Source organism: Urocampus carinirostris, chromosome 14 (assembly GCF_059441175.1).
Source record: "Urocampus carinirostris isolate Australia breed hairy pipefish chromosome 14, RoL_Ucar_1.0, whole genome shotgun sequence".
NCBI classification, from domain to species: domain Eukaryota; kingdom Metazoa; phylum Chordata; class Actinopteri; order Syngnathiformes; family Syngnathidae; genus Urocampus; species Urocampus carinirostris.
In genome coordinates this window covers 2110660-2254838 of record NC_142362.1, presented here as the reverse complement: position 1 = coordinate 2254838, position 144179 = coordinate 2110660, and the positions used below count along the sequence as shown (strand labels likewise).

Genomic DNA, 144179 nt, shown 5'->3' with positions numbered 1-144179 from the left:
GTGGATGGATGGATGGATGATATTACATATGGATGGATGGATGTACATAGGTAATGATGGATGGATGGATAGATGGATGGATAGATGGATGGATGGATAGATGGATGGATTGATGGACAGATGGACGGATGGATGGATGGATATTACATATGGATGGATTGATGTATGTAGGTACTGATGGATGGATGGATGGATGGATGGATGGATGGATGGATGGATGGATGGATGGATGGATGGATGGATTGATGGATGGATGGATGGATATTACATATGGATGGATGGATGTACATAGGTAATGATGGATGGATGGATAGATGGATGGATAGATGGATGGATAGATGGATAGATAGATGGATGGACGGATGGATGGATGGATGGATGGATGGATGATATTACATATGGATGGATGGATGTACATAGGTGATGATGGATGGATGGATAGATGGATGGATAGATGGATGGATTGATGGACAGATGGACGGATGGATGGATGGATATTACATATGGATGGATTGATGTATGTAGGTACTGATGGATGGATGGATGGATGGATGGACGGATGGATGATGGATGGATGGATGGATCTTAACAATAGTTCAATGAAAAGAAGTTGAATAACATTTTGCATATTGGTTTAGTTAGATGGAAGGATGGATGAATGGATGGATGGATGAACAGACTTAAATCCTATTTTTCCCTTTGTTCATTCAAATGCAGTCGTACCTCTACTTGACAAATTCAATTTGTTCTGGAAGTAGCTGTCTGTTTTCCAACAAACCATGGCCCTCACAACCTCGACCAAGTAGAATGCCCATCACCGGTATGCCCGGTAAAAGACATTGATATATTTACCCAATGATCGAATGTTTCGCGACTCGGATAGACAAAAACATATGTTATTACACAAGCGTACTGTTGGGAATTAAATATTAAAATGTATCTTTTACCAAATTGTTCGAATTACTTATCTGACACCATTAACCAAACACAACATACATTCACCCAACAATGCGCGCTCATTTCTCGATGGAAAAGATGAACAACCAAAGCCGACATTTTCACAGGGGGGCGGATTTAATTTCATTAACAATTGAACTAAGTCAACGAATACGGCCGAATTAGTCGAATTTGTGTCGTCGGAGTCTCTGGGAAGTCTCTCGCTTCTCCTCTCGGCCCACGCCTCCCCGCAAGATGGTGTGCCGGCTCCTCCCATGGGCGTGCCAATGAAGCCCCACGTGAGCTCCACCCCCTCTCCTCGATGTCTGGAGAACTCAAAACAGCAGAGAGCATTCCTCAAACAATGCCTGCCGTCCTCCGTCATCAGGGCCTTTCTGCGTCGTCGAATGTGCTGACTATGTTCCCGCCATTCCTGTAAACAAAATTTTCTACCATGGTGCCCTGAACTTTCACAGCTCATTGAACTTAAGCCTACTCGGTGAAAATCTTCATTGCACTCAATACATGTAACTTGTATTCAATCGTATAAAATCCTTTATAGTCAAATGCTGAAAATCCTTCAGGACCTAATACGGTTACAACTTCTTGTCACGGCCAACGGACGACACGAGGTTTTTTGAGAATATACCTCACATGCATTAAGAACATTCACTGCTGACCTCCCGTCACGTGGCGAGTCAAGGACGAGCACTCATATTGATAAGTCGCGTCGACGCAGAAGCACGTGAGTTTCAGGAGGACACGTTGGCAAAATATGCTACTAGCGTACTTGATGAGCCCCCTCCCCCCTTCACACACACACATCAAACATGCATCTTTGGATGCCTCTGGAGCTGCCGGCTAAGAATAGAACAGGAGGAGCTAAAAATAAATCACGCTGCCACAAGAGGGGGGCGGCGAGCGAGAGGATGCTGAGCAGGCAAAGATGTGAGAAGGAGAAAGATGCAAAATGGAGAAGAAACTGTGAGATGATACCAAGTGGTCTTAGTCCTGGTTTCTGTTTTTAGACTAGCTGATATTTCCTTCCGAATATTTTCCCTTGAGAATGAATAATCGACAAAACCCCCCGAGGCATTGTGTTCTGCGTTCTGATTGGCTACACGGAGGGAAGATCCAATCAAATCAATCCGTGTACGATAAAACGATAAAATCCCCGACCAACAACCCGAAAACCTGATACATGGACACGCACAACGGGTACAATCCAATGAAAACAAAATAAATCGTAGTACAAGTAAAAATAATGATTGTGACAAGGCACAGACTAACCAGGTGAGGAAAGGGACCCGAGGGAGGCTTATTCACAGAGATAGGGATGGTAGCAGATGATTGAACCATACCCTACCAGTGTTCCCAGTCTTCCAAACGAGAAAACACTGAAATAAATAATTAAATAAAATTTACAAAAATACTGCCGAAGAAAAACAATAATTTAAAGTATAAAGTAAAGTATGTTACGGTAGAAGGTTAGAAGTTAAACGATTTAAATTTAATAAATTAAAAGCCATATTAAAAAATGCTTTCTATCGCCAACAAAGTTGGACCTCTCAACCCGCTAAACCTGCTCAGGATCCTCATGCAGTTCTTTGGCGCCCCCTAGTGACTACCTGCCGCTTGTTCAGAAATGTTTGATTTCTGTATATGTAGTTTCTTTGTTGTATTACTTTTGCTGTATTTTGTAGTATATCCAAAGTACATTTTTTGTAGTATATCTGTAGTATTTTGCAGTATTATTGTAGTTTTGTTTTCGTTGTATTTTTGCAGTTGCATTTTAGTGTTAATTCAATAGTGGAATATTTGTATTATATCAGTAGTATTTTGGCAGTATTACTTTAGTTGTATTTTTGTGGTATTCTTTTTAGTCTTTCTGCATTTTTTTGTAGTATTTCTGTAGTACTTTTAAATGACTTTTATTTTGAAGTAGTTTGCTTACAGTAGTATTTTTGTAATTAATCCATTGTCCAATTTTTGTCGTATAGCTGTAATATTTTGTAGTATTACTGTAATGTTTTTGATTTTAGATTTTTGTCATAATATTTTTGTAGTCAGAATTTTGTAGTATTCTGTAATTTTCAAAAAGTGGAATCTTTGTATTATATGTGTAGTATTTTTTCAGTATTAGTCTTTCTGCAGATTTTTGTAGTAATTCTGTAGTATTTTTATTGTATTAGTGTACTTTTATTTTGAAGTAGTTTGTAGTATTTCTACAGTAGTATATTTGTAGTTTTTTCATAGTCCAACTTTTGTAGTATATCTGTAGTATTTTGTCGTATTACTGTAGTTGTTTTTTGTTTTGTATTTTTGTCATAATATTTTTGTAGTCAAAATTTTGTAGTATTACTGTAGTTTTATTTTTGAAGTATGTTTGTATTTGCATTCTTGTGTTATTCCGATATCATAATATTTGTATTATATCTGTAGTATTTTTGTAGTATATAGTAAGTTTTTGTGGTCTTTTTTTTTAGTCTTTCTGCAGACTTTTGTAGTATTTCTGTAGTATGTTTATAGTATTACTGCACTTTTACTTTGAAGTATTCTGTAGTATTTCTACAGTATTATTTCTGTAGTATTTCCATAGTACAATTTTGTAGTATATCTGTATTATTTTGCAGTTGTATTTCTTTATATATTTTTTGTCCTAATATGTCTGTAGTCAGAATTTTGTAGTATTACTGTAGTTTTATTTTGATGGTATTTTCGCAGTTGCATTTTTGTGTTATTTCAATAGTGGAATATCTGTATTATAGCTGTAGTATTTTTGTAGTATTACTTTTGTTGTATTTTTGTGGTATTCATTTAGTCTTTCTGCAGTGTTTTTTAGTATTTCTGTAGTAGTTTTATAGTATCACTTTACTTTTATTTTGAAGTACTCTGTCGTATTTCTACAATATCATTTTTGCCGTATATCTGTAGTATTTCTGGAGTTGTAATTTTTAAAATATATTTAAATATATATTTTGTCGTAATATTTCTTTTGTGAGTTTTTTGTAGTATTTTTTTCGTATTTCTATAGTATGACTGGACTTTTATTTTGAAGTATTTTGTAGTATGTCTACAGTACTATTTTTGTGGTGTTTCCATAGTACAATGTTTGTAGTATATCTGTGTTATTTTGTAGCATTACTGTAGTTGTATTTTTTTTAAATATATTTTTGTCGTAATATTTCTGTATTCAGAATTTTGTAGTATTACTGTAGTTTTATTTTTATGGTATTTTTGCAATTGCATTTTTCCATTATTTCAATAGTGGAAGATCTGTATTATATCTGTAGTATTTTTGTAATATTACTTTAATTGCATTTTTGTGGTATTTATTTAGTATTTCTGCAGATTTTTGTAGTATTTCTGTATTAGTTTTATAGTATGACATTACTTTTACTTTGAAGTACTCTGTCATATTTCTACAGTATTCTTTTTCTAATATTTCCATAGTACAATTTTTGTAGTATATCTGTAGTATTATGTAGTATTACTGTTGTTGTATTTTCTTTAAATATACTTTCATCATAATGTTTTTGGAGTCAGTTTTTCGTAGTATTTCTGTAGAATTTTTATAGTATTACTGGGCTTTTATTTTGAAGTATTTAATAGTATTTCTACAGTAGTATTTTTGTAGTTTTTCCATAGTCCATTTTTTGTAGTATTGCTGTATTATGTTTTCATATTCTTTTCGTAGTATTTCTGTGTATTATGAGTACTACCCGAGTACATGTTCCACAGCAATTTTTCATTTTCTACTTTTTTTTCTTTTTTTTTTTCTTTAAACATAATCTTGAAAATACACATTATATACAAATATTAAATGTTATCCAAACAAATATTTTAGAGCCCCTTATTTTTATTTATACGAAATTATGGTAGTATTACCTGCGATTGGCCGGCAACCAGTTCAGGGTGTCCCTTGCCCACTGCCCGATGATTGCTGGGATGGGCTCCAGCACCCCCGCGACCCTACTGAGGATAAGCGGTGCCGCTGATGAGATGAGATGAGATGGTAGTATTACTGATACAAACGAATATTTGACATTTTATTTTGAAAATCACTCACGTGAGACGGGAAAACAAAGCAATCGGGATTTTCTAATTTGCGGAAGTAAAACCAATCAGTGAGAAAATACATAAAAACATAAGAAACACATATAATAATGTAGGTTAGGACAATTCGACGGTAAAATAATTAAAATATATAAAAGCACTTTTGTTTTCGAAAAGTAGAATTTTCTTTGCCATTGCTACTCGCGTGGATGTAACGCAGGGCTTGTGTGGCCCCCTCTGGTCAAAGACGGTACTGCGTTTACTGCACTGTAAAGGGAAGTACATGTAAATGTCTCATCTCATCTCATTAGCCGTACCGCTTATCCTCATTAGGGTCGCGGGGGGGCTGGAGCCCATCCCAGAAATCATCGGGCAGTGGGCAGGGGACACCCTGAACTGGTTGCCAGCCAATCGCAGGGCACACAGGGACAGACAACTCATTGTACTTTATTTATATAGCCCGTTATAAACAGTCCTTTCTGAGTACCAAAATACTTGAAAGTTGATAAAAAATATATATAAAGAGTCGCAATAAGTAAAAAATGTAAAATATAAAATAAAACAACAACAAATAATAATATACAACAAGATCGAATAAGATAAAATATAATACAAGTGTTGTCATACTACTGGGTATTAGAAGCCATCCTGAAAAAGTGACTGTCCAGGAAAAGTGAATGATCCGAAATCATTTTAAGTATCATTTCAGCATCCCCTGATCTAAAACCGACATGAGGGAAAGGAAAAACTCGAAAACCTCAAGTCAAGTCAAGTCATGTTTATTTGTTTGGTCCTTAATCACAAAGAGTCTCAAAAGGCTGCACAGACCACAGACTATTGCAAACTACAGATTATTATCACACCATTCCCTGATCTAAAACCTACATGAAGGCAAGAAAAAACTGAAAAAACCTTAAGTAAATTCAAGTCATGTTTATCTGTGACGCCCGTAATCACAAGGAGTCTCAAAGGGCTGCAGAGACCACACAGCAGGGGGATTACTTCATGTGCGGTCCCTTCTCAAGGTTTCTTTATTTTCCTCATGTTGGGGTTTTTGAGTTTTTCCTTTCCCTCATGTAGGTTTAAGATCAGGGAATGGTGTTATAATAGTCTGTGGTTTGCAATAGTCTGTGCAGACTTTTGAGACTCTTTGTGATTAAGGGCGTCACAAATAAACATGGCTTGACTTGACATGAGGTTTTACAGTTTTTCCTTTCCTTCAGGTAGGTTTTAGATCAGGGGATGCTGTCATAATAGTCAGTAGTTTGCAATAATCTGTGGTCTATGCAGCCCTTTGAGACTCCTTGTGATTAAGGGCCAAACAAATAAACATGACTTGACTTGATGTTTTTGAGTTTTCCCTTGCCCTCATGTAGGTTTTAGATCAGGGGATGGTGTTATAATAGTCTGTAGTTTGCAATAATATGTGGGCTGTGCAGCTCTTTGAGGTTTCTTGTGATTAAGGACGTCACAAATCAACATGACTAGACTTGACTTGACTGAGGTTTTGAGTTTTTCCTTTCCCTCATGTAGGTATTAGATCAGGGGATCCTGTCATAATAGTCTGTAGTTTGCATAGTCTGTGGTCGGTGCAGCCCTTTGAGACTCCTTGTGATAAGAACCAAACAAATAAACATGACTTGAGTTGACATGTTTTTGAGTTTTCCCTTTCCCTCATGTAGGTTTTAGATCAGGGGATGGTGTCATAATAGTCTGTAGTCTGCAATAGTCTGTGGTCTGTGCAGCCCTTTGAGACTCTTTGTCATTATGGGCGTCACAAATAAACATGACTTAACTTTTAGTAACTCGTTTTGCATACTAATGCTATTGGTGTGCGTGTGTGTGTGTGAATGGGTTAGTGTGAAGCACATCGTAAGCGCAGTCCATTTTCCATTGAATAAACTTTTTGGGGGTAGCGGTGGAACCAGGGGGTCATTACTTTTGCAAGGCACTGTATTCCTGGCCTAGAATGTTTCAGATTTTTGTGACAGTAGAAGAAGAAGCCCACCATTGCAAACCTGGAGGCTAAAACTAATTTTTTCTATGTCTTTTTTTGTCTTTTGTCAGTCCGACTGGGAAAGTAACGGGGGCCTGATCAAGAAGCTTCCTTCTATCCGGGAAGACGAGGAAGGGGGCGACGAAGAACACAACTCGGTGTCCCGGGCCCCTCGCTCGCCCCTGCGACTCAGCAGGGGCCTCAACTCGCCCCTGCGTTCCCCCTTGCTGGCCCCCAGGCCCTTACGGGGCCCCGCCGCGCAGTCTCGCCCCGTCACCCTGCAGATACCCGTGGTCAGCTTTGCAGGGGCCCCTGCGGAGCTCAGCCCCAGGTAGGTTCAGGGATTCGGATTCCGGAGACTCTGAGTTGAAACACACTGGAGTTGTGGTTCTTTCGCAATTTGTTTCTTTTTCTTTCTTTTTTCCCTTTGTCTCTCTCCCTTTTTCTTCTCCTTCTTTGTCTCTTTTCTCTCTTTTTTCTCTCTTTGTCTCTTTCTTATTTTCTTTTTCTCTCTCTCTGTTTCGTTTCTTCTCTATTTTTCTCTCGTTTTTTTGTCTCTCTCTCCCTCTCTCCCTCACTCACTTTCTATTCTCCCACTTTGTCTCTTTGCTCCCTCTTTTCTCTCTTCCTCTCTCTTCCTCTCTTTCTTTCTTGTCCCCTCTCTCTTTGTTTCTTTATTATTTTCTTTTACTTCCTCCCTCTTTCTTTTCTTTTCTCTTTTTCTCTCGTTTTCTGTCTCTCTCTCTATCTCCCTCACTCACTTTTTATTCTCCCTCTTTGTCTCCTTGTTCTCTTTTTTTCCTCTCTTCCTCTCTTTCTTCCTTGTCCTCTCTTTGTCTCTTTCTTATTTTCTTTTACTCTCTCCCTCTTTCTTTTCCTCTCTCTTTTTCTCATGTTCTCTGTCTCTCTCCCTTTCACTCACTTTTTCTTCTCCCTCTTTGGCTCTTTGCTCTCTTTTTTCTCTCTTCCTCTCTCTTTCTCTGTTTCTCTCTTTCTTTCTTGTCCCCTCTCTCTTTGTTTCTTTATTATTTTCTTTTACTTCCTCCCTCTTTCTTTTCTTTTCTCTTTTTCTCTCGTTTTCTGTCTCTCTCTCTCTATCTCCCTCACTCACTTTTTATTCTCCCTCTTTGTCTCCTTGTTCTCTTTTTTTCCTCTCTTCCTCTCTTTCTTCCTTGTCCTCTCTTTGTCTCTTTCTTATTTTCTTTTACTCTCTCCCTCTTTCTTTTCCTCTCTCTTTTTCTCAAGTTCTCTGTCTCTCTCCCTTTCACTCACTTTTTCTTCTCCCTCTTTGTCTCTTTGCTCTCTTTTTTCCTCTCTTCCTCTCTTTCTTCCTTGTCCTCTCTTTGTCTCTTTCTTATTTTCTTTCACTCTCTCCCTCTTTCTTTTATTCTCTCTCTCTCTCTCGCTCTCTCACCCCCCCGGTACTGGCAAGTTCATTTCAGATGGGCCCATAACCGTTAGCACCAGGGATATGCCTTGTGGAGGTCTAAAAATCACTTTCATGGTAAAATCATAGTAATAACACTGTTATTACACTTTAAAAACTTTTAAACTATACATGTTCAAATAGAATGGGCCGTTCGATTTGAATTGGCCCATCCGGAATCCATTGAGCCCATTGATTTTGCTGATTCGTTAGCATGTGGCAATTAGCATAATTTTTTGCATTAGCAGTTAGCCATTAGCATCACTCTTTAGCATGTATCTGTTAGCATAACTCATTAACATGAGGCCATTAGAATAATTTGTAAATATGAAGTCGTTAAAATATTTCCATTACCAAAATTTTCTAGCATGAAGAAGCTAGCATTTAGCCGTTAGCATCAATTCATAGCATTTATCCGTTAGCATAACTCATCAACATGAGTCCATTAGCATAATTTGGAAATATGAAGTCGTTAAAATATTGTCATTACCCCAAAAAAATGTAGCATAAAGAAGTTAGCATTTAGCTGTTAGCATCACTCTTTAGCATGTATCTGTTAGCATAACTCATTAACATGAATCCATTAGCATAATTTGTAAATATGAAGTCGTTAAAATATTGCCATTACCGACATTTTTTTGCATAAAGAAGTTAGCATTTAGCCGTTAGCATCACTTTTTAGCATGTATCCATTAGCATAACTCATTAACATGATCCATTAGCATAATTTGTAAATATGAAGTCGGTAAAATATTGTCATTACCAAAAAAAATTAGCATAAAGAAGTTAGCATTTAGCTGTTAGCATCACTCTTTAGCATGTATCTGTTAGCATAACTCATTAACATGAATCCATTAGCATAATTTGTAAATATGAAGTCGTTAAAATATTGCCATTACCAACATTTTTTTGCATAAAGAAGTTAGCATTTAGCCGTTAGCATCACTTTTTAGCATGTATCCATTAGCATAACTCATTAACATGATCCATTAGCATAATTTGTAAATATGAAGTCGGTAAAATATTGTCATTACCAAAAAAAATTAGCATAAAGAAGTTAGCATTTAGCTGTTAGCATAACTCATTAACATGAATCCATTAGCATAATTTGTAAATATGAAGTCGTTAAAATATTGCCATTACCAACATTTTTTTGCATAAAGAAGTTAGCATTTAGCCGTTAGCATCACTTTTTAGCATGTATCCATTAGCATAACTCATTAACATGATCCATTAGCATAATTTGTAAATATGAAGTCGGTAAAATATTGTCATTACCAAAAAAAATTAGCATAAAGAAGTTAGCATTTAGCTGTTAGCATAACTCATTAACATGAATCCATTAGCATAATTTGTAAATATGAAGTCGTTAAAATATTGCCATTACCAACATTTTTTTGCATAAAGAAGTTAGCATTTAGCCGTTAGCATCACTTTTTAGCATGTATCCATTAGCATAACTCGACAACATGTACTCATTAGCATCGTTTGTAAATATGAAGTCGTTAAAAACAATTTCTCAGCATGAAGACGTTAGCATTTATTGTATAAGCGCATTTTTACACAAAATATAGAACATTATGCGGCCGGGACTCAAACGGCACCAGATAACAGGAATGACCCCGACTATGGTCTCTCTACTTAGGTTTGTGGACGGCATCGAGACAGACAACAATTCCATCTCGTCACAAAAGTTTGAGTTCAGTCCCAGCATGTCTCCTGCGGCCCCGCCCTCTCCTTATACAGGTAATGGTTAAACGACACCCAAATCAGGTCTCGCCTGTTGAGATTTTGACACCATGTTTTTTTCTACGTGTGTTTTGCGCAAAACCAGGCGGTCGAGAGTCCTCCGAGATCAAGCAGAACGTGTACAAGTTGACAGAGGAGGTGAGTTGTTTCCGCTTCGATGCAATCGCTCTAGGTGTCACAAACCGGGAACGGAGACAGGACCCGGTAACCTTCGGAGGAAAACCGATTTTGTACATACGCGAGCCGCACCTGTACATTAGCCGCATGCGCCCACATTGAAAAAAACGCAATACACACACGAAATGAACCCTTACCCGAAAAAACACAGCCGGCAAAATGAACGGAAAATGATACCGGTACTTAAGATTTAATGCAGACCTGCAGAGTCCGGGTGCCCGTTGAAAGTAATCCAAGGAAAAAAGTGTATATTTCCAAAGGTAAGGGTGGGAGAAATATATATCCACTATTGTCGGCCGCGTCCACAAACACGTCTCACCTTTACTCCACTTCCCGTCAGCCCGCGTTTGCCCCGCTCCTTCTTTCTCATTTGCTCGTACAAAACATATCAGAATAAGTTTCTAAAATAACTACATTACAAAAATATACAGTTGCAAATACATAATATACATGGTTACACATATTTACAAAGAAAGACGGTACACCGAGAGAGTTTTCAAAGCTTTAATAATAATATTATAACTTTCATCCCAAACCGTGCCTGTGAAGGGTAGCAAAACGCTACTAGCAACACGCTCGCAACACAGTAAACAGCTCTGTTAAAAAACATACCGTACTTAGAGTAAGCACGGTAAACCGTCCTCATTTTCCTTCTTATAACTGACGTCATCAAAGTCGTCTTCCTTCACTATGGGGAAGAGACTTTGTATCACGGGGGAGTCCGGACCAGAACGGAGGCAGGAGGCAGGAAGGGAGAACTCAATTGCGTTGACGATCAAAACTTTTATTTACCAAAATAAAAGTCGCCCAAAACTCAGGGACAAGACAGAACAAACAGGCTTTAACTAAAAACGTGCAAACACAGGTTTCTTCCGACTCAAACGAAACAGGACAGAGCAAACAGAACGGGAGATGCAGACAGAAAATGCAAATCAGAAAATGCAAAACAGAAACTGCAGTGAGCCAGCCCCCGCAAAACCCACAACCCACCCTTAAGTAGCACACACGTAAGATAGCTGATCTGCTTCAGCTGGTGCCCAGGGGGCGGGGCCAGCCTGTCGCCATGGCGACCATGTTGGACATGACACTTTGTCACATAGACTTCGTCCCACGCTCCCTTATTCAAATAAACGCTAGCATCACGCTCGCAAATTAAGTTCTATATTGGACTGCTCGATCGCGTTTAGCTTGAAAGTTGCGTCACGTGCCTTTCTTTAAGCAATTTGCATGATGAGGATATGTCTACGCTAATTTAATTTGTGCACAAGCTAAGAAGTTGCAGTCTTCCTCAGCACATATATTCCAGCGGTCTAAATCTTACCTTTTGTACTCTAGCGCCGCTGGTGGCCGTTAGAAAAATGACATAAATTGGCCGCATCACTGAATAAGCCGCAGGGTTGAACGTTTGGGAAAAAAGTAGCGGCTTATAGTCCGGAATTTACGGTACTAGTCGTTAGCTGGGACGGGAGAGCAGGGGCGGTATCGAGTTCGGAAACAAGGTCGGCAACAGGTGTCAGGCAGGTAGCAGGGCCAAACAGGTCGGATATCGGTAATGTGGAGACAGCCCGACCCGATTGTCCCACATGTATTCAAATAAGATGCGGGAATCAGTCACGTCAGAGGGAGAGTTCATTTATTGAAGCAAAAATCTCGAAGTCTCTCCAGATATGAATGGCTTTTACACAATGAGTAAACAGTAGAGCCCGTCCCGGTATTGTAATCATCACTTCTCAGGAAATGTTTTCCTCTCACTTTTTCTGAGAAAAAGTCTTGGGTCACCCTGCTCCCTGCCAAAATCTCTTGGCAGGACAAACGCCAGTCCTTCGTCCAAGGCGATCATTAATAATATTGTTTGCCAAGAATTTCCCGCAATGTAAGCAGTCTCCAAACCACAACATCGGGAAGGCAGAACAGGGCAGAGTCAGGTCCGGAAACAGGTTGGCAACGGGTATCAGGCAGAGAAAAACAGGGCAAGTGTCTAAATGTGAGAGCTTGCCGAGCTGGGAGCATCGGTACGCAACGATCTGACAGGGATCTCTTGAAAGCCGGGGGTTTAAAAGAGTCTATTAGCCAATCAGCTCTCAGGGCTGTTGGCGCCAATTGGGCAGTCACAGGTGCCTTGAATCGGCAATCGTAACACTAGGATAAGGGGTCGAAAATAGGTACGGACGGGTAAGGCATCTGTATCGGTGCCGATACCAGACGCCTTTAAAGTATAGGTACTCTAGTGCACTGGTTCTCAACTGGTGTGACTTCAGGACCTGTCACAATCACCTGGATTGGGAACACCTGTGCTCAGGTTTTGCCGCCAACAGCCAGGACAGCCGATTGGCGCACCCTGTCCATTTAACTCCTCAGCTTCCGGAATCAAGTTGTCTGATTGTACTCACGCTACCTGTTGCCTTCAGCTCAGTAAGCCCGTACCTCTGACTCTTTGCCTGCTTCCTGTTTTCTTCTGATTGATCTCCGTTGCCGACCCGTTTCTGTAATTGCCTACGACCTGCCCCGCCCGTCTGACTCCTGAACTCTTTTCCGAATACTACGACGGCCTTCTTCTCCAGCCCCAACCAACAACACTACGATTACGCCTGTCCGCGACCATTCCCGCCAAGCCTTCATCTGCCTGTCAAAAACCAAGAATTGAGCGCAAGTGATCTCAGTCTTCCTTTCGTCCTGTCTGACAGGACCCACTGCCTAACCAATGTGTCAATCATCATTTGAATCGATCGCTATTGGCTAAAGTTATTCGGAGCCTCGGATAGGCTAGAGGGCCGAAACAAACCCTGCAATTGGCCGAAAAAGATGTGTCAATCATCCGTTAAATAGATCGCTATTGGCTAAAGTTATTCGGAGCCTCGGATAGGCTAGAGGACCAAAACAAACCCTGCAATTGGCTGAAAAAGACGTGTCAATCATCCGTTAAATCGATCGCTATTGGCTGAAGTTATTCGGAGCCTCGGATAGGCTAGAGGGCCGAAACAAACCCTGCAATTGGCCGAAAAAGATGTGTCAATCATCCGTTAAATAGATCGCTATTGGCTAAAGTTATTCGGAGCCTCGGATAGGCTAGAGGACCAAAACAAACCCTGCAATTGGCTGAAAAAGACGTGTCAATCATCCGTTAAATCGATCGCTATTGGCTGAAGTTATTCGGAGCCTCGGATAGGCTAGAGGGCCGAAACAAACCCTGCAATTGGCCGAAAAAGATGTGTCAATCATCAGTCAAATCGATCGCTATTGGCTGAAGTTATTCGGAGCCTCGTATTAGCTAGAGGGACAAAACAAACCCTGCAATTGGCCGAAAAAGACGTGTCAATCATCCGTTAAATAGATTGCTATTGGCTGAAGTTATTCGGAGCCTCGGATAGGCTAGAGGGCTGAAACAAACCGTGCAATTGGCCGAAAAAGACGTGTCAATCATCCGTTAAATCGATCGCTATTGGCTGAAGTTATTCGTAGCCTCGTATTGGCTAGAGGGCCGAAACAAACCCTGCAATTGGCCGAAAAAGATGTGTCAATAATCGGTTAAATCGATCGCTATTGGCTGAAGTTATTCGGAGCCTCGTATTGGCTAGAGGGCCAAAACAAACCCTGCAATTGGCCGAAAAAGACGTGTCAATCATCAGTCAAATCGATCGCTATTGGCTGAAGTTATTCGGAGCCTCGTATTGGCTAGAGGGCCAAAACAAACCCAGCAATTGGCCGAAAAAGATGTGTCAATCATCAGTCAAATCGATCGCTATTGGCTGAAGTTATTCGGAGCCTCGTATTAGCTAGAGGGCCAAAACAAACCCTGCAATTGGCCGAAAAAGACGTGTCAATCATCCGTTAAATCGATCGCTATTGGCTGAAGTTATTCGGAGCCTCGTATTGGCTAGAGGGCCGAAACAAACCCTGCAATTGGCCGAAAAAGATGTGTCAATAATCGGTTAAATCGATCGCTATTGGCTGAAGTTATTCGGAGCCTCGTATTGGCTAGAGGGCCAAAACAAACCCTGCAATTGGCCGAAAAAGACGTGTCAATCATCAGTCAAATCGATCGCTATTGGCTGAAGTTATTCGGAGCCTCGGATAGGCTAGAGGGCTGAAACAAACCCTGCAATTGGCCGAAAAAGATGTGTCAATCATTCGTTAAATCGATCGCTATTGGCTGAAGTTATTCGGAGCCTCGTATTGGCTAGAGGGCCAAAACAAACCCAGCAATTGGCCGAAAAAGATGTGTCAATCATTCGTTAAATCGATCGCTATTGGCTGAAGTTATTCGGAGCCTCGGATAGGCTAGAGGGCCGAAACAAACCCTGCAATTGGCCGAAAAAGAATAGCAAGCTTGCTAAACTACGCCATAAAGAAACATGTTTATGTCTGTATTTGTAAACATTTTACTCTCCTGGATTTACTACACTCACGGTTGTAAGAAGACCATGATTGCGTATCATTATTGAACGTGAGAACTTAGGTGAGCTATGCGGCTTTATATTTTCCCGGTATCTTGTTTTAGAACGCTCTTGATGTTGCTGTGATGAGTTGAGTGAATTCAACTCAATTCCAAGTGTTTATTGTCATATGCGCAGTAAAGTTGCGAGCGAAAAAGAAAATAGAAACTAAGGAATGGTTGGCATTTCTTGAATCCCCAGACTTTAACCTTCCGAATGATGGAACGATGCATTTGAGTGACATCCTACGGACACCGCATCCGCACGTGTCTACGACACGTATTTGCTTCTTTGCAAGCTTTGGGAATGTTAATAAGTTGGACTGAACCATCTGACTGTTTTGTCCACGTTCCCATTGTAGCGCCTTATAATCCGGTGCGCCTTATGTATGTCAAAAATATGACCAAAAACTATTTTTGGGGGGTGCGCCCTATAACCCGGTGCGCCCCATAGTGCGGAAAATACGGTACTAGGAAAATTATAGTAGAGTGTTGATTTACCTTCTGTGTGGTAATAGAAAGGTCGGGGAATACTGCATATTCTATTTTAGTGCAAGGCACATCACACAATTCAGTATTTGGCCCTGGGGGTGTAACGAGGGAGTATACATAATTTGAAATCCTTCCCAAAAAAATCTTCCGTCTGCATTTCATCATCTGACAACTTGGCAAAAGCATTTCGGATGGATGATGTAACTCCGCGGAGCCTTATGATTTAATCATCAATGAGTATTTCCATGAAAGCCTGCTCGCCATGGAATAAATAAGCAGAAATCATTCAGAAACTGGATCCGCTGTTTCCATTGAGAAAAAAAAGGAGAAAACAGGGACTGTAAAAAGCCTACTGGACCACAATGCACCTGGGGACGTCGCCTCGGTACACTGCAGTGCCTAGCGAAAGTATTATCCCCTCCAAAAGAACTGATTGTCATATTTCCACATTTCTAACTTCAAACTGAAAATGTTTTCCAAGAAGCATCAACATGTGAGACAGAATCGTGATTCATTTGATATTATCTCTACGATGTAGAAACTGGAAAGTAGCTGTTGCCAGAATACTGGCCCTCTGTTCTCTCGTCTCGGTCAACTGACTCCAGAAGTTCCATGGTAACTTCTGAATGATCCAAAGTCCACCCAAGTCACTAGTTTCACAACATTTACATAAATCCACTGCGAACCTAACATGACCTGGCCGTCCCTCTGAACTTTCGTCTCAAACAAGGAAAAAAACTAATCAGAGAAGCAACCAAGAGACCCAGGATCACATGAGATGACCTACAGGCATACACAGTCGATATGGGGAAACCTTTGAATATGACAACTATTATTTGTGCTCTGCATAAATTTGCCGTTTGTGGAAGAGTGGCAAGAAGAGATATTATCTCTACGACGTATAAACTGAAAAGTAGCTGTTACCAAAACATTGGCCCTCTGTTCTCTCACCTCGGTCAACTGACTCCAGAAGTTCCATGGTAACTTCTGAATGATCCGCAGTTCGCCTAATTTATTAGTTTCAGAACATTTAACATGTAACTAGCTTGATAGCTAGCTAATAGCTTTGTAGTGGTTGTTCATGTCAAGAACTGAATAAGGACTACACTCGAGAAGTTTGCTTATTAAGACCTAAGTGTGACTCTGCATTTTAAATTGTCTACATTCTTGAAGTTAATGTTATTCTTTGGATAAATATTGCAGCAAAATGAAGTTTAACTAGCTTGATAGCTAGCTAGCTAGCTAGCTAATGGCTTTATAGTTGTTGTTAATGTCAAGAACTGAATAAGGACTATACTGTTTGCCAAAATACTGGCCCTCTGTTCTCTCGCCTCAGCCAACTGACTCCAGAAGTTCCATTTTAACTTCTGAAGGATCCAATGTCCACCTAAGTCACTAGTTTCGAAACATTTACACATCTCCGGAGCATGACTCCACTGCGAACCTAACATGACCTGGCCGTTCCTCTTAACTTTCAGCCCAAATGAGGAAAAAAACTAATCAGAGAAGCAACCAAGAGACCCATGATCACATGAGATGACCTACAGGCATACACAGTCGAAATGGGAGAACCTGTGAATAAGACAACTATCATTTGTGCTCTGCATAAATTTACTCTTTGCGGAAGAGTGGCAGAAAGAGATATTATCTCTACAACGTATAAACTGGAAAGTAGCTGTTACCAAAACATTGGCCCTCTGTTCAATCAGCTCAGCCAACTGACTCCAGAAGTGCTATGGTAACTTCTGAATGATCCACAACATTTGCACATCTTCCAGAGCATAAATCCACTGAGAACCCAACATGACCTGGCCGTCCTCTAAACTTTCGACCGAAACGAGGAAAAAAACTAATCAGAGAAGCAACCAAGAGACCCATGATCACATGAGATGACCTGCAGGCATACACAGTCGATATGGGGAAACCTGTGAATAAGACAACTATCATTTTTGCTCTGCATAATTTGTTCTTTGTGGAAGAGTGGTGAGAAGACCATAAAATGGATTGTCTGGCATTTGCAAGAATCCATATGGGAATGTAAGGTTTTACCATTTACTAAACTGAAATCTGACTCCTTAGACACTTCACGTGTCTTGTCCAAACCCTTAAAGTCGGAGCATGTCCAGAAGCCGGAGAAGTTATTGAGCCGATATGGTCCACATATTAATTTATTTAGCCGGATCACATAGTTGAAGAAATCAGGTCTCTGTCTGTGCCAATTTCAATCGTGTGCAGGAGACGAGGGGGGCTTCCGGGTTGCTCCTTTTATGCCACATGGGATGAACTGTCCCCGCCCCATGATCAAGCCTCTGTCTGATTAGTCCGCGCCGTGTTGATGCAATTTTCCCAATAGTCCTTTGAAGCACTGGGAGAAGGATAATAGGTCATCACCCTTGCCCCCAGGCGAGGTGATTGAATCATTGTTATCTGACTGAAAACAAAGAAAACATTCCAAGGAAAATTGCGGTTCACGACGAACCTTCTCTCATAGTTTGCCCTCAAACACTGAAGTCAGATTTTAGAACAAGTATATTTGACTTTACGTAAGATAAAACAGTGTATAAAATAGTATATAACTTCAGGAGACACAAATAACATGTGGGATGAGGTACTCTGCTCAGATGAGAGCAAAAGGAAATTCTTGGGGATGAATGCAAAGTGTTTGGCTTAGTGTAAAACTCCACATCTCCCTGAAAAAAACATCCCAACTGTCAAACATGGTGGTGACAGTATCATGCATTGGGGTTGCTTTTCTCCAGCAAGGACTGGAAAGATTGTGATAGTTTATGGCGATTTTGGCAGAAAATCTGTTGGAGTCTACAAGAGACCTAAGAATGGGGTGCAGGTCCACCTCCCAACAGGACAACACTCCTAAACGTAAAGCAAAATCCACAATGGAATGGTTTCGAAATAACCATATAAAAGTGGTAGAAATGTCCAGACCTTAAACCTTAAAAAAAAAGAAGAAAAAAGAGGAGTATTTGAGGAATGGGCTGACTGGTAGATGTCCAGGAGAGGGCGTAAGGGAGACACCAATGACCTCTTCCGTTACCAGGACTTTCAACAGGACACGGTGGAGACACCATACCACACGGTGGAGACACCATACCACACGGTGATGCTCTTGGTGCCTTTGTAGTATGAGAGCATAATGGGTGTTGGGGGACTATACAGTATGTATGAACTTGAGTTGCATGGTCACGAAGCAAACTTGATAACAAACTAGCGTACTTGTTATTTTAACATGTCAATTTAGCATTTCGCTAACAATTTTCCCCCCAACAGATGAACAGCCTCTCCAGACAAGTGTCGAAGCTTAGCCAGGAGCTTCAGGAAATGACCCAACTTCTCAAACCCCTCCTCCAACGAGCACCACAGCCCCTCCTGTTGGCCACCGATTCAAATTTGACGCCGCCCCCCAGCAGCAGCGTCAGCCGTCTGTCGGCGGGCTTATCCGCACCAGGACCCATCACACCGTGCTCACCCCTGAGACAAGACGCAGAGTCTCTTTTAGACGGTGGAGACGCCGAGGGCGTGGACCTACCACAATGCCTTCTCCCCACCCCACACTCACCACAAAGGCCTAATTCCTCGTCACCTCCTTGTAACGAGCTCCCCTCAGCCAAGGAAGGACTTTTTGAGGGGTCCCCTATTTTAGCTTCCACCAGTATGTTCATGTGCTTGCCGCAGGACCGTCCTCCGTTGGCCTCAGGCACTCCTTCACCGTCGCTTTCCTTCTCCATGTCCCTCTCGTCCACGTCGTCCCTCTCTTCCTGCCGCCAGTCCCGACAGGGGAGTTGCGTCGGGCAACGGAGCCTGATACCCAGGGCCCCTTCCCAGGACACGCTTCCTCCACCCTGGCCCCCGCATTTCTCCGCCCCACCGTCTTTGGCTTCCTCACCAGGAGACCATTGTTTAAGACCGTCCCTCTCTGTTCCGCTGGTGTCCCCCAATGCCGGTGCGATCCCACCCCCTTCGTCCCTACCGTCATCTCTGAACTCCCCGAGCAGAAAGTCCGGGGAACCCTGCCCGTACTCCAATAACTGGCGACGGACCGAGACAAAGGACGGCGCTCCGCAGGAGATGGAGATGCAGGAACGACGGGTTGAAGCGAGGGAAGGGAAGCTCTCCTTCGAGCGAATTAGCTTCATTGATGAAGATGAAGGGTAGCAGGACAGAAGAAAACGAGGGAGTTCAGGGAAACGTGGTGTTGGCGTTCAGGTGATGAAGCTACAACAGCACACGTTGTCTTAAGGGGTGTCCAAACTATTTTCCGAGGGTCCTTTGGTCCCTGTTTTGCCCCCCACAGCTTTTTTGACAAATTGATGAAACCCATTCGCCTGCTCTGGGCTGTTTCCTTTATGAAACACCCCAATATCTCACTGAAGTCCTTAAAATGTTCAACGTGGAAGTATCCCAATGAATTTCGTTTCTATCTGTTGAATAGGCGATAGGTACCTGATTTTAAGGGATGGTGTGGAAGCGTAATGCAGAAGCATAGGTTGGAACAATTAAACCGACTTCCTCTATTGGGGCAGGGTTTGGTACACAAAAAAATCAGGCAGCGAGGCGACAGTAACCAGAACACCAGAGGCAAACAAACATTACCTAATAGACAGTCAAAGAGATTCAATGATCCAGTTAGTCCAAGCAGCTAAGTCAACAGTCCAATAGTGGTGTTTGTCGTCCAGGACATTCGGTACACTAAAAAAAATAACAGTGCTGTGCCAAAGGTGAATGAATGAATGAACGAATGAATGAAAACTTTATTCGAACATTAAAATAAAAACAGAACAAAAACTCAACAACAAAATAATGTTACTTATTATGTTCGAAAGGGGGTAGTCAGAAGCAAATGCTTATATTCCCTACCCCTTCATCTTCCCTATTAAATACACCAATGATATAACAACAATAGTAAGAATATTAATAATAACAGTTATGATATAACAATAGCAACAATAACACAAAGTTAACCATAGCTTTAAACGTACTATTCCCAAGGTGCTTGGAACATAAGGACAAAGGCAACAAACTAGCTAGGAACCAAGGGGACTCAACACTGAAAAGGGAAGAGAATGAGTCGTGATAAAAGGAAAAATTGCAGGGAAATCAAAATGAGTGACAACAGCAGTGGGTAGGAAAATAGAACCCAGAAGTGAGTGACCAAATAAGGTAAGAATGAGAGGGAGAGGGAGAGAAATAAAAAATAAAAGACTAAAAACAGTCAAGTAAAGATGAAAGCGCAAACCCTTTGTAGTCCAGGAGGTTCGGTACACACAAAAAAATAACAATGCTGTGACAAAGGTGCTTGGGACACGAAGACAAAGGCCACAAACTAGCGAGGAACCAAGGGGACTCAATACTGAAAAGGGAAGAGAATGAGTCATGGTAGGAGGAAAAATTGCAGGGAAACCAAAATAAATAAATAAATAAATCAAATTTTAAAAAATGACTTGACTTGACTGACAACCGCTGTGGGTAGGAAATTAGAACCCGGAAGTGAGTGACCAAATAAGGTAAGAGTGAGAGGGAGGAAAAAACCCAAGAAAAGACTAAAGACAGTCAAGTAAAGATGAAAGCGCAAACCCTTTGCAGTCCAGGAGGTTCGGTACACTAAAAAAAAATAACAGTGCTGTGCCAAAGGTGCATGGGACATGAAGATAAAGGCAACGAACTAGCTAGGAACCAAGGGGACTCAATACTGAAAAGGGAAGAGAATGAGTCATGGTAGGAGGATGATTCGCAGAGAAAGCAAAACAAGTGACAACAGCTGTGGGTAGGAAAAGAGAACCCGGAAGTGAGTGACCAAATAAGGTAAGAGTGAGAGGGAGGGAAAAAAAAACAAGAAAAGACTAAAGACAGTCAAGTAAAGATGAAAGCGCAAACCCTTTGTAGTCCAGGAGGTTCGGTACCCCCAAAAAAATAACAGTGCTGTGACAAAGGTGCTTGGGACATTAAGACAAAGGTAACGAACTAGCTAGGAACCAAGGGGACTCAAAACTGAAAAGGGAAGAGAATGATTCGTGGTAGGAGGAAAAATTGCAGGGAAATCAAGATGAGTGACAACAGCTGTGGGTAGGAAAATAGAACCCGGAAGTGAGTGACCAAATAAGGTAAGAGTGAGAGGGAGGAAAAAAAGAAAAGAAAAGACTAAAAACAGTCAAGTAAAGATGAAAGCGCAAACCCTTTGTAGTCCAGGAGGTTCGGTTCACAAAAAAAAATAACAATGCTGTGACAAAGGTGCTTGGAACCTAAAGATAAAGGCAACGAACTAGCTAGGAACCAAGGGGACTTAATACTGAAAAGGGAAGACTGGACTGAGTTCTGCTTTAAATTCTTCTCATAGTTTTTCCCAACACTAATGGATTGGCTTTAGCATGTTAATTAATTTACTAGAAATGTCATACTTTGATATTTTTGCTAGTGGTTTGGACACCCCTGTCTTGCAGTACCTAGCGGTTGAAAGTTCAGCTACTGTAGCAGAATTTATTTGCCGCAGTTCTCTCCAGTTGGTATTCTAAATTTTTAAGCTCCGTGAGAACCCGATTCATTATATAAGACTTTGCTTTTAACCACCATAGCATGGGCATTCGCAAATCACCATATTTAATTTGATTGGGGCTCTTGAATTAGTGGAATTTTCCCCAACAGTATATCCCTATAACGGTTTCTCACTTAGTACTCTTCAGAATTAAAGTATTCCTTAAATTTCAGGACTTTTTTGTTGTCAGTTACCACCAACCATAGTATTCTTAGAATCTACAGTAAATAACAGCTACTGATTTTTGAAATGAGATACAACAATTTAATCGGAATCTGGTACCATGAATAAGTTGTTCGACCCATAACAATTGAGTTACTTGGTATTCAATAGATGAGAATTACATCCCTTTTGACACATCGGCTTTGAAATATTGGTTATGTTTTTTTAGCCTATGACCCAAAGTCTTGAAGAGTTGGACCAACAAATTGGTTGTGTTGCGTTTTCACACTGGTCTTCTGTCGGTTTTGGGTGACGGCGATTTACTATTGCATTTGTGATCTCATTCTGTGTGTATTTTACAAGTAATCGTCTTCTCACACTGGAATTGAAACTACCCTCTGCTTTTGTGTCAAAGAATAATGAGAAACGTAGCCCTACTAGCTTAATGCTACTGTTGCCAGACAGACCCAAAGCAGAAGCTAAAGCTTTCTGGACATACAGTGCTTAGCGAAAGTGTTTGTCCCCCTACCCCTCTTTTTACATTTTGCAGTCTTCAAAATTGTAGATTAAAAACTCAAAATATTTGATAGGGAGCAACATATCAACATCATTATTCTAAATCCTAGTTTTTAAATCAAATCAAGGGTGGAAAGCTCCAGTCTCCATTTTGCAGACTCCAACAGATTTTCTGCCAAAATCACCCTGTATTTGGATTCTACATCTTCCCTTCAACTCTAACAAGCTTCAGAGTCTTTGCCAAAGAGCATGATGCTGCCATCACCATGTTTGACAGTAAGGATAGTGTTTTCAGGGTGATGTGCAGTGTTACTCTTATGTCAAACGTAACACTTTGCATTCAGCCCAAAATAGATACAGTTTGGTCTATCTGACCAGAGCACCTTATTCCAAACGTTTTTTGTGTTTCCCATGTGTCACCAATCGGGTGTTTTTTTTCGGTATTTTTTCAGAAAGGGCTTTTTTCTTGCCACTTTTACGTAACAGGCAGATTTATGCTGAGTAAGACTTACAGTTGTCTTATGCAAAATTGTCCCACCTCACTTTTGCATGCCTGCAGGTTATCCAATGTGATATTGGGCCTCTTGGTTGGTTCTCTGATTAGTTTTCTCATCGTTTGGGACGAAAGTTTAGCGGGACAGCAAGGTTTTGATAGGTGTGGAATGGTTTTATCCACTCTATTTTGATATTGTTTCTCACACAGTGTTCCGGGAGATGAGTATGTTGCAAAAATCTTCTTGTATCACATTCCTGCTTTCCACAACTTTATCGCAGACCTGCCGGATGTGTTCTTTGGTCTTCATAATGCTGTCTGTTCTCCAGCGTCTACTTTCACAGACCTCCGAGCCAGTCATAGAGCAGATTAATTCAAACCGAGACTTAATGACGGAGAGATGTACTGTGTTTGTCATTGTTAGTCATTTAGATCGACATTGGATCATTCAAAAGTCATGATTGAACTTCTAGAGTCAGTTGGTTAGGCTGAGAGAACAGGGCAATGTTTTAGCGAAACCTACTTTTCAGTTTTTTTCATCGTAAATTTGTTGATTCTTGGAATTTTTGCAGTTCTTTGGCTTTTCGTTTCCAGTGTCTACTTTCACAGACCTCCGAGCCCGAGAATTAACGACAGGGAGGCGTACTCTGTCATTGTTAGTCATTTAGGTTGACATTGGATCATTCAGAAGTCATTATGGAACTTCCAGAGTCAGTTGGTTAGGCTGAAAGAACAGGGCAATTTTTTAGCAACACCTACTTTTCATTTGTTTTCATTGTAAATTTGTTGATTCTTGGAATTTTTTGCAGTTCTATGGCTTTACGTTTAAAGCTGGAAATTTGGGGATATGACAAAAAGTCTGGGGGCGGGGAATACTTTCTCTAGGCACTGTAAAATAAAAGAAAACGTTCTTGTTTATCTATTCATGACTTGATACCAAACACTGTTGATACGATTTATTTATTTTTAATATTTAATGCTCAATTTTACCATCTCATGTCCTTAACTTAAATCTCAATGGATTAAGCTTTCTTGTTTTATCTTCCATATTGTAACCTAGGCAGCTACTATTAAAAGGTCAGGCCGTGATTCAGGGAATACTGTCGGATACTTACTGTAAAATATGATCGTTTATTATAAATTCATCAGACACTTGAGGTAGCTAACAATGAGGACTTAATATTTACCCATTATGGCCCATAATAGCCCATGTAGCATTGAATGATGATTTAGGCCCAGTTACTTGATTTTTGGGCCTTCAATATATTTTCATTGAGGCACCAGCTACGGTTTTCAACCAAACTTTTTGTTATCATTTGAATTCATAGCTAAACGTTAGCTTAGCTGGCTAACCGAAAAAAAATGGATTTTGCAGGAAGATTCAGGGATTCCTATCAAATGTCCCCGGAATAACTTTCAAATTTCAAGGATAATTTCATTCATTTTGAATTCCCATTTTTGGAGTTATATTAGACACAAGCAGTAAAAGCTGAGGTCAATTATTTTCTTAACTACTTCCCATCATTTTCAAGCCTATCAAGTTTAAAGGGCTTCTGACCCATGTGCCTGAATCCCAGGGTGTTTGGTTTTGGCATTGGTGGTTGGGGTAAGATCTTAAGTCCGAGCCCGGGGCTGAAATTTGAATCATTACGTCTGAGTTCGGGCCAAGTTTCTCTCTCGCTGACATCTTGTTTTAAATTATCCGCCCGTCATTACTCTTTGTTTCTTTTTCTTTTTGGGGGATCCCCCCTTTCCCTGCGCTGGTCGGGTCATTGGCTGCGCTAGACAGGGGACAGAATCTATTCTCCACTAAGAAAAAGAAACAAGGAACAATGACTGGCGGATATTTTTTTTTCTATCTAACTATCTAATAAGTGGAGGGAGTGAGGGGACTGGGGATCCTCTCCTCTCTATCTCTAGTCCCTAAGAGACAGCAAGGCAAAGAAAGGGGGGCGGGAGACAAAAAGGTCTCGCAAACCTTAGTTATAGGGTCACTAAATGTGAGAGGATGTGGAAGTAAAGCGACTGAGTGGAAGAAAGAGATCGAAAGGATGATGACTCAAAGGAAGGTTAATGTGTTAGCCTTGAGTGATTTTTTTTTCTAAAAGGGAAAAAAAGACAAGCCCTCCTCTACCAAATGAAATGTGAAAATTCTGGTTAAATTCAGGCTCGGCCCCTCAAATGAAGTTCATTTCTCAGTTCGGGCTGGATTTTTCAGGCCTGATCTGACAGTACCACTAATTGGTGGGGATATAGCACATTTCTGTAAAGTAATCAATTACTTTGGTGGGGACAAAAACGACTATTGCTCGATATTAGTGGGAAAATGTGCCATAATTCCGCCCTTCCTTAAATCTAACATCATGGAAACTAAGGCAGGGATGTCAAACTTGGCTCTGGGGCCGGATCCAGACTTTTCTATTACGAGTCGACCAGAATAGTAAAATAATGTCAACTCCAAATTTTTAGAATAGTATTCCAGTGTTCATTAGTAACTTACCATAGGATCTTTTCTAAACACAACCTATTTATTCCCAAAACCTGGGGAAAGGAGTTTCATTTTTGGCATTGAATGTGTTAACTGGTTTATTTTAACGGCCGTTTTACACCTGAACCAATTCACCATGCTTATCCAACTCAACCCTGCCCTCTAGCGGCCGAAGAGAGCATTTGGTTTCGATTTATTTAAAAAAAATTATAACTTTTGACAGAAACGACCCAGAGACTGTTCTTATATACACGGAAGTTTATGGCGAGCCAGATTAAATCATCCAATGGAACGGATCCGGCCTGCAGGCTGTATGTTTGACATTCCTGGGTTAGAACAAAAAAAACGTTTTCCTCCCTGTAAGAAGATTTTCAGGGTGAGTGCCAAAGACAAAATTTTCATAGATTGTCTTAGAAACATGATGGTGGTAAAACGCTATCCTATAAAACGGTTATTTGTTCACTCATTAGATGCCATTGACGACTAAAGACGTCAAAAATATATTCTCAATTTGGTGCCATTGACAGCTTTAGATGTCAATCCTTCATTTTCAATTTCAATAGGTTGAATGAAGGCTTTCATCACATTTTATCCCTAGAGGTGAAAAGGAAATAATAAGATGAACATATTATTTACCATAATTACTGTGATTTTTTACATATATTTCCATGCATAAGGCGCACCAGACTATAAGGTGCTGCGATCGGAACGTCAACAAACCAGTCAGATAGGTCAATCAAATTTTATTAAGCCTTTAACATTGCAAGTTAAAGTTAACAATGGTATTTCCTTTTACAGATATTTTAGAAATATCCGTTTTTTTCCAGCATAAATATTTTTCATTTTAAAATGGCGATCTTAGTTATAAAGAGATGTCTCTACCAAAATAAGTAAAACATTTTCATAGAATCAATGTTACGTGTTTTCTACACTATAAGGCGCACTGGTTTATAAGGCACACCCCTAAAAAAGTACTATTTTGTCTCATATTTTCCATATATAAGGCGCACCAAACTATAAGGCGTTACAGTAGGAATGTCAACAAACCAGTGAGATAAGTCAATCAAATTTTATTAAGCCTTTACAACAATAGTATTTACTTTAAAATATATTTTGGAAATACTCTGTTTTTTCCAGCATAAATATAAATATTTTTTCATTTTAAAACGGCAATCTTAGTTACAAAGAGATGTCTCTACCAAAATAAGTAAAACATTCTCCTGGAATCAATGTTACGTATTTTCTGCACTATAAGGCACACCGGATAATAAGGCGCACCCCTAAAAGGTACTATTTTGTCACATATTTTCCATACATAAGGCGCACCAGACTATAAGGTGCTGCAGTAGGAACATCAACAAAATAGTCAGATAGGTCAATCAAATTTTATTAAGCCTTTACAACAATGGTATATACTTACACAGCTAATCTGATAATTCTGTATCCGTTTTTTTCAAGCATAAATATAAATACTGGGTTTTTTTTCATTGAAAAATGGCAACCCTACTTGTGGAGATATTTCTCAAAAAGAAAAAAAGTTAAAAAAATTAAATAAAATCAATGGACCGTATTTCCTTCACTGTAAAGTGCAACAGATTATAAAGTGCACTGGATTATGGGGCGCACCCCCCAAACAATTGTCTTTAGTCATATATGTTCTATACATAAGGCGCACCAGACTATAAGGTGCAGCAGTAGGAACGTCAATAAAACATCATAGGTCGATCAAACTTTATTAACCCCTTATCGTTGCAAACATTGGGATTCAAGATATGCAGAAGAGAAACGAAATATGAATAAAATGATGACTCACAACACGTGGTAAGCTTTCTCTCCTGGCTTTGATCTCCGGCAAAACGAACATAAAATGCCACAGAAACAAAATTAAAAGAAATCCTAACATCATTTTTGCCGTTCCTTGTGTTCCTTTACTCCCCAAGCCTGCACAAAATTGAGTCATTTTATTCATATTTACTTTATTTTGTTTTTTATTAGCATGTTTGGTATTGGAGTAATCCAAAAAGTAATTGAAAGTAATCCAGTTAAAGTAACCCCACCCAACCCTGCTCAAAATATACTCATCAGGCAGGCATCATGATTAGTTTGAAACAAGATTCCAGAAAAATATAAAGCCGAGGTAACTTACCAAAGTGGTCTTGCAGCCATCACATTCGATGATACTACTCAACCCCGTCATACTCGTTAAAAAACATTTGTATACCGTACACCTATTCTGTTTTTTTTTTTTTTTTTTTTTTTTTAATTCTAAATGCCATCAAAATGACATGTATGTTTTTGGTGTTGGATTTTATCAAATAAATTACCCCCTAAAATGCGACTTATACTCCAAGTGCGGCTTATATACATTTTCCCTCCTTAATTCTGCATTTTCTGGCTGGTTTAACTTATAATTCGACAAATATTGTCAATGAAAAACAGAGAACTTACGTCTAAAACTGTCAACGACACTTAATCCCAAACTCATTTTCGACGTCTTTAGTCATCATGGGTAGTAATTGAGTCAAGACTGTTTACAAGGTGAACAACACTCCTGAGCTTTAGCCATCCAACCATCGGTGCCTTCTCTTCCATGTCAACATTTCGAGCAGGCGTTTGGAACAAACCACAAAAAATAAAAGCCATCTGATGAAACCTTGCACCTTGGTCCCAAAACCGATTTTTGTCATACGTGGAAATGTGGAGGGACTATTTTTGTTGTTGGTGGTTAGTTCTAATGTAGCATACACAGGTATTTATCTTAAAACCCTATTTTTTTTGCCTGTGCAAGACACCAGCCTGGAAAACTACTACCCATGATGAATCCCTGGGACTGAAGCGAGTGGGGTTCAGCAGTACTGTGTACAACCCCAAAAAGAAACAAACATCACATTATGTTACTTGTAAAATGTCATTGTGTTCTTATTTGTTTTCCGCAATAACACAAGAAGGAACTCACTTTGGGCTGGGATGTTGTTTTTTTTTTCCTAAGAAAAAAAAAACAAGAAAACATTGTGAATCCAATGCATGTCACAGCTTTTGTTGCATGAGGAATGTGCTTGCTTTGGAACTGTGCAGGGACGGCTGTGTGTCGAAAAAAAGGGGGGAACAACCCCCGTGCGAGGTCGACATGTATTTTATTATAGAAAATAAGGAAAGAAAATGGAAAAAAAATGACCTGTTATACACGATTCACTAGCAGGTGTTCCGCCAATAAAGAAACATTGTTTTCTATCGATGATGATGGACTCTTGTTGATGTTCGTGGTGTTGGGAATTAATATCAAAATTTTACCAAATTGTTCGAATTCATTATCTGACTCCATTAACCAAACACACCCTACATTCACCCAACAATTTATGCGCCCTCGTTTCTTGACGGAAAAGATGAACAGGAAATCTGACATTTACACACGGGGGCAGATTTAATTTCATTAACAATTTAACTAAGTGTGCTCCATCGAAAACGGACGAATTTGCGTCGTTGGAGTCTCTGGGAAGCCCTCTTCTGAAGTCCTCCTGCTTTTTTTTTTCCTTGGCCCACGTCTCCCCGCAAAATGGTGTGCCAGCTCCTCCCATGGGCGTGCCAAGGAAGCCCAACGTGGGGATTCTCAAAACGACGCAGAGCGTTTCTACGTCATCAGGGCCTTGTTCTCAAAACAACGACTGCCGTCTTCCATCAGAGTCGTGTTATTAAAATTCCCGAGTCAAAATATTCTGCATTTGGAACAGTGTGACCTGTCATACTAAAGCCCAGTCAGTGAATATCTTGCATTAAACTCAATAAATGTAACTTGTATTCAATCGTATAAAATCCTTTATAGTCATATGTATAAAATCCTTCAGTGGGAAGAGCAACGCTTCATCCGTTTTATGAAACATGCGACCTTTTGATCTCAAGACGAGCGCTTTACTTCCTGAGCTAATGCCGCCCCATGAGGGAAGAAGAAATGTAACAGCGACGCAAAGCTCCCCGAGAGCGGTGTCTGCGTCATCTTTAAGCAGATTTGATGAGAAACACGGCAACAACTTCAAGCATGTACAAACACTTCACCCAAAATTCTAGCACTCTTCAAAAACACATTAACATTTAAGTATTTTCAAGGATATCAATGGTTATCATTGGTGTGGATTGTTTGGAGTCCGCTTGCATAAGGAACTTATTAGAGGGGAAATTCCGGTCTGTTTATCCCAAGTGTATATGTCAGCGAATATTATAATAATCGCCTTGGACGAAAGACTGGCGTTCGTCCTGCCAAGATTTCTTGACAGGGAGCATGCCAGGTCAAACCGACCCCAGGAACAACAGTTCCAGGAAATGTGGACCCGACCCCAACAGTTTTTGGAAGTTATATAAAAGATTACAAAACACTCTGTCCGGTAGCGTGCATGTACACGTGCAAGGGGGACGGACGAAAATAATACTGATGTAGTATTAGGATATAAAAAGCCAATTGTCTCTGAAGACGAACGAGACTTCTGTTGACGAGGTTCAATAAACGAACTCTCCCTCCCACGCCAAGACTCCTTTGTACCTTGTTTTTCAAGTATTACCGTATTTTCTGCACTAGAAGGCGCACCGGGTTATAGGGCGCACCCCAAAAAATTAGTTTTTGGTCCTATTTTTGAAATACATAAGACGCACCGGATTATAAGGCGCTACAATGGGAACGTGGACAAAAGAGTCAGATAGTTCAGTCCAACTTATTACCCCCTTAACATTCCGAAAGCTTGCAAAGACGCAAATATGTGTCGGGAACACGTGCGGATGCGGTGTCTGTACGATGTCACTCAAATGCATCAACCCATCATTTGGAAGGTTAAAGTCTTGGGATTCAAGAAATGCCAACCATTCCTTAGTTTCTATTTTCTTTTTCGCTCGCAACTTTACTGTATATATGACAATAAACACTTGGAATTGAGTTGAATTTAAAAATAGACACTCCATTCCATCCATTATCTGCACCGCTTATCACAGAAACATCGAGTTCAGTCTGAAACAAGATACAGGGATAATATATATAGCCGGAGTAGCTCACCGAAGTCGTTGTGTTCATAATAATGTGCAGCCGTGGTCCTCTTATATCCGTGAGTTTAGTAAATCCAGGAGAATAAAATATTTACAAATACAAAATAGTAAAAAAAATGCTTTCTGTATGCCGTCAGCCACGTGCTATACGCATTCATCTTTTTCGGCCAATTGCAGGCTTTGTTTCGCCGTTCAAGCCAATGCCAGCCTGTAAATGATCAAAAGGATCCTCCCCTTGACCTCCGAATCACTTTAGCCAATAGTGATCGATTCAACTGATGATTGACACGTCTTTTTCGGCCAATTGCAGGCTTTGTTTTGCCGTTTAAGCCAATGCCAGCCTGTATATGATAAAAAGGATCCGCCCCTTGACCTCCGAATAACTTTAGCCAATAGTGATCCATTCAAATGATGATTGACACATTGGTTAGCCAATGAAACGACGGTATACAAATCCCAGCATACACCGCGGATGACTTCGCCTTCGGGGGAAAATCGAGTCGGCGGCTGCTTGGATTAGTTTCAAGACTTTGCGACTTAATATTGATACATATATAAGGCGCACTGTATTATAAGGCGCACGGTCAGCTTTTGAAAAAAATAAAGGCTTTTAGGTGCGCCTTAGAGTGCGGAAAATACGGTATGTGTTATATATTGTGGGGCAAATTGCACGGGCTGTTTCCACAATATCATGAATCCGGTTTTAAAGAAACTTCTGATATCAAAGTTGAGTCCCCACATGGATCATATTTTAATTTCAAACTCTGCAGAAAAAAAGAAGCGGCACAAATGATCTCCTCGGTAGGGACTGCATACATTTTCCATGAGCACATTCATTCAGAAGAACATCAGTAAGGGCTGAAATGTCAGAACACTGAAAAATGCTTGGAAAAAAAAAAAAACTAGAACATGTTTTAGACTGTGTTCTTACTTGGCTGCATTTTAGTGTGCACAAGGAGGGGGGGGTCTCAATCTGAGGGTTTTTCCCCCCTCTGGGGCGAAATAAAATACGTCAAAGTCGAATATAAATAGAAAAAAAAGGAGTGAGGATGCCACGAGTGTGTTGATGAAACAAGAATTTGCGCACTCGAAACAAACTGCAAAAACACAAAGGGCAAAACAGGAGAAAGAAAATAACATTCCAAAAATATATATATATATTTTATGCTCATATTTATATATACGTGTATATATATATATATATATATTTACGAGGTAAATATCCACAAGAATGAAAACATTTCAAAATAGCTGTTTCCTTTCTCTCAGTCGGTGCCCTTTTTCGTATGGGGGGGGAAAAAGTGCCCTCTTTGTTTACAAATGTAAAAATAATGGAGAGGAAAAGCTTTTAATCCATTCTCCTCGAGAGAGTCCAAAATGCCACTCCGAAAAAAAAAAGCTTCACAAAAAAAAATGAACAAACCGTTTTTAAAAAGGTGTCCGTGCAACTCCGAAATCTCCCGCCGCTCGCCCAGACAAAAAACAGAGGGCGACTTCCCCTTGTGGTCATGCCAGGTACTGCTGCATTGCGGTCTTGGCCCTGAGGAGGTATCAGAGTTCCTGTGTCGGTTACCAGGAATTCCAGTGCGCAAAATCCGAAGTATGAGCCTCTAATACAAATCAACTAATTAATGACCGTTTCTTGCATTTTAGAGGAATCAGCGGGGAAATGTCTAGTACAGAAAAATAACACATTGTGTCGCAATGAAGAGACAGTAATCTATCTTTAATTGACGTAAAACAAAATGTCAGAAAAGGCAGTGGAAATTTTAACGCAGCTGAGGAACTGAAAGGTGAGGGCAACCCAGTGTTAGAGCCAGATTGACAAACAAATGTTATGATAAGAGCTAATATACAACTGTCCACATGAACACGCTTCTTTGAACAAGTTAACTGCACTTTTTACGCCATTTTAATTTATTTGTGTGATACAGCTGCAAATAGTATTTGAACACCTGTGTATAATCTCGAGTTCTGACCCTGAAAGATCTGTTAGTCCGCCCATTAAAAGTCCACCTGCACTCCATGTATTATCCTGAATCAGAAGTACCTGTAACTGCATAAAGGCACCAGTCCACCCCATACAATCAGTAAGACTTGAACTTGTAACATGGCGAAGACCAAAGAGCTGTCCAAAGACACCAGAGACGGAATTGTGCGACTCCAAAAAGCTGGAAAGGGCTACAGAGCAATTGCCAAGCAGCTTGGTGACAAAAGGACCACTGTTGGAGCAATCATTAGAAAATGGAAGAAGCTAAACATGAAGGTCAATCTCAATCGGAGTGGAGCCCCATGCAAGATATCACCTGGTGGGGTCTCAATGATTCTAAGAAAGGTGAGGAATCAGCCCAGAACTACACGGCAGGAGTTGGTCAATGACCTGAAAAGAGCTGGGACCACCGTTTCCAAGGTTACTCTAGGTAATAAGACGTCATGATTTGAAATCATGCATGGCACGAAAGGTTCCCCTGCTTAAACCAGCAAATGTCAAGGCCCGTCTTAAGTTTGCATACAACCATTTGGATGATACAGAGGAGTCATGGGAGAAAGCTTTGTGGTCAGATGAGACCAAAATAGAACTTTTGGGGCATAATTCCACTCAGCGTGTTTGTAAGAAGAATGAAGAGTACAATCTGAACCACCCTACTGTAAAGCATGTGGGTGGTAGCATCATGCTTTGGGGGTGTTTTTCTGCTCATGGGACAAGACGAGTGCACTGCATTAAAGAGGGGATGACTGGGGCCATGTTTTGTGAGATTTTGGGCAACAACCTCCTTCCCTCAGTCAGAGCATTGAAGATGGGTCGTGGCTGGGTCTTCCCACACGTCAACGACCCGAAACTCACAGCCAGGAAAACCGAGGAGTGGCTCCGTAAGAAGCATATGAAGGTTCTAGCATGGCCCAGCCAGTCTCCAGACCCGAACCCAATCGAAAATCTTTGGAGGGAGCTCGAACTCCATTTTTCTCAGCGTCAGCCCAGAAACCTGACTAATCTAAAGAAGATCTGTGTGGAGGAGTGGGCCAAAATGCCTCCTACAGTGTGTGCAAACCTGGTAATAGCAAACAAAGGCTACTGTACCAAATATTAACATTCATTTTTCTCAGATGTTTCAAATACTTATTTGCAGCTGCATCACACTAAATGTTAAAAAAATCATGCATTGTGATTTCTGGATTTTTCTTTTTAGTTTATCTCTCTCATAGTGGACTTGCATCTACGATGAAAATCTCAGACCCCTTCCATGATTTCTAAGTGGGAGAAATAGTCAAATAGCAGGGTGTTCAAATACTCATTTTCTTCACTGTGTATATAAATGGCCAAGGTATCACACTTTAAAGTTAGAGCTTCTCACCTATCGCTGAGGTTGGTGTCGCAGGCTTGCGTGAGTTTGTGCAACATGTCCACGAAGCCCAACTCCCTCAGTTTGTCCTGGCGCTCCTGAGAACCTGATAACACACAGGAAATCCTATTTTCCCCACAGTCCTCTATAAATACACGCTTTACAAATCCTGAAACATGGTTTCCGTGATTTTTTTTTTAAATTTCATTTCTTTTTGCATCCTGTCTTTATACCTCTTATCATTTTTAGTGGGGAGGAAGTTGCAAAATGGTGGAGGACTATAAATGTTGTTTTTCGGAACAAAAGAATGTCACCGGGGGGGGGTTTTGATTCCACTGGCGGGTTTGATTGGAAGACTGTGTGAACCGCTCTTATTGAATCCATTCACTCATCTGATTCTAGATACAATAATCAATAAAGAACATTCTCCATAGTCAAATATTCAAACTTTGTATCCTATTACACATATTCAATAAAGTAACTCAAAGTGCACACGCATCCATGACTACTTTCTCAACTCTCAACACATGGACAAAAGAACACACTCTGTATCCAAGTACAAATGACGATATTTGTTGTTTAAATACACACATAGGAATGAGGTACATTTGAAAAACCGGGTCAGTAGCCAGGACAGGAGAGCAATAACGTGGTCGGGGTCGTAAGCCAGAAAAGGAGAGTAGACGTGGTCAGGATCAAAAACGGGTCGAAACCAGGGAACACACTGCAGCACAAGCAGGAGTGAGTCAGGGTCGAAAAGCCTGCCTAGAGTAAACTGACGTTCGAAAACGGACTGACCACAGGTGACAGATAGACGTAGGTTTAAACAGGGTTGGGTAGGGTTACTTTAACTGGATTACTTTCAATGACTTTTGGATGACTCCAATACCAAATATGCTAATAAAAGACAAAAGAAACTCAATATGAATCAAATGATGACTCACAACACGCGGTAAGCTTTCTCTCCTGGCTTTGATCTCTTTGATCTCCGGCAAAACGAACGTAAAATGCGACAGAATCATAATGAAAATAAATCCAAACAGCTTGCCATCATCATTTTTGCCCTTCCATGTATTCCGTTACTCCCTGCACAAAATTGAGTCATTTTATTCATATTTCGTTTCTTTTGTCTTGTATTAGCATATTTGGTATTGGAGTAATCCAAAAGTCATCGAAAGTAATCCAGTTAAAGTAACCCTACCCAACCCTGGCCACAATGAAGTATAACCTTGGGAGTCGGTGTGAGTGTCCTTCCATCAGGTGGATTACTGCATTTTCTTCATCAAGTTGCAGCAATTGCTTTAATTTTGAATATATTTTCCAGCTTTCCAGCTTTGACTAACAATTGGTTTTGTCAATTGTACCCTGCCCCATTTTTCAAAACTGGAAACACAATAAGAAGACGAATCGCAAAAAAAAAAAACCATTATTGCGAAGTATTAAGGATTGATCATCAGAATATATAACAGAACAACACTTTAAATCTAAGTTTATTATAAATCTACTTATAACATTCATTGCATGTTTTCCATCTGCCATCAGTATGTACCTGTATTTACTGAACTTAATTCATGCAATGTTTGCGTTGTGTTGTCTGCTAAAAGCCACGTGAACTCCTCTTTCCACAATGCTTTTAATGTACGTTTACGTTTTTTAGCGTCATCTATTTTGTGAGCTTCTTTTGAATCTTTCTTCTGGGGCTGAGGTTTTGGCTTGATACCTAACCCCGCTGCTATCAATAAACAGCAGCTTGCACACCCCGACGGAGCTTTTATCGTCGCCGGCGACTTTAATCAGGCATGCTTAAGGAGTGTACTTCCCTAATTCATTCAACACGTGGACTAAGAAACCAGAGGAAAAAACACTGGATGGTGTGTACAGTAATATCAAACATCTAGTTGGATCCGGCCATCTCTGTCTGTCCCTCACCCCCTCCGGAGGAAAACAAAGGCTGCAACAAGGACAGTACAAACATCTTCTTTGTTCCTTTATCTTCTTTGTTTTCTTTATCCTCACTGTAAAATGTGGACCTGGAGTGCCACGTCCAATTTCGTTGTCACAATATATTCAACCCATGTTGGAAAAAATGACAATAAAGGTATATTCTATTCTATTCTCCATTTTACTTGCGTACTCTGTGCGTCTACTTTGGAAAATGATATGCAAATGCACAACTTTATAACGCTCGGGAAAGTCCGGAAGCACAAAGTTAGTTGATGCAGGCTTCTGATGTATGCCGGCTGCCGAGTATTCAAATTGCTAAACGAACCGAAATTCCGAAATTTCAAAACCGAACGGAAATTTCGAAATCGGAATAAAGCAAACGTTTGATTTGCAAATAAATAGATACAAAATAAAAACGATTTTTTTTTTCCCTTGAAGAAGTCAACTTTTGACTCTTATTGCGTACAGTTTGTTTTTTGACATTTATCAACTGTTTATATCATTGCCACTCTTGGCCAATCAGGTTGCGGTTTGATTTTCCACATTTTTTAGGGCGGATTTGTTTTTGACGTAATAAAAAGCAAAGCACTTTAGAACAGGTTGGGGTTAGGGTTCTCTGTTCTCCATGAAGGTTCAAAATCCTTGAATGTCTGCTCTCCTTATTTTGACAGTCTACTAAACTTTAAACTTATCAAAAATGATTAAAGCGAATTTTAGAGGGCCAGTTGTTCTCCGCGGTTGCAATTCTTGTTGAAGCCAATCTTTTTATTGCCACTTCCAAGTTTTCCTAGTTTTTAGTTTTGTTTGCGCTTCTTAAAAAAATCCTGCACGACTCTTTTTGGCAGAAAAGTGATTTCACATATTTTCTACAAAGTTGAACATTTCAAGCACGTTCGTTATATCATATATATTGTTAATTAACATTTTGTTGTGAGATCCTGAATTGTTCGACATGAATGAGGTTTTTTATAAGAAAAGTTCAAAAATGAAGTCCCTTGGACGTTCACTGTAGAAGGAAAAAAATACATGCAAATAGAATAAAGTAGAATAATACATTTTCTTATTTTCTGTATTAAATTATTGTTGGTAATATACTGATTCAAGGGATAACCACAAACCTGTCTTTTTTCATTTTCTCCTTTTATACTTCCTTTTTTTCTTAACTTCTTTATACAACAATAATCATCCGTCATATAATGCATCAAAGCAAGTGAGCCGTTGGAGAGTCGGCTCTCTTGAATGAGTTGAGCCGAAAAAGCCGGTTCTCTGAAAAGAGACGGACTTCCTTTCACTACACAACTACCACGTGAAATCCGATGTTTTTTTAAGACCTCATGTATTTCAAATTTACTCAATCAACCCCGCCTGTTGTTTTCAGATCAGAATGACTTACGGCATTTTAATTAAAGATATGCTCGCTTCGTTTGCAACAAAAAAAACGATACCGAGATAGAGGCTACCGCGGCGAACTCGTTTGACTCGATTGATTTGCCGTTTTGTCATAGTCGGTGTATACCGGATGGTACCCATCATTGACAAATTTGCGTTTTTCCGTACAGATTTCCTTGTACGTCATACACGTCTTAAAATGCATAATGAACCTACCATATTTTCCGCACCATAAGGCGCACCGGGTTATAGGGCGCACCCCGAAAAAATAGTTTTTGCTCCTATATTTGACATAGATAAGACGCACCGGATCATAAGGCGCTACAATGGGAACGTGGACAAAACAGACAGATAGTTCAGTCCAACTGATTACCCCCTTAACATTCCCAAAGCTTGCAAAGAAGCAAATACGTGTCTCAGACATGTACGGAAACAGTATCTGCTGTCACTCAAATGCATCGTTCCATCATTCAGAAGGTTAAAGTCTTGGGATTCAAGAAATGCCAACCATTCCTTAGTTTCTATTTTCATTTTCGCTCGCAACTTTATTGTGCATATGACAATAAACACTTGGAATTGAGTTTCATTTTAAAAATAGACACTCCATTCCATCCATTATCTGCACCGCTTATCACGGAAACATCGAGTTCAGTCTGAAACAAGATACAGGAAAAATATATAGCCGGAGTAGCTCACCGAAGTCGTTGCGTTCAATAATAATGTCCAACCATGGTCCTCTTATATCCGTGAGTATAGTAAATCCAGGAGAATAAAATATTTACGAATACAGAATAGTAAAAAATGCTTTCTCTATGCCGTCAACCCAACGTGTGATTCACATTCTTTTTCGGCCAATTGCAGGCTTTGTTTTGCCGCTTTAGCCTATGCCAGCCTGTAAATGATAGAAAGGATCTGCCCCCTTTACCTCCGAATAACTTTAGCCAATAGTGATCGATTCAACTGATGATTGACACATTGGTTAGCCAATGAAACGTCGGTAAATAAATCCCAGCATACACCGCGGACTACTTGGCGTTCGGGGGAAAATCTAGTCGGTGGTTGCTGCATTAGTTGCAAGACTTTGCGACTTAATATTGATCCATAAGTAAGGCGCACTGTATTATAAGGCGCATGGTCAGCTTTTGAAAAAAATAAAGGCTTTCAGGTGCGCCTTATAGTGCGGAAAACACGGTACTTTGTACGGCAAAAACGTACAGCTTGACAGGTATGCATTATTGTAGTGGTGTGCGTTTCCTACCGTCTTCCTCATTCCAGATGAGGTTAGAAATGCAGAAGGTGGCAGCAAGCTGCAGTTTCACATTGGAGTGACCCTTAAAGAAGAAAACAAACATTTGTTACTCCTAACTGTCGCAATCCAAGCTTCAAAATTATTCAATATAGACTGATGGCAGAATCCCAATCACGTGACCTCCTGAAGTCGACCTACCATGTAGTATTTGATTTTCTGAAGCATGTCATCGTTGGTCATGATGAGCTCCTTGGCCGTGTTGCCGTCCGCGATGTTAGCGAGAATGCACAGCGTCTGATCAATGTAAAAAACAGAGTTATCCACAAGGGGGCGCTGCAAGGTGTATTTAAGCATCCGTCACCTGCTCTTTGACCTCCACGTTGTGCTCGGCTTCCAGGATGAGCGTGACCGCCTGCATGATCTGCTTGCCGTGAGAGCTCATGATCTGATCGATGTGCTGTCGGAAAAGAAACACGCTTATGTTCAGACATGCTAATTGGTATAATGGCGGCGCCCTCTGTTGGCTGCAGCTGCATCAACTCGCTACAACGGGTCAGGTGTATCGACATTTCGTTCTGTGTACATTGTTACAAAGAATGACAATACAAAGGAAATTATTATTATTAATTATTATGCTAGCTTTTTTTTTTTACAATTATCTCCAAGTAAAAATGTTTTTAACTCATTTTTAAAAGCCTGCAGAAAATTTAGTTCTATAGCTTTATAGGCATTGGACATATCAGGAGAAAGCTGGAACCCTCAACTTTCGTAAGAAAAAAGGATGTTTCTTGGGCTTACCGTTGTTTAGTAAACAAAAGTTGATCATTCCAAGAAAACTTCTGAGAAACAACCCATTTTATCGATCAGCTCCTCTTTTTATCAGGAACAGGGACGCTTGCTTTAGAGCAGGAATTCCATTTCTTTTGCATTTGTGATACCTCCAATATCTAAACAATGCTTTCCCTAAACAACACAAGGGTACTTTTTTACAATTATCTTCAACTTATTTGATGCCAGATGTTCATTACCTGCAAATGTTTTTAATTCATTTTTAAAGGCCTGCAGAAAATTTAGTTCTATAGCTTCATAGGCATTGGACATATCAGGAGAAAGCTCCAACCCTCATCTTTCGTTAGAAAAAAGGATGTTTCTTGCGCTTACCATTATTAGGTAAACAAAAGTTGAACATTGTTTCCAAGAAAACTTCTGAGAAACAACCCATTTTATCGATCAGCTCCTCTTTTTATCAGGAACAGGGACGCTTGCTTTAGAGCAGGAATTCCACTTCTTTTGCATTTGTGATACCTCCAATATCTAAACAATGCTTTCCCTAAACAACACAAGGGTACTTTTTTACAATTATCTTCAACTTATTTGATGCCAGATGTTCATTACCTGCAAATGTTTTTAATTCATTTTTAAAGGCCTGCAGAAAATTTAGTTCTATAGCTTCATAGGCATAGGACATATCAGGAGAAAGCTCCAAACCTCATCTTTCGTTAGAAAAAAGGATGTTTCTTGCGCTTACCATTGTTTGGTAAACTAAAGTTTAACATTGTTTCCAAGAAAACTTCTGAGAAATAACCCTTTTTATCGATCAGCTCCTCTTTTTATATGGACCAGGGACGCTTGACGCTTGCTTTAGAGCAGGAATTCCACTTCTTTTGCATTTGTGATACCTCCAATATCTAAACAATGCTTTCCCTAAACAACACAATGGTACTTTTTTACAATTTTCTTCAACTTATTCATTGCCAGATGTTCAGTCCCTGCCAATAATTTTTACTCAATTTTGAAGGCCTGCAGAAAATTTATTTCTATAGCTTTAAAGGCATTGGACATATCAGAAGAAAGCTTGAACCCTCAACTTTCGTAAGAAAAAAGGATGTTTCTTGGGCTTACCGTTGTTTAGTGAACAAAAGTTGATAATTCCAATAAAACTTCTGAGAAACAACCCATTTTATCGATCAGCTCCTCTTTTTATATGGACCAGGGACGCTTGGCGCTTGCTTTAGAGCAGAAATTCCACTTCTTTTGCATTTGTGATACCTCCAATATCTAAACAATGCTTTCCCTAAACAACACAAGGGTACTTTTTTTACAATTATTTTCAACTATTTTGATGCCAAATGTTCAGTCCCTGCCAATGTTTTTAACTCAATTTTAAAGGCCAGCAGAAAATTTAGTTCTATAGCTTTATAGGCATTGGACGTATCTGGAGAAAGCTGTAACCCACATCTTTCGTTAGAAAAAAGGATGTTTCTTGCGCTTACCATTGTTTAGTAAACAAAAGTTGAACATTCCAAGAAACAACCCTTTTATCGATCAGCTCCTCTTTTTATATGCACCAGGGACGCTTGACGCTTGCTTTAGAGCAGAAATTCCACTTCTTTTGCATTTGTGAGACCTCCAATATCTAAACAATGCTTTCCCTAAACAACACAAGGGTACTTTGCTTGCAAGAACACTGAACTGATGCATGAACTATGCATGAACTAAGCACACAGCCTTTAGTTCAGCACGTGGGCCACACGTTGAGACCATACAGAGCACGAGACCAAGTCTCTCCGCAACAACAAGTAAGAGGACGGTTTCAGATTCAACAACATGCTTGCTGGTTCCTGGGAATGTGTGTTTTTTCTGTACAAGGGAATCTCCCGAAATCGACTAGCATTATAGCGGGAAACTTTTGTTTTGTGCTAGTAACTTTCAGCGGTCGAAAACTCCTATAATCTCCGGCGCCTCCCCCCCCTCCTTTTTTATCATTGATTCTCTTTGTTAATAAATTGTGTATTCTATTTCAAACAGCCTGGTTCATTGATTCCGTTTTCTTGGGATTAATAATTCATATCAGAACTCAGAGAACTCTAGTAATAACAATTTATTTTTTATCAGTGTAGGAAATTCGATCATCCTTCAAAGAAAAAAATATTTATGGTGGAGCACAAGCAACACCAAGAGGCAAATTCATTTACTGATTGCAGTAAAGGATAATTTATTTAAAACCTAATGATTTTCAAAAGAAAAATCCCTACACGAACAATTAAAAGAGATAAAAAAGACAAAGAATAGTGGGAAAAAATGGGTAAAAACGTGAAGAAAAACATTAAAAAATAGTTACACGTGTTGCATTTGCATGCTCTCACCGGGCGTGTCGACAGGAGATTCCGAAGCAGACCTAGCGTCTTCATCAGCACGTTGCCGTCAGGATCAGAGAGTAAGCGAAAAAGCTGCTCGGTGCCCAAACATTGGACAATCTCCACCTTCACCTTCTGATCGGCCTGGAACGCCATGTTCTGTGTAAAAACACGCACCCGGTTAGCAAAGTACACGTTTTTCATGGCCAAATTTTAAGCTCTTCCATAGCCAATTTTACAATTTCTCCAGTGCCCTCAAAGAAGAAATTTCGCGTGTGCATTTAAGTCATATGATTATTTTGATCTTGGGTAAATCACAAATATATTCTTATCAGAACAATAGGTGTGTAAACATTTTTGACCCAAATATTGCCCCATATAGGGTTCAGGTGAACCAGCGGTAAAGGTAGCTGATATTTTCAGGTGCAGGAAGTTCTTCCCATTAGATGTCACCACACTGCCTTGTTTTTTTGGCCCATAATAAATCTCCATGACTGCACAAATACACATTTTCTAGTGCCCTGTTTAGGTGTAGCATGCACCCGTCTTGGGCAAAACCTATAGGGGGCGATGACGCTTTTTATTGTTTAATATCTCGTGCATCCATTCAATATGGTTGCTGTAAAGTGTAAAGAAGAGGCGAGCGGTTTCTTTAGAAACGAAAGTGGAATAAGAAAGCTTGATGCGGTTGAGAAAATGGTTGGATCACTTTTTTTCGGCCACTTTTAAACACGGAGGAGGACCTCTTGAAGCCCATCTTCCAAAAGTAAGTTAAACTCAACTTTATCTTTATAGAGCATATAATTATATGAAACATTTAATTTTCAGTACAAAACAATACATGTTACTCTTACAAGCCTTAAACAAACTTATACAAACCTTAAACATACAAAATATAGGACTGAAGCAACTTACGAACCAATTCAACTTACGATCATCCGGAATATCGTTCGTGAATAGGGCAGCGTTTGTTTACCAATGACATATTATATTATGCAAAACATTTTCTATTTTCCCCTATTTTAAATGTTTTAGAATTATTATATCCTTTAACGCATCATTCCTAGTTAAATATACGGTTTTGTTTTGTTTTAATTCCACATGGTGTCGAACACCTCTTTGGGTTGTCGGTTTTGGGTTTATTTGGGGTGTGATTTTATTTTATTTTTGTATGAAAAACCATTGAAAACGCAATAAAAATTGTGAAATCAATGGATTTAAACTGTAAATATGTTATTCTACTGTTGCATACTATTCTTGCTTAGTGTGCCATTCTCGCCTAGTTCAATAGTGGTAATATTGTTGATACGATAACATGTTATTGCGAGTTTAAACAGGTGTTGATACGATAACATGTTGTTAGTGAAAACAGGTCTCAACTGTTTTTTCTCACTCCCCCCTCCCTTTAGCAGAAGAAACCTTATGTAAATTAGGGCGTTCCTAATTTAATAAAAGGCATGGACAAAGGAGACTGCCAGTTAGAGTGAGTCTGGTAGACTGTAAAGGGCAGTCTCCTGTCATTCTCCTTGCAAGTAAGTTATACTCACGTCTCTGTGTCTTCTTTGAGTGCAGGTTTTATTACAAGTGTTGGGGTTAACCTAACATTTAATATATTAGAAAAAAAATATATAAAATTCAAGTATTTTCAAGGATTCCAAGCACCTGTACAAACCCTGGCTGAGATGAATCATCTCCAGTGATTTGAGCTTGTAGTGGAAACTTTTCTTACCATTAGGGCCCAGATGCCGTTTACCCGGAGCGCAGGACTCTCACTCTGGGTCAGACTGCATAGTAGTTTGATGACGCCGGATTCAAGAATAGGCTACGCAAATGCAAACACCACACATACAGTCATTGGGTGGAACACAGAAGCTAACATCTAAATTAATCAAAAATATCCTTTAGAAAAGTGAAAATGAATTGATGCTTTAATTTGAAAAAAAAAAGAAGAAGAAAACAACTTTAAACATGACATACGTTCCTGTAAACCAGGGGTCTCAAACTCAAATTGAAAGGGGTTTTACACACACACACACACACACACAAAAAAAAAACTTTCATAGAAACATAGAACATAGAAGGGTATAGCGCTCGTCTTGGGATCAAGAGGTCCCAGGTTTGATTCCCGGCTCCTCCGTGTTATATGTCGAAGTGTCCTTGGGCAAGACACTGAATCCCTAATACCACCGATAGCAGGTCGTTGTCTTGCATGGCTGACTCCCTATTGGTGTGTGAGTGTGTGTGTGAATGGGTAAACATTGTAAAGCGCTTTGGGAGGTCTTCATTGACTTGAAAAGTGCTATATTAATGCAGACCATTTACCATTTATCAAACATTCCACAATTCTCAAATATTAAAAAAAATTGCACAGGTGTCAAACAGGCGCCCCGCGGGCCAGATCAGGCCCGCTAAGGGATTGAGTCCGACCGGCAAAACAACACTCAGAGAAGTGCAAGAGAAAAACAAGCTGCAGGTTGAATATGTCAACTTGATATTGCCAAACCCAGGTTTATTCTCACAAAGATACTGTACTTTTATTTCTCTCTCTCTCTCTCTCTCTCTCTCTCGCGCTCTCTCTCTTCCACCTCTTTTCTCCCACTGTCTGTCTCTTTCACTCCCTGTGTCTCCATTTCTCTCTTCCTTTGTTGCTCTTTGTCTCTTTCTCTCTCTGTGTCTTTTTAACTTCATTTGCTCTAACTTCCTTTTTTCCTTTACTCTCTTTTCTCTCTCTCTTCCTAGCCTTCGCGCTTTCTTTTCTCTTTTCTCTCCTGCTGTCTTTCTATTTCTCTTTGGATTTCTTTCTTCCACTCCCTTTCTTTCCCCCTCTTTTACGACTTTTCTTTTCATCTCTTTTGTTTCTCACGCTCTAATCCTCTCTCTCTTTCTTTGTCCCGCCCTCTCTTCTTTTCCCTCCCTCCTTCCCTTATTTCTTTATCTACTAGTCCGGCCCTCGACAGAATGTTTGTTCTATCGTGTGGCCCCCGAGTTCAAATGAGTTTGACACCCCTGATCTATTGTGTGTGTGCAGCACAAACATAAACGGGACGGTGTCTATGATTAGACCACTAGAGGTCACTGTAATCTAAACCAGGGGTGGCGAACAAGTTTGACACAAAGAGCCGAAATTTCTAACTGTGAGAGTCAAAGAGCCACACCACGCACTGACCTGCCATGACACAAACACACACAATTAAAAACATATTATTTCCCATAACACACTCCTCTCCTTACAATACAAGTATTGTTTTTGTGTACGTGTTTGCCACCCCTGATCTAAACTCAATAAAAGGTGCAAGCAAAAAAAAAAAAAAAAAATGGACGCGTTTTGGTGCAAAATGCAACCTTCCGCCACATTTTTTACACAGACATTTTAAAGTCTGCAACACACCTTTAGAAAAAAAGTGATTTTATATAGTAGAAGCTGCGTGTCGGTGCGTGTACCTCTTTACTGGGTGAAAACTCCAGCAGTAGGTTGCATAACGTGGAGGACGCCATGACCAGGACTTCATCAGGGGCGTTTTGCAACAGCTGGATCAAAACCAGAAAAATCATAAAATGAATTCATGGTATTGCTCATATGTCTTAATATGACGTTTCTATTCCTATTTGTTCTTATTCTTACTAAAAGTCAATCATGGACAATTCATCCCATCCACTACAAAGCATCATCTCCAAACAGAGAAGCAGCTTCAGCGACACACTTCTGTCACAGTCTTGTTCCACGGACAGACTGAGGAGATCATTTCTTCCTCCTGCCATGAGGTTCTTTAACTCCACCCGGGGGTGTCAAAGCCCACATTAAACCCCCACATATGCATATTACCCTATTTTTATGACAGTGTGTATTTTATGTAGCAATATATAAATACTTTATATCACCACGTTATATTGGGTATTTCTGTATTCTATTTCTTTTACTTTATTATCATTTTATTTTTCAACACAAGGATACTGCTGGAAGTGTGAATTTCCCTACAGGGATGAATAAAGTATCTATCTATCCGTTCTCCGGTGACTCTCTTCACAGCTCTGAGCCCATGAAGGAGCAGGCGCATTTAAACTGAGACTTTGGGCTGAGCTTAAAGAACAGGGGGGCTATATTTTTGCAACACCTACTTTTCCGTTTTTTTGTGGTAAATATAAAATGCAGAAGGGCGGCGCAGTGGTCAGCGCGTGTGCGGCAGAGTTCTAAGGTTGTGAGATCAAACCATCCTGTGTGGAGTTTGCATGTTCTCCCCGTTCTTGCATGGGTTTCCTTCGGGCACTCCGGTTTCCTTCCACATTCCAAAAACATGCATGTTAGGTGAATTGGCTGGTCCGGATTTTCCCTAGGTGTGAATGAGCGAGCGAATTGTCTGTCCCTGTGTGCCCTGCGATTGGCTGGCAACCAGTTCAGGGTGTTCCCAGCCGGAAGATAGCTGGGATGGGCTCCCGCACCCCCACGACCCTACTGAGGATAAGCGGTGCAGACAATGGATGGATGGATGGATAAAATGCAGCAATAGTCTTAAGTTTGAAGTCTGAAAACCATTACAATATTCTCTAAAACCTAATTCAATTCCCCCCTTTTTTTTTAAATACCTCTCCCTTTATTTTGTTCAATAGCTCCAGTTCTCTATGTTCAAAATCAAGCTTCCTCTAACCTTCATAAGGGGCTTCCACACAGCATGATCATGGAAGCTAGTTCTTAGCTGCTGCACCGACCGTGAGAGACTATGGAGGCATCTGTAAGAAGAACGTAACACACAATTAATCGAATAAATAAGGGCAATTCATACATAGGTTGTTTAAATACTTCCATATTTTGAAGGGCTGCAACAACGGATCGATGAAATTGATGACTAAAAGCGTTGGCCACGGATTTTATCATTGATTATTGTAAGAGAGACTGAGAGATGTGAATTTAATTCCCTCCTGATCAGTAGCATTTTGGTCCAGCAGAGGGCGCCCTGAGAAATGTAAATGGCGGCGCCCTCTGTTGGCTGCGGCTGCATCGGCTCGCTACAACGGGTCAGGTGTATCGACATTTCGTTCTTACAAAAAGAATGACAATACAAAGGAAATTATTATTATTATTACATGAGGTCCTCCGAATTCAAATCCAAATGTATTTTCATAGCACTTTTCCGACACCGAAATGTAACTGAAAGTGCTGTATGAAACATCCAATGTACAATAAGATAACTTAAAAGGTAGAATGCAAAGCCAGCAGTGAAGCAAATCGCTTTAATGAGAGGCAATTTTGGTATAGACGCTCCCCTACTCACGACCAGTCTACTTACGAAAAACGGTAGATAAAAACCTTTTTTTCGAGATGTCGAAAAATATCCGGATATTGCTGCAAGTTAGATTTTGTATTATGTGCACCTTTTTCCGAGTACAGGACAGTACTGTAGTGCTTCTTTACGCCGATACCGGCGTGTGGTGGCGCTGTGAGAGGTCACCCAGCATCCACCCTGAAGAAGAAATCCGGCTTCTACTTCCTGGTTTGTGTGTATACACATTGCACTGTATCTCTAGCACGCTAAGAACTTTGACATTTTTATTGTCGAATATCTCGTGCGTACATTCAATATGGTTGGTGTATTGGCTCAGGAGGTAGAGCGCTCGTCTTGGGATCAAGAGATCGCAGTTCGAATTCCGGCTCCTTACATGTCGAAGTGTCCTTGGATAAGACACTGAACCCCTAATACCCCCAATATGCAGGTTAGCGCCTTACATGGCTGCACGGCCGCTATTGGGAAATGTGAAGCACAATGTAAAGCGCTTTGGGAAGTATTGACTTGAAAAGCGCTATATAAATGCAGATCATTTCATTTCAAGAGGCGAGCCGTTTCTTCTGAAATGAAAGTGGAATAACAAATCTTGATGCGGTTAAGAAAATGGTCGAAACGCTTTTTTTTGGCTACTTTTTTACCACGGAGGAGGAAGTCGGCTAACTCTTGAAGCGCATCTTCCAAAAGTAAGTTAAACTCAACTTTATTTATTTTGATAGAGCATATTATTATATTAAACGTTTATTTTTCAGTACAAAACAATACAGGTTACTAATAAGAGCCTTAAACATACAAAATATAGCACTTAAACAACTTACGAACAAGTTTAACTCACGAACGGTCGTATGGAACCTCTCCCGTTCGTAAGTAGGGCAGCGTCTGGACGTTTAGGGGTTCGTTTGAGGCTTTTTATTTAGGCAGAGCACACAAAACACAGCATTCGTTATGAATTAACAAAATGAAACAAACGATTTGCGTACGTCCGACTAACAACTCCCATTCTCCTCCGAAGTTGCCTCTCTTTTTTTGCATAAAAATATGCAAAAAAAGTCTCTATATTTCTGGGAGAATGTTGTATGTATTTATGTTTATTGTTAGGCCATTTGAAAAATGTTTTTTAAATGTTTTATACTACAGAATATTAGGTTGTTTTCTGCAGTATTGATCCATTTATCCAAAACTGTAATATATGAACAGAATCGATTATTTGAAAAAGAAAAAAAATCGACAGATTCATCAATTTTTAAAATAATTGTTTGTTGCAGCCCTAATATTCTGTCAGTTGTTAAATATCTAGTCTTCCCGTTTATGGTTTTGATAGTTCAACAGTTCTAATCTTATCAATATCAATAAGTATTTCTCTGAATCATAAATATGGATTTTAAAAAATGTAGGGAGAGTTACTTGCAATATCAATTAAAAAAAATCACTATTTATTTGTTTCCAATAATTGATTATCTACACCTTCACGAGAATTAGACGGTGCGAGCAATTCTATAATCAAAACAATTACTAATCCAAACATGTTGAAATACGATCTCACCTGACGGCTGCCAACCGAACTTTAATGCTGGACTCCGACAGGCCGCTGACTATTCTGTCCATCATGTTTTCAGTCTCTGTGATCTTTAGATACACAAGCGGGAGAAATGTCAATGCCCATGAAATTCTTCTGTTGCAGAAGGAGGAACTGATATCGCCGGAATTACTAAAGTCTGCGATAATTGAAAGGAGAGTAATCCATTGTGATTTTGCGCTTCGGTAATCGCTGCTTCACTGCTTTGTGAATTCTGAATTGAATTGTCTTTACTGTCATTGATATCAAAGTATCGTGCATTGTGTTCTGAGCAGACAGCACACAGAAAAGGCTATCACGAGGGGTAGGATGTACGTGTGTGTGTGAGTGTGGATTGGTGGGGCGTGACCGTCTGTGTGCACGACTGTGATTGACTGACAGCATACCCAAGCCTAACAACAGGCAGTGTTCATTTGAGCTGTGAAAAGTGATGGGTCCCGGGGACTCGCATGCTCAAAAATCTTTGGGTCCCAACAGAGATCTATGGCTCCCCAAAATGGCGTGTTATCCAGGTTGAAATTGTAAATCGGCGACAAATATATAATAAAAATCTATATATTCATTCAGTTTTAATCATCAAATTATGAATTCATTTTCTGCATCAGATTATTGTTGGTAATATACCGATTAAAGGGATAACCACAAACCTGTCTTTTTTTCATTTTCTCCTTTTATACTTCATTTTTTCTTAACTTCTTTATACAACATCATCATTCGTAATATAATGCATCAAAGCAAGTGAGCCGTTGGAGAGCCGGCTCTCTTGAATGAGTTGAGCCGAAAAAGACGGTTCTCTAAAAAGAGACGGACTTCCTTTCACTACACAACTCGAGATCGGCGTGCAGACGAAAACTCGAACCGCGAGACAAAAACAACATCTGCCGGATCTGCCTGATGAAAACTTTGGAGTGCGGTGAATCTTTGTTTAAAAAATGTAATCGGGTAAAAAAGTTGTGTCCCGGGGACGCACGTTGATTTGAGACTATGCGTCCCCAGCAAAAATGATGCGTCTAGGACGCAGGGACGCGGGCAAACCAGAACACTGAACAGGGCGGGCACACAGTCCAATGTGTTGCCCAAAATAAACTGGGAAGCATGGCGAAAGATAGTTTTAGCATAGTTTTAGCAGAGCCTTGTTACATTGAAAATAAATTCATCATTTAAACCGGACTCTAAGAAAAGTCAGAAGAGCACAAAGAATTAGTTATCTCCAGCAGGTGCTCCGTGGATTGTTATCAGGTCCGGGAAGGGACTCAGGCGGCGTTGGGAGAGGAGGCAGCAGGTCCGGCCTACGGCTAAGCTATGGAAAGACCCTTACAAGGTATCCCCCCGGAGCCTGTATCTCACCACAATAAAGACTCTTTATTCAACGGTGCAATCATTTTAGATATACGGTTGTTATTTTGTTACAATACTATTCTCTCGGTTGGTGAGGTTGTCATCTCGAGGGATTACTGTATTTTGACTTACCGTATTTTCCGCACTATAAGGTGCACCTAAAAGTCTTAATTTTTTTTCAAAAGCTGAACATGCGCCTTATAATACAGTGCGCCTTATATATGGTTCAATATTAAATCGCAAGGTCTCGCAACTTACGCAACAGCCGCCGACTCGATTTCCCCCTGAACGCGGAGTAGTCCGCGGTGTATGCTGGGATTTATATACCGGCGTTTCATTGGCTAACCAATGCGTCAATCATCATTTGAATCGATCGCTATTGGCTAAAGTCATTCGGAGCCTCGGATAGGCTAGAGGGCCGAAACAAACCCTGCAATTGGCCGAAAAAGATGTGTCAATCATCCGTTAAATCGATCGCTATTGGCTGAAGTTATTCGGAGCCTCTGATAGGCTAGAGGGCCGAAACAAACCCTGCAATTGGCCGAAAAAGAATAGCAAGCTTGCTAAACTACGCCATAAAGAAACATGTTTATGTCTGTATTTGTAAACATTTTACTCTCCTGGATTTACTACACTCACGGTTGTAAGAAGACCATGATTGCGTATCATTATTGAATGTGAGAACTTAGGTGAGCTATGCGGCTTTATATTTTCCCGGCATCTTGTTTTAGAACGATCTTGATGTTGCTGTGATGAGTTGAGTGAATTCAACTCAATTCCAAGTGTTTATTGTCATATGCACAGTAAAGTTGCGAGCGAAAAAGAAAATAGAAACTAAGGAATGGTTGGCATTTCTTGAATCCCAAGACTTGAACCTTCCGAATGATGGAACGATGCATTTGAGTGACATCATACGGACACCGCATCCGCACGCGTCTACGACACGTATTTGCTTCTTTGCAAGCTTTGGGAATGTTAAGGGGGTAATCAGTTGGACTGAATCATCTGACTGTTTTGTCCACGTTCCCATTGTAGCGCCTTATAACCCGGTGCGCCTTATCTATGGAAGATATAGGACCAAAAACTATTTTTGGAGGGTGCGCCCTATAACCCGGTGCGCCCTGTAGTGCGGAAAATACGGTATTTTTCAAGACTTAAAGTTGTTTGTTATGGCTAAATAAAAACTGATTAGTAATTATACAAAAAAAGCCATTACAGTTCAAGATATTTTAAGAATTTCAAGCACCCTAGAAACCTTAATATATATGAGCTGAATCTGGAAACAAAATCGACAAACCTTCTTGCGAATGTCTTCATCGTTGGAGCCTAGTGACGCGTACAACTTGAAAGCTGCTTGCCTTAGCTCGTGTGCGTGCTTGAGGTCGTGGTCCAACTGTGTAGAACGAAAAAAGTCAGGAAAAAGAAAAAAAAACCTGAACAAATGTTCCGTAACATGCCGACCCACCCTCTTGATGTCGGCAATGGCCGAAACAGAGCTGGGGTATTTGAAATAGTCGGCCAACATGGCCACGAGGTGGTCGGTGGTGCTCGCGATCCTCTGCAACTCCACGTCGGGTTCCATGAGAAAGGCGAGAGTCTCGGCTCCATCCACCCGTTCTTCTAGCAGGTGATCTTTGCTACACATACGTACCAGGCACGGCAGCGTCTAGGCCACAACAAAAAGCATGAAGTCCACCACAGTTACTGTGCATAGGAAAGTATTGGCCCCCTAAGAACCTTTTGTTATACAGTGGAACCTCGGTTTTCGGACGCCTCTCAGTTCGAACAAATCGGTGTCCGACCAAAAACGTCGAGAAATTCTTGCTTCGCTGTTCGGTCAAAAGATCGGAGTTCGAACGCCGGTAATGCGTGAGCGCGTACGCTAGGGTGCGATGCTGAGCGGCGTACGGGTGTTTTAGCCCCTTATTATGCCTCCGAAGAAACTCAGTGCAAGCGGCGAAGTTGCTACAGGTGAAAAAAGAAAAGTAGTGCGTACAACTATTGCATTTAAGAAAGAAATAATAGCTCCACCGTCCACCTGCGCCTTCTGCTGACCACCACAAAGGTAAGGAATCCTATTCATAAGATTGCGATAACGCGAACGTACGATTAGCCCGGGTTAGCTTTAAGTTTACGTTAAACATTCAGGGTGTTGGAACGGAGCCCAACATTGAGGGTGTTGGAACGGAGCCCCCTTTCCAATAAACCGCTCACGACTTGTGGAGACCCGGGTGCTAAATGACTTGTAAACGACTTGATTTTTATATTTTTACACGTTCATGTTAGCGTCATCTTTCGTACGGAAGATTACGATAATGCGAACGTACAATTAGCCTGGGTTAGCTTTATGTTGACGTTAAACATTCAAGGTAAACATTCAGGGTGTTGGAACGGATTAAAACGATTGACATTATTTTTAATGGGAAAAATGATTTCGGTGATCGAACAAATCGGTTTTCGAACAGGGTTCTGGAACGGATTATGGTCGAGAACCGAGGTTCCACTGTATTGCCACAATTCGAGCTTCAAACTTAAAGTTAAAAAACTAAAAAAATCTTCTATGAATCAAGAACATGTGAAATACAATTGTAAGGTGGAACAAAATTATTTCAACATTTTACATTTTTTACTACAAAAACACAGATAAGAAGGTATTTCCATAAGATCTTCAACATTTACATATTTCCCGCAGCACCAGGGTTTGGTAGGGTTACTTTAACTTGATTACTTTCAATGACTTTTGGATGACTCCAATACCAAATATGCTAATAAAAGACAAGAGAAACTTAATAGGAATAAAATGATGACTCCCAAAACGTGGTAAGATTTCTCTCCTGGCTTTGATGTCTTTAATCTCCGGCAAAACTAACGTAAAATGCGACAGAAACAAAATGAAAATAAATCCAAACAGCTTGCCAACATCATTTTTGCCGTTCCATGTATTCCGTTACTCCCCAAGCCTGCACAAAATTTAGTAATTTCATTCATATTTAGTTTCTTTTGTCTTTTATTAGCATATTTGGTACTGGAGTAATCCAAAAGTAATTGAAAGTAATCAAGTTAAAGTAACCCTACCCAACCCCGCGCAGCACTGTGTGACTAATGAAATTAAAAAGGAGAGAGCATAAAACCACTGAAAACCTACAAAGACCTGGCCGTCCCTCTATGTTTTCGGCCCAAAGAAGCAGAAAACTAATCATAAAAGCAACCAAGAGTCCCACGATCAAATTGATGACCTGCAGGCTTACACAGCTGAGGTGGGACAATTTGTGCATAAATCTACACTTAATGAAAGAGTGGCAAGGACAAAGTCCTCTCTTTAAGGTTGCCTTATTAACATATAAATGTTTGCATGGACTTGCACCCTCTTATCTCTCTGATTTGATTTCCCCCTATGTTCCTGCACGGAGGCTGCGCTCGGAAAATGCCGGTCTACTTGTGACTCCGAGAGCCAAGAAGTCTGCGGGCTCGAGAGCGTTCTCCATCTGGGCCCCGGTGCTATGGAACGCCCTGCCTCCGGAGATAAGATCTGCAACCTCATTGGAAGTTTTTAAATCAAGGCTTAGGACACACTTCTATTCCAAAGCTTATGATTGATGCCCTCCTCATATTCTGTATTCTCCTGTCTTTTTCCGACTGCCTGCCTGGTGGTGATACGAAGGAGAAGGGACGATTTGAGATGAGTCAGCGGACCAGCGTTTGACCTGAAGCATGTGAACGCCTGCATGGACCAGCTGGCAGAGATGGGAAACTGCGTCGTGGCCGACATAGACTTTCTGGACAAATTTTCAACATCTTACCTAGTGTTTACTATGTTTGTGTACTGTAATGCTAAACGTAATTCACCCTGGTCATCCTGGAAGGGGGATACCATTTGTGAGGTCCCTTCTCAAGGTTTCTCTTTTTCCTCACGCTGAGATTTTGAGTTGTTCCTTGCCTGCATGTTGGTTTGAGATCAGGTCATTTTGTCATTGTAATCCTGTGCAGTCCTTTGAGACATTTTTGTGATTAAGGGCGTCATAAATAAATGTGACTTGACTTAACTGAAAGAATACCACAAAAAGGTATGTTTGACGTTTGCAAGAAGCCATATGGGAGACACAAATAGCACGAGGAACATGCCGTTCTGGTCAGACGACACAAAAAGGAACTTTTTGGGCTGAATGCAAAGCGTTACGTTTGGCGTAAGAAAAACATTGCACGCCACCCTGAAAACACCATCCCGACAGTCAAACATGGTGGCGCTCCAGGGGTTGCTTTTTTTCAGCAGGGACTGTGAAGATCGTTACAGTTACTGAGAAGATGGACAGAGCCAAATACAGGACCATTCTGGAAGGAGACCTGATGGAGTCCGCAAAAGACCTGAGAATGAATAAATCTGCCCTTTATGAAAGAGTGGCAATACAAAAGCCCTTTCTGAAAAAAAATACCATAAAAGGCCCGTTTGGTGACACATGTGAGACACAAGATGAGACCAAACATGATATTTTTGGGCTGAATGCAATGTGTTACGTTTGGCATAAGAGTAACACTGCACATCACCCTGAAAACACCATCCTCACTGTCAAACATGGTGGTGGCAGCATCCTGTTATGGGGTTGCTCTTCTTTAGCAGGGACTGGGAAGATCTTTAGAGTTGATGGGAAGGTGGAAGGAGCGATTTTGGCAAGAAATCTGCAGGAGACTTGAAAAAGGGGCTTTTTATCCTTAACATAAACCAGAATAAATAATGGAATGGTTTGAAACTGACAATATAAAGGTGTAAGAATGGCCAAGCAGACCGGACCTCAGTCCTGTAGAGCATTTGTGAACAGAACTGAAAAAAATGGTGTCCACAAATGATCACGAGCAAACCTTGAGAAACTTGAAGTGTTTTGTAAGGAAGAATGGGCAAATATTTCTGTTTCAAGATATGCTAAACTTTTAGAGATATACCCAAAAGACTTGTGGCTGTGGGTCCATACAGAGATATATGGGTCCCCAAAATTAAGTCTTATCGCGGTTGAAATTGTAAATCGGCGACAAATATATAATATAAATCTATATATTCATTCAGTTTTAATCATCACAGTTTATTGGTAATACAAAGGAGTTATCACTTCAGATTTTTTCAGTTCACAATATTGTACACTATACAAAATAACATTGCTGAAATATTTATATTTTCATGCAGTTTTAATCGTCACAGTTAATTGGTAGTACAAAACCGTTATCACTTCAAATTTTTTAGTTCATATATTCTTCGTGGTTTTCTGTCCCGCCATAGTTGTAATGCCTTCTCAAAGTCCAATCCATTATCATCCTCCTCATAGCGTCACCAGGAGTATAATTGAGTCCATTTTGGCAGAAAAGTCCTTTTCTTGCTAGTATTCTTTTGTTTATTATCTTTCGTCAAATCGTTGGCTTCAACACACGTGTTTTCCTTGCCTTCGCGGTCTTCCGAGGAATTTCTCCGCCGTTTTTCCGTGCCGGAATGATTGCCGTCGTTCCCGCTTTCTGTGTTATGTTTCGACTTATTACCGACACTGAAGAAATGACCAATTTTTTGTTGATTTGCACCTAATACCAACTGTTTTTACGGAGGCATACTCTTTCACTTGACAACCACCAAAACAATGACATCATCTCGAAGCAACGAGATTTCGTTTGCCGAGATCGGCGCGAGACCAAAACAACAATGGCGGATCTGCCTGACGAAAAGTTTAGAGTGCGGTAAATCTTTGTTAAAAAAAAAAAAGTTATCAGGTAATAATGACAATTTGGTGTCAAAAAAGTCGCGTGCCGCACGTTGATTTGACACAATGCGTCCCCAGCAAAAATTATGCGTCTAGGACGCAGGGACGCGGGCAAACCAGAACACTGATGTTGTACAAAGTATTAAATCAAAGGGGGCCGCTAGTTTTGCAACACCTACTTTTCATCTTTTTATTTGTTAGCACAATATAAAATGTTGAATACATTTAGTTTCTTTTCATAATTGTGTCTCAGATGTTGTTCATTCTTAGAAAAATATCTTGGGGGTCCAAAACCTTCGCAAAGGCACTGTACTTTAAAATATCAACCCAAAATTTAAATAACGCTACCTTGAGGACAATGCAGCTGTCGTCTGTCTTGATGGCGCCTGCTCGACACATGTACGTGAGACTGCAGCCAAAGACCCCAGTCAATATAAATGGCGACAGAAATATCGGATTTGATATCTGCTTACTTACCATTTGGCTGCAGTCAGCTGCATTTCAATGGGCTGATCCCTTTGCATCATTCGGACAAAAACCTGAGAGAGCGGCTCGCCTTCTACCACCACTGCAAGAACACACAAATACTTGTCAACGTGATACGCTTTGAATACACAGTATTTTCCGAAGTTTTTTTTTTCATATTTCGGCCGAAGGTGCGACTTATACTTCGGTGCGACTTACATTAAACCTTGTGTGAGAAATTGTTAACACATCACAACAGGATCAGGACCCAAATGCACGACGTTTCTCACACAAGCCTTTTATTTTACGAGAAATGGCGAGTCAAGCACGTTAGGCAGCAGTCTGGCGTGAAACCGTAGGAAGCCAGCGGCCGACCAGATCGATACCAATTGCCCGAGCAGATATCGGACAGATGGGGTCGATACCAAACAGGATGGGACGGACAGGATTGATAATGAAACAGGATATCGAAATAAACAGGGCAAACAAGACGGTAACAAAAACTGGAAACCGATACTAAACAGGACAGAATAAACGGGAACAACACCGGACAGGAAATACCAACAGGAAAACAGGACAGAGTCAGTGCCCACGTCTTGCGGGGCAGAGGTTTGTTGACGCACTGACAAAGAGAGAATGAGAGCACTGAGCTTAAAATACACGAAAAGCCAATCTGTCAATGAGCCGCAGCCAGCACCACACGGGTGGGGCCAATTGGGCGCCATGGCAACCATGACAATATCATTTCACGTGTTATTTTCACACCAAACCACAAGAGGGACCTCTAGGCCTATATTGATCATTTCAACGTAGCCAAGAAAAGCTGAACAAAGATGGCACCGAAAAGAATGTCGTATTTTTCAGATTAAAAGCTGAAATTAGTGAAATGTGCAGCTGAAAAGAGTAATCGAGCAGCAGGAAGATGGTTTGGAGTTAGCGAGAAACTTTTAAGGAATTGGCAAAAGCGAAGGTGATGATGAGTCTGATGTAAGAGACGAAGAAGTGGAAGGAGTAAGAGGTGCATCGTCTACCTCCTGAGATAGGGGATTTGTTTAAAAATGACACAGAGGATGAAGATTTTCTTGATTTAAGTGATATAGCGTGAATAAATCAGAATGAACCATTTAAAAGGAGCAAAACTGTATAAAAAAATAAGTTATAATTAAGTTAAAATAAGAGAAAAATTTCAGTCCTTCTTAAAAATATTTTTAAACTGTATATAGAATAATTTAACTTATTTTAGAAATTATGTTTCTTATTTCCCTATTATAAGAATTATCTTTAGTGAAATACCTTTTTTTTTTTTAACTTTAAAATATTAAAACCTTACGGGCTCAAAGATCCCTTAAGCAGCTACACTTCCTGTGGTGTGTCTTGGGTAAGTGTATGAAACAGAATTATTATTTTTTTTACTAAAAATAATTATTCAAACAATAAGTAATACATATTTTAAAGGAGTAAAATTATAAGTAAAATAAACTTAAAAATATATATATATATATTTTCTGTAGCTCACGCAGCATCCACCCGAAGAAGAAATCTGTTTTCTACTTCCTAGTTCATGTGTAAACATAATATACTGTATCTCCAGTGTGCTAAGGACTTTGATGTTTTTATTGTTTAATATCTCGTGCGTCCATTCAATATGGTTGGTGTAAAGAGGCGAACCGTTTCTTTGGAAATGAAACTGTAATAAGACAGCTTGATGCGGTTGAGAAAATGGTTGGATCGCTTTTTCTTGGCCACTTTCTACCACGGAGGGGGAATTCGCCTAACTCTTGAAGCCCATCTTCCACGAGTAAGTTAAACTTAACTTTATCGGGCATATTATTTTATGAAAGGCTATTACTTGTCCAAGACACACCACAGGAAATGGTGCCCCTACGTCCGTAGTGGTTAAGGGATCCAACCAACCAACCGTGTGCTAAATAAAAAAAAAAATAATAATTTAAAAAAATACACTTTTACCCCAATTATTGTATATTGCAACTTAATTGTTCTTTTTTTTCTCTCTAAATAATATTGCTCTTCTTTTTATAGCACTATTGTTAAAATGCACTTTATGTTTTCGTTCGTAAACATTACACTATTATTATAACGTAGGCCAGTCTTCAAGCACTACTTAGTAAAAAATTCTCTCCATATTTTTGGTTTTGTTTTATATTTTTTATCTCTTTAAAGCCTTTATTGCGTGTTTCACCCTGGGGTGCTGTGTCTAATCTCATTGCATACAATGTTTCACCACGTTGATGTCAATGAAAATAAAGACGACTCTATTTAAAAGAGCAAATACGTCCGCCGATAGGACAAGAACATTATCTTCTAAAAAAAAAGGTTAATACTTATTTTCCAAATCATTTCTAACTGGACTTTTTTGCAGTGTATGTGTGCGGACCACATAATCACAGAGTAAACAGCTCACCATTCACCAACATCATGGAGACCTGAGTGTTCTCATAGGCCAGCACTGAGAAACATTTTAACGCCTGCATACGAACCTGCAACAACAAGAAGAATGTTAACAGATTTTCTCTGATTATCTGGGTTTGTTTCGAGGCTGTTCAACAATAAACACGCTCAGTTATCATGTTGAAATATTAAAATTCTATTGGGGCTGCAACAACAAATCGGTACTATTAAAATCAATTATAAAAAGCATTTCATCATCGATTCGTTGAGTAGCGTGATTCATGAGCCCCTTAAGCACATTCAATCGAAGCAAAGGAGAGTGCACAGAATTTTGTTGTGACATTTAGGGTTGCACTTTGGTCCGACTGAGGGTGCCTTAAGACGTTTATATCAGGGGTGTCAAACTCATTTGAACTCGGGGGCCATACGGTAGAACAAACATTCTCTCGGGGGATGGACTAGTGGATTAGAGAGAAAAGAAGAGCGAAATAGAAGGAGAGAGAGAGAGAGAGAGAGAGAGAGAGAAATAGAAAGAGAAATAGAGAGATAAAGAAAAAAAGGGAGAAAGACAGAAATAAACAAATAGACAGAGAATTAGAGAAAAATAAAGAGAAATATATAAAGGGAGAGAAATAGAGATAAATATAAAGAGAGAAAGAGAAAGAGTAAGAGAAATACACAGAGAAATAGAGAGAGAAATAGAAAGAGAGAAACAGAGAGAAATAGACAGAGATAAATAGCGAGAAATAGAGAAATGGGGAAAAATATAGGAGAGAAAAGAGAGAGAGATAAATAGAAGGAGAGAGAAAGAGAGAGAGAGCGAAAGAGAAATAGAGATAAATATCTACAGAGACTATATTTATAAGAATAATTTTGCACATCCACTTTTTCGTTTTTTATTTGTTCAAAAAGTTGAAAATATCTCATAAAGTCTGTCCCACCACTTATTGTTGATGCTTCACAAGAAATTAGTTGTATATGTTTATCTTTGAAGTCTGAAATGTGGCAAAAGGTCACAAAATTTAAGGGGGACAAATTGTTTCGCAAGACACTGTATGCGTATGTTATGGCATTGAACGAGTAAAATAAAACAAAGTACAAATCCAGACAGGAGAGCCATTTACCTTATAAGAGGGCGATATTAACAAAGGAGCAATGTTCTGAATGGCGCCGTGGTTAAACAGCACCGTCTGATGGTCTGGAGTCTGAGCACAAAACACATGCATTTAAAATACCGGACTCCGCCCGTACCGAAGCTTCATCCGGTAATACCAACGAGTACCTTACAACAGTGTGAGAAGATCTGCGTGGCGTACTCTTGAGTCCTGTGTGAGTGGCTCAGCAGAGACATTAAATGAGGGATCACAGTGGGATCCTGCAGATAATACAAAAAAAAAACATACCGTTTGGTGGTTTTTTTCGACGGGGAAGGTGTTTTAGGATGTGATCCTACTGTGTATAGCAGCTGGACTGGAGTGACGGGGCTGATGAAGACTGTCCTGAGACAACGAAGACAAGCCTCAATGAAAATCAGGTCGGGGAACAAGAGACCTGCACGATAAAGGATAGAGAAATGTCACCGGGTGATATGGTGATCTTTAAAGTCAAAAAAAATCGCGTCCCGACCTTGAAGAAGTGCGGGGATGATGTGGCAGTCCACCAGAGACTTGATATTGTTTTCTGTGCCCATGGCCAAGCTGCCCAGCACCACTGCACACTCTGTCCTCAGCTCCAGGCTGGAGGAGCTCTGCTGCAGAAGGTACAGTAACCTAGGCACACCACACACAAAACAAAATGTAGATAGATAGATAGATGTCTAGATGTCCAGAAGTCTAGATAGACGTCTAGAAGTCTAGATAGAAGTCTAAGTCAAGAAAGAAGTCTAAAAGTCTAGGTAGATGTCTAGATAGATAGATAGAGGTCTAGATAGATAGATAGATAGATAGATGTCTAGATATGTGTTTAGATAGATGTCTAGATGTCTAGAAGTCTACATAGATGTCTAGAAGTCTAGAAAGATGTCTAGAGAGATAGACGTCTAGATAGATGTCTAGATGGATAGATGTCAAGATGTCTAGATAGATAGACGTCTAGATAGATACATGTCTAGATAGATGTCTAGATGGATAGATGTCTAGAAGTCTAGATAGATAGATAGATAGATAGATAGATAGATGTCTAGAAGTCTAGAAGTCTAGATAGATATATAAAAGTCTAGAAGCCTAGAAAGATGTCTAGATAGATAGACGTCTAGATAGATAGATGTCTAGATAGATAGATAGATGTCTAGATAGATGGATAGATAGATGTCTAGATGTCCAGAAGTCTAGATAGAAGTCTAGAAGTCTAGATAGAAGTCTAAAAGTCTAGATAGAAGTCTAAAAGTCTAGATAGATGTCTAGATAGATAGATAGATAGATGTCTAGATAGATGTCTAGATAGATGTCTAGTGGTCTACACAGATGTCTAGAAGTCTAGAGGTCTAGAAATATGTCTAGATGGATAGACGTCTAGATAGATAGATACATGTCTAGATAGATGTCTAGATGGATAGATGTCTAGATGTCTAGATAGATAGATGTCTAGATAGTTGGATGTCTAGATAGATTTTTAGATGTCTAGAAGTCTAGATAGATATATAAAAGTCTAGAAGCCTAGAAAGATGTCTAGATAGATAGATGTCTAGATAGATAGATAGATGTCTAGATAGATAGATAGATAGATGTCTAGATGTCCAGAAGTCTAGATAGAAGTCTAGAAGTCTAGATAGAAGTCTAAAAGTCTAGATAGATGTCTAGATAGATAGATAGATGTCTAGATAGATAGATGTCTAGATAGATAGATGTCTAGATAGATGTCTAGAAAGATGTCTATATAGATGTCTAGATGGATAGATAGATGTCTAGAAGTCTAGATATATTGATAGATAGATAGATAGATGTCTAGATAGATAGATGTCTAGATGTCTAGATAGATATATAAAAGTCTAGAAGCCTAGAAAGATGTCTAGATAGATAGATGTCTAGATAGATGGATAGATGTCTAGATAGATAGATTACTAGAAGTCAAGATAGATAGATAGATGTCTAGATAGATAGATGTCTAGAAGTCAAGATAGATAGATAGATGTCTAGAAGTCTAGATAGATAGATAGAAATAGAGATAGATAGATACTTTATTCATCCCCGTAGGGAAATTCCCACTCCCAGCAGTATCCTTGTGTTGAAAAAATAATAATAAAATAAAGATATAGAATACAAAAATACCCAATATAATGTTTTGCTATAGAGTCTTCACATAGCCCTACAGAAAATACACACTGTCATAAAAATAGGGTATTATGCAAATGTGGGGGGGTGTTAATATGTGGGCTTTGACTCCCCCGAGTGGAGTTAAAGAGCCTCATGGCATGAGGAAGAAATGATCTCCTCAGTCTGTCCGTGTAACAAAACTGTGACAGCAGTCTGTCGCTGAAGCTGCTCTTCCGTTTGGAGATAATGCTGTGTAGTGGATGTAATGAATTGTCCATGATTGAACGCAGCTTGTTCAGTGCCCGTCTCTCAGCTACAGTTGTCAGGCTGTCCGGTTCTGTGCCCACAACAGAGCCCGCCTTCCTCGCCAGTATAAAAAAGTGGTAAAAAATTAGGAAAAATATAAAGGGTTCCTTCACCCTTTCCAAAGGCCAAAATCAAGCGATATTTAAGGACTTTCATATAAAAAGTGTTCAAGTCTCATTAAAAAAAGAATTTCGGTGTGAATCATGTATTTTGCAGATCTACAAATCTATCTGTGTGCATTTATCAAGACATATGATAATTAGATCTTGCGTAAATCTGCACGAAACGTTATCCCTCTCTGCCCCCAAAATGATCAAGGGGCATTGTCATCTTTTTTAAAAAAAGAAAACGGCTCTAAATAGTTAACAGTTAACTTTCTCACTCACATATTTCTGATTTAATTTCCCACCTATGTTCTGGTCCGGAGCCTTCACCCTGAAAATGTTGGTCTACTAGTGATCCCAAGAAGAAATCTAATGTTGACAATATCTGTGTATTGTTTGTTATTGAAACATCCGTTGCAGGCTTGTTATCCTGGAAGGGGGATGAGAAAATGAAATGAAATGAAATGATCTGCATTTTTATAGCGCTTTTTAAGTCAATGACTTCCCAAAGCGCTTTACAATGTGCTCCACATTTCCCAATAGCGGCCTTGCAGCCATGTAAGGCGCTAACCTGCTTATTGGGGGTGTTAGGGGTTCAGTGTCTTACCCAAGGACACTTTGACATGTAACACGGACGAGCCGGGATTCGAACAGGGATCCCTTGATCCCAAGACGAGCGCTCTACCTCCTAAACTACTGTGCGGTCCTTTCTCAAGGTTTTTTCATTTTCCTCATGTTGAGGTTTTTGAATTTTTCCTTGCCCTCATGTAGTTTTAGATCAGGGGATGGTGACATAATAGTCTGTGGTTTGCAAAAAATCTGTGCTCAGTGCAGCCCTTTGAGACTCCTCGTGATAAAGGGCTATACAAATAAACATGACCTGACCTATTCTGTCATTATTTTGAGCGACTACTAGTTATGAGTCAATTGATCAACGTGGTATTTTTACCTCAAGTCTCAAAACTTGAAGAAGGACGCTAAGGAGAAAAAGATGAGCACGTACCTCGGCACTGCCCCCAAGACAATCAAATTGGCTTTCTGCTTATTGTTGCCAATAACGGCATTCTTCATGTCACTGTGGGGATAAACAAAGCAAAAACAGATGAGTGCATAACTTGCTAAAAGACATTTTTAGGGGGGCAAGGAAACAACATGAGTGAAACGTTCAGATGTACATACTGGAATTGTGCAACATCTTTGACATGTTTCCTGTGTTGAGCTAGCATAAAACGCTATAAAACGACAGGAGACGGGTGGAAAGCATGAACTTGAAGGCTCTCCACTTAGTTACCACAAATAAAAATAAAAGCCTTAAGTGATTTAACAATGAAAAATGTCATTCTGAAAAGGGACATGTGAAAACTGGATATACGAAATGCAAGGATTCAGATTCAGATCTACTTTATCGTCATTCTAATACACGTGTATACAGAACGAAATGTCGATACATCTGACCCGCACAGTTTCCTTGAATGTACAGATATAAATCAAATGTTGTATTGAGTTGGAGTATTGAAGTACTAATAATATACTAAATAATTTTAGCTATGTATAGTACCGTATTTTCCGCACTATAAGGCGCACCTAAAAGCCTTTATTTTTTTCAAAAGCTGACCATGCGCCTTATAATACAGTGCGCCTTATTTATGGATCAATATTAAGTCGCAAAGTCTTCCAACTAACTTGCAGCCGCCGACTAGATTAGTAGTCCGTGGTGTATGCTGGGATTTATTTACCGGCGTTTCATTGGCTAACCAATGTGTCAATCATCATTTGAATCGATCACTATTGGCTAAAGTTATTCGGAGGTCAAGGGGCAGATCGTTTTATCATTTACAGGCTGGCATAGGCTTAAGCGGCAAAACAAAGCCTGCAATTGGCCGAAAAAGATGTGTCAATCATCAGTTGAATCGATCACTATTGGCTAAAGTTATTCGGAGGTCAAGGGCGGATCCTTTTTATCATTTACAGGCTGGCATAGGCTTAAGCGGCAAAACAAAGCCTGCAATTGGCCAAAAAAGATGAATGTGTATAGCACGTGGTTGACGGCATACAGAAAGCATTTTTTACTATTCTGTATTTGTTAATATTTTATTCTCCTGGATTTACTACACTCACAGATATAAGAGGACCATGGCTGCACATTATTATTGAACACAACAACTTCGGTGAGCTACTCCGGCTCTATATTTTCCCAGTATCTTGTTTCAGACTGAACTCGATGTTTCTGTGATAAGCGGTGCAGATAATGGATGGAATGGAGTGTCTGTTATTAAACTCAATTCCAAATGTTTATTGTCATACGCACAGTAAAGTTGCGAGCGAAAAAGAAAATAGAAACTAAGGAATGGTTGGCATTTCTTGAAGACTTGAACCTTCCGAATGATGGAACGATGCATTTGAGTGACATCGTACGGACACCGCATCCGCACGTGTTCTTGACACGTATTTGCGTCTGTGCAAGCTTTGGGAATGTGAGAAGGTAATAAGTTGGACTGAACTATCTGACTGTTTTGTCCACGTTCCCATTGTAGCGCCTTATAATCCGGTGCGTCTTATGTATGTCAAATATAGGACCAAAAACTATTTTTTCGGGGTGCGCCCTATGACCCGGTGCGCCTTATAGTGTGGAAAATACGGTATTATACAGTAGTGCAAAGACTGCAAGAGGAGCAGCTAACCAGATGTGCAAATTGGGCAGTCAGGTAAACAAGTCACTATTAAATAACAATAACACTGGAGTACAATAGTGCAGAGGAGAACAGATGTGCAAAGGAGTGGCTAGGTATAAGAGAACTGCCAGTAGTGAAAAAAAAAAAATAGGTCTACAGATTAGCAGCTGTGTAGGCTTATTATGTGTCTGATTGACCATTTAACAGTCTAATGGCCACTTTTCTTGAAATACTTGTTGACGAGTCATTCGCTATTATTTTGCCTTAAGGCAGAGCTGTTCACACAAGCAGATGAGCCTTAAAAATTAAATGGGTGAGAAAAAAAAATTGATTTGAATGAATGAAATGAATGAAAAGGTACTCATTCAGTTCCTTAACTGCTAATTTTTCTAATCAAATCGTGTTTAGTGTTAGCAGCATACTAGTAGCAGAATTTCAAAACACAGTGCCAGAAAACATCCATAAATGATTCATTCGGAAAGAGGGAAATTATAACTTAAGGGGCTGTAGTCAATTCATAATCCTTAAGGTGAGAACCACCAGGAAAAGTATGTGTGTTTCTGTGTGCGGAGTCAAACTTTGGAACAATTTACAAGACCAGATCAAACAATGTCCAACTATTTTCTTGTTAAAATTTAAATACAAAAAAACATTCCTGGCGGAATACAGAGATAAAGAAAATTAGGTATGAGTGATACGAGAGATTGGGAATAGTGCGTTTACAACTATGGTTAACTTTGTTGTTATTGTTATTATTATTATATCATAACTGTTATTATTGCTATTGTTGTTATGATCATTGGTGCCGCAGTGATGTTTGGTGACTAGTGGCAATATGACGTTAATAGATGGGTACTTCGAAGTAGTGTATAAAATATGTGACTATTGTTATTATTATAATTATTGATATATGACCTATGTAATATGTTTATCCATGAGACTTTGTTATATTAGACACAAGAAAAGGTGATCTGTAAAATGTATTTAATAGGGAAGATGTAGGGGTAGGGAATATAAGCATCTGCTTCTTACTACCCATTTTCGAACATATTATGTAATATCATTTTGTTGTTGAGTTATTGTTTTTGTCCTGTTTTTATTTTCATGTTCGAAATAAAGTTTTCCATTCGTTCATTCAATTCTCCTCAATGGGTACATTTACATGAAAGGCTTAGTCATCATAAGTCCCGTTTTTTCACTTTTTCGAATGAATCACTTAGATAAGCAAGGACAAATGAACAGGCCCCTATACAAGCAGTTTGCAAGCAATCCGATTAAAAGGGTCAGAATCAAAAGGTTCATCTAGTTTGTTTATTGTAGTTAGAGTGAAATATAAATACAATGGAAGCTAGAGCTCTTGTGGGTGATAGAAAGGAGTGGAGAGGTGTTGTGAAAGGATGGTGGGATTGTGGACGCGTTCTTAAGGATGGGCTGGGCACCCGTATGATGCGGCAGGGGTAAACCAGTGAAAGCTGTCGGGCCCTGCTGTTGAAGAGAAGAGTGTGTCGTGTCACCCTGACCCGAGTGACATGGCCGCTTTCTGGTGTCCCGTTTCATCTGGGGGGACGAAAGCATGACCGACTTAGGTGCCGAGGAGCCTAACTTGTTTGGGCAATTGGGTTGGCCATGGTCCAAAAATTTTTGTGTGTGTGTTTTTTCCCTTTTATTTTCTTTGTTATTGTATGAGTTTGTCTTGCTGTCGGTCACCCATCTTGAGGGATATGACCAGGGCAGATAGATAGATGGATGGATATCATATAAAATGTTAAAAGAATGAGTCCACTTCACGACTATTTCTCACATGTTGTTGATTCTTAGTTTTTGTTATCAATGTGTTTGAAGCCTGAACTATGTCAATGTGTCAAAAAGTTCTTGAGAGGGGTGGGGGTGGGATACTTTTGCAAGGTTATTTACATGGCTTGATTTTGTTAATGTAAAGATGGTTTTGCAAAAGCTAGTGTGATATATAACTCAACATTTGTTGACAGGAAATGAACATACATGACTCCTTGTAGCACTTTCTGCGGGTCGGGGTCGAACAGTCGATCCACGTAATGGCGACTTGTGGCAGTGACTTCCTAGAATTCAAAAAAGAAAACACAAGAATAAATAACATTTAAATCAAAACCTGCAAAACCATTTTACATGGAAGTTTGTTTATTTCACTTCTTTTTCGCCTACATTTTCTACCTGGACCTTTAGCACTCTGCTACAATTTAGGTATATTATTATCACCTAATCCTTTTAATTCCCAATGGTTAAAAATGCTAAATGTTAATAAAATCAGATGAAATAATTGAATCTCGATAATAATAAATATGACAACATTTACAATATTTATAATTATCCCAAAACCAAAAAGCTTTTCTGCTGGTTGGGTGCACTTGGTTGAAAAAAATCAGTCTGGTACTAAAAGAAAGTTTGAGAAGTAATGGTTAAGTCTGTGTTTTTCACCCAGTAAGTCGAAATTGCCTAATTTGTTTCCTTGTAAAAAGAAACTTGTCCCATTAATCAGCATCTTTGCTTTCTGCCTGTGATCATTCAGGGAACATTTATCCATATCAGCAAGTAGCAGCAGAGAATTATTTTTTAATAGAATAATTCTCTGCTCATGATGTATTGCAGTATATTTATTTACTTATTCTGTTTAATATTGGGGCAGCACAGCGGATGGGTGAATAGCGCGCAGCCCCACGGTGCACAGGTTCAGGGTTTGCATGTTCTCCCCATGTCTGCGCGGGTTTCCTCCCACATTCCAAAAAGATGTGCCCGCATGTGCCACTGTCAATTAATGGTAGTGAGGTCCAACTGGTCCATTCATTCAAGTTTCTAGGTACTTACTTGTCAGCTGACCTCACATGGACTGTCAATGCTATCAATATTCTAAAGTCAGCTAGACAAAGGCTCTACTTCCTTCGTCAACTCAAATCATTCGGAGTCCGTCAGTCCATTCTAGTCCATTTTTATCGTACTATCATTGAATCCGTTTTAACTAGGTCAATCACAGTTTGGTTTGGTCACATCAATCAGAAAGAATTGTCAAAGATGGAATCAGTAGTGTGGACGGCAGAGGAAATAATAGGTACTGGCCTCCCGTTCCTGCATAGTACCTACATTGAAGGTACGAGAAAACGGACACTAAAAATTATGGACGATCCCAGTCACTCTGCTCACAGGTACTTTGATGACCTGCCGTCAGGTCGCCGTCTTCGCTCCATTAGAAGCAAGAGTTCATGTCTTAAAGAGAGTTTTTTCCCTTCCGCTATTTGCATGTTCAACGAGAAATGATTAGGTTATTATGTATAGAATTATTATGCCAACGACGTTCCTCCGACCTATTCTACTCTAGTCTTGTTATTTACATATGGCCAGTATAAATTGTCCCTCGGTGTAAATGAATAAGTGAGTTGTCTGTCTCTGTGTTACTTGCAACTGGCTGGCTAATGGTTCAGGGTGTCCCCTGCCCACTGCCCGAAGATAGCTGAGATGTGCTCCAGCACCCTCGCAACCCAAGTGAGGATAAATAACTAAATCACTTCATATAGTCGTAAAAGTACTGAGAGTAATGCATTCATAAAGGAATGTAAAAAGATAATAGCTTAGTTACTTTGACTTTGACTCTTAGCTTTGACTATGGTTAAAGCTTAATTCTAACTTGAGTGACTGAGGCTGCAATGATGACAGAAGCCAGGAGATAGCGGCAGAGAGTAACAAAGTGCCAAATTCGGTACAGCTTCTTCAAAGAGAGCCTCACTTGGACAAGATGTGCACGCAGAGAGATGCGAGTGCATATTTAATTAATTTACCAGTCATTCTTATGATACCGAAGCTGGCAAAAAGTGTGGGCACTCCTCTGTTTTAGAGCCAGATTGACAAACTAATGTTATGGTAAGAGCTAATCACTCAGCCTTCCACTTAAGCAATGCTTTTTATTTACTCAACGTCAATCATACACGCTTAATCGATGAACTGATAGCAGATAGTTGCCTTGCATGGCTGACACTGCTATCGGTTGGTTAGTGTGTAAAAGGGAAAAGTGTGAAGCACATTGTAAAGCTCTTTCTTAAAAAGCGCAAGAAAAAATCCAGACCATAAGACCATAAGCTGTGCAGAAGATTGATGGATGGATGGGAAGTTAGCAGATTTGAAGACGATGATTGTTTGGTCATTGGATACCTTAAAGGGATACGTATATAATTCGCACGTTCTATTAATAAAACATTTCTATATAGTTTATTTGAGAAAAACACATTTGTCAACAACTCTTAGCGGTTAGCTACCAACTCTTTCCGGGTGACAGTGACAGCTCATCAAACGCTCGTTTTACTACACAATAGCCGACGAAGCGGGGAAACTCAGCCTTCTGACCATCTACTTCTTGGCGTTCCCGCCCGTCGGTGCTTTCAAATATGACAAACGAGCGCTCACTTTCTATTCACCGCTAACATTGCTATACCTTGCAGAGCCTTTGATTTAGCCATTATGCTAACACGGAGCCAACTGTCGTTGTGCATTAGATAACAGCGCGTTTATATCAACTAGTTGATATGAAGGAGACTAAAATGAAAACTATGAAAAAGAGGGACACTCACAGACAGCACACTGATGCGGAGAGGGGCCTCCAACAAGCACGCCATATCTCGTCCCCCGGTCGGGCGCCCCAATAGGCGCAACACTTTGCAGACACTCCACCCCCCCAGAGCAGTTTTAGACTGCCTCTTAAAAAGAAATGATATTAAAGAAATCGGGTTTTAATCGTTTCGAATGTGAAGTGTACCCCCAGCGGGGAGAAATGTAATTGCGAGCGTTAAACTAACAGCTATCTTGTCTCAGGCAGTGGATTTGCCTGTCAAGTAAACACAATCGTGACGTCACATGGTTTCATCTCGAGTAGATTCGTCACAATAAATTGTCTGATAAAAACAAATTGGAGAAAAAGAAAACGCGCTTCGGAGTGCCTTCCCCCAAGAATAATAAAGAAACTTATTGGAATCAATGAAACAATCCTATTTTGAAATGTCAATTATAACTACCAAGTGTTGAATCTGCTGATTGTAAAGCAACTCGTTTGCGCATGTCAGCGCATGCGTTCTGGGCTGAGAAAGAAGAGTGGGAAATGTCGTTGCACACTTGAAGAGATTTTCGGCAAGAAATTCCTTTTTTCATCATGGTTTCCGGGCTTTGTGGCGTCTAAAAGAGAAGCGGTGTCGTTGTTGGCCTTTTACATTCCCCCGTAAGTAGGGTTTTGATATATGTTTAAAATAACAACTACTTTAATAGCTATTCGTCGCCAGCTTGCACATGAAGGGCGATATCGATTTGAACGAGGGCACAGATTTTTTATTTTACTTTTTATTTTTTGCAATCAAAACAATTATTATATCTATGCAAGGTAGGCTATTTTTGTTTTTCGCAGAGTGAGTTTCTCAACTCCAGTTTCAATGCACGTGTTGCGTTAAACCGAGATAAGTAGCGTTTGCAGTGGCCTTTTTTTCCTCTTTAGTCACAAAATATAAAAATACCCGAATATAATGTTTTGTTCTGATCTATAAATCAGTGGTTCAAAGTTATCGAATAAAATGATGTTGCAGTTTAAAGATAAACAGATATATACTTTATTCATCCCCGTAGGGAAATTCACTCTTCCAGTAGTATCCTTTTGTTGTTTATTAACAGATGAACAGGATGGCCTCGGGGTGCTGTGTTGTAGTTAGCAACAGCAGAGTGGATGACGTCACATGCTAATCCAAAAGTTTGACGTCCCTGCAGCAGATGGAAAGCTTAGTGCCCAGGGTTACACCACCTCGTGTTCACGTAGTTAGCGAGTTTACCTCCTCCGCTTTCCGCAGGCTTTTTTGTCTCTGTCCCTAACAGCGCTAAAGCCGGGTAGCTCCACTTTAGCCAGACGTGAGCCACGTTTCCGTGGAACACAGCAAACTGCACTCCCTGTACGCTTTGATGTTTTACACTAGCACAGCCAGTTTTTCGGTCTTATTCGGTAGAGAGTTCACATTTACCATGCTGACTAAAACTCATACCGCGAGACCAAAACAACAATGGCGGATCTGCCTGACGAAAAGTTTGGAGTGCGGTAAATCTTTGTTAAAAAATGATAATGACAATTTTGTGTCCAAAAAGTTGCGTCCCGGGGACGCTCTGTTGATTTGACACGATGCGTCCCCAGCAAAAATAATGCGTCTGGGACGCGGGTAAACCAGAACACTGCCACCCACCAGTTGAGAAACACTTCCATAAATACCGTAAATTCCGGACTATAGAGCGCACCTGATTATAAGCCGCACACACCACATTTTAAGAGGATAACCGCTTTTGTACTTACACAAGTCATGTACATAAGCCGCATGCGCCCACATTAAAACATGTAACACAATCACAGAATTAACCCAAACCCGACTTTGAGTCCCGCGATTGTAACTGAATATAAAATGCACAGTCCTAAAACCACAGCCGGCAAAATGAACGGAAAGTTATACCGGTACTTAAGGTTTGATGCAGACCTGCAGAGTCCGGGTCCCGTTAAAAATAATCAAAGGAAAAAAAAATTATATTTACAAAGGTAAGGGTGGGAAAAATATATATCCACTATTGTCCGCTGCGTCCAAAAACACGTCTCACCTTTACTCCACTTCCCGTCAGCCCCCGTTGTTTTCGCCCCTTCTTTTTGATTCGCCCGTGGAAAACATCAGAATAAGTCTCTAAAATAAATACATTACAAAAATATACAGTTGCAAATACAAATTATACATGGTTACACATATTTACAAAGAAAGACGGTACACCGAAAGAGTTTTCAAAGCTTTAATAATAATAATATAACTTTCATCCCAAACTGTGACTGTGACAGGTAGCAACACGCTACTAGCAACACAGTAAACGGCTGTGTTAAAAATAACATTCCATTCTTGTAGTAATCACGGTACACCGTCCTCACCTTCCTCCTTATAACTGACGTGTCAAAGTCGTCTTCCCAAATATGGGAAAGAGAATATGTCATATAGACGTCGTCCCACGCTGCCTTATTCAAAAACACGCTAGCAACACGCACGCAAATTAAAGTTTCCGTGCAGTAGCTCTGTTTCCTTCTTTATCGGACCGCTCGATTGCATTTAGCTTGAGAGCTGCGTCATGTGCCTTTCTTTTTGCAATTTGCATGGTGAGGATATGTCTACGCTAATTTAATTTGTGCACAAACTAAGAAGTTGCAGTCTTCCTCGGCGCATATATTCCACTAAATTTTACCTTTTGTACTCGAGCGCCGCTGGCGGCCGTTAGAAAAATGACATCAATTGGCCGCATCACTGTTAGGTTTAAGTCTCCAACATTTATGATAAAACGCTCTGAAATAAAAAGACAATAGAGAATCGATCAGTTTAGATATCTTGCAAGGAAAGCGATCGAAGAGATTGTATACCGCCAATCTCCCAAATCGTTCTGAAGAAATCTTCGATCTCTTTCCTCTTTTTATTAGGGTTCGCCCTATCGGACATAAGTCTCAACTTCTCTAAAGGGAGGGGTTCTATCAAACTGGTTGAGACTGCATTCTAACTGTTGCTACGCAGAGTTCATCTTCTTTCGCACGCCTTGCTTCCCGCCCGGTGATCACAGCTGGTTTCTGTTTGGACGCCTCCTTTCTTCTGTTGTAGAAAATAAACTTGCATTTGTAGAATAGATTTGCATACATTTAGAAAGAAATGTGGAAAGACTTGCTTACAGTTGGGAAAAATGTTGTTTACATCTCGGGAAGGTCTCGGCGGACGAATTAGTATAAACAATCCTCCTTAAGGGAGGACAACAGATAACGGCAAAGGGCAAGGTGACATGAACTGGCATAAACTTAAAAACACTTCCAAATAAGGACGGAACCCTGGGCATCTACACCTTCAGGCGTGAAAAGGGACGGGGCCAAACCGGGTACACGTGCTATGTTGAAAACTATAAACAGGGATCAGAATTTTCCGCGGATCCGCGGATTTCCGCTGTTTTTGAACCCCAAAGGCATTCCGACTTTTTCACTTTTTCTCTTGCGTAGCAAACAAATTCAAAATCCGACTGTCTCACTCTTTCCTTTATTGCTCTGGCGCACCCTGGCGGCCGTTAGAAAAATTGGCCGCATTGTCCGCCCTGCTTTATTCCTGGACCCTGGCTATTTCAGCTGAAAATGAAAATCTCCATTCTGATCCCTGTATGAAGACACACGCATATCTTTGATTCGCTGAGTCTCTTGTTGAAATTGTGTATCAATAAAAAGAACTCCCTCTTACGTCATTTTGATTCCTGCATATGAAGACACACGCATATCTTTGATTCGCTGAGTCTCTTGTTGAAATTGTGTATCAATAAAAAGAACTCCCTCTTACGTCATTTTGATTCCTGCATTTCTTTGAACACGTACGAGACGATTCAACAAATTGGTCTTATCTTCAACACTTCTTTCAAGGCTTTCGGTGAAAAACAACTTGAGTTATTGCATGCATAAAAGGAGAATTATTACACGGATTATTCCAGGGCAACTTGCACTCATTGGTATGTGAGATAAAGGGACAAGAATTTACGGCAGTTGTTTTTTTTTTTCATCGCAAAGGGGTTCGAGGCTCACTCCGAGGGCGCTTCCCTGCAACGATGAAGATCGCGGTGGAGGGCTGTTGCCACGGCGAGCTGGACAAGATCTACGAGACCATCGCCTTCATGGAGAAAAAAGAAGGCATCTGTGTCGACTTGCTGCTGTGCTGTGGCGATTTCCAGGCCGTGCGCAACGAAGGCGACCTCAAGTGCATGGCCGTACCGGCCAAATACCGGACCATGCAAACTTTTTACAAGTTAGTGACTATTTTGAAGTTGCAATCCCAGCACCCTCTTGAATAAGATATATGCTCTAGATCAGGGGTGTCAAATTCATTTGAACTCGGGGGGCCACACGGTAGAACAAACATTCTGTCGGGGGCCGGACTAGTAGATTCAAGAGAAAGAAAAAGAGAGATAAAGAAATAAGAGAAAGAGGGAGGGAAAGGGAGAGAGAGAGGGAGAGAGCCTGAGAAACAAAGGATAAAAAGTCATGAGAGGGGGGGAAAGAAATTCAAAGAGAAATAGAAAGATGGAAGGAGAGAAAAGAGAAAAGAAAGCGCGAAGGAAGAGAGAAAGAGAAAAGGAAAAAGGAAGTTAGAGCAAAAGAGGTTAAAAGACACATAGAGACAAAGATCAACAAAGGAAGAGAAAAAGAGAGACAGAGAGTGAAAGAGACGGAGTGGGAGAAAAGGGGTAGAAAAGAGAGAGAGAGAGAGAGAAACCAAAGATAAAAAGTCGTGAGAGAGGGGGAAAAGAAAGGGAGCGGAACAAAGAAATCCAAAGCGAAATAGAAAGACAGAAGGAGAGTAAAGAGAAAAGAAAGCGTGAAGGGTAGGAAGAGAGAAAGAGAGAAAAGGAAAAAAATGAAGTTGGAGCAAAAGAGGTTAAAAGACACAGAGAAAGAGACAAAGAGCAACAAAGGAAGAGAAAAGGAGAGACACAGAGCGTGAAAGAGAGTGGAAGAAAAGGGGTGGAAAAGAAAAAGAAAGTGAGAAACAAAAGATAAAAAGTCGTGAGAGATAGGGGGAAAAGAAAGGGAGAGGAAGAAAGAAATCCAAAGAGAAATAGACAAAAGGAGAGAGAAGAGAAAAGAAAGCTCAAAGGGTAGGAGGAGCGAAAGAGAAAAAAGAGAAAAGGAAATTAGAGCAAAAGAGGTTAAAAGACACAGAGAGACAAAGAGCAACAAAGGAAGAGAAAAGGAGGGACAGAGTGGGAGAAAAGGGGTGAAAAAGAAAGAGAGGGATAGAGAGTGAGAAACAAAAGATAAAAAGTTGTGAGAGAGGGGGGGGGAGAAAGGGAGAGGAAGAAAGAAATCCAAAGACAAATAGAAAGACAGAAGAAGAGAAAAGAGAAAAGAAAACGCAAAGGGTAGGAAGAGAGAAAGAGAAAAGGAAAAAATGAAGTTAGAGCAAAAGAAGTTAAAAGATACAGAGAGAGAAAGAGACAAAGAGCAACAAAGGAAGAGAAAAAGAGAGACACATAGAGTGAAAGAGACAGACAGTGGGAGAAAAGGGGTGGAAAAGAAAGAGAGAAAGAAATACAAGTACAGTGTCTTTGTTCGAGGCACCTGGCTTTGGCAACATCAAGTTAACATATTTCAACCTCTTGCTTGTTTTTCTCTTGCGCTTCTCTGAGTGTTGTCTCGCGGGCTGGATTCAATCCCATAGCGGGCCTGACCTGGCCCGCGGGCCGCCTGTTTGACACCTGTGCTCTAGATACTATTCTGGAGAAAAGAAAGCTCCGATTCTTACCATCTTCATCGGCGGGAACCACGAGGCCTCCAATCACCTGCAGGAGCTCTTCTATGGCGGCTGGGTGGCTCCCAATATCTATTATTTGGGTAAATACTACTTCCGAATACACAGTTTTTACTTAAAGTACCGTGAACAAGTATTTCCCCCCCTCTTTCTGAATTCTGTGATGGTTGCATATGTATCACTCACAAAAGTTTCAGATGATCAAACCGATTTTGAAATCACACAGAGGCAACCCGGGGAAATACAAAATGGAGTTTTAAAATGTTGATTCCATTTATGAAGGTACCAAAAATCTGGCCCTATGTAAAAAAATGAAATCCCCCTCCCCCTGTTTAATCACAAAGCAACCAGTGTTCTGGTTTGCCTGCGTCCTAGACGCATGATTTTTGCTGGGGACGCATTGGGTCAAATCAACTTGCGTCCCCGGGACACATCGTTTTGACACCAAATTGTCATTGTTACCCGATTACCGTATTTTCCGCACTATAAGGCGCACCTAAAAGCCTTTATTTTTTTCAAAAGCTGACCATGCGCCTTATAATACAGTGCGCCTTATATATGGATCAATATTAAATCGCAAAGTCTTCCAACTAACTTGCCGCCGCCGACTCGATTTTCCCCCGAACGTGGAGTAGTCCGCGGTGTATGCTGGGATTTATTTACCGGTGTTTCATTGGCTAACCAATGTGACAATCATCATTTGAATGGATCACTATTGGCTAAAGTTATTCGGAGGTCAAGGGGCGGATCCTTTTTATCATTTACAGCCTGGCATTGGCTGAAACGGCAAAACAAAGCCTGCAATTGGCCGAAAAAGATGAATGCGTATAGCACGTGGCTGACGGCATACAGAAAGCATTTTTTTTACTATTTTGTATTTGTAAATATTTTATTCTCCTGGATTTACTAAACTTACGGATATAAGAGGACAACGGCTGCACATTATTATGAACACGACGACTTCGGTGAGCTACTCCGGCTCTATATTTTCCCTGTATCTTGTTTCAGACTGAACGCGATGTTTCTGTGATAAGCGGTGCAGATAATGGATGGAATGGAGTGTCTATTTTTAAATTCAACTCAATTCCAAGTGTTTGTCATATATACAGTAAAGTTGCGAGCGAAAAAGAAGATAGAAACTAAGGAATGGTTGGCCTTTCTTGAATCCCAAAACTTGAACCTTCCGAATGATGGAACGATGCATTTGAGTGACATCGTACGGACACCGCATCCGCACGTGTCTACGACACGTATTTGCTTCTTTGCAAGTTTTGGGAATGTTAAGAAGTTGGACTGAACCATCTGACTGTTTTGTCCACGTTCCCATTGTAGCGCCTTATAATCCGGCGCGTCTTATGTATGTCAAAAATGGGACCAAAAACTATTTTTTCGGGGTGCGCCCTATAACCCGGTGCGCCTTATAGTGCAGAAAATACGGTACTTTTTTTTTTTTTAACAAAGATTTACCGCACTCCAAACTTTTCGTCGGGCAGATCCGCCATTGTTGTTTTGGTCTCACGCCGATCTCGTTGCTTCGAGATGACGTCATTGTTGTGGCGGTTGTCGAATGAAAGAGAAGTAATCCCTCTGAAATAACAGTTGGTACTAGGTGCAAACCAACAAAAAATTGGTCATTTCTTTAGTGTCGGTAATAAGTCGAAACATAACACAGAAAGTGGTAACAACGGCAATCATTTCGGCACGAAAAAACGGCGGAGAAATTCTTCGGAATAGGTTCAGATTATTTTGTGCCTCATTCGTCACAATTTTAAACAACTTTGCAAAGAAGAGTGGGCCAAAATTCCTCCACAGCGTTGTGAAAGACTCAATACCAATTATCGTTAGATATATCTTATCGCTGCCAAAGGTGGCCCAACTCCATATTAGGTTCATGAGGCAGCTACTTTTTCAAATGGGGCCAGATTGGTTTAGATTTTTTTTGTGCCTTATTTGAAACAATTTTGCAAAGGTGAGTGGGCCAAAATTCCTCCACAGCGTTGTGAAAGACTCATTACCAATTTTCGTAAACGTTGGATTTTTCTTATTGCTCCCAAAGGTGGCCCAACTCCCTATTAGGTTCAGGGGGTAGTTACTTTTTCAAATAGGGCCAGATTGGTTTAGATTTTTTTGTGCCTTATTTGAAACAATTTTGCAAAGAAGAGTGGGCTAAAAATTCTCCACAGCGTTGTGAAAGACTCATTACTAATTATCGTAAACGTTAGATTTATCTTATCGATGCCAAAGGGGGCCCAACTCCATATAAGGTTCAGGAGGCAGTTACTTTTTCAGATAGGGCCAGATAGGTTCAGATTTTTTGGGCCTCAGTTGAAACAATTTTGTAAAGAAGAATGGGCAAAAATTCCTCCACAGCGTTGTGAAAGACTCATTACCAATTATTGTAAACGTTTGCTTTCTCTTATCGCTGCCAAAGGTAGCCCAACTCGCTATTAGGTTCAGGAGGCAGCTACTTTTTCAAATAGGGCCAGATCGGTTTAGATTTTTTTGTGCCGTATTTGAAACGATTTTGCAAAGAAGAGTGGGCCAAAATTCCTCCACAGCGTTGTGAAGGACTCATTACCAATTATCGTTAGATATAGCTTATCGCTGCCAAAGGTAGCCCAACTCCATATCGGGTTCAGAGGCAGTTACTTTCTCAAATAGGGCCAGATAGTTTTATATTTTTTTGTGCCTTATTTGAAACAATTTTGCAAAGAAGAGTGGGCCAAAAGTCCTTTCCAGCTATGTGAAAGACTCATTACCAATTATTGTAAAGGTTTGCTTTCTCTTATCGATGCCAAAGGTGGCCCAACTCGCTATTAGGTTCAGGAGGCTGTTACTTTTTCAAATAGGGCCAGATCGGTTTAGATTTTTTTTTGTGCCTTATTTGAAACAATTTTGCAAAGAAGAGTGGGCTAAAAATTCTCCACAGCGTTGTGAAAGACTCATTACTAATTATCGTAAACGTTAGATTTATCTTATCGATGCCAAAGGGGGCCCAACTCCATATAAGGTTCAGGAGGCAGTTACTTTTTCAGATAGGGCCAGATAGGTTCAGATTTTTTGGGCCTCAGTTGAAACAATTTTGTAAAGAAGAATGGGCAAAAATTCCTCCACAGCGTTGTGAAAGACTCATTACCAATTATTGTAAACGTTTGCTTTCTCTTATCGCTGCCAAAGGTAGCCCAACTCGCTATTAGGTTCAGGAGGCAGCTACTTTTTCAAATAGGGCCAGATCGGTTTAGATTTTTTTGTGCCGTATTTGAAACGATTTTGCAAAGAAGAGTGGGCCAAAATTCCTCCACAGCGTTGTGAAGGACTCATTACCAATTATCGTTAGATATATCTTATCGCTGCCAAAGGTAGCCCTACTCCATTTCGGGTTCAGAGGCAGTTACTTTCTCAAATAGGGCCAGATAGTTTTAGATTTTTTTGTGCCTTATTTGAAACAATTTTGCAAAGAAGAGTGGGCCAAAAGTCCTTTCCAGCTATGTGAAAGACTCATTACCAATTATTGGAAACGTTTGCTTTCTCTTATCGCTGCCAAAGGTGGCCCAACTCCCTATTAGGTTCAGGAGGCAGTTACTTTTTCAAATAGGGCCAGATCGGTTTAGATTTTTTTGTGCCGTATTTGAAACGATTTTGCAAAGAAGAGTGGGCCAAAATTCCTCCACAGCGTTGTGAAGGACTCATTACCAATTATCGTTAGATATATCTTATCGCTGCCAAAGGTAGCCCTACTCCATTTCGGGTTCAGAGGCAGTTACTTTCTCAAATAGGGCCAGATAGTTTTAGATTTTTTTGTGCCTTATTTGAAACAATTTTGCAAAGAAGAGTGGGCCAAAAGTCCTTTCCAGCTATGTGAAAGACTCATTACCAATTATTGGAAACGTTTGCTTTCTCTTATCGCTGCCAAAGGTGGCCCAACTCCCTATTAGGTTCAGGAGGCAGTTACTTTTTCAAATAGGGCCAGATCGGTTTATATTTTTTTTTGTGCCTTATTTGAAACAATTTTGCAAAGAAGAGTGGGCTAAAAATTCTCCACAGCGTTGTGAAAGACTCATTTCTAATTATCGTAAACGTAAGATTTATCTTATCGATGCCAAAGGTGGCCCAACTCGCTTTTAGGTTCAGGAGGCAGTTACTTTTTCAGATAGGGCCAGATGGGTTCAGATTTTTTGGGCCTCAGTTGAAACAATTTTGTAAAGAAGAATGGGCCAAAATTCCTCCACAGCGTTGTGACTCATTACTAATTATCGTAAATGTGTGCTTTCTCTTATGGCTGCCAAAGGTGGCCCAACTCCATAAGAGGGTCAGAGGCAATTACTTCTTCACCTAGGGCCAAATAAGTTTTGTTTTTTGTACCTTAAAAACAGAATCTATATTTCAAAACTCCATTTTTCTCGGGTTGTCTCAGTGTGATACCAAAATTGGTTTGATGATCGGATAAATATGCAAAAAAACACAGAAAACAGGAAGGGGCAAATACCATTTCATGACATCATTGTATAAGGTCTCTTGTATTCACGGAGCTCCAACGCCACCTGCAGGTCACGCCGGAGTAGTGCGCTACAAAGGGGTCCGGATTGGTGGCATTTCGGGCATCTTCAAATCGCACGACTACCGAAAAGGTAGTGTTGGATTTCTAACTATTAAAATGTACCAAACGTTTACCAAAATGTTCGAATTAGTTATCTGACTCTATTAACCAAATACGACCTACATTTACAATCATGCGTTCTTGTTTTTTTGAGAGAGAATAAAAGAAAAGAATCAAACACAACTCTGATGTTTCCAGGATCATTTATACATTTCAACAAACGTATCAAAAGACATCCCACCCTTCTCCAATTTGCTATGTGTATCTGCAACTAGCTTTAGCTTGCTTCTTATTGGCCATGTTGTCCTTGCACAATGACGCGCCGGCTCCTCCCATGGGCGTGCCAGAGAAGCCTCGATGTTTGGAATGTTAAAACATCCCCGAGCGTTTCTACATCATCAGGGACCCCTCTGCGTTGGGAAGTGCTGATTATCATATCAGCCTTTCATCCCAGTTCCCGCTGTTCCTGTAAGCCCTGACCTCGCCCCACAGCCCAGCCAGTGAATATCCTTTGCATTTAAATGTAATTTGTATTTGATCGTACAAAATCCTTTATAGTCGAATGCAGGGTTGGGTAGGGTTACTTTAACTGGATTAATTTCAATGACTTTTGGATGACTCCAATACCAAATATGCTAATAAAAGACAAACAAAACTAAATAGGAATAAAATGATGACTCACAACACGTGGTAAGCTTTCTCTCCAGGCTTTGATCTCTTTGATCTCCGGCAAAACCAGGGTTGGGTAGGGTTACTTTAACTGGATTACTTTCAATGACTTTTGGATGACTCCAATAGCAAATATGCTAATAAAAGACAAAAGAAAGTAAATAGGAATCAAATGATGACTCACAACACGTGGTAAGCTTCCTCTCCTGGCTTTGATCTCCGGCAAAACCAGGGTTGGGTAGGGTTACTTTAACTGGATTAATTTCAATGACTTTTGGATGACTCCAATACCAAATATGCTAATAAAAGACAAACAAAACTAAATAGGAATAAAATGATGACTCACAACACGTGGTAAGCTTTCTCTCCTGGCTTTGATCTCTTTGATCTCCGGCAAAACCAGGGTTGGGTAGGGTTACTTTAACTGGATTACTTTCAATGACTTTTGGATGACTCCAATAGCAAATATGCTAATAAAAGACAAAAGAAAGTAAATAGGAATCAAATGATGACTCACAACACGTGGTAAGCTTCCTCTCCTGGCTTTGATCTCCGGCAAAACCAGGGTTGGGTAGGGTTACTTTAACTGGATTAATTTCAATGACTTTTGGATGACTCCAATACCAAATATGCTAATAAAAGACAAACAAAACTAAATAGGAATAAAATGATGACTCACAACACGTGGTAAGCTTTCTCTCCTGGCTTTGATCTCCGGCAAAACCAGGGTTGGGTAGGGTTACTTTAACTGGATTACTTTCAATGACTTTTGGATGACTCCAATAGCAAATATGCTAATAAAAGACAAAAGAAAGTAAATAGGAATCAAATGATGACTCACAACACGTGGTAAGCTTCCTCTCCTGGCTTTGATCTCTTTGATCTCCGGCAAAACCAGGGTTGGGTAGGGTTACTTTAACTGGATTACTTTCAATGACTTTTGGATGACTCCAATAGCAAATATGCTAATAAAAGACAAAAGAAAGTAAATAGGAATCAAATGATGACTCACAACACGTGGTAAGCTTCCTCTCCTGGCTTTGATCTCCGGCAAAACCAGGGTTGGGTAGGGTTACTTTAACTGGATTAATTTCAATGACTTTTGGATGACTCCAATACCAAATATGCTAATAAAAGACAAAAGAAAGTAAATAGGAATCAAATGATGACTCACAACACGTGGTAAGCTTTCTCTCCTGGCTTTGAATCTCTTTGATCTCCGGCAAAACTAACATCAAATGCGACAGAAACAAAATGAAAATCAATCCGACATCATTTTTGCCGTTCCATGTGTTCCGTTACTCCCCGAGCCTGCACAAAATTGAGTCATTGTATTCCTATTTAGTTCCTTTTGTCTTTTATGAGCATATTTGCTATTGGAGTCATCCAAAAGTCATTGAGAGTAATCCAGTTCAAGTAACCCTACCCAACCCTGGTCGAATGTATAAAGTCCTTCAGTAGTCAGTTCTCCGTTAAACCGGACACTTGAGCGCAAATCCTTTCTTCATCAATTTGCGGGACTGTTGCAGGTCACAACGAATTCCCACCGTACAATCCGGAAACCCTGAGAAGCGTCTATCACGTGAGGAACATGGAGGTCTTCAAACTAAAGCAGGTGATCTTGAGGAGAAGTGGACTTGTTTTGATGTGAAATACAAACTCGGGTCATTCACGCTCCAATTCCGATCCAGATTCGCATGCCCGTGGACATTTTCCTCAGCCACGACTGGCCTCGGGGTATCCATCATCACGGACCCGTGGAGGAACTTCTCCGGAAAAAGAAGTTCCTTCGGCAAGACATCGAGTCCAACTCTCTCGGGAGCCCCGCCGCCGCCGAGCTCCTGGAGCAGCTCCAGCCGACCTACTGGTTCTCGGCGCATCTTCACGTCAAATTCGCTGCTTTGAAGAAGCATCCGGTAAGGAGGACCGGGAACCGGAAACTGCTTTTTTTATTTCGTTTTCATGTCCTTTACCCGTCTGTTCCCGTTTGGTTGAAGGATCAAGCTAACGTGTCCTCGAGGGTCACCAAGTTCCTGTCTCTGGATAAGTGTCTGCCGTATCGAGAATTCCTGCAAGTAAGGGATCGGCCTCTGATAGTGCCTTGCAAAAGTATCGGGACCCCAAGAACCTTTTGATATCATGCCATCGTTCAGGGTTTTACTCTCATAGATGAAGAAAAAAATCAAAATAATTCTCTTAGCATCAACATCATGTGAGACAAAATTGTGAAAAGGCAAATTAATTCATTTTGGATTCATATTTGAAAAGTACGTTTTGCAGAAATAGAATAGAATATACCTTTATTGTCATTGTTACAAAATGGGTTAACATATTGTGAAAACGAAATTGGGCATGACACTCCAGTTTCACACATTCACAGTGAGGTAAAGAGCCATGAAGATAAAGGAAGGATAAAGTAAATATTGGCCTTCTTTGAGTTACCGTAAATTCCAGACTATAGAGCGCACCCGATTATAAGCCGCACCCACCACATTTTAAGAGGAAAACCGATTTTGTACATACACAAGCCGCACCTGTATATAAGCCGCATGCGCCAACATTTAAACATGTAACACTAACACAAAATGAACCCAAACCCGACTTCAAGTCCCGCGATTGAAACTAAATGTCCTTCGTTAAAGTCCGCAGTCCAAAAATCACAGCCGGCAAAATGAACAGAAAATGATACCGGTACTTAAGGTTTGATGCAGACCTGCAGAGTCCAAGGAAAAAAGTGTATATTTCCAAAGGTAAGGGTGGGAAAAATATATCGGATGAACACATTTACTGACGCAACTCCTTTTTCTTTAACCAACTTTTTACCCCCTCTTCTTTCCTTGTCTGTCCCTCACCTTTAGCGGTCCCCACTTAAACTCGGCACCCCGCGTTTGTTCCGCCCCTCATTTTTCGTTCATCCGTGCAAAACATATCAGAATAAGTGTCTCAAATAAATACATTACAAAAATGTACAGTTGCAAATACACATTATACATGGTTACACATATTTACAAAGAAAGACTGTACACCGAGAGAGTTTTCAAAGCTTTAATAATATGAATATAACTTTGACGGGGCAGTTAATGGTAGCAACACTCGAGCGCCGTTAGAAAAATGACATCAATTGGCCGCATCACTGAATAAGCCGCAGGGTTGAAAGTTAGGGAAAAAAGTAGCGGCTTATAGTCTGGAATTTACGGTAATACTTTGTGTCTTTTGCTGCGATCACAGAGAGGTTTTTGGGTATTTTTCCTTCAGTTTTGCATAACTTGAAACTGAAATATTTGCCCATTCTTCCTTACGAAACAGCACAATGCTTGTGTATTTTTCTGCAAATGCTCTATACCAGGGGTGTCAAACTCATTTTAACTCGGGTTAACACACGATAGAACAAACATTCTCTCGGGGGGCCGGACTAGTAGAGAGAAAGAAAATGAGAAAGAGAGGGAGAGAAAAAGAGAGAGGGTGGGACAAAGAAAGAGAGAGAGAGAGAAAAGGGAGAAAGAAAGAGAACGAGAGAAACAAGAGTTAAGATAAATAGTAAGAGAAGGGGAAAGAAAGATGAAGAAAGAAATCCAAAGGACAATAGAGAGAAGTGGAAAGCAAGAGAGGCACCTAGCTTTGGCAACATCAAGTGGACATATTTCAATCTGCAGCTCGTTTTTCTCTTGCACTTCTCTCAGCGTTGTCTCGCGGGCCGGATTCAATCCCTTAGCGAGCCTGATCCGGCCCGCGAGCCGCCTGTTTGACACCCCTGCTCTACAGGATTGAGGTTTGGAGTGAAGCTTGGTCATTCTAACGCCATTATATTGCATTATATCGCCCTGTATTTGGCTCTGTCATCCCAGTTCTTGCTTAAAGAAAACAACCCCAGAGCATGATGCTGCCACCACCATGTTTCACAGGGGATGGTGTTTTCAGGGTGATGCGCAGTGTTACTCTTACGCCCAACGAAACACTTTGCGTTCAGCCCAAAAGGTTTAATTTTGGTCTCGTTTGACCAGAAAACCTTGTTTCACATGTTACTTGTGTATCCCGTGTGGTTTCTTGCAAATGCCAAACGCGCCTTTTTCGGTGTTCTTTCAAAATGGGCTTTCTTCTAGCCATGCTTCCATAAAAGACAGATTTATGCGTATAGTAATTTTATGCACAATTTGTCCCACCTCAGCTGTGTATGCCTGCAGGTCATGTGATCTTGGGTCTCTTGGTTGCTTATTTGATTAGTTGTCCCTTGTTTGGGCCAAAGGTTTTGAGGAATGGCCAGATCTAGGTAGGTTTGTACTGGTTGTATGCGCTCTCTGTTTTGATATTATTGCTTGCAATCTTCTTGTATCCCATTCCTGCTTTGAACTTTTACATGTTATCCCGGACCTGCCTGGTGTGTTCTTTGGTCTTCATAAAATGCTGTCTGAGTGCATTTCAACTGAGACTTAAGGACACACAGGTGCACTGTTTGTCATTGTTAGTCATTTAGATCAACACTGGACCATTTTCAGTGTTAGGAAATAAATATTAAAATGTACCGAAATTTGTTCGAATTAGTTATGACTCCATTAACCAAACACAACCTGCATTCTCCTAACAATGAACAAGAGACCGGCATTTCCACACAGGGGCAGATTTAATTTCTCAAATTATTTAACTAAGTGAACTCCATCGAATTAGTGTCGCTCGAGTCTCTGTCAAGCCTCCTCTCTCGATCTTCTGCCTTTCTTCCCTCTGCCCACGTTTTTTCCGCAAGCTGGTGCGCCGGCTCCTCCCATGGGCGTGCCAATGAAAGCCCCCATGTGGGGTCCACCCCCTCGCCTCAATGTCTGGAGAAACTCAAAACAGTAGAGCGTTTCTACGTCATCAGGGCCTTGTTCTCCAAACATCCCCTGCCGTCCCCCCGTCAGAGTCCTGTTATCGAAATTCCCCAGCCAAAACATTCCGCATTTGGATCAGCGTGACCTGAAGCCCACTCGGTGAAAATCTTCATTGCACTCGATAAATGTAACTTGTATTTAATCGTAGAAAATCCTTTATAGGAAAATGTATAAAATCCTTCATCAGTTTGGTTATAAAAAAATAGGCAATGTTTAAATAAATTGGTTCTTTTTCATGATCGTTTCTCACATGTTGTTGATTTTTAGAACATATTTTCAGTTTCCTAGCTGAACTTGTGGCAATATGAAGTTCTCGGTGGGGGCAATACTTTCGCAAGGCAGCGCATGTGTCAGTTGAGCTTTGAGTTGACACGCGCACTTTTTATCGTGCAGATAGTGGAGATACCGACGAGGGCCGGGTCATCCGACGATCTGGAATACGACCCCGAGTGGCTGGCTATCCTGAAGAGCACCAACGACCTGCAACGGACCTCCCCTTCTCCTTGGAACCCCCCAGAGGATAATGGCCTCCATGAAAAGTAAAACTCTTTTAAGAATATATTACCGTATTTTTGGGAGTACGAGTGGCAGTTTTTTTCATTTACAGTAATCCCTCGGTTATCGCGGTTAATGGGGACCAAAACATCCACAAAAAGTGAAAATCCGCGAAGTAGCGACGCCCCTTCAAAAATGTTTGATAAAAAGTTTTTTTGTTTTTGTTTTTTTTTAATCATTTTATTTTATTATTATTATTTTTTAGAGCCGGTTAATGGGGACCAAAACCACCCGCGAAAAGTGAAAATCTGCAAAGTAGCGACATCCCTTCAAAAATGCTCCCAAAAAAAAAATATTAAAATATTTTATTTCATTATTATTTTTTAGACCCGGTTAATGGGGACCAAAACCACCCGCGAAAAGTGAAAATCTGCGAAGCTTTAAAAAAAAAAAAAAAAAACTTTTTTTATTATTATTATTTTATTTTATTTTTTTATTTTTTTTAGACCCGCGAAGTAGCGAGGTCCCACTGTACAAGTATATTACCTGTATATCATTTCACATGTTGTTTTCAGATTAAACCGCCAGAGGGCGCTCTAGGCCTCTCTTGATCATTTCAACCTTGCTGCCGGGGAAAAAATCCACACAGGGGGCCTTATTTTATTTTTATTTTACATTGACCTTCGAAATGACGTGTAGGTTTTAGGTGTTGGATTTTATCAAATTCATTTCCCCCAAAAATGCGACTTATACAAAAAGCAGATTCGCTCAAAAGGGTGTGGTATCAAAGAACGGCAGCATGATTGGCTGACAATGATGTAAAAAGTGCATAATAGTCGAAAAACGAACAGTGCGGAATAATGTGGGGTCTAAAAAGCAGACTAACGGTAGAAAAATATCAGGCAAAGACTGCAGCGGGGAGAGTAGCAGGAAGACAAGCAACTCGCTCGTCCACACTCACTCACTCTCGGTCACCCCCCGTCAGCCTCTGTGTTTTATTGAAACCACAAGACATAGGAAAAGTACTCGTATGTTGAAACAGAGACAAAAGACCACCCCCATGGAGAAGCACTGACATCTTTAAACAAAGACGAAGAGACGGCCAAAAGGAACATCAACTGATTAGAAATACACACCTTGAGCAAATACGTTTAAGCCTACTTTAAAAATAATAGTCAAAATCACGAACTGGCATCCTATGCAATCTCCTGTAAAAGATGCAGGTGTCCACAATTAAAAACAGAATATACTATGAATAGGCATAACCTGATTGCGGGGTTCATACGGGTGCTTGAAGACTGTGAAAATGCTTTAATTTTCATGTTTTTAAGGTCTGAAGTTCTTGGTGAAGTTTTAGGTGAAGTTCTTGGCAGTCTGACTCAATAGACCACGCATGAAATGGAGAAAAAAAATCAGGTTGCTTGAAAATGACGCTGACATGGCTGCTCTGGTGGCTTGGCTCTGCTGTTGCATTTCTTCTTCTCTCATGACTAACGTCCACTGGCATTAGTTTGTATGCCGTTTTCATGTGAAGCGTTATCAACCCCTACGCGACCAAGATGCCGGGTATTGAAAATGCTTAACCACTTAACGTTCCGACGGCCATTTTGTTTGTAAATAAACTGGTGTCTTAGAGATGTCACCAGTCATTAAAATACGTCATGCAGACCATTTCAAAATAGACTTATCATAAAAACATCACAATCAGTCTGAAATAAGATACTTAAAAATTCTGAAGCCGGCATAGCTCACCTATAAAGTCTCCTGGGAGTCAGCTCATGATACGATTCCCTGCAAATATGGTGTGGTAACATTAAGGAAAGTTCAGTGAAATATTTACTCCAAAACACACTTTAAAGCAGACAGATTAAAAAAAAAAACGCCTAAAAGAATCCCTGCCTTGTTAGAAGCTTCTTCATTCCTCCCCTTTAAAAATAGACTCGTCAGATTATTTTCAATACAGTGGGACCTAGCTACTTCGCGGTTCCACGTTCTCGGGTTCAGAGCTTCGCGGGTCTAAAAAATAATAATAAAATAAAATAATTTAAAAAAAAATTGTAAGCATTTTTGAAGGGTTGTCGCTACTTCGCGGATTTTCACTTTTCGCGGGTGGTTTTGGTCCTCATTAACCGCGATAACCGAGGGATTACTGTACTTCTGTTAGCCCCTGACTTTTTGATTGACACCGGTCTTGACCAATCACAAGCTTATTTTTTACGGTCCTTAGCCCGTCACAACCTTTGAGGTCCTGTATTGTTAAAAACGTCATGACTAATTCGGCTTCAAAAACTTTGGCCAATGGTGACCGTGTCAAATGTGGATGGACATATCGGTTAGCCCAGTGTTTTTCAACCCTTTTGGAACCAAGGTACACTTGTATTTATAAAAGAAGTTCCGAGGCACACCATCTGTTGAAAATGAAGTTATGTCAAATATTTCAGTGTACTACCTCATGAGCAGATAATTAGTATATTAAAAGAAGAAAATAATACTTAAAATAAAAAAAAGAATAATGTGCTTTGTTTTTATTTTTTAAAGTGCAATCTTAAACCGCTTTGTTAAACCAATTGGGTTTTTTGTGTCGTGTGCTACCTCATAAGCAGATAATTAGTCTATAAAAAGTATATACAAATCTACTGCCACCTACTGATATGGATGACGATTACAGTTCCTCGTCTGAAGAAAGCAAAAATACTGAATAATGGCCTGATTTTTTGAAAAGATAAAATTGGGCGAATTCCAGACAAGGTCTCACGGCACACTAGTGTGCCCCGGCACACTGGTTGAAAAACACTGGGTTAGCCAATGAATTCCCAATGTAAATTTGTACACATTTCGGTGTGTATTCAAATCAGAGGTCAGCGTGCGCATAGCCAATCGTGATTCATTTTTACGCGCCTTTGTTGCGCTTTTAGAAAGAGAAGTCAAACATTTACAACTCTTTCACAATGTCTGAAAATTGGCTAAAGTAAAATACACAAATGTAAAGTTTTAAGGGCTGTATAAAGTACAATGTTTCGTTTTTTTTAGATTGTGATCAAAGGGTACCAGGTAGGGCTTCAAGCTATTGTCTCACTGGGTTTTCTACAGATAAGATGCCCATGCTTCACTCTTATGCAGTCATTTGATTGCAAAAAATAATAAAAACCCTCTAATTCTGTGCGTTCTAACTCTGATTATTCAGTGTTAGGATCACTTAGTGCAGGGGTGTCAAACTCATTTTAACTCAGGGGCCACAATTTAGAACAAACATTCTGTCGGGGGCTGGACTAGTAGATTAAAGAGAAAGAAAAAGAGAGAAAGAAATAAGAGATAGAGGGAGGGAAAAGGAGAGAGGCAGAGAGAGAGCGTGAGAAACAAAAGATAAAAAGTTGAGAGAGGGGGAAAAGAAAGGGAGAGGAAGAAAGAAATCCAAAGAGAAATAGAAAGACTGAAGAAGAGAAAGGAGAAAAGAAAGCGGGAAGGGTATTAAGAGAGAAAGAGAAAAGGAAGTTAGAGCAAAAGAGGTTAAAAGACACAGAGAGTGAAAGAGACCGAGTGGGCAAAAGGGGTGTAAAAGAAAGAGAAAGAAAGAAAGAAAGAAAGAGAAAGAGAGAAAAATAAATGAAATCTGCATTTATATAGCGCTTTTCAAGACTTCCCAAAGCGCTTTACAGTGTGCTTCACATTTCCCAATAGCGGCCATGCAGCCATGTAAGGCGCTAACCTGCTTATTGGGGTATTAGGGGTTCAGTGTCTTACCCAAGGACACTTCAACATGTAACACGGAGGAGCCGGGATTCGAACTGCGATCTCTTGATCCCAAGACGAGCGCTCTACCTCCTGAGCCACTGCCGCCCCAGAAAGAGAAAGAGAAAAGCAGAGAGAAAGAAATAAAGAAAGAGAGAAGGAAGGAAAGAGAGAGAGATGAATACAAGTACAGTGCCTTTGGAACCATCAGGTTGATATATTTCAAGCTGCAGCTTGTTTTTCCCTTGCACTTCTCTGAGTGTGGTCTAGCGGGCCTGATCTGGCCCGCGGGCTGCCTGTTTGACACCTGTGACTTAGTGTCACTTCCAGAGTCTTACCTTTCAAAAGAGACCAGAACCTTCCATTTCCTCCAAAAATTCAAGAATAGCTTTCAATTTACTTTGGGTACGTCTTGGATTTGGATTTTAGGCGAATTTTACAGGAACGTTAGAAAAAGTGCTTGAATTCGTGCATGAAATACTATAAGAAGGTGTTACGATCCCTGCGATTGACTCTATCCCGAAAACAACATTTCTGATACGTATGTGCTTCATCTCCTCCCACAAGGTGGGACTATACCGTCTCCGAAGATGAGCTGATGAAGGTGGTGGAGCAGCTGAGCGGGGAACTCGCCATCCCGCAAAACTTCACCCGCACCGTGCCGCCTTACAACCCCGGCAGCCCACAATACCACTCAACCCCGAGCTGCCGTGCCAACCCCCAAACCACGGAGCTTTGCGCCACCCTCGGTCTCACCGACCTCTACGTCCAAGCGGGTCGGGTCGGAGACGCCAACAGGGAGTGCGGCGCCGAAGCGGAAAACGACCCTCAGAGCGACGGCGACGAACCCAGCGAGTACCCCACCGACATTTCCGGCGCTTCCAATTCTTTCAATCCCGACGAGATCAGCATCGAAGACGAGTGGGAGGAAGAGGAGCCCGAAAGTGGTTCCGATTCCAAAACGCCGGGGGGGTTGGTCTTGCCCCCGCCCAAATCGCAAGTATTGCCTATTCCAATGTCCCCCCTTTCGGAGCTGCCTCCCCTGCTACACTCCACACCAGCCGTCCCGCGTCCGTTTTCGTCTAACGACATAGAAACGGAAGGCGAGCGTTTCCTCAAAAGGACCAGCGACGAGGCGGGCGACGGGAACGGCACCAAAACGCCCCGGATCAAACGCAGGAACCAGATCATTTACGCTACAGTAGAGGACGAGTGCGACGAGTAGCGGATCGGATCGGTTTTTAATTTCCTTTTTTAGTGACGCAGAGGTCATTCAATCTTTTTACTCGTCAAGAAATATTTTACTTTTTTATTGTTGGAAACTATTTTTCTGTAAATGTGATGTAAAGACATCAAAAAAGGACAATTTTTTTAAAAAAAGGAATATAAATGGGGTGGTCAATCATTATGTTCAGCAGCATTGCTATTGCTTTCTCTCCCAACTCCGCCTCAGTCCCTTCCCGGACCTGGTGATAATCCTCTCTTTCCACTCTTATTTCTTTCATCAGGGTCAGATTTAATTGATGAATACCAGCTGTCGCTGTAGCCGTTCTTTGCAATTTGTTTTTGGTGGACACATTGACTCATGCCCCCGCCCACCCAGGCTGTTTGGCTGACAGGACACACCAGCCTATCGCAGTCACGCCCACCTGCCCCCTGGGGTAGCATTTTCCCCGTGCTATACGCTGCAGAACACAATGCATGTTTTGATATCAATGACAATAAAAAAAAAAAAATATTTAAAATCCGGTGGAAAAGAGCTTAAGCCCAGTCCCAAGTTCAACCCAAATTTCAGTCAATCATTAAGTTCAGCAGCATCCCTATTGCTCTCTCTCCCAACTCCGCCTCAGTCCCTTCCCGGACCTGATAATAATCGCTGGTGATCACCATTTCTTTCCACTCTTTTCTTTCTTCGGGGTCAGATTTAGCGAGCTGCCGAAATACTAGCTCTCGCTGTAGCTGTTCTTTGCAATTTGTTTTGGGGGACACATTGACTCATGCTCCCGCCCACCCAGGCTGTTTGACTGACAGCATACACCAGCCTATCGCAGTCAAGCCCACCTGGCCCCCAGGGTAGCATTTGCCGCGTGCTATACGCTGAAGAACACAATGCATGTTTTGATATCAATGACAATAAAAAGAATTCCATTTCAAATCCGCCAAGTATGGATACAGCGATGGATTACTGTATTCCACTCAGTGAGATTATGATTTGATTCAAAATACCACATTTCAAGTAATGCAAATACTTTTTTTTTCATATTTGAACGGAGTCATGTCTTCATGAAATGTGCTATTAACTGTATTTGAAGGTAAATATTTCAAAATGGAATTATCATCTAGTCCAGTTTGAGGCCCATAAGGGGCGCATGAAGCGGATCAAGCGCAGTAACTCGTTAATTTAAGCAATAGTGGAAGACGAGTGTGACGGACTTTCCCGAGTGTTATAAGGTCGTGCATTTGCATATTATTTTCCAGAGTAGACGCACTGAGAACACAAGAAAAATGGATAAGTGGTTAGGGATCAAGCGAAAACCTCAGCCCCAGAAGAAATATTCAAAAGAAGCGAACAAAATTGATGACGCTACAAAACGTAAAAGTACATGAAAAGCATCGTGGAAAGAAGTTCTCGTGGCCTGTAGCAAACATTGCATGAATGAAGATGAGTCAATACAGGTACATACTGATGGCAGATGGAAAACAGCCAGAAAATTGCGTTTCAACTTGTGAAAAATGGGGCAGGCGACTGTTCAGAGTTGTGTGCCCTGCTGTCCAGTAACTTTTTGTCATGAGTTTCAGACACTGCTATTTATGCTTTTTGTATGTATAGCAACTGTGTCTGCAGTAAATGTATTAAAGCCATAAAATAGTTGAGTAATGGAAATAATTCAGATGTGGTACTACTGAAGGCCTAGGTGTAAAAGACACAGACCATCACTGCAGTGTATATTACCAGTTCAAAGTGAAATTCCCGGCTACAATTTATCAGTTTATTGGTTATTCTTTCAAAAAATGCTCACAAAACAGTTAAGAAGCCACACAGTTGCAATGTTTCAGAAATTAGAATATGCAAAAACTGAAAAACGTAAAATGGACACCCACATGTTGCTTTTTGAAGCTGTTCTTTAAATTCACACATGAGATTTGTAGGACTTGTAATGGATCACAGATAACCCAATTTAACACATTTATACTCAAATCATTTTGTTTGTACAATATTAAATTAATTTTTTTCTGTTTTCGAAAATCATACACACACACTTACTCTGATCAGTCAACACAAAGTTATTACCAATGCATCAATTAAAAAAAAACAGGAATCCTCACTACCTGCTACACTCACATTTTCATTAACTTCATGTTTGAGTCATGGTATGCATTGTGGCTCATGCTTTTATTGTAGCTACATGCCTTGCGAAAGTATTGCCCCCTCACCACCCAAGTACTTTGACATATTTCCATTATTCAAACTTATAAATAAAAAAAATTGAAAATATTTTCTAAGAATCAACATTAGGTGAGACGCAATCAAAGAAATGGAACCAAATTACTTAAGTTCCCTGGTGACTTTTGGATGATCCGATGTAAATGACAGAGTTCACCTGTGTGTCGCCAAGTCTCGGTTAATATCAAAATGGAGAGCGCATAAAACCACTACAAACTTACCAAAACCTCGGCATCTCTCTTAACTCAGGTACAAACAAGGAGAAAACTAACCAGTGAAGCAACCAAGAGGTCCATTATAACACAGGCTGACCTGCTGGCATACACAGCTGAGGTGGGACAATCTGTGCGTAACTTAGTTATACTCTGGAACACATCTGTCCTTTATGAAAAAGAGTGGCGACAAGAAAGCTCTTTCTGCAAGAATACATTAAAAAGGCCTTTGAAGATCTTCGTTTGGCGTTTGCAAGATATCACAGAGAGGACCTAAAGAACGTGGAACAAAGTCCTCTTGAGATGAAAATCAAACTTTTTTTAGCTCAATGCAAAGCGTTTGCGCAAGAGCAACACTGCACCATCCCCACTGTCAAACATGGGTGTGGGAGCATCATTCATGCCCTGGGGTTGCTTTTCTCCAGCAGGCACTGGAAGATAAATGGAGCCAAACACAGTGATTCTGGCAGAAAATATATTGAAGTCTGCATAAGTCCTGAGAATGGGGCTCAGGTTCACCTTCCAATAAGACAACGACCGCAAACAAAGCAAAATCAACAAAGGGATGGTTTAAATCTAACAATATAAAGTCCGGACCTCAATCCTATAGAGCATTTGTGGAAAGATCTTAAAAACACTCTGCAAAAAAACGACCACTATCAAACATTAAGGAACTTGAGCTGTTTTGCAAAGCAGAATGGGCAAATATTTCTGTTTCAGGATGTGTAAAACCCCAAAATACTTGACTGATTGCAACAAAAGTAGGTTGTACAAAGTACTAACTCAAAGGGGGCAAATCTTTGTTGCAATGTCTACTTTTACACAGTATGAGTGTAAATAATATTGGTTTATTTTCTCAATCGTGTCTCACATGTTATGGATTCTTAGAAAATATTGATTTTTTTTTTTCTTAATTTTTGACTTTGAAGACTGAAATATGGCAAATTTTTACTGTATGCCTGGTAGCAATAAATATAGATGAGGCCTTGTCTAGACATAAATACTTCAAAATAACACTCTTATATTGAGTCGGTTAGCATTTGGATCCAGAGGACCAGACAGGTAAAGCGTGGTAAGTGCATGTAGCAGAGTTTATTGGAGCTCCTATTGCTTCATTCTTTGTACAAGTGTCGCTTATCGGACGAGAGTCGAACTGAAACGATACACTGCATGTTATACGCATTTTGTGTCCTCTAGTGATGCCGCTGGCTGGCTTGATTCACGGATGCTTCTCTTAGAGAGAGAGGGGAGAAGGTGCGTTTAGGGGATTGAGGCGGTGGAATTCACTTGGAAGGAGCTACGAGTGGTCTAGTTCCCGCCGCAGCAAGCTCTGGTGGAGTGCGCGTCGGGATCCTGGAGGTTGACCCCTCGATGTCGCGCTGCGTGTGTTGGGTTTTGGGTGTCTGTTTTTGGCATCTTTTTGGCTGGCGGGTGTGAAGAGTGAGAAGTCGGGGGTTAAAAAGGGGAGACAGGATACATGTTCTGATACACTGTACGACCGGTCGAAATATAAACCCACCCTGTTTCAGTGATCTACAGGAGGCACCACATACACATACAGTCAACAGGTACAGACGCTGCCCTACTTAAAAATGAGAACCTTATTTTTTGTAAGATGCTTAAGTGCTATATTTTGTATGTTTAAGGTTTATATAAAGGAATCTGTAATGTTTTGTCCTAAAAAATAAACATTTCATAAAATAATGTGCTCTATAAAGATAAAACAAGTTGAGTTTAACTTACTCTTGGAAGATGCGCTTCAAGAGGTCCTCCTCCGTGGTAAAAAGTGGCCGAAAAAAAGCGATCCCACCATTTTCTCAACCGCATCAAGCTTTCTTATTCCACTTTTGTTTTAAAAGAAACGTCTCGCCTCTTCTTTACACCAATCATATTGAATGATTGCATGAGATATTAAACAATAAAAATGTTCTTAGCACGCTGGAGATGTGTCCAGTTTGAGGCCCATAAAGGGGCGCATGAAGCGGATCAAGCACAGTAACCAGTTAATTTACGCAATAGTGGAGGACGAGTGTGATGAGTAGCAGATCAGATTTGTTTTTAATTTCCCATTTTAATTATGGAGAGGTAATTCATGTTTTACTTAAATATTTACCTATTTTGAATTGTTGGAAACTATAACTTTTTTCTGTAAATGTGATCTAAAGACGTGAAAAAATACACTTTTTTTTTAGAATCAAATATACGGAAAAAGATGCATAGGGGAGATCTTAAGCCCAGGCACAACCCAAATTTTAGGCTTAAAATGTCAATCATTACGTTTAGGTCAGGCCTGGACTTTATTTTTTTTATTATTCCCCCTGCATTCATTCATATTTTCTATCTCTCTCACTCACTCTCTCTGACTCTCTTTCTCAAAATGTCGCACTAGATTCGTTCGGCTGCTGCGGTTTATGGATGGATTTTCAACCCGTCGAAATGACAGCTGGCCTTAAATTTTTCCCGTCAACTCTTAAAGGTACATAGTATAATATTTGACAACTAGATGGCACTGTATTATCGAACACAATTGAAAACTAGTGTCAAATGGGGACATCGTAGCAGCAAATGCCAGACAATCATGGCGGTGACTACTCGAGATGTATTCCGCTATGTATGTTTTTGAAGGCCTACATAAATTTTGTTGCGTAGTAATATAAACATAGGACCGAAAGTGATGTTAATTTGTATAATTCTCAGCTTTCATTTGCTTGTTTTTAGTCGTTGTTTCGTAAACCATTAGTTGAAAAATCACAAAAATTTCTTGAGAAGACTCGTTCCAAAATCAAACGGATTTTTGCGAAATGATGCATTTCAAGCAGAACTTTCATTTTGGTTCTTTTTTTGCATGGATACCTCAAATAACCAGAGGTGGGGAGTAACAGAGTACATTTACTATGTAAATATGTAATACTATTGGTTTATTTTCTCATTTGTGTCTCACATGTTATGGATTCTTAGCAGCATTTACTCATTATTTACTTGAGTAAATTTGGGGAATTTTTGTACTTCTGGGAGTATTTTGAAATCCCTATACTTTTACTTGAGTAAATTTGTGAAGAAGAAACAGTACTCTTACTCCGCTATATTAGGCACCATTGAAGTCGATACTTGGTTACTTGATTAATCCCCTACACGCAAGTACGCGTCTGTCTGTCTCCGCTAAGGCGCAATTATTTTGACTCAGAACTCCCCCAGGCTCGACCATTTTCAACCAATCAAACGTAATAGCCTCGTCACGTGACCATATTCAACTTCAGCGGGGGAAATTTTGTTAACGAATGAAACAGATGGAAAATTTGACTGATTATGTTTAAATCTAAGCTTAAAACACACTTCTACTCTATAGCATATGAATAACCTAGATATTTTTGGTGTCAATATCTCTGTACTATTTGTAATTGCAACATCCATTGCAGCCTGGTCATCCTGAAAGAGGGATGCCACATGTGCGGTCCTTTCATTTTCCTTCCTTTTCCTGTTGAGGTTTTTGAGTTTTTCCTTGCCCTCATGTTGGTTTCAGATCAGGGGATGGTGTCATAATAATCTGTGCAGCCCTTTAAGACTCTGTGATTAAGGGCTATACAAATAAAAAATGACTTGACTAGAAGAGGAGGAGCATCCCTGGCCTCACATCAAAAGCATGTTTCCCTTAAAGAGGGTGGTCAATAACCTATTTTAACAAATAATCGATCGACAAATCAACATATAAGAGCAGAGTTTGCGTCTTTCAACTCGTCTTGCCTTTTTGGCGCACCACTTTCATTTTTACATCATAACATTAGCGAAACAAATGAAAAAAATGTCCACTGCCCGAGGACAGCTGGGATGGGCTCAGCACCCCCGCCACCCTACGGAGGATAAGCGGTGCAGATAATGGATGACTGGTTTAAAGCAACTCACCGATGGCCAAGAAGAGCTCATTGACGTTCATGGCCGTCTTTGCTGAAGTTTCCATAAAGAGAAGGCTCGTATCCTCGGCATACGTCTGTGCTTCCTACACATTGACAAACATTAATAGTTCAACGTTGTGGAAAACAATTGCATGCAAAATCTGAATCACTGAATACGAGGTTTCCAAAAAGGTACCCTTTGCCATTTTACCTCATACTCGACTAGCCTCTTCTCGGCCAGGTCCGCCTTATTTCCTGCCAAAGCAATGACGATGTTGGGACTGGCCTGCCGCTGAAGCTCCTTCACCCAAGCCTTGGCCCTCTCAAAGGTTTCCTGTGCATGCCAACAAACAGTCGCTAGATACAGTCGATGATGGCACAGCACAATGGGCTTTCTAATACAGTGACTTGCAAAAGTATTGGCAGGGTTGGGTTACTTTAACTTGATTACTTTCAATGACTTTTGGATGACTCCGATACCAAATATGCTAATAAAAGACAAAAGAAACTAAATATGAATAAAATGATGACTCATAACATGTGGTAAGATTTCTCTCCTGGCTTTGATCTCCAGCAAAACTAACATCAAATGTGACAGAAACAAAACGAAAATCAATCCAAACAGCTTGCCAACATCATTTTTGCCGTTCCATGTATTCCGTTACTCCCTAAGCCTGCACAAAATTGAGTCATTTTATTGATATTTAGTTTCTTTTGTCTTTTATCAGCATATTTGGTATCGGAGTCATCCAAAAGTAATTGAAAGTAATCAGGCTAAAGTAACCCTACCCAACGCTGAGTATTGGCCACCCTTTTTTGGCAAATTGCCATGGTTCAGGCTTCAAACTCGTAGATGAAACAGATTTTCAATGAATCAACATATTGTGAGACACGATTGTGAACATTTTATATTGTGCTAACATACAAACATTAAAAATTAGACTTTGCAAAAATATTGATCTGCTTTGAGTTAATACTTAGCAAAACCTTTTACTCTGATCACAGCCACAAGGCTTTTGGGGTATGTCTTTCTTGATGATTCTCCTCTCTGCAATCATCTGTGGTCTATGCAGCCCTTTGAAACTCCTTGTGATTAAGGACTACACAATAAACATGACTACACTTGACTGAAGTTTTGAGTTTTCCCTTGCCTTCATGTAGGTTTTAGATTAGGGGATGGTGTCATAATAGTCAGTAGTTTGCAATAATCTGTGGTCTGTGCAGCCCTTTCAGACTCTTTGTGATGAAGGGCTATTCAAATAAACATGACTAGACTTGACTGAGGTTTTGAGTGTTTCCTTTCCTTCATGTAGGTTTTAGATCAAGGGATGGTGTAATCATAGACTGTAGCTTGCAATCATCTGTGGTCTATGCAGACCTTTGAAACTCCTTGTGATATACAAATCAACATGACTTGACATGGTAACCTCTCTGACTAAGGCCCTTCCCCCAATGGCAGTAAGTTACTTTCCCGATTTACTGTAAAACCTTCTCTTTGCTGTATTATAAATCGCAATAGTATCAATATAACCAACGTGCGTTGCGTACCGGTTTGGTGATGTCAAAAACTACAATGGCAGCTTGAGCTCCTCGGTAGTACATAGGGGCCAGGCTGTGGTATCGTTCCTGTCCTGCTGTGTCCCAGATCTCAAATTTGACAGTGGTGTCATCTAAACATACCGACTGGGCCAGGAAGGCAGCTGTGAGATACAAATACATGGATTTTGGAATCATTCTTAAAACATTTTCATCACGCTCAGTGCAGCCTGCCCTCACCTCCGATGGTGGTCTCCTGAAACTCATCAAACTGTCCCTTGACGAAGCGCAGCACCAAGCTGGACTTGCCCACGGCCATGTCGCCCAGCAGCACCAGTTTGAACTGGCAGATCTTTGTCTGCGGCAGCGCGCCGTTGGAGCGCCCACCGCTCCCTCTGGAGCTCATAGCGACCCGATTTTGGGTGCCGGGGAGGGAGGGGGCGAAGTTCGCTTATTGCTCTGCTTCCGACCTGTGCTTCCAAACCTCGCTGATGACGTTCCGGCAGCCCTGTGTGATCGAGCTAAGAGAACATCACACCGACTCAGTACAGCATTTTTATCCTCCAAAAACGTGCAATTACAACCATTCACAGGGTAGGCTATCGAGATTATACTCATATTTCATTCCTGCAGTCCAAATTATTAAAATAGGATGATTTAGTAAATTTTTTCACTGCACCACTGTTATTTAAGGACAAAGAAAACATCCAAAAATTATTCATTCGGATAGAGGGAAATTATAACTTAAGTAGTAAATTCAAAATCCCAAAGGTGAGAACCACCAGGAAAAGTATGTGTGTGTCTGTGTGTGGAGTCAAACTTTGGAACAATTTACAAGACCAGATTAAACAATGTCCAAGTATTCACTTGTTTGAATTTATATACAAAAAAAAAACATTACTGGCGGAATACAGAGATGAAGAAAATGGGGTATGAGTGATACGAAAGATTGGGAATAGTGCGTCTAGAACTATGGTTAACTTTGTTGTTATTGTTATATCATAACTTTATTATTACCGTATTTTCCGCACTATAAGGCGCACCTAAAAGCCTTTATTTTTTTCAAAAGCTGACCATGCGCCTTATAATACAGTGCGCCTTATTTATGGATCAACATTAGGTTTTCCAACTAACTTGCAGCCGCCGACTCGATTTTCCCCCGTACGCCAAGTATTACGCGGTGTATGCTGGGATTTATTTACCGGCGTTTCATTGGCTAACCAATGTGTCAATCATCAGTTGAATCGATCACTATTGGCTAAAGTTATTCGGAGGTCAAGAGGCGGATCCTTTTTATCATTTGCAGGCTGGCATTGGCTTAAACGGCAAAACAAAGCCTGCAATTGGCCGAAAAAGATGAATGCGTATAGCACGTGGCTGACGGCACACAGAAAGCATTTTTTTCTATTCTGTATTCGTAAATATTTTATTCTCCTGGATTTACTGCACTCACGGATATAAGAGGACATTGGCTGCACATTATTATGAACACAACGACTTCGGTGAGCTACTCCGGGTTTTATATTGTCCCTGTATCTTGTTTCAGACTGAACTCGATGTTTCTGTGATAAACGGTGCAGATAATGGATGGAATGGAGTGTCTATTTTTAAATTCAACTCAATTCCAAGTGTTTATTGTCATATGCACGGTAAAGTTGCGAGCGAAAAAGAAAATAGAAACTAAGGAATGTGTGGCATTTCTTGAATCCCAAGACTTGAACCTTCCGAATGATGGAACGATGCATTTGAGTGACATCGTACGGACACCGCATCCGCACGTGTTCTCGACACGTATTTGCGTCTTTGCAAGCTTTGGGAATGTTAAGGAGGTAACAAGTTGGACTGAACTATCTGACTGTTTTGTCCACGTTCCCATTGTAGCGCCTTATAATCCGGTGCGTCTTATGTATGTCAAAAATAGGACCAAAAACGATTTTTTTCGGGGTGCGCCCTGTAACCCGGTGCGCCTTATAGTGCGAAAAATACAGTAATATTATTACTATTGTTATTGGTGTATTTAATAGGGAAGATGAAGGGAATATAAGCATCTGCTTCTTACTACCCCTTTTCAAACATATTATGTAACATTATTTTGTTGTCAAGTTATTGTTCTGGTTTTATTTTAAAGTTCGAAATAAAGTTTTCATTCATTCACAGAACAATTGAAGCTGGATGCATTTGGTTTAACTGCTGTACACATTTGTGCACCCGATCGAAAGATGACTAACGTAGAACACAAAAATATCAGACAGTTGGGTTGCACGATCAACAGAAATCTAATCTAATCGTGATGTGATGTAGTGTGATTGTGCAATCGCAAGGCACTGCGTTTTTTCAAGGATTTATCGAGGGGTTTTTTTTAGTGATGGGAGTATTTTGAAAATCAGAAATCACAGTTTGGGTTTTAGCGGCACTATGTTGACTATTTTTGCACCAAATGCATAATTGCACAAACCCTTACGATACCAACTGTATGTAACATCCTACATGCCGTCATTTCTTTGTGTAAATTCTAACTATAACCTTATCCTCCTTGTTTTTTTTAACCTTATCTTCTCTGTTCCTTATCTTCTTGGTTTCTTTACCTCACTGTGAATGTGTGATACTTGAGTGTCATGCCCAATTTCGTTGTCACAAGATGTTAACCCATTTTGTAACAATGACAATAAAGGTATATTCTATATTCTAAAATGGCTGGCACCAGTGTTCCTTCTAAGCTGCGCGCGTGCGCAATCGCGCACGTTCTCAGCGCACAAGAAAATCTAGCCAGCACACAAAAATCAGGGCTCAAAATGACTATTTAAGAAGCGACTCAAGTCAAAGTTACAGTGCATGAAGGTCAAAATACACGGGTTCCCCTGACGTTGTGTCCTAAATGCGGTAATTTGAAGTCGAGTCGAAGGAGAACGAAGTTGAGTAGAGTTAGTAGAGTTAGTCGGGGACCGGCTTCTTCGGCTCGGCTCACTAAAAGGAACCGGGTCCTAAACGGCTCTTCAGGTTGTTTTTGCTTCTTTCATCCCAACATGACCAAATATTATGTAAAATTATGCACAAAATGACTTAAAAGAAGGGGGGAATAGAACAAAAATGCAAAAAATACCAAAATGAAAAAGTAGTGAAAAGCTGAGAAAAAAAGAAACAAAAGGAAGAGAAAAAAAGAAGGAAAAATTTAGAAAAAGCCAGAAGAAAAAGAAATGTAGGAAAAATGTAAATAGAGAACAAAAAGAAAAAAGTAACAGCTCGGAAAAAATAAACACAATGAGATTATTTTTAAAGGAATTTTTTAAAAAAGTAGAAAAAAAACACGGAAAAGAGAAGAAAAAGTTTGTGTTGCATTCAAATAATTTCCAATGATATCAAGTGAATCTTGTTGCAAACATCTTACTTCCACTAAAAAATGTGATTAAGTACAGTTCTGAATCGTGCAACCGACTCAATAAGCCCCCAAAAATGTTAACATTATGCGACAAAATGGATATCTTGTGAAAGAATTGAAAGAACAAACGACGGTTGTAGGCCGTACAACCTTTGCAATAGTACATGAGTCAATTCCTTCAAAAGAGAAAAATAATTTTGCATTGCCGGAAACTCAGCAAAATGTAACTTGATGTCAAGTTTTGGACATGTCTGATAATGGATTATCTTGCCACACTTGGGATTTCGGTTGCTCACTGTTGTCTCAAGCGTGGCTCACCATCTCCCCTACACTTGGCATTGAATGAGTTAATAACATGTCCACGGCGAATGATGCCGTTCCTGTCGTCTTGCCCAAGAACGCTGAGTAAACACCTGACAGCGGGCTAGTTCATCCCGTCGGCCACCATTTTACGAGTTTCCTTGTTTATTCCCACCATGACGCCATTGGATGTTATCATTTCTTTGGTAGTTAGCATGACCGCTGAAGCTTGGACGTGAGGAGGGAATACGAAAGTGTTAAAGGGCTCGAATATCACAGTCATTATCATATTGTGGCGACGTTTATGTCTTAGGAATAATAAAAAGGAGGCTATGAGAGAGGAAAAGGAAGACATTTACCCTAAATAATGACGCTTCGGTGTTGACTTCGATGTAGCAACATCAGCTGGTAGGAACCATACACTTCCTGTTAGGGAATGTGCGCATGCGCAATGTTCGTCTGCTGCAATGGTGAATGGACGGTGTTTATATAGCGATGTTCGAGACACGGAAGCGTTTTACAATCTGCTTTACACTTAAAATACACACTATCACACGACGATAGCGACGTCAGCCATGCAAGGGTCTTGCCCAATGTTCCCTCTAATCGCGCATTGCCCGCACATTCTCAGCGCACCAAAAAATCTAGCCTGCTCACAAAAATCAGGGCTCGAAATTGTTAATTAAGAAGCCAATTAAGTCAAAGTGACAGTGCATGAAGGTCAAAATACACGGGTTTCCCTGACGTTGTGTTCTAAATGCGGTATTTGGAAGTCAAGGTCGAAGTAGAACGAAGTTGAGTAAAGTCAGTAGAGTTTTTCGAGAACCGGCTTCTTCGGCTCGGCTCACTAAAAGGAACCGGCTCTTTTGGGTCCCAAACGGCTCTCCGGGTTGTTTTTGCTTCTTTCATCCCTACACGACCAAATATTATGTAAAATTGTGCACAAATTGACTTAAAGGAAGGGGGGGAATAGAACAAAAATGAAAAAAATACCAAAATGAAAAGGTAGTGAAAAGCTGAGAAAAAAAAGAAACAAAAGGAAGAGAAAAAAGAAGGAAAATTCAGAAAAAAGCCAGAAAAAAAGAAAAGAAACAAACAAAGGAAAAAAGTAAATAGAGAACAAAAAGAAAAAAGTAACAGCTAGGAAAAAATAAACACAATGATATTTTTTAAAGGAATTAAAAAAAATAATAGAAAAAAACAGGGAAAAGAAGAAAAAGTTTGTGTTGCATTCAAATAATTTCCAATGATATCAAGTCAATCTTGTTGCCAACATTGTACTTCCACTCAAAAATGGGATTAAATACAGTTCTGTATCGTGCAACCGACTAAAAAAGCCCCCAAAAATGTCAGTATTATGCGACAAAAGATACCAGGAAAAAAAAAGAAATGGAAATCTTGTGAAAGAATTGAAAAAGCAAATGATGTTCGTAGGCCGTGCAACCTTTGCAATCGTACATGAGTCAATTAATAATAATAATAATAATTTCCATTGTATTGTCATTCTTTGTAACAATGTACACAGAACGAAATGTCGATACACCTGACCCGTTGTAGCGAGTCGATGCAGCCGCAGCCAGAGGGCGCCGCCATTACACCAATTAGGTATGTCTCGGTCGAGGCGCGAACCAGCGACCTCCCAGTCTCAAAGCGGGCACACTACCATCTAGGCTACTGAGCTGGTCATCCAAAAGTGAAAATTAGTGTCAAACAGGCGACCCGCGGGCCAGATCAGGCCCGCTAAGGGATTGAATCCGGCCCGCGAGACAACACTCAGAGAAGCGCAAGAGAAAAACGAACTGCAGGTTGAAATATGTCAACTTGATGTTGCCAAAGCCAGGTGCCTCGAACAAAGACACTCTACTTGGATTTATTTATCTCTTTCTCTCTCTCTCTCTCTCTCTCTCTTTTCCACTCATTTTCTCGAACTCTGTCTCTTTCTCTTTCACTCTTTGTGTCTCTCTTTTTCTCTTCTTTTGTTGCTTTTTGTCTCCTTCTCTCTGTGTCTTTTAACCTATTTTGCTCTAACGTCCTTTTTTCCTTTTCTCTCTCTCTCTTCATACCCTTCGCGCTTTCTTTTCTCTTTTCTCTCCTTCTGTCTTTCTATTTCTCTTTGAATTTCTTTCTTCCTCTCCCTTTCTTCCCCCCTCTCTCACGACTTTTTATCTTTTGTTTCTCACGCTTTCTCCCTCTCTCTTTTCCTTTCTTTGTCCCACCCTCTCTCCTACCCCCTCCCTCTTTCTCTCATTTCTTTACCTCTTTTTCTTTCTCTTTAATCTACTAGTCCGGCCCCCGACAGAATGTTTGTTCTATCGTGTGAATTTGACACCCCTGGGCTAAACAAATAAATATAACTTGACTTGCTGATGGCTAGGGTGCTTCTGTCGTCCGTCATGGCTCTCATTCTGCAAGGTGACGTCACGTGCACGTGGTCGACGTCACGTGTTTTGGCCTCAAAGCTCCCTTTTGGATTTATAAAAACAAACTTCACTTGCTGATAGTTTTACTTTAAGGACAAAAAAATGTGTTCATCGTTTCCACTCAGCTTTCATTCACGTCTTTCTGTTGCCATGGAAACCAAGCTCCAAAGAACACAGACAGTTCGGCAGTGAGACAGGCAGCTGAATCCTAATCGCGTAAGAAGCCTCTTACATAAGACCGATGCTGCGTTCAAGGCACAGAAGGACGGACGGAAAAACGGCTTTCCACAAAATTCCAAATGGACTTCGTGGATTTCGGGAATTTCAGGGAGATGCTGTTAGATTTAAAACGGGAAAATGCGAGAGAGGGAAAAAAGCAAGAGTTAAGAGACTGCAGCAAGAGAGAACCGATAAAAAAAAAGAGCTTGAAGCCCACACCGACCTGAAGTCCTCATTCCAAAATAACCTCAGAATCAGGCTAATAATGACTCACGATCACTCCGTCATGAAAGTAGTATAGAAGTATAAAACAAATTTGTACCCAAAAAAAGTAGTACTCATGTTAAATGACTGCATTCTGCCCAGGGCTTTCTGTGAGAACGATAGCCCACCCTGTTTACCGCATGGCGACTGTAAATAAAAAAGAAAAGTTGACTGCGAGGGCCGCCACTCAGAGGACAGTGGATTTTTTTGGGTCACCGAAATCCGTGACTTCAGAAAGCTCACTGGAAAGGAACGCTGTGAAAAGGTGAAGAAACCGGAAGCTGTTTTAACTGCACGTTTTCACAAGACCTTGCCAGTCAAATGAAGATGCTACAAGGGCGAGCTAGGAGGTTGCGACGCCGAGCACCAAGCACTGAAAACCAAACATGCTTACCACAAAAAGTTATATACATTATATGATATAGATTTGATCGAAATACACATAATAGTATTCTTGTTCACATTTCACTCAATTGTACCTGTTTTATCGCTCTCATTCTCTCTCTCTCTCTCTCTCTCTCTCTCTCTCTCTCTCTTAGTCTCTCTCTCTCTCTCTCGCTCACTATGGCTCTCTTTGGCTCTCTCTCTGGCTCTGGCCCTCTCTGGCACTCTCTGGTGCTCTCTGCCTCTCTCTTTCTCTGGCTCTCTGTCTCTCTCTCTCTCTCTCTCTCTGTCTGTCTCTCCCTCTATTTATCTGGTTCTGTCTCTCTCTCTCTCTCTCTGGCTCCTTCTTTCTGGCTCTCTCTCTGTCTCTCTCTCCCTCTATCTATCTGGCTCTGTCTCTCTCTCTCTCTCTCTCTGGCTCTTTCTCTCTGACTCTCTCTCTGTCTCTCTCTCTCTCTCTGGCACTCTGTCTTTCTCTCTCTCTGTCTCTCTTTCTCTTTCTAGTTCTCTCTCTCTGGGTCTCTCGCACTCTGGCTCTGGCTCTTTCTCTCTCTGGCTCTGGCTCTTTCTCTCTCTGGCTTTCTCTGGCTCTCTCTGGCTCTCTCTGGCTCTCTCCGGCTCTCTCTGGCTCTTTCTCTCTCTGGCTCTGGCTCTTGCTCTCTCTGGCTCTCCCTTTCTCTCTCTGGCTCTCTCTGGCTCTCTCTCTCGCTCTCTCTAGCTCTCTGGCTCTCTCTCTAGCTCTCTCTCTCTAGCTCTCTCTCTCTGGCTCTCTGGCTCTCTCTCTGGCTCTCTCTCTGGCTCTCTCTGGCTCTCTCTCTCCGTCTCTCTGTCTCTCTCTCTCTGTCTCTGTCTCTCTCTCTGGTCCTCTCTCTCTCTCTCTGTTTTTCTCTCTCTCTCTGTCTCTGTCTCTCTCTGTCCCTCTCTTTGGCTCTCTCTCTCTTTCTGTCTCTCTGTCTCTGTCTCTGTTTCTGTCTCTGTCTCTGTCTCTTTGTCTCTGTCTCTGTCTCTCTGGCTTTGCCTCTCTCTCTATCGCTCTCTCTCTTTTATCCACCCCCCCCTCTCTCTCTGACTCTCTCTGTGGCTCTCTTTCTGGCTCTCTCTCAGGCTCCCCCCCCCCCTCTCTCTCTTTCTTTCTCTCTCACTCACACATAATAGAGTTAAAATATAGTAAAATCTGAAAATGTTTAAATTCCTTGTCTTAGTTACATATATTCTTATTTTACAAAACGATAATAATGATATAAATGTGTAGTACAAAACAGAAGGCGCGGGGTGGGTAGCAAGGAGAGAGGTAGTTGCAAAAACAGTGAAAAGAGTAAAGAGTAAAATATGAAAATAAATCATTTGAAAAAATGGGGTTTTCTTATACCTAATTTTACTCTGATTTCTTCTTTACACCCCGTAAGATATTTCAGAACAAAATGATTTTAGTTGTTACCTTCTTCATATAATTTTGAATTTATTGAGTTTTTAATCATGTGTATTTTTTATCGCACGTTGAATTTTTAGTCGTGTGGAACAGGTGTGTCAAACTCCTTTTAACTCGGGGGCCACACGATAGAACAAACATTTTGTCGGGGGCCGGACTAGTAGATTAAAGAGAAAAAAGAAGAGATAAAGAAATAAGAGAAAGAGGGAGGGAAAAGGAGAGAGGGCGAGACAAAGATAGAAAAAGGGAGAGAGGGAGAGAGCGTGAAAAACAAAAGATAAAAAGTCGTGAGAGAGGAGGAAAAGGAAGGGAGAGGAAGAAAGAAATCCAAAGAGAAATAGAAAGACAGAAGGAGAGAAAAGAGTAAAGAAAGCACAAAGGGTATGAAGAGAGAAAGAGAAAAGAGAAAAGGAAAAAAGGAAGTTAGAGCAAAAGAGGTTTAAAGACACAGAGAGAGAAAGAGACAAAGAGCAACAAAGGAAGAGAAAAAGAGGGACACAGAGAGTGAAAGAGACAGAGTGGGAGAAAAGGGGTGGAAAATAAAGAGAGAGAGAGAGAGAGAGAGAAAGAGAGAAGAGAGAGAGCGACAGAGAGAGTGAGAGAGAGAGAGGGGGGGAGAGAAAAGAGAGAAAAGGAAAAAATGAAGTTAGAGCAAAAGAGGTTAAAAGACACACAGAGAGAAAGAGACAAAGAGCAACAAAGGAAGAGAAAGAGACACAGAGAGTGAAAGAGAGAGTGGGAGAAAAGGGGTGGAAAAGAGAGAGAGCGAGAGAGAGAAAGAAAGAAAGAAATACAATTACAGTGACTTTGTGAGAACCTGCAGCTTGTTTTTCTCTTGCGCTTCTCTGAGTGTTGTCTCACGGGCCGGATTCAATCCCTTAGCGGGCCTGATCTGGCCCGCGGGCCACTTGTTTGACACCTGTGTTTTAAACGCTCACAGCTAAAAAAAGTATCCGAAACCAGTCCGAGTAATGCATCACGACAAAGGAGACAATCTTTGAAAGGATTTATTTCACCCTGGTGACCATAAACAAGAACTGCACCGACCATTGACTTTATAAACACAAAATAGCAAAATTCCTTAAAGAGACAGTGTGTAATATTTAGTGCCTCCTAGTGGTACCAAAAAAATATCTTCATTTAGTAAAAAATACAACAACCTTGATTTAAATAGTAGGGAAGAATACCTGAACTGTTAGGATCTGGCGCTACTCAGTCCACTAGAGGGCGTCAATCGGTTAGTAATAGGGACAGGCGCAGTTTTCATTTCAAACCATGCATTTTTCATCCTTCATACCGCCATCACCTTTTACAGTTTTATCCAAGTTTCTGAGGTTTAGTTTTTGTATTCTGGTCCAGACGGTTTTATTGTTGTTGGTTTATGTTTCCGAGGTTTGGTTTTTGTTCTCTGGTTCGGACAGTTTTCTATTTTTTTGTTTTATTTACGAGGTTTGTTTTTTGTTTTTCAGGTATTTAGTTTTATTGTTGTATTTTTTTGTTACTTTTCCTTTATTTATTTTTGATTAAACAATGTCATGTATGAGCACATGGCCTTGATTCCTGCTTCCTGCTTTTTGCGTTTGGGTCCACTGCAGAATCAAAAAATGTCGAACCAGAAAACCAAACCTCAGAAGCAAAGATAAAACTGGAAAATGGTAATGGTGGAAAATGAAATTCACTTGACTTTGTGTACTGTCCAAAATGTCTTTATTAGGGACAGGTGAAGGGTGATTGGACAAAGCGATTAGGCGCCCTCTGGTGGACGGAGTCACCCCAGATTCTAACATGAACAATCATACCAATTTTCATTTTTTTGTAAAAAAAATCATAGGTCAAGAAATTACTATTTCTTTTACATCCTGCCATGTTTGCCTGGCATCTTGCTGCTACTCTATGCTCTCTGGCACTGGTTTTGATTCTCGTTAGACAGTACAGTGCCATCTAGTGGTCAAATATTACACACTGGGGCTCTAAGTATGAACTGCAAATAATCCAGTGTCCGGGAGATTTTTTTTTGATAGATTGAGTGCAAAACATCCAAGTTTTGTTGTGTCCCCAAAAAAAAACAGTGTTACATTCCACTTGACGACATCATCAAAACAACAATAAGCAAAATATACATTCGCCAGGCTCACCAATCACACGTCGGATGCGAGGCCACGTAAACAAGAACCAAAAGAAGGCAGAGACGAGGAAACGGTTGGCACGAACAACACATACCGAGATATTTTTCTCGGAAAACGATACAAATACATTCTTGAGATACGAGCGTCTTGGTTGCCTTGAGATACGAGTGTTTTGGTTTCCTTTTCCGCACCTATATTGGGAATTTGACGGACATCAGGATCTGCATTTTCGTTTATACGACAGGTCGATTATTTGGGCTCAGATGCAGCAGAGCCTCTCTCTCCCTCGTTCCTGCTCTTACCCTCGGTCTCCCTCTCTCCTCGCTACCCACCCCGCGCCTTCCGATTGGATAACCGACAGGAGGCGGAGCCACTAAAACATGAAGAATAACATTAGACCATCGATAATATTGAGATTTTACAACGACTGTGGTTGAAAAAAAAAGTGTGTGATTAAGAGGAAAGGAGTTCAGGCGTTCAGGCGGAGACATTAGCTCTTATCGTAACATCAGTGGGTCAATCATGTGCGTGTGTTTGATTGAGGGAGAGCATGAAAAGCATACTAAAGGAAAAAGTTGAGTGATTAGCTTTTACCATAACATGAGTTTGTCGATGCACTTTTTATTTAAAGTTAAATGAAAAGCATACTAAAGGTAAAAGCTGAGTATTTAGCTTTTACCATAACATGAGTTTGTTGATGCACTTTTTATTTAAAGTCAAATGAAAAGCATACTAAAGGTAAAAGCTGAGTGATTAGCTTTTACCATAACATGAGTTTGTCGATCCACTTTTTATTTAAAGTTAGATGAAAAGTATACTAAAGGAAAAAGTTGAGTGATTAGCTTTTACCATAACATGAGTTTGTCGATGCACTTTTTATTTAAAGTTAAATGAAAAGCATACTAAAGGTAAAAGCTGAGTGATTAGCTTTTACCATAACATGAGTTCGTCGATGCACTTTTTATTTAAAGTTAGATTAAGTCTTGTTGTTTGTATTGACATTTATTTGTTTATTTATGGAAAAAATAAATCAGGGAGCTATTTAAATGTGTATATGAGTTGGTGCTAAGCCTAATTTAATGTCCTGTTCTGTTAGTTTTGGGTTGAATTGAAAGATTAGTCGTGTTAATTTTGTCGGAATGCAGTACAAGTCAATTCAAATACAAGCAATAAATACATTTCTTAATATAAATAGAAAAAAATGTTAAAAAAAAACACAAAAACAAGAGTGGTCAGAGAAGGAAACAGTGGGAAAACAAGTCAGTTTGACGCCTTGGGTCAAAAATGATGTAAAAAGCAGGCGTTTTGAGTAGAGAGGGTGAAAAATGCCACAAATGAAATTCGTATCTCAAGGCACCGCTGTCGACATAGAGCTCTTTGAGTGCTTTTCACTGCAATACTCGTTTCTGGTACTGTGTGTAATTCGGAATGGAATTAGCATGCCATTGAAAAAATGGTCGGGGAAGGGGTACACACCATTGATGGCATGCATTAGTTGCTATATCTCCCTCTAAACGCACTAATGCCGCATTTTAAAGGGACAGTGTGTATTATTTAGCGCTTCCTGGTGGTAAAAATATTATTTAACAAAAAAACTTGAGCAAAAATACATGAATTATGATACAAATGTAATGTATTTGTTTTAATACTCGTAGGTAGATAAAATTGATGTAACTTAGAGGGAGCGGACATTCTGTCTGACTTCTTGCTGCTATGGGTACTCTTTTTTTCTTCTTTTCTTTCTTCTTTCTTTTTTCTTTCTTTTTTCTCTTTTCCCCCCATTTTTTCTCATTTCTTTTTAATCTTCTTTCTCTTGCATTTGTCTTTGTTTTTCTTGTTTCTTTTTTTCCCTCCCCCCCCAATTTCCCCTTTTTTTCTTCTTTTCTTTTTTGCTTTCTTTTTTTCCTTTGTTTTTTCTCTTTCCGACCCCTTTTTTTCTCATATCTTTTTAATCTTCTTTTTGCATTTGTCTTTGTTTTTCTCGTTTTTTCCCTCTCCCCCTTAACTTCCCCTTTTTTCTACTTTTCTTTTTTGTTTTAGTTTTTCTTTGTTTTTTTCTCTTCCCCCCCCTTTTTTTCTAATTTCTTTTTAATCTTCTTCTTGCATTTGTCTTTGTTTTTCTCCTTTTTTCTTTTCTTTTTGTCTTTGTTTTTCTTAGTTTTTTCCCTCTCCCCCTTAATTTCCCCTTTTTTCCTTCTTTTTCTTTTTCCTTTAGAAAAGGCAAAATAGTGCAGTTTGGTCACTTTGAGTCTCTGTGGTTTGGCTTATTCCTTGAACCACAGAATACAATGACATCTAGTGGTCAAATATTACACACTGTCCCTTTAAGCCATACGGAGGTCTATTTTTTTCTTACATTCAAAGCCGTCTTCATTTTCGTACCTGTCAACAATTTTCATCCTAAATTGCTATCATTGTCTCTGCATTCTAAATAATCTGTTTGGCTGTGAGTAAATAGGTGCCATTGCAATCAGTAATCCTCGATTTAAGGGCCATTTTTGTAGTTTTTTTATACAGTTTTCATGAAAAAATGGATTGTCGCTCTACCCTGGAGACCAATCTAGGAAAAGTCAGAACTTTAGGAGTTAAATGAAAAGTCAGGTTTTGATGGAGGAGGGTTCGATAGGGGGCGCAATAAACTCAGGTTTTCAGGTACACGTCGATGAGTGGCGTTATGAAAACCTCGCGCATGCGCATTCCGGCCCTCAACGGTCCAGACTGGCCTCCCCGGAGTCCCGTTGACTCTTCAGGTCCTGGAAGACCTGCGTGAAAAAATGGGGGTCCGCGTTCAGTCGCAGCATTTGCCCACTCAACCTGTCGATGATTCCGAGCGAGGTCTCCCAAAAGACCTCCTTGTTGGCCTCCATCATGAAGGGTTTGAGGGGGTACGAGATCTCGTTGCCCATGTAGGAGTAAGCCAGGTACAAACAGGTCTGGAAGGCCCCCTGAAGCTCCGCTTGGTCCTCCACGGTCTCCTCCAAGGTGGACTCGCACAGGAGATAGACGAAAACCACATTGGCGGGGGTGATGAAGCCCTGGTCTTGCCATCCTTGCAGGAGGAGGGTCCGGTCGATGTTCCGGAACCATAAGATCACCTCTCCGCTCTTCAGGTCCTTCAATTTGAAGCAGCGACGGCAGACGAAGTCCCCCAAGCAGCGCAGGAGCTCCCCGGTGGAGGCTTGGATGACGATCCGTTTGGGGGAGACCTGGTTCCCTCCTTGGGTCTTGCTTTCATGCGTAGGGGGGACCGTGGGGACCGGAACCGGGATGGGGGCTCTCGGTTTGCGCTCTTCGCTTTGGAGGTTTTTGCGCAGGTTCTCATGGTTGCGCAAAAACACCTGCGGCGGATTCGGATTGGGGGTCACCTTCTTGGCGTTCTTTTTAGCAGAACTGGCGACGAGTTTTTTCCACGAGAGGGACACGAAGAGTGAAGGTCGTTTGAGGGTTTTTTCCACGCCGGCGTCGCCGTCGATCGCCTTTTTGCTGGCGGGCGAGATGGAGAGGACGGTACCCATGATCTGCGCAGGCGATGCGGATGAAACCAAAAAAAAAATGCGCGTGGGTTGAGTCCAAACACGCGTGGGGGAGTCACACAGCGTGGGAAAGTCACGAAGACGTGATGGAATCCATGTAAGAAGCGAAACGTCGCCTTACGAAGTCCGTCTAAAGGAGACTGCGTCGATCTCACGCTGGCACCGCGGATCGTCTGGATGTGCGCCAATCAGATGCGGCGGATTTTGGATTGACGTGGAAGGCGACCAATCAGAGACCTCGCTGACTGATCCAATCACTTCATTGATAGTCTAAATACAGCATCAGTGACCTGCACTCTTTTAGCTCCTCTTTCTGCACTAAGACCTCATTAACTTGCTTTTTTCGACCTTCTTTCCTATACTGGGATGACAAAAGTATTTAAAATGAATTAAAATAGTCGTTATTGTCATTTATTACAATATAAGGAACACTGTTTACGTTTTTGTATCCTGTACATTTCTTAGGAAAAACCCTCCAATTAAATTACACGAATGACAATAAAGACCATTCATTTATTCTTTCATTTGCAGCGTGATTATTGATGATATTTTTATCCTTTTAATATTTGTAGCATAACTCATTAGCATGTAGACGTTGGCATCATTTGTAAACATGTAGCTGTTAGCATTAGCATTATTTTTTAGCAAGAAGGAATTAGCATTTAGCCGTTAGCATCACTTTTTAGCATAACTCATTAACATGTATCTATTAGCATAATTTGTAAATATGAAGATGTCAGCATTAGCATAATTATTTAGCATGAAGTAGTTATAATTTAGCCGTCAGCATCACTTTTTAGCATGTAGCTGTTAGCATAACTCATTGGCATCTACCCATTAGCATAATTTGTAAACATAAAGTAGTTAGCATGTAGCCATTAGCGTAATTTGTAAGCATGAAGCAGTTAGCATTAAGCCGTCAGCATCACTTTTAAGCATGTAGCCATTAGCATAACTCATTAACATGTAGAAGTTGGCATAATCTGTAAACATGTAGCCGTTAGCATTAACATCATTTTTTTAGCAAGAGGAAATTAGCATTTAGCCGTTAACATCACTTTTTAGCATGTATCCATTAGCATAACTCATTAACATGTATCCATTAGCATAATTTGTAAATATGAAGTCGTTAGCATGTATCCATTAGCATAATTTAGCATGAAGTAGTTATAATTTAGCCGTCAGCATCACTTTTTAGCATGTAGCCGTTAGCATAATCTGTAAACACGAAGCCGTTAGCATTAACATCATTTTTTTAGCAAGAAGGAATTAGCGTTTAGCCATTAACATCACTTTTTAGCATGTAGTCATTAGCATAACTCATTAACATGTAACCATTGGCATAATTTGAAAACATGAAGTCGTTAGCATGTATCCTTTAGCATAATTATTTAGCATGAAGTAGTTATCATTTAACCATCAGCATCACTTTTAAGCATGTAGCCATTAGCATAACTCATTAACATCTGTAAACATGTAGCCATTACCATTAGCATCATTTTTTAACAAGAAGGAATTAGTGTTTAGCCGTTAGCATCACTTTTTAGCATGTAGTCATTAGCATAACTCATTAACATCTAACCATTAGCATAATTTGTAAATATGAAGTCATTAGCATGTACCCATTAGCATAATTGTTTAGCATGAAGTAGTTATAATTGAGCCGTCAGCATCACTTTTTAGCATGTAGCCGTTAGCATAACTCATTGGCATGTAGCCGTTAGCATAATCTGTAAACATGTAGCTGTTAGCATGTATCCATTAGCATAATTGTTTAGCATGAAGTAGTTATAATTTAGCCGTCACCATCAGTTTTAGCATGTAGCCGTTAGCACAACTCATTGGCATGTAGCCGTTAGCATAATCTGTAAACATGTAGCGATTAGCATGTACCGTACCTGTCAACGACAGCATAATTGTTTAGCATAAAGCAGTTAGCATTAAGCCGTTAGCATCACTTTTTAGCATGTAACCATTAGCATAACTCATATAACATGTACTCATTAGCATAATTTGTAAATTTGAAGCTGCAGCTTTTTGAAAGATCGGCTCCCTGTCAGTATTTTAACTCTGTCCTGTCAGTCCCCTTATGTTGGTCCGTCTGAGAATCTCTGTTTTTACACGGCAAGCCCTTTTTCGCCTGTCCCGTTTTTTGTTCCTGTTTGTCTCCCGCTACGATCTGTTTTGATCTCGACCACGTCTGCTCTCCCGTCCTGAACGACGACCTGTTTTGATCTCGACCACGTCTGCTCTCCCGTCCCGAATGACGACCTGTTTCGATCTCAACCACGTCTACTCTCCTCTCCTGGCTTTCGACTTGTTTCCAATCCCGACCACATTTTTGTTCTCCTATCCCGGCTTTCCCTTCTTCCCGATAAAACTTTGAAAAACGTTACGCGAGTGGGTCCTGTTCCCGTTCTGGTCCTGACACTCTCGTAGCCAAGATGGCTTCTAATCTCACTCAGCCACACATTTACCTGTTTTTGAGAGTTCCGATTTTCGTTCCAACACCAAATAAACAAAAGTATTTGGATTTTGAGTCGTCCGACTACTTAAGTATATAGAAACCGCCCCCTAAAAACTACAGTTCATAGTACTGAATATTTTCTGAGACAACAATTTTGTCTGATGTCTTAAAAATCGATGTCATAAACATACGATGTAACAAAGAGTTCATAATATGACAAAGAGTTTCGAATATGTAGGCGATTCCAACAATGACATCATTGTCACCTTAGAACGGAGACAGGACCCACTCGCGTAACGTTTCTCACAAGTTTTATTAAAGGAAAGACACGATCCGGAGTTTGCTAGGTGCAGCAGGTCGCTCTAAACGTGGAAGTGGGACTTCCGTGGTGAGCGATGGCGGTGTCTGGAACGGAAAAACGGGTCAGTAGCCGGGACAGGAGAGTAAAAACGTGGTCAGGGTTGGAAGCGAGTCGTAAGCCAGGAAGGAGAGTAGACGTGGTCGGGGACAAAAAGAGGTCGAAAGCCGGGACGGGAGAGTAGACGTGGTCAGGATAAAAAACGGGTCGAAGCCGTGGAACAGACGGTAGCAAAAAACAGGTGGGAGTCAGGGTCGAAAAAGGCATGCCTAGTGTTAACTGAGGTTTGCAGATGGACTGACAACAGGGGACAGATAGGAGGGGGTTTAAATAGGGACATGACACCAGATGAACCCAAATGCCGCACAACAATATCAGTTTCTGTGAAATACAGTGAGGCTGTGTGAACCGCTCTTATTGAATCCATTCTCTCATCTGATTTTAGATACAATAATCAATAAAGAACATTCTCCAGAGTCAAATATTCAAACTTTGTATCCTATTACACATATTCAATAAAGTAACTCAAAGTGCACACGCATCCATGACTACTTTCTCAACTCTCAACACATGGATAAAAGAACACACTCTGTATCTAAGTACAAATGACGATATTTGTTGTTTAAATACACACATAGGAATGAGGTACATTTGAAAAACGGGTCAGTAGCCGGGACAGGAGAGCCAAAATGTGGTCGGGGTCGGAAGCGAGTCGTAAGCCAGGGAAGGAGAGTAGACATGGTCAGGATCAGAAACGGGTCGAAGCCGGAGATCAGACGGGATTAAAACAGGAGTGAGTCAGGGTCGAAAAGCTTGCCTAGAGTAAACTGAGGTTCGAAAACGGACTGACCACAGGTGATAGATAGACGTGGGTTTAAATAGGAACAGGGAGCCAATCAGAGTCCAGGGCAGTTGGCGCCAAAGGAGTGGGCACAGGTGACTCAGTAAACAGACGCAGTTGTTTCGTATTTGGTTGAAAAAATATTCCCATTTCCACTTGTCCGGGAAGTGGTGGTCCTCACAGTCAACTTTCCTTTTTATTTATAGTCGCCATGTCGGAAATGGGGCGGGCTAAAATTCTCAAATAAAGCCAAGAGCAAGGTGGCCAAAGTTTTATTGCCATCATCTGGTGAAATTCTGATTTGTTTTTTCGTACAAATTGATTTAATACTTGGGTCAACATTAGCGGTTGGCCACATGGTATCAATTTGATAAGAAAATGTGATCGGGGACCGTAACTGGCCCCCGGGCCGGACTTTGGTCATCCCTGTGTCATGATTACGGATGTGAATCACCTGTGCCCGCTCCTTTGGCACCAACTGCCTCGGACTCTGATTGGCTCCCTGTCCCTATTTAATCACACTCCTATCCGTCCCTCTTTGTCAGTCCGTCTGCGAACCTCAGTTAACACTAGGCAAGCCTTTTTTCGACCCCGACTCCCACCTGTTTTTGCTCCCGTCTGTCCCCCGGCTTTGACCCGTTTTTTTGATCCTGACTCTCCTCTCCTGGCTTTCGACCTGTTTCTGATCCCGTCCACGCTTTTTGCTCTCCTGTCCCAGCTACTGACCCGTTCTTCCATCCCCATCACTTTTTAGCATGTACTCATTAGCATAATTTGTAATTTTGAAGCTGCAGCTTGTTGGCAGATTGGCTTCCGTCAGTATTTAAACTCTGTCCTGTCAGTCCCCTTATGACGGTCCGTCTGAGAATCTGTTTTTACACGGCAAGCCCTTTTTTGCCTGTCCTCTTTTTTGCTCCTGTTTGTCTCCCGCTACGATCTGTTTTGATCTCGACCAAGTCTGCTCTCCCGTCCCGAATAACGATCTGTTTTTTATCTCGACCACGTCTACTCTCCTCTTCTGGCTTTCGACCTGTTTCTGATTCCGACCACGCTTGTTGCTCTCCTGTCCCGGCTACTGACTCGTTCTTCCGTCCCCGATACGCCATTTCTCGCTTACGCATTCAGAGCAACCTGCCTCTCGCGCGTATTGAACACAGGATCGTGGGCGCAGCCCTTCCTCTTTCCTTCAATAAAACTTGTGAGAAACGTAACGCAATTGGGTCCTGTTTCCGTTCTGGTCTTGACACTCTTTTCCTTTTTTAACCCACTCCATTCTGTCACCTGTGGTCAGTCGGTGTTCGAACCTCAGTTTACTCTAGGCAAGCTTTTCGACCCTGACTCCCACCGGTTTTTGCTCGCGTCTGTCCCCCGGCTTACACCTGTTTTTTTTTTATCCTGACCACGTCTACTCTCCTTTCCTGGCTTTCGGCCTGTTCCTGATCCCGACCACGCTTTTTGCTCTCCTGTCCCGGCTACTGACCCGTTCTTCCGTCCCCGACACGCCATCTCTCGCTTACGCATTCAGAGCGACCTGCCTCTCGCGCCTAGCAGCCCTTCCTCTTTCCTTCAATAAAACTTGTGAGAAACGTTACGCATTTGGGTCCTGTTTCCGTTCTGGTCCTGACACCCTGATGTAGAATAACAAATAAAACAATCGAAATCCTGTTCAATACATTTCAAAATAAAACATCAAAAAACATATGAAGTTCTCCCGCTCCTTTCCGAGGTTATCACACAAACACGGTGTCCTCCGGTCGGGATTCCGTGTAGTCGGCCGCCTTTAATCCCGAACGCGGATTACAGGAGTATATGCGTGTCTCAGGGAACTCCGAGGCCAATCCACTTAGAGACTCTTTGAGGAATTACGTAGACGGTGACGAACACTTTCCATTCAGATCTTCTGAAAATAGACCTTCAAAGACGGCTCCTGCCATTGTCGGTTACATAAAGGAGTAGAAAACATTCAAATACATCACTTCGCTTCCTAGTGAGGTCAGTGTCATTTATATCAACGTTGACAAACATTGCACGCGACAAAATTTGGATTGGATTTCTAACAAAGGATTTTTAATCCTGGGCAAAAATGTCCACCCTGTCATTCGAAATGATTAATTTTTTAAATGCATGTCAATAAACTGTTAGGACCAGAACGGAAACAGGACCCAATTGCGTAGCGTTTACCACAAGTTTTATTGGAGGAGAGAGAATCCGGTGTTTGCTGGACGCGGGAAGCAACGGACACGGAAGTGGATCTTCCATAGCGAGCGATGGCGTGTCTGGGACGGAAAAAACGGGTCGGTAGCCGGGACTGGGAGAACAAAGCGTGGTCGGGGTCGGAAACGAGTCGTAAGCCAGGACGGGAGAGTAGCCGTAGTGTGGACAAAAGAGGAGAGCAGACGTGGTCAGGAGGAAAACGGGTTGTAGCCGGAGACAGACGGGAGCAGAACCGGGACAGGTGGGAGTCAGGGTCGAAAAAGTCTTGCCTAGTTTACACTGAGGTTCGCAGACGGACTGACAACAGGGGACAGACAGGACTGGGTCAGAATCATGAGATTCATTTTGTGTTTTTAACCAAGGACTTTTAATACTAGCCAAAAAAATGTCCACTGTGTTGTTTGATAGAAAAATAAAAAATAAAATGTATGTTAGTAAAAGGTCGTAATAAAGTGCGGTTGCCATGGCGCCCAATTGGCTCCACCCGTGTGGCACCAGCTACGGCTTATTGACGGATTGGCTTTCCGTCTATTTAAGCTCAGTGCTCTCACTCAGTCCGTCAATGAACCTCTGCCCCGGAAGACGTAGGTTTCGTCTCGGTCCTGTTCCTGTTGGCATTTCCTGTCCGGTACTGTTCCCGTTTATTTTTGTCCTGTGCAATATCGGTTTCTAGCTTCGTTCCCATCCATTTATGTCGTGTTTATTATTCTCTCCAATTTTCGTTCCTGTCTAGTTTGTCCTGTTTAATCGCGATATCCTGTTTCATTATCAATCCGTCCTGTCCGGTATCGACACCATCTGTCCGATATCTCCTCGGGCAATTGGTATCGATCTCATCGGCCTCTGGCTTCCTATCATTCCACGCCAGACTGCTGCCTATCGTGCATGACTCTCTATTTCCCGTCAAATAAAAGGCTTGTGTGAGAACGTCACGCGTTTGGGTCCTGATCCTGTTCTGGTTCATGACACCTGAAGAAGAAATCGGCTTCCTCTTTCTAGTTCGTGTCTAAAGATTCGATACTGTATCTTGACGGATTGGCTTTCCGTCTATTTAAGCTCAGTGCTCTCACGCTTCCTTTGTCAGTCCGTCAACGAACTTCTGCCCCGCAAGACGTGGTTTTTGACACGGACCTGTTCCTGTTGGTATTTCCTGTCCGGTATTATTTTCGTTTATTTTGTCCTGTTTAATTTTGGTTTCCAGTTTTGTTTCCGTCTATTTTTGTCCTGTTTATTATTTTCTACAGCTTTCGTTCCCGTCTAGTTTGTCCTGTTTAATTTCGATATCCTGTTTTGATATCAATCCTGTCTGTCCCGTCCTGTCCGGTACCGACCCCATTTGTCCGATATCAACTCGGGCAATTGGTATCGATCTGGTCGGCCTCTGGCTTCCTATCATTCCACGCCAGACTGCTGCCTAACGTGCATGACTCCCCATTTCCCGTAAAATAAAAGGCTTGTGTGAGAAACGTCACGCGTTTGGGTCCTGATCCTGTTTTGGTCCATGACAGGTAAGTCCACTCTGTCGTTCAGAATTTTAAAAAAATGTGTATTGATAAACAGGTCAAGTGTATTAGTTTGGTAATATTACTAGAGCAGCTTTTCTCATCTTCGCAACATTGCTAAAATTCTACCCATGATGCCCCAGTCTGATGCTGAGATTCTAATTCATGCGTTTGTTTCCTTTCGTCTCGATGACTCTAATGCCCTACTCTCTGGTCTCCTGGTCCGGCATCAAGAGCCTGCAGCTAGTAGAAAATTATTTTAAAAAAGAAAAGTAAAATAAAACCAAAATGTGAACAACGCAGCGTCGGATATATTCCACTGTCTTAAAATGGTTCAGTCCATTTGATTCCTAGCACCGCATCCTAGTATTTCTGCAGTTTCCCCCAATCATTCAAGATCTAGTATTAGTATTCACATGTCCCTGCCCATTAATGCAAAGGCTCACCTCTGAAGAGTGGGATGAGACATTGCACTGAAAAACGACGGCGACCAGATGATGAAGGTGCTGTATCTGAGTCATATCTGGAGCCGTCTCCTGCTTCTGGTAAAAATAGAACCCAGTAGTTTTATCAGTGGGAGCAAACCCCGACCCCCCAGCCCTAGTGGTTAAGGGATCCGTGAACCATAAATGTGATATTTGGAGTATTTATATAGTAATTTTTTTTGTAGTATTACTGAAGTCATCATTTGGTAGTACTACTCTAGTATTACTGTAGTTTTCATTTTTGTAGCGTTTTTGTTGCAGACACACAAAAGGACCACGGGGACAAAGTGGTTACAAAAAAGTTTTTATTACCAGTATTATATATATCTTCATTTTTATCATGAACCGGAACAAAATCAGGACCCAAACGCGTGACGTTTCTCACACAAGCTATTTATTTAACGGGAAATGGGGAGTCATGCACGTTACCGATGAGATCGATACCAATTGCCCCAGTTGATATCGGACAGATGGGGTCGATACCGGACAGGACAGGATAGAAAACGAAACAGGATATCGAAAATACACAGGCCAAACAAGACGGGAACGAAAACTGGAGAGAATAACAAACAGGACCAAAATAAACAGGAACAATACTGGACAGGAAATGCCAACAGGAAACAGGGCCAAGTCAAAACTCACGTCTTGCGGGGCAGAGGTTCGTTGACGGACTGACAAAGGAAAGTGAGAGCACTGAGCTTAAATAGACGGAAAGCCAATCTGTCAATGAGCCGCAGCTGGCGCCACACGGGCGGGGCCGATTGGGCGCCATGGCAACCGTGACAATTATATTTTTATTGTATTTTTTGGGGCGGGCCATAGTTTGCTCACCCAGTCTCTTCACCCTCAGTGAAACTGTTTCAATCTAGGCTTAAATCCAATTTTTTAGAACTTATGAATAACTTGTAACATCCATTTTGGCCTGTCATCCTGGAGTTTTTGTCAGGAACAGAATAGGAAGCAGAACCCACTCGCGTAACGTTACTCACAGTTTATTGGGGAGAAGAGGAATGAGCGTACACTCGAACCGGAGACTAGATTGCTCGGAACACGGAAGTGGTCAAAATCAAAGAGATCGTGGCGAGAGCAAAACAGGAGCGAAAACAGGAAAAACGGAGATTCACAGCGCTAGGCAAAACAGGAGCAAAAACACTGGAAAAACGGAGATTCTCAAGGATTGACGTGTCAAAACAGAGTTTCACAGACGCTCCGACAAAAGGTGACTCACAGGACAGCGTGTAGTAGTGACAGGGAGCAATATCAAAGCGTTTCGGCTGGTGTCCATGGGCGGGGCCAATTGGGCACCATGGCAACCGTGACAGTTTTTGAGTTTTTCCTTGCCCTTATGTGGGTTTTAGATCAGGGGATGGTGTCATCATAGTCTGTAGTCTGTACAGCCCTTTGAGACTTCTTGTGATTAAGGACGAAACAAACATGACTTGACTTGAGGTTTTTGAGTTTTTCCTTACCCTTATGTAGGTTTTAGATCAGGGGATGGTGTCTTAATAGTCTGTAGTTTGCAATAGACTGTAGTCTGTGCAACCCTTTGAGACTTCTTTTGATTCAGGGCGTCAGGGATCAGGGATCCATAACGCTATACAAAGGCGTCCACCCTGTCATTGTCCACCTGTTATCGTCCACCATGTCCAGTTTCCCTTCTCCCCTGGAAATGTTGAATCCAGTCCCACATTTGAGTGCTGCATGAGGACACAAACGCCGTCCATTTGGACAGCGAAAAATTCCGATGCACCAGGGAAAAAAGTCGGACCTCCTTGGCTTTGGACTTGACGTCAGAGACGAAACCCTCGGGCTCCTTGATCCATCGGATTCCTTGGATTCCGGACACCAGAGAGAGGTTTTGGACTTTTTTCTTGACGTTGGAGTAAAACTGCCTGGGGTTGAGGACGCTCTCCAACAGGTTGGACATTGCGGCGAGACTCATAAGCAGGTCTCGTTCCCATCGAGGACGTTTGAGATTCTGGAGATGATGGTGAAGTCCGGCTCTTATGGACGGTTTTCAGGGCTTTTCCTCAAAGCTCAGGTTCTTTGGTGACATCATAGATGACATCATGGATGACATCATCTGATCTGCTAGTTGATGACATCACTTCCTGTTTGAATCCCTGGCAGTTAGCTCCTCAAGATGCAGAGGTGGGTCCAGCAAAGCACTGTCCTCCAGAGGGCGCCGATAGGCAGGAGAACAGGAGGACACCACACCAGCTCCTCACCCAGGTTTTAAGACATGTGCCAACAGCAAAAGCTGTAAGAGTTTCGGAGCAGCCCGTGAAATATGCCCCAGAAATATGCACAAAAGTACAGAGGAATTTTGACGGGAGAGGGAGAAGTTTATTGATGTTCATCAGTGTCCAAACAACGTTCTCATTCGTCTACAATACAATCAGCGTTTTTATACCCTCCGAGTAAAGAAATATCACAAGCGCAGACAAACTACAAGAGTTTATTTTAATTTAATTCTATAGTGCTACAACTTCTATTATGATTTGGTGAGGAGGACCCAAGCGCAGACAAACTACAAGAGTTTATTTGTGGGCGAAGGGAATTAAAACACAGCTGGCAAAGTTGAGGAGTTCCAAAATACGTTGCGCCAGGTATACTCAGACAGAGGCTCGGGAATATCTACAGCATACAACTCTTGTTGTTAATAATAACACTCGCTGACATTTAAACTAGGGAGAAACAAGCCTGGACTTTCCTGTCTAAACAACATTATGTCGATAAGCTCCGACTTCATTAATCCACAACAAAAGTTGTATGCTGTAGATGTTCCCGAGCTCCTGTCTGAGTATACCTGGCGCAACCTATTTTGGAACTCCTGAACTTTGCCAGCTGTGTTTTGATGTGACTTGTTTTTCCTTCCGTCCTCTGTGCAGAGCGCCTTTTGTTAATTCCCTTCGCCCGCAAATAAACTCTTGTAGTTTGTCTGCGCTTGGGTCTGCCTCACCAAAACATAATAGAAGTAGTAGTACTGCAAGATTAAATCAAAACAGGTTATTTGATAATGAAGGACACTTGCCTATAAACACATATATATATATATATATATATATATATATATATATATATATATATATATATATATATATATATATATATATATATATATATATATATATATATATATATATGAAATAGATGATATTTTAAGTTCTTAATTCATGTTTATGTCAAGACCAAAATGGAAACAGGACCCAGTTGCATTAAGTTTCTCACAAATTTTATTAAAGGAAAGAGGAAGGGCTGCGCCCACGATCTGGCGTTCGCTAGGCGTGAGAAGCAGGTCGCTCTGAACGCGGAAGCGGATCTTCCGTGGCGAGCGATGGCGGTGTCTGGGACGGAAAAACAGGTCGATAGCCAGGACAGAAGAGCAAAAACGTGGCCGGGGTCAGAAACGGGTCGTAAGCCGGGACGGGAGAGCAGACGCGGTCAGAATCAAAACGGGTCATAGCCGGAGACAAACGGGAGCAAAAACGTAACAGGTGAGAGTCGGGGTCGAAAACGGCTTGCCTAGTATACACTGAGGTTTGCAGACAGACTGTCCACAGGGAACTGGAGCCCATCCTAGCTATCTTTGGCAGGGGACACCCTGAACTGGTTGTGTGCTTCATGTGAAGATTGAACTCCCGACCTTCAGATTATGAGCCTTGGGCGCTATCGACTGCGTCAATGAAGCTATATCTATACAGACCTATTGTACACCAAGTATATCAGCTTTTATGATTAATGGATATTTTCAATGCAGGGTAAGAGTTCAAAATAATGTCAGGAACTTTAAGCAAAGGGACAAAGTGTGGCCCTATGTCAGGAAACCACAAGACCAGGGTGCAAAAAAAAACAGAGAATTGGCTGATAACACAAACATATAAGAACACAAGCAAGTAAGGAACTGAAGTTGCGGTTTCCCGTTGATCTATACAAGGCCTTAAAATTGCATAAAATCTTACTTTAAAATGTCATAGTGAGACTAGCGCTAAGATTTTCCGATTGAAAACTTGTTTTGGGTGTTCTCCGAAATATATTCCGCCTGAAGCCCACATACTGGTACATCAAAGACACGTACCGAAGCGGAGAACAGAGAACAGGACGTCTCTTTGATGGCCGTCGGACAAAAGACGACGGCTTCAAGGTGGACCATTCATCCGCCTCGTTTTTCAAAGCTCCAGATAAATTTTGATGTCCTTTCCGTCCTTTCGTGTTTTTTGGAAGACGCTCGTTCGACCGATTGCACCGAAATCTTACATGAGGAAGACGAGGGCTGCAACAACTCATCGATAAAATGGCTCGTAGACATCAGTCGTCGATTCGTATCATGTGATTTATGAGCCACCAAGTTTGTTCACTCAATGCAAAAAGAGTGCAAGCTATTCCGTTGAGATACTGAGAGTTGTAGTATCGCTTTGGTCCAACAGAGGGCGCCAAGACGGTTTGTTTTTTTTTAAAAAAAGTATTTTGGAAAAAATAAAAGTTATGCTTTATTTTTCAAAAAAGCTAATTGATATTACATTATTAGTAGTAATATGCTGAAACAAGAGACCACCAAAACTTTTTTCCTGCTTTTTTATTTTTTTCCCCCTTTTTTTCTTTTTTCTTCTTCTTTTGTTTCTCACCTCTGGCTTTTTACTCATTTTTTGCCGCTTTTCTATTATTTTGTTCTCAATTTGTATTTTTTTTTTGTTTTCTTTGGTTTCATTTCCCCTAGCTTTTTAATTCATTGTTTTACTTTTTCTTGCTTGTCGTCTTATTTTTTTCTCTCTTCTTCCTTTTTTGTTTCTTTACCGCTGAGCTTTTTACCCCTGTTTTTCTTGCTTTATTTTTTCTCTCTCTCCCTTTTACCTTTTAATGTTGTATTTCTTTTCTTGTTTTTTTTTACTAGCTTTTTTTTGTTGCTTTTTCTTATTTTTCTTACCCTTTTACTTCTTCTTTTTCTCATCTTTTTTTGCTTGTATTCTTTTGTTTCTTTCCCCCCAGCTTTTTACTTCCTTTTTCTTGCTTGATCATTTTTTCTCTCCCTCTCTATTTTACCACTGATGTTGTATTTCTTTTCTTGCTATTTTTTACTGCCTTTTTATTTTTTGTTGCTTTTTCTTATTTTATCTTACACTTTGACTTCTTCCTTTTCTCTTCTTCCTTTTTTGCTTTTATTCTATTGTTTCTTCTCCCGTCTTCTTTTTTCTTGCTTTACCATTTTCTTATTTCTCTCCTACTCCTACTTTTATTTTCCATTTTTTCCCAATTGTTTTAGACTTCCCCTTTCCACAAAATACGGGTTTCTTGTGGTGGTCACTGGTGCAATGTCACACACCGTCCAGCAGAGAGCAGCGTCGCCTGCTTTTAGGAGCAGCTTGAGAGGAGAATCCCCGCATTGGCGTAGTGTAAACTCAGCATGCGAGGCCATCTTATCATCTCCGTGTTCGAGTCTGCATTATCCTTAAGGCTTGCTGACTCAGCTTCATGGAAATGAAGAGATGAGTCCGCTTTAAAGCGACAGTGTGTAAAAATGCACCAATGGAGGTTGGCGCAGTTTAGAATGGATCTGAGGTGTGCTAAGGTACAAAATATAAATATAAATTAAATTCAGAAGCCTGTCTCCATATTTTTGTGTCAACCAAGGTGAATTTCCACAGCGAAAGACCAAACGAGCTGGATACTCCCGGAGCGGTTGAAAAGAGCCGATAGAGGGAGTTGGTCAGAGCTGGTGGAAGTGGCTAACAAGCGGAAGAAGCTACTAAAAACACCAGTAAGGGATTACAAGAGCGAGCTTTATTCACGCGGACAGCTTGCAATAGCGAGTCAAAACCAGCAGCCAAGTGGGTGACTAGAGTGGCTAGAGAAGGAAACGGTGAAAAACATCAGAAGATGCCTGAATGATTGAACTTGGAGACCAACAGCAGTGAAGAGGGTGACTAGAGTGGCTAAAGAAGGAAACAGTGAAAAACATCAGAAGATGCCTGACTGATGGGACTTGGAGACCAACAGCAGTGAAATGGGTGACTAGAGTGGCTAGAGAAGGAAACGGTGAAAAACATCAGAAGATGCCTAAATGATGGTACTTGGAGACCAACAGCAGTGAAGTGGGTGACCAGAGTGGCTAAAGAAAAAAACTGTGAAAAACATCAGAAGAGGCCTGAATGATGGGACTGGGAGCCCAACAGCAGTGAAGTGGGTGATTATAGAGGCTAGAGAAGGAAACAGTGAAAAACTTCAGAAGATGCCTGAATGATGGGACTTGGAGACCAACAGCTGTGACTAGCAGCGAGTCAAAACCTGCAGTAAGGTGGGTAACAAGAGTGGCTAGAGAGGAAAACTGTGCAAAACATCAGAAGATGGCTGAATGATTGGACTTAAACACCACCAAGTGTGACTAGCCGTGAGTCATAACCTGCAGCGAAGTAGGTGACAAGAGTGGCTAGAGAAGGAAACAGTGAAAAACATCAGAAGATGCCTGAATGATGGGACTTGGAGACCAACAGCTGTGACTAGCAGCGAACCATAACCTGCAGCGAAGTGGGTGACGTGAGTGGCTAGAGAAGGAAACGGTGAAAAACTTCAGAAGATCCCTGAATGATGGGAATTGGAGACCAACAGCTGTGACTAGCAGTGAACCATAACCTGCAGCAAAGTGGGTGACAAGAGTGGCTAGAGAAGGAAACAATACAAAAAAAGAGTGGAAGTTGCCTGAATCTTTGGACTCATCTTTGGATAATGAGTAAAAAATCAGGATGAAACAAGATTTATTCACACGAAGTAGCTAACATTAAGAATAGCAGCTAACGGCAGGCAGGCATAACTCACACGGAGCAATCAAATAAACAACAGTTGCTTGCTGCAAGCCATAGACTGCAGCCAATGAATGGCCAGAGAAGGAAACAGTGGGAAAAAAAGCAAAATATGTCAAACTAGTAGATTGAACAGAAAGAGAGAACAAGGGACACAGAGTAAAAAACAGAGAACGGAAGAGAGGTAGAGAGGAAAGGAAAAAGACAGAGAGAAATTAGGAAAACGCAATCGAAAGACAGCACAATAGAGAGAGAAAAGAAAAAAATGAGAGAAAAGAAAGAGGAAGCAGATTGAAATAAAAAGGCAGAAAAAGAAAGAAACGATATAAAGAAAGAGAAGAGAGTGTGAAAGAGAAGAGAGAAAAGGTGCAAAAAAGAGACAAAGAGAGAGGGGAAAAGAGTGTAAGAAAGGGAGAAAAAAGTGAGAAAAGAGAAAGAATGAAAGACAAAGAGGGGAACAGAGAGAGAAAAATTAAAAAGAAGAGAGTCAAGATGAGAAAGTAAGAGGAAATAGAAGAGAGAGAAAGAAGGAGATGAGAGAGAGTGAGTAAAAGAGAAAGTGAGAAAGACAGAAAGATAAAAGAATGAAAGAAGAGAGAGAAAGAAAAAGCAAAAATGAAGTAAAAATCAGAAGAGGCAAGAATACAGTATAGAAAAAGCTAGGGAAAAAAAGAAATGAAGAAAAAACAAGAAAAAGACGAAAAAAAATAAGTAAAATTAAAACGTAAAAGGAAAAAAGAAGAAAAATAATAAAGCAGGAAAAAAATAAGAGGGTAGGGGAAAAATCAACTCAATAATAAAAGAAAAGGGAAGAGGAGAGAAAAGAAGATGAAATAAGCTGTAAAAATACAAAAAAAGAGGAAAAGGCAAGAAAAAATAAGATGAAAAAGGAAAATGGAGAACATAATGTGAAAAAAAGCATGAATAGAAATAAAAAAAGAAGAAAAAAGAAAAGGAAAAAAGGAGAAAATAAATGAAAAAAGAAGAAAAAAAGGAAAAAGGTTCCATTTTCAGTATATTACTACTAACAATAAGTGCGAAATAAACAAATACCCATTTTAACAAATCTATAATTCTATTAAATTACAAAAACCTTTATTTACTTTACTGTGACATTCAACTCATTTCTACTTTTTTGTCTATTCACAAAAAAACTACGAACTACAAGAATAAACTACTGCATTCACTTCGTTTTTAAGACCAACTATCGGATTCCAAACTGAGGGTGAACTACGTCCAAACGACCGAAAGAGGGCGCCATTTCCTATCTTCCTGTCTCCATAGCGCTCCTGGCTTTTTCAACACCTGCTCTCCAGATGTGTTCCCCCTTAAGAAAACATGAGCTCTCTCTCTCTCTCTCTCTCTCTCTCTCTCTCTCTCTCTCTCTCTCTCTCTCTCTCTCTCTCTCTCTCTCTCTCTCTCTCTCTCTCTCTCTCTCTCTCTCTTTCTTTCTTTCCTCTCTTCATCCCTCACTTTTCCTTCTTTCTCTTTTACACACTCTCATTTTCTCTTTTTGTCTCGTTCTTTGTCTCTTACTCTACCTCCCTCTCTCTTTCTCTGTCCTTTCTTTCTTTCTCTGTCATTCTGCCCCTTTCTCTCTTTCTTTCACCCTTCCATTTTATCCTTTTTCTTTCCTGCTCTCTTTCTCTCCTCCTTTCCCCTTCTTTCTCTCCTACTTTTCTCCCTCTTTCTCTGTCTCTTCGTTTTTGTCTTTTGTTCTCTCATTTCTTGCTCTCTTGCTTTCCCTCTGTGTCTGTCTCCCTCCATCTCTCTCTCTCTCTCTCTCTCTCTCTCTCTCTCTCTCTCCAAGAGTCTCGATCCAGTCCTCGAGGCAACACCGAGAGAAGCACAAGAGAAAAATAAGCTGCCGTTTGCAATTCTTCTACTTGATGTCGACAAAGCAAGGGGCCACTTGCAAAGCGACTGTAGATATATTACTTTTTCATCTCTCTTTCTTTTCCTGCTCTCTTTTTCTCTCGTTCTCTTCTCTTTCTCTCTCTCTCTCTTTATTTCATCTCTTCATCCCTCTCACTTTTCCTTCTTTCTCTTTTACACACTCTCATTTTCTCTTTTGGTCTCGTTCTTTGTCTCTTACTCTACCTCCCTCTCTCTTTCTCTGTCCTGTCTTTCTTTCTCTGTCATTCTGCCCCTTTCTCTCTTTCTTTCACCCTTCCATTTTATCCTTTTTCTTTCCTGGTCTCTTTCTCTCCTCCTTTCCCCTTCTTTCTCTCCTACTTTTCTCCCTCTTTCTCTGTCTCTGTCTCTTCGTTTTTGTCTCTCATTTCTTGCTCTCTTTCTCTCCCTCTGTGTGTGTCTCCCTCCATATCTCTCTCTCTCTCTCTCTCTCTCTCTCTCTCTCTCCTTGCTCATTTCTAGTAAAAGTAAATAGGACGGGATCAGGTTTTACAGCGCTGCGGCATGTTGCTTGTTTAAGCATTTCCATCCAATTACAGCAACAAAAGTTTATAATTCCCTTTATGCTTTTTAGCAATTGTCTCATAAAAAAAGCTTTATTGCCGCAGACTATTTTATTTACGGCTTGATTCCAAAAATGTCATTTGGAATTTGTTAAACTGTCATGTCAAATAAAGTTGATAGTTTTCTTCTTTTAAATGTTATTGGATCGTGTGCTGCCACCTGCTGGTGGGAGTGTATATCATTTCTGACAAATACAATCTTTGATCAAAAAGCCGTCATAATCAGTGCTTTTTAGGCTTGATATTTGCAATGATAATAACTATAATTAGCGTAAATTTGTCTCAGGACCGCACAATGAGGGCTGCAACAACGAATCGATAAAATCGATTCAAATCGATGATTAAAAAAGTTGGCAACCAATGACCTGATTGATTTTTAAGCCACTGAGAACTTTAATCAATGCAAATATGGCACGACCCGAACAGGATCAGGACCCAAACGCGTGACGTTTCTCACACTAGCCTTTTATTTTACGGGAAGTGGGGAGTCATGCACGTTAGGCAGCAGTATGGTGTGGAAAGACAGGAAGCCAGAGGACGACGAGATCGATACCAATTGACCGAGCAGATATCAGACAGATGGCGTCGATACCGGACAGGACGGGACAGACAGGATTGAAATTGAAACAGGATATCGAAAATAAACAGGACAAACTAGACGGGAACAAAACTGGAAACGGATATTAAACAACGGGACGGACAGAATTGATATCAAAACATGATTTCGAAATTACACAGGACAAACTAGACAGGAACAAAACTGGAAACCGAAATTAAACAGGACACTTACATATGTTTTTATGTACAATTTCATGCATACATTTTCGTACGTGGATGTGTTTGTGTGTGTTTACGTACCTTTTTCGTCTTTGTTCATGTTTGTTTTCGTGTGGGTTTGCATATGTTTTTATGCATGTTTTTTGTATATTTTTATGCCTCTTGACGTCCGTTTTTGTGGGTTTCTGTTTACGTACACTTTTGTGTGTGTTTACATACGTTTTTATGTACATTTTGGTGCACGTTTATGTATGTGTTTGTGTGTGTTTACGTACGTTTTTGTCTGTGTTCATGTACGTTTTTGTGTGTGTTTGCATGTTTTTACGCATGTTTTTATGCCTATTGACATATGTTTTTATGTACATTTTGGTTCGTGTTTATGTATGTGTTTGTGTGTGTTTACGTATGTTTTTGTTTATGTACGTTTTTGTGCGTGTTTTCATATGTTTTTACGCATGTTTTTTGTATGTTTTTATGCCTCTTGACGTACGTTTGTGTGTGTTTACATATGTTTTTATGTACATTTTCATTCGTTTTTACGTACATTTTCATACATGTTTGTGTTAATTTTTGTGTGTGTTTACATGCGTTTTTTTCTCTGTTTATGCATGTTTTTGTGCGTTTTTTATGTACTTTTTCAAGTGTGTTTACATACGTTTTTGTCTTTGTTTATGTACTTTTTTTGTGTGTTTGCAAATGTTTTTACGCATGTTTTTTGTATGTTTTTATGCCTCTTGACGTACGTTTTTATGGGTTTCTGTTTACGTACACTTTTGTGTGTGTTTATATACGTTTTTATGTACATTTTGGTGCACGTTTATGTATGTGTTTGTGTGTGTTTATGTAGGTTTTTGTCTGTGTTCTTGTAGGTTTTGTCTGTGTTTGCATGATTTTTACGCATGTTTTTATGCCTATTGACATATGTTTTTGTCCGTTTGTGTTCACGTACACTTTTGTGTGTGTTTGCATATGTTTTTATGTAAATTTTCATATGTTTTTACGTACATTTTGGTACGTGTTTATGTATGTGTTTGTGTGTCTTTACGTATGTTTTTGTCTGTGTTTATGTATGTTTTTGTGTGTGTTTGCATATGTTTTTACACATGTTTTTTGTATGTTTTTATGCCTCTTTAGGTACGTTTGTGTGTGTTTACATATGTTTTTATGTACATTTTCATACGTTTTTACGTAGATTTTCGTACATGTTTGTGTTCATTTTTGTATGTGTTTACATACATTTTTGTCTTTGTTTATGTGTGTGTTGTGCATATATTTTTACATATGTTTTTGTATGTTTTTATGCCTCTTGACGTACGTTTTGGTGTATTTACGTACACTTGTGTGTGTTTACATACGTTTTTATGTAGATTTTGGTACGCGTTTATGTATGTGTTTATGCGTGTTTACTCATGTTTTTGTATGTGTTCTTGTACGTTTTTGTGTGTGTTTGTCTATGTTTTTATGCCTCTTGACGAACGTTTTTGTGGGTTTCTGTTTACGTACACTTTTGTAGGTGTTCACATACGTTTTTATGTACATTTTGGTGCACGATTATGTATGTGTTTGTGTGTGTTGACGTACACTTTTGTGTGTGTTTGCATGTTTTTATGTACATTTTCATACGTTTTTAGGTACATTTTGGTACGTGTTTACGTATGTTTTTGTCTGTGTTTATGTACGTTTTTGTTTATGTACATTTTTGTGTGTGTTTTCATATGTTTTTACGCATGTTTTTTGTATGTTTTTATGCCTCTTGACGTACGTTTTTGTGGGTTTACATGTTTTTACGTACATTACTTTTTGTTTCTGTTGCACTTCAATTGTAGGATAAATCTGCTGGTGAGGTTCAATGAGGGTTACAATTTTAAAGTAACTGAATTAGTGACTTTCCCTAGTAACTAGTTACTTTTCTATGGAGTACATCAGTTACTTTTGGGGAAAAGTAGTGAGTAACTAGAAGTGATGATTTTCTGAAAGTAGCGTTGGCTGGAGAGGCGGTGGGAGGGAGCGGCTGGAGGGCGAAAGCCAGGTCTTTAATATTTCCCAGGAAGCCACAAAGAGGGTGTTTCCTTTTGGCCCCGGGGCCAAACGTGCGGCCAACGCCGCCCGGGAGGACGTTTGATCCCCGGACGGCCGGGACCTCGGGAAAAGCCGCTCGCTCTCCGTCGAGCTCGCTCGACTTTCTGGAAAGCGAACAATCGAACGCCGCTGCAGCTGCGAAGGGTGAGGCGGGAGGGGAGGCCGCCTCGCCGCCCCTGCCCGGTTTAGGGATTCGATCGGGTACGTTTAATCGCATCATCATAATCGTTGATTTGCATTTATGTAGCGCTCTTCGAGTCACCGAAACCTCCCAAAGCGCTTTTACAATGTGCTTCACACCTACCCATTCACACACACACACACTGTTTTGAGGATAATCAAGATGCTAATTGGTCTGCATTTCTATAGCGCTTTTCAAGTCAATGAAGAGCTCCCAAAGCGCTTTACAATGTGCTTCACACTTACCCATTCACACACACACTCACACACCGATAGGGAGTCAGCCTCCAAACGTTTTGAGGATAATCAAGATGCTAAATGGCAAATGGTAAATGATCTGCATTTCTATCGCACTTTTCAAGTCAGTGAAGAGCTCCCAAAGCGCTTTACAATGTGCTTCACACTTACCCATTCACACACACACACTCACACACCGATAGGGAGTCGGCCTCCGAACGTTTTGAGGATAATCAAGATGCTAAATGGCAAATGGTAAATGATATGCATTTCTATAGCGCTTTTCAGGTCAATGAAGAGCTCCCAAAGCGCTTTACAATGTGCTTCACACTTACCCATTCACACACCGATAGGGAGTCAGCCTCCAAATGTTTTGAGGATAATCAAGATGCTAAATGGTAAATGGACTGCATTTCTATAGCGCTTTTCAAGTCAATGAAGAGCTCCCAAAGCGCTTTACAATGTGCTTCACACTTACCCATTCACACACACACTCACACACCAATGACGAGAGGCAGGCATGCAAGGCGCCTCCCTGCTAATGCTAACTTATAGCATAACGCCACAATCTATTAATCCAACGTGGACCAGACCCCATTCTCCCGACACGTGTCCGTTCTCACCGGAAGAAAAACACAAATCTGGCTGTTTTTTTACGATTGCGCGGGAATTCATGAGCTCATTTTGGCATTTATCCTCCCGTTTTCGCTAGCAGTGACTCACGACGCTCTAAAAGTAGTATTCGCGACAATCGTTAATGAGGTTTTCACGTCATCGCGTACCGGTTTTTAGATCGACTTTAGGAGGTTTGGTTTTTGTCCAATCCCACCTTTTGGATAAATCGGGTTTGTTCCATTTTAGACATGATTTACTTAAAAGTGGTTGTTGTGGTGGTTTACCTTGTCTAATGCGGTCCAAATTGAACCCCCAGAAGCAATTTTTTTACCGTTTTTTCAGTCTTTTGGACATTACCTTGGAGCCTTTTGTAACATATGTTTTTTCAGTCATATTTTGGTGGGTAAGATATAATATAGTATCATAAATTTTGCTAGCTAGCTAACTTATCTGATAGCCCAATGTTGTGGTTGTCATGGTTGCCATGGCGCCCAAATTGCCGCACCTGTGAGTGTCACGGTTGCCATGGTGCCCAATTGTCCTCGCCCGTGAGTGTCACGGTTGCCATGGTGCCCAATTGTCCACGCCCGTGTGTGTCAAGGTTGCCGTGGTGCCCAATTGTCCAAGCCCGTGTGTGTCACGGTTGCCATGGTGCCCAATTGTCCTCGCCCGTGTGTGTCACGATTACCATGGTGCCCAACTGTTTCCGCCCATGTGTGTCACGGTTACCATGGTGCCCAATTGTCCCCGCCCGTGTGTGTCACGGTTGCCGTGGTGCCCGATTGGCCTCACCTGTGTGTGTCACGGTTGCCATGGTGCCCAATTGTCCCTGCCCGTGAGTGTCACGGTTGCCATGGTGCCCAAGTGTTTCCGCCCATGTGTGTCACGGTTGCCATGGTGCCCAAGTGTTTCCGCCCATGTGTGTCACGGTTGCCATGGTGCCCAATTGTCCCCGCCCGTGTGTGTCACGGTTGCCATGGTGCCCAATTGTCCTCGCCCATGTGTGTCACGGTTGCCATGGTGCCCAATTGTCCCTACCCGTGAGTGTCACGGTTGCCATGGTGCCCAAGTGTTTCCGCCCATGTGTGTCACAGATGCCATGGTGCCCAAGTGTCCCCGCCCGTGTGTGTCACGGTTGCCATGGTGCCCAATTGTCCCTACCCGTGAGTGTCACGGTTGCCATGGTGCCCAAGTGTTTCCGCCCATGTGTGTCACAGATGCCATGGTGCCCAAGTGTCCCCGCCCGTGTGTGTCACGGTTGCCATGGTGCCCGATTGGCCCCGCCCGTGTGTGTCACGGTTGCCACGGTACCCAATTGGCCCCGCCCGTGTGGCGCCGGCTGCGGCTCGTTGAGAGATTGGCTTTCTGTCCATATAAAGCTCAGAGCTCTCGTGCTTCAGTTGTCAGCCCGTCAAACGAACTTCTGCCCCACAAGATGTGGGTTTTGATTCGGTCCTGTTTCCTGTGGATATCTTCAGTCCGGTATGGTCCCCTTTTATTTATGTCCTGTTATGTTTCCGTCTATTTTGGTCCTGTTTGTTATTTTTCTCTGGTTTCTCCTGTTAGTTATCAATATCCTGTCCGGTATTGTTCCCGTTTATTTTGTCCTGTTTAATATTGGTTTCCAGTTTTGTCCCGTTTATTATTTTCTCCAGTTTTCGTCCCCGTCTAGTTTGTCCTGGTCAATTTCGATATCCTGTTTTGATATCAATCCTGTCTGTTCCTAACGTGCATGACTCCCCATTTCCCGTCAAATAAAAGGCTTGAGAACGTCACGCGATTGGGTCCTGATCCTGTTCTGATTCTGACAGTGGTGGTACAAAGAATCTTTGTGTCATATTTGCTCTCTTACAGAAACCATAACATTTTCCATTATCAAATATTTTAAAAAAGGTTTTAGGGAGCCACTAGGGAGCGCCAAAGAGCAGCATGCGGCTCCAGAGCTGCTTGTTGCTGACCCCCGAACTAACAGATATGACAGATAATTTTTTTTTATTCTCCCACTTTCTATCTCTCTCTCTCTCTTCCTCCCCTTTTCACTCACTTCCTATCTCTCTCTCTCTTTCACTCTCCCTGTCTCTCTTTTTCTCTTTTTTTGTTCCTTTGTGTCTCTATCTCTCTGTGTCTTTTTACCTTCTTTTGCTCTCACATCCTTTTTTCATTTTCTCTCTCTTTTCTCTCTCTCTCTTGCTTTCTCCTTCACTATTTCTTTCATTCTGTCCTCTTTTATCTTCCCCTTTCTATTTTTCTTTGGATTTCATTCTTTCTCTTTCTTTCCCCCTCTCACTATTTCTCTGTTTATCTCTTTTGCTTTGCATGCTCCCTCTCTCACTCTTTTATCTCTCTCTCTCTCTCTCTCTCTCTCTCTCTTTTTCTCTCTTTCTTTATCCCACCCTCTCTAATATTCTCTCCCTCTCTTTCTCTTATTTGTTTCTTTTTTTCTTTATCTCTAATCTACTAGTCCAGCCCCTGAGAGAATGTTTGTTCTATCGTGTGGCCCCCGAGTTAAAATGAGTTTGACACCCCTGTTGTAAAGTGTAAAGAAGAGGTGAGGCGTTTCTTTTGAAATGAAAGTGGAATAAGAAAGCTTGATGCGGTTGAGAAAAGGGTCAGAACGCTTTTTTTCAGCCGCTTTTTACCCACGGAAGAGGAAGTCGCCTGACTCTTGAAGCTCATCTTTCAATTCTTAATTGACGAGCAGTTGACACTCTGCACTGTATCTCTAGCGCGCTAAGAACTTTTTGTTGCTCAATATCTTGTGCATCCATTCAATATGGTTGGTGTAAAGTGTAAAGAAGAAGCAAGGTGTTTCTTTTGAAACGAAAGTGGAATAAGAAAGCTTGATGCGGTTGAGAAAATGGTCAGAACGTTTTCTTTCAGCCACTTTTAACCACGGAAGACGAAGTCGCCTAACTTTTGAAGCTCATCTTCCAAAAGTAAGTTGAACTTGACTTTATTTATCTTCATAGACAGTCTTGGGGAGTCACAGAATGTATGTAACGGTTTACATCATCAGGATCCCCCGAAAATGTAATTGTATTCCGTTAAGGTTACATGGAAAAGCACATGATGAAATTACAGATATATTTTGTTAAAACGAGTATTACTTTGCAGGATTACAATTTTATTTAAAGGCATTTCTACGTTTAACACTACAGGAGAGAATATTGAAGTCTGGTGTGTTCATTTGAACTTTTCCTCATTCATTACACACACACACACACACACAAGATGTCTCAAAAGACTACACAGAATTACAATGACACCATCCCCTGATCTGAAACCGACAAACAGGAAAGGGAAAACTCAAAACCTCTTAATTGACCAGCAGTTGACACACTGCACTGTATCTCTAGCGCGCTAAGAACTTTTGTTGTTTAATATCTGGTGCATCCATTCAATATGGTTGTTGTAAAATGTAAAGAAAAGGAGCCGTTTTTTTTTTTAAATGAAAGTGGAATAAGAAAGCTTGATGCGGTGGAGAAAATAGTCTGAACGCTTTTTTTCAGCCACTTTTTACCACTTAGGAGTTGTTAATATCTCGTGCATCCATTCAATATGGTTGTTGTAAAGAGTAAAGAAGAGGCGAGCCGTTTCTTTTGAAACAAAAGTGGAATAAGAAAGCTTGATGCGGTTGAGAAAAGGGTCGGAACGCTTTTTTTCAGCCACTTTTTACCACGGAAGAGGAAGTCGCCTGACTTTTGAAGCTCATCTTCCAACTCTTAATTGACCAGCAGTTGACACACTGCACTGTATCTCTAGCGCGCTAAGAACTTTTTTTTGTTTGATATGGTCAAAAGTGTCACTGCCGCAAAGGTTCTTGACGAAGGCGTGCATTAGGAAAAGAAACCCCAAAAAACACGACGAAACGAATACCCGACATTCCCGGAAGAACGACCTTCAAATCGGTAAGCGTCACCCACGTGGTGCCACCAAGAATTTGAGGAGGAGGATCGGATTCCCAGACGTCGTCCATGCGTGGAAGCACCACCGGGCCGACCACATCAGGGTCTTCGGGTCCCGCCCGCGGAAGTCGACGGGCAAAACAAAACTCGGCTCGATATGCAAATACGCTCCGCGACCGCCGCGCGGACGCTTCCACTGACCAGAAGGGTGCGGGAATCGAACTTGGAATTCCTTTTTAATGATAATATTTAGCCGGACGATGGTAGTTGATGTCCGGTGGTTGAGGGTGACGGTGAACCCTCACTGTAACGCGGTTCACTTTTTACGTTCCTGCTACTTTACTGAATTGAAGCGTGCGTTGCGATTGGCTGAACAGAAATCAAGTCGCACGAAGTCTCGAAGGGTTGTAAAATAGACAACTGGACAATTCCCGCAGCAATTGTGAGAGTTGTGATGGATCTGGAAGATGATGGTAGCGTTGTTTGTTAGCATTTAAATGTTAGCATAAAGTTATCGGGCCCGTATTCGTTAGCAACAAGGATATGCCTTGTGGAGGTCTAAGAATCACATTCATGGTAATATCATAGTAATAACACTGTTATTACACTTTGAAAACATTAGAAATGGGCCCATTCATTTTGAATGGGCCATTCTATTTGAATTGGCCCATCCGGAATGCATTGAACCCATACAATTTAATGAGTTGTTAGCATGTTAGCATTCAATTTCTTCCTCTTTATTTAGATGTTTACATTTTTGACAGTTCGAAAAATAGAATATTCTAAGATATAAATGCCAAATGTGTGTTCATTAAATTGAAAATAAACAAAATACGTATGAATATATGCTATATATCTGAACCAGAACAGGATCAGGACCCAAACGCATGACGTTACTCACGCAAGCCTCAAGTGGTATTACAATTCTCAGCGTCACAATGGAATTGTATCTGTGGTTCTCAAATAGTGGGGCAGACCTTGATGTATTTCTTTGATTTTTCACTGTCCTAGAATAAAGTGCAATGGCAACTCCACTACACTAGGGGGCAGTGGCCTGTTCACGTGGGGGTGGCGAAGGGGTTTCTATTCCCTGGAGGTGAGAGAAAAAGAAAATCATTGAGAAGCACTTGACCCGGATAAAGCCTGCTATGACAATTGAGATGTTTTTAGAAAAGCAGCTCAATAGGTAGAGCGCTTGTCTAAGGACCGAAAAGTCGTAGGTTCGATTTCCGGCTCCTCGGGAAGTCGATCTGTCGCCACAATCGGTATGTGAGTGAATGGGTAAGTGTGAAGCAGATTGTAAAGCACTTTGGGAGGTCTTCAGTGACTTGAAAAGCGCTATAGAACTGCAGACCATTTAGCATCTTGATTATCCTCAAAACGTTTGGAGGCCGACTCCCTATTGGTGTGTGAGTGTGTGTGTGTGTGAATGGGTAAGTGTGAAGCACATTGTAAAGCACTTTGGGAGGTTTTCATTGACTTGAAAAGCGCTATATAAGAGCAGACCATTTAGCATCTTGATGATCCTCAAAACGTTTGGAGGCCGACTCCCTATTGGTGTGTAAGTGTTTGTGTGAATGGGTAAGTGTGAAGCGCATTGTAAAGCGCTTTGGGAGGTCTTCATTGACTTGAAAAGCGCTATATAAGAGCAGACCATTTGCCATTTCATCGATTAGTTGTTATAGCCCTAAAACTGGTAAATCGTCATTTTTATTAAAAAAAAAAGGGGGGGGGGTTATGGTAAGACTTTAAAAACCATAACTATGGGGATATCAAAAAATAACTTCTGAGTTGTTGACCAAAACGATAATAATTCTCACATAAAAACAGAAGAAGAAGAAGTTGTAGTCCTTCATCCAATAGAGAGCCTTTTGGGTTCCCATATCGTGGAGTAATTTTCTAAAGCAGGGGTGTCAAACCCATTTTAGCTGGGGGCCACAAATGCTATAAAAAATCTCACAGGGGCCGGACTAGTATGTTTAAGAGAAAGAGAGAGGGAGAAAAAGACAGAAAAAGAGAGGGAGGCAAAGAAAGAGCGATAAACAGATAGGGAGAACAAGGGAGACGGAGTAACAGTGAGAGAAAAAGAGAGAGCAGAATAGAGATATGAATGGAGAGGAAGGGGGAAATGAAGATGGAGAGAAAAAGAAAGTGAAAAAAGAGAAAGATAAAAAGAATAAGAGAAGTGAAATGACAGAAGGAAAAAGAGTCAGCAGGAGAAAAAGTGAGGTGAGGGAGAGAGAGAGAGAGAGAGAGAGAGAGAGAGAAAGGTCAAATAAGGGAAAGAAAGAGAATTAAAGTGTAAATTAGAGGGAGAAAATAGAAAGAGAGCAAGACAGAGAAAAATATAGAGTTAGAGAGTGAGAGAGAAATAGAGAAAAGAGAAAAAAAGAGAGAAAGAGAGAGTGAACAGGAGAAAGAAAAAGAGGGAGAAATAAATAAAAAACAAGTGATTCAGAGAATAATGGAGAAATACTACCACAATTGTTTTGCAAGTGTTAACTGGCTTTGGTGACATCCGGTGGTAATATTTAAAACTACAGCTCATTTTCCCCACGCAGCTCCAGACTTCCTGTGCGGAGTTTGTATGATCTCCCCGTGCTTGCGTGGGTTTCCTCCGGCCACTCCGGTTTCCTCCCACGTTCCAAAAACATGCATTTCAGGTGAATTGGCCGGTCCAAATTGTCCCTAGGTGTGAATGAGCGAGTGAGTTGTTGGCAACCAGTTCAGGGTGTCCCCTGCCCACTGCCTGATGATTGCTGGGATGGGCTCCAGCACCCCAGCGACCCTACTGAGGATAAGCGGTGCAGCTAATGAGATGAGATGAGATGAGAGCTCATTTTCCTCTTGCGCTTCTCTCACTGTTGTCTTGCGGGCCGCATTTAAACCATAGGTGGGCCTGATCTGGCCCGCGGGCCGCCTGTGTTCTAAAGAGTGATAATGACACGATTTGACCTTGCCGAAGGTCAAAGCTTCAAAACTTGTGACCGGTATTCTTCCTTCTCTCTAATTTGGCCAATTGATGGGCTGCTGACGGTGACAAGGCTGCAATTGAGACTTTTGGTGGTCAATAACATCCGGTCGAGAACCCTAAAGCCACTCGCTCGAAAAAAAAACCCAAATCCATTCTCTTTATTACACGGAAATGCCATTTTTGGAAGTCATGTGATAGAAAATTGAGTTTTCTTAAAGGGACAGTGTGTAATAAGGAAATCATTCACCACTAGAGGAGCTGAAGCATTGGAAGAAGAGATACTTCGGAAGTTTCAGCGAGTAACAGAACATGAAAACCAGTGATAGCGAAAGTGAACAGAATACCGGAGCAGCTGAAAGGAAAATAGTTGGAGTTGGTCAGAGCTTCTTCAAGAGACTAGTAGGAGAAACTACTAAATTCGGTAGTAAAGGTTTACAAACGTGAGAACCCTGAATCACAAAACTGTGATAGGAAAGTGACACTGAAGGACGAAGCAGGAGCAGCTAACAAGAGCAGAAATAGCCTGGGACGATCCATAAACTGCAGCCGAGAGGTTGACGTGAGTGGCTAGAGATGGAAACAGTGGAACAACAGCAAAATAGGCCTGAATCACAGGACTCGACCATCCCATGCATTTAGCTGTGGAAGGCAAGGGACACCGAAGCAGGCTTTATTAACACCGAGCAGCTGACGATTAACACAGCGGGTACAGGCAAACTACTCCTGCAGCCAAATGGCTGACATGAGTGGCTAGAGAAGGAAATAGTGTGGAAAATGTAAAAAAGGCCTAAATCCCGGTTTCCACAATGATCATACGCACAGCTCAGTTGTGCAAGGCTCAGCTAACAATAACAATAATAGTTTGGGACGAGCCATAACCTACAATCAACGTGAGTGCCTAGAGAAGGAAACAGTGAAACAACAGCAAAATATGCCTGAATCACAGGACTCTGCGACCATTCCATGCAGCGTCTAGCTTTGGAAGGCGAAAGACACCGAAGCAGGCTGTATTAACACCGAGCAGCTAACAGTAAACACAGCAGCTACAGGCAAACTACTTCTGCAGCCAAATGGCTGACATGAGCGGCTAGAGAAGGAAATAGTGCGGAAAAAGTAAAAAAGGCCTAAATCCCGTTATTGGCAATGATCATATATACGGCTCAGCTGTGGAAGGCTCAGCTAATAATAACAATAGTAGGTAGGGACGAACCATAACCTGCAGCCGAGAGGTCGAAGCGAGTGCCTAGAGAAAGAAACAGTGGGAAAAAGGTAAAGATGCCGGAATCACAAGACCCTGCGACCATCCCATGCAGCGTGGAACGTGATGGACACCGAAATAGGCTTTATTTACACCGACCAGCTAACAACAAACACTGCAGCTACAGGCAAACTACTTCTGCAGCCAAATGGCTGACATGAGTGGCTAGAGAAGGAAATAGTGCATAAAAAGTAAAAAAGGCCTAAATCCCAGTTATCGGCAATGATCATATGTACGGCTCAGCTACGGAAGACGAGGGACACTCAGCTAACAATAACAGTAGTAGCTTGTGACGAACCATAACCTGCAACCGAGAATTCAACGTGAGTGGCTAGAGAAGGAAACAGTGGAACAACAGCAAAATATGCCTGAATCACAGGACTCCGTGACCATCCGTGCAGCATTTAGCTGTGGAAGGCGAGTGACACTGAAGGACGAAGCAGGAGCAGCAGGTGTGGCAAGTAATGAGCCAAAGCCTGTAACCAAGTGGCTAACATGCATGGCTAGAGAAGGAAACAGTGGAAAAACAGCAAAATATGCCTGAATCACAGGACTCCGTGACCATCCATGCAGCGTTTAGCTGTGGAAGGCGAGTGACAGTGAAGGATGAAGCAGGAGCAGCAGGTGTGGCAAGTAATGAGCCAAAGCCTGAAACCAAGATGCTAACATGCATGGCTAGAGAAGGAAACAGTGGAAAAACAGCAAAATATGCCTGAATCACAAGACTCCGTGACCATCCCATGCAGGACTCTGCTTTAGAAGGAGAGTGACACTGAAGGACAGGAGCAGTAGGTGTGGCAAGTAATGAGCCAAAGCCTGCAACCAAATGACTAACATGCATGCATGGCTAGAGAAGGAAACAGTGTGAAAAAAGCAAAATATGCCTGAATCACAAGATTCCGTGACCATCCCATGCAGGACTCTGCTTTAGAAGGAGAGTGACACTGAAGGACGAAGCAGAAGCAGGCAAGTAATGAGACTGCAACCAAGCTAACATGTATGGCTAGAGAAGAAAACAGTCGGAAAGAGGTAAAGATGGTGTGTAAATGCACATTCTACAGCACTTCAGGAGGTCTTCAGGTACTTGAAAAGCGCTGTGGGACGCCTGTCTAATATTGAAGATTTGTTACCTTAACAAAAGGCCAAGATTGAGTCAAGATCTCCAACAACATCTTGGGGCCAATTTGCTGAACTTTCCTGTGAGAAATCGAAACAACACGGACCCCCAGGCCCCCCCAGGCCCCCCCACCTATCATCTGGATACAATTGTGTCATTACGTCTGTGAAATCGTCCAAAAAAAATACGCTCTCCCCGTCTCCGACGTTTTCGATCGCCCTTCGAAGCCACGCATGAGGTTCAGGAAGTCGGGGTCGCCCCCGTCAAGGAGAGGGGACCCCGATTTGACCTGTCTCGTTCCCGTAACGTTTAATATCAAGTGAGAGGGGTTGAGAATGTCAACAACTCCGGGGGCTTTTGGAAGAAAGACTGGAGTTTGGACCAAACAAACAGGGGTTGGGTTATGAATCTGGTCTGGACAGTTTTCGGTAGGATTTCGTCCAGGAACAGACGTCACGGTCCTGTCCAGTATTGTTCCCGTTTATTTCGTCCTGTTTAATTTAGCTTTCCAGTTCTGTTTACGTCCCGTTTATTATTTTCTCCAGCTTTCGTTCACGTCTAGTTTCTCCTGTTAGTTATCGATATCCTGTCCAGTATTGTTCCCATTTATTTCGTCCTGTTTAATTTTGGTTTCCAGTTTTGTTTACGTCTAGTTTTGTCCCGTTTATTATTTTCTCCAGTTTTCATTCCCGTCTAGTTTCTCCCGTTAGTTATCGATATCCTGTCCAGTATTGTTCCCGTTTATTTTGTCCTGTTTAGTTTTGGTTTCCAGTTCTGTTCACGTCTAGTTTTGTCCCGTTTATTATTTTCTCCAGTTTTCGTTCCCGTCTAGTTTCTCCTGTTAGTTATCGATATCCTGTCCATTATTGTTCCCGTTTATTTTGTCCTGTTTAATTTTGGTTTCCAATTTTGTTTACGTCTAGTTTTGTCTCGTTTATTATTTTCTCCAGTTTTCGTTCCGGTCTAGTTTCTCCTGTTAGTTATCGATATCCTGTCCAGTATTATTCCCGTTTATTTCGTCCTGTTTAATTTTGGTTTCCAGTTTTGTTTACGTCTAGTTTTGTCCCGTTTATTATTTTCTCCAGTTTTCATTCCCGTCTAGTTTCTCCCGTTAGTTATCGATATCCTGTCCAGTATTGTTCCCGTTTATTTTGTCCTGTTTAATTTTGCTTTCCAGTTCTGTTTACGTCTAGTTCTGTCCCGTTTATCATTTTCTCCAGTTTTCGTTCCCGTCTAGTTTGCCCTGGTTAATTTCGATATCCTGTTTTGATATCAATGCTGTCTGTCCTGTCCAGTCCGGTATCGACCCCATCCGTCCGATATCAACTCGGGCAATTGGTATCGATCTCATCAGTCTCTGGCTTCCTACCGTTTCACGCCAGACCGCTG

At 40.9% G+C, this 144179-nt stretch overlaps 5 protein-coding genes across 8 annotated transcripts in view; 2 read left to right on the top strand and 3 right to left on the bottom strand.

The window, feature by feature from the left end:
- The window catches only part of kcnh3 (potassium voltage-gated channel, subfamily H (eag-related), member 3), a 201964-nt gene extending 173252 nt beyond the window's left edge, over positions 1 to 28712 (top strand). Inside the window, exons 12-15 of the mRNA XM_088353442.1 lie at positions 7060 to 7319; positions 10060 to 10160; positions 10249 to 10301; positions 18550 to 28712. Coding sequence (XP_088209568.1) covers positions 7060 to 7319; positions 10060 to 10160; positions 10249 to 10301; positions 18550 to 19434 — 1299 coding nt within the window. The 3' untranslated portion in view covers positions 19435 to 28712. The remainder of the gene's footprint in view (positions 1 to 7059; positions 7320 to 10059; positions 10161 to 10248; positions 10302 to 18549) is intronic.
- A 2507-nt stretch (positions 28713 to 31219) lies between these two features.
- On the bottom strand, positions 31220 to 69761 carry armc8 (armadillo repeat containing 8). Of its 2 annotated transcripts, none has more exons than XM_088352648.1 (22): positions 69277 to 69761; positions 66686 to 66762; positions 63016 to 63087; positions 59978 to 60120; positions 59755 to 59902; positions 59634 to 59676; positions 59476 to 59556; positions 58365 to 58440; positions 55955 to 56045; positions 55826 to 55886; positions 51208 to 51408; positions 51040 to 51135; positions 48372 to 48454; positions 46196 to 46277; positions 44994 to 45080; positions 43282 to 43374; positions 41562 to 41711; positions 38777 to 38872; positions 38614 to 38709; positions 38425 to 38497; positions 33846 to 33939; positions 31220 to 32032 (listed from the first exon to the last, which is right to left on the bottom strand). In XM_088352648.1, exons 1-22 carry the CDS (start codon positions 69319 to 69321, stop codon positions 31999 to 32001), a joined length of 2022 nt encoding a protein of 673 aa, XP_088208774.1. In that variant the 5' UTR covers positions 69322 to 69761; the 3' UTR covers positions 31220 to 31998. The 2 variants fall into 2 exon arrangements, with proteins under 2 accessions (XP_088208774.1, XP_088208773.1); XM_088352647.1 differs by having other exon boundaries at positions 59634 to 59726; positions 59805 to 59902; positions 69277 to 69759.
- On the top strand, positions 69657 to 91539 carry dbr1 (debranching RNA lariats 1). Of its 2 annotated transcripts, none has more exons than XM_088352650.1 (9): positions 69657 to 69917; positions 73287 to 73521; positions 74983 to 75107; positions 79572 to 79652; positions 81820 to 81905; positions 81982 to 82206; positions 82288 to 82365; positions 85546 to 85691; positions 89944 to 91539. In XM_088352650.1, the coding sequence occupies exons 2-9, from the start codon at positions 73325 to 73327 to the stop codon at positions 90599 to 90601; spliced, it is 1596 nt and encodes a 531-aa protein (XP_088208776.1). In that variant the 5' UTR covers positions 69657 to 69917; positions 73287 to 73324; the 3' UTR covers positions 90602 to 91539. The 2 variants fall into 2 exon arrangements, with proteins under 2 accessions (XP_088208776.1, XP_088208775.1); XM_088352649.1 differs by lacking the exon at positions 69657 to 69917 and adding an exon at positions 69945 to 70076.
- Positions 91540 to 94146: 2607 nt separating this feature from the next.
- On the bottom strand, positions 94147 to 102614 carry rab5b (RAB5B, member RAS oncogene family). Its single transcript, XM_088352651.1, has 6 exons — positions 102495 to 102614; positions 98700 to 98980; positions 98472 to 98623; positions 97135 to 97257; positions 96934 to 97027; positions 94147 to 94457 (listed from the first exon to the last, which is right to left on the bottom strand). Exons 2-6 carry the CDS (start codon positions 98863 to 98865, stop codon positions 94342 to 94344), a joined length of 651 nt encoding a protein of 216 aa, XP_088208777.1. The 5' UTR covers positions 98866 to 98980; positions 102495 to 102614; the 3' UTR covers positions 94147 to 94341.
- A 5228-nt stretch (positions 102615 to 107842) lies between these two features.
- LOC148352438 (cyclin-dependent kinase 5 activator 2-like) lies at positions 107843 to 115118 on the bottom strand. Of its 2 annotated transcripts, none has more exons than XM_088352644.1 (2): positions 114988 to 115118; positions 107843 to 112871 (listed from the first exon to the last, which is right to left on the bottom strand). In XM_088352644.1, exon 2 carries the CDS (start codon positions 112490 to 112492, stop codon positions 111683 to 111685), a length of 810 nt encoding a protein of 269 aa, XP_088208770.1. In that variant the 5' UTR covers positions 112493 to 112871; positions 114988 to 115118; the 3' UTR covers positions 107843 to 111682. The 2 variants fall into 2 exon arrangements, with proteins under 2 accessions (XP_088208770.1, XP_088208771.1); XM_088352645.1 differs by having other exon boundaries at positions 107843 to 112866; positions 114988 to 115103.
- Between the last annotated feature and the right edge of the window lie 29061 nt (positions 115119 to 144179).

Bases quoted from the DNA above. Each gene is read 5' to 3' on its own strand.
- armc8 (XM_088352648.1), bottom strand. From the start codon at position 69,321: ATGGCGTGCTTGTTGGAGGCCCCTCTCCGCATCAGTGTGCTGTCT. The intron at 63,088-66,685 runs GTATGTTCATTT...TTATCCCCACAG, and splicing joins AAAGTGCTACAAGGAGTCAT to TGACATGAAGAATGCCGTTA. The intron at 38,498-38,613 runs GTAGGTCGACTT...TTCTTCTTTAAG, and splicing joins AGAAAATCAAATACTACATG to GGTCACTCCAATGTGAAACT.
- dbr1 (XM_088352649.1), top strand. From the start codon at position 69,986: ATGAAGGGCGATATCGATTTGAACGAGGGCACAGATTTTTTATTTTAC. The intron at 81,906-81,981 runs GTGATCTTGAGG...ATTCCGATCCAG, and splicing joins AGGTCTTCAAACTAAAGCAG to ATTCGCATGCCCGTGGACAT. The intron at 82,207-82,287 runs GTAAGGAGGACC...GTTTGGTTGAAG, and splicing joins CTGCTTTGAAGAAGCATCCG to GATCAAGCTAACGTGTCCTC.
- LOC148352438 (XM_088352644.1), bottom strand. From the start codon at position 112,492: ATGGGTACCGTCCTCTCCATCTCGCCCGCCAGCAAAAAGGCGATCGAC.
- rab5b (XM_088352651.1), bottom strand. From the start codon at position 98,865: ATGAGCTCCAGAGGGAGCGGTGGGCGCTCCAACGGCGCGCTGCCGCAG. The intron at 97,258-98,471 runs GTACGCAACGCA...TGGCATGCACAG, and splicing joins TTTTTGACATCACCAAACCG to GAAACCTTTGAGAGGGCCAA. The intron at 97,028-97,134 runs GTAAAATGGCAA...GTCAATGTGTAG, and splicing joins AGAGGCTAGTCGAGTATGAG to GAAGCACAGACGTATGCCGA.